General features: G+C 40.1%; 1 protein-coding gene, 1 non-coding gene and 1 pseudogene across 2 annotated transcripts; all 3 read right to left on the minus strand.

The window, feature by feature from the left end:
* Positions 1–12,975: 12,975 nt before the first annotated feature.
* On the minus strand, positions 12,976–102,527 carry PKP2 (plakophilin 2). The gene is made up of 13 exons (XM_036251891.1): positions 102,305–102,527; positions 84,628–84,740; positions 83,588–84,282; positions 79,467–79,602; positions 64,987–65,194; positions 55,535–55,712; positions 38,135–38,252; positions 37,193–37,357; positions 35,995–36,168; positions 25,052–25,205; positions 20,262–20,451; positions 13,287–13,374; positions 12,976–13,141 (listed from the first exon to the last, which is right to left on the minus strand). Exons 1-13 carry the CDS (start codon positions 102,525–102,527, stop codon positions 13,073–13,075), a joined length of 2,511 nt encoding a protein of 836 aa, XP_036107784.1. The 3' UTR covers positions 12,976–13,072.
* A 6,457-nt stretch (positions 102,528–108,984) lies between these two features.
* On the minus strand, positions 108,985–112,412 carry LOC118623691 (annotated as a pseudogene).
* A 24,610-nt stretch (positions 112,413–137,022) lies between these two features.
* Positions 137,023–137,128, minus strand: LOC118624803. The gene has a single exon (XR_004958472.1). It is a non-coding gene; the product is annotated as a U6 spliceosomal RNA (small nuclear RNA).
* Positions 137,129–144,179: the final 7,051 nt, after the last annotated feature.

The following is a 144,179-nucleotide window of genomic DNA, read 5'->3' on the forward strand; positions in this document are numbered from 1 at the left end:
CAGTCTATTTTCTGTATCCATGCATCTGTCTCCACTTTGTTAGTTTATTTTGTTCATTAGGTTCCACATATAAGATCAGCAACAGACAAGGAAATCTACTTTTGTTCAACATAGTATTAGGAGTCCCAGCCACAGCAATCAGATAAAAAAAAAAAAAAGAAGGTATCTAAATTGATAAAAAGTAAAACTGTCATTATTTGTAGATAACATAATACTATATAGAGAGAACCCTAAAGAGTCCACAAAGAAACTATTAGAACTAATAAATGAACACATTAAGGTAGCAGGATATATTCAGAAATTGGCTACATTCTTATAAACCAATAATGAACTACCAGAAAGAGAAATTAAGAAAACAATCCTATTTACAATAAAGTACCACCATGGCCTGTTTGGCTCAGCGGTTAGAGCATCGGCCCGCAGACCAGAGAGACCCAGGTTTGGTCCCCACTAAGGGCATGTACCTCAGTTGCAGTTTGTCCCCAGACCCGATTGGGGTCATGTGGGTGGCAGCCAGTAGATGTGTCTCTCTCACATTGATGTTTCTCTCTCTCTCTTCCTCCCTCTCTCCTTCCCGCTCTATCTGAGGATAAATACAAAAGTGTCCTAGGGTGAGGATAAAAACAAAAAAAGGAACAAAGTACCTAGAAATAAATATAAACAAGGAGGTAAAAGACCTGCATTCAGAAATCTACTAAGACATTGTTGAAAAAGATACAAATAAATGGAAGGATATACTGTGCTCAAGGATAGGAAGAACTGACCTTGTTAAAATGTCCATACTGTCCAGCCAGTGTGGCTCAGTGGCCAAGCATCGACCCATGCACCAAGAGGTCACTGGTTCAATTCCAGGTCAGAACACGTGCCCAGGTTGTGAGCCAAATCCTCAGTGGGGGGCATGCAGGAGGCGGCTAATCGATGTTCTCTCTCATCGGTGTTTCTATCTCTCTCTCCCTCTCCCTCTCTCTTCCTCTCTCTAAAATCAGTGAAGGAAAATAAAATGTCCATACTAACCAAAGCAATCTACAAATTCAATGTAATCCCTACCAAATACCAACAATATTTTTCACAGAACTAGAACAAACAATCCAAAAATGTATATGGAACCACAAAAGACCCTGAATAGCCAAAGCAATCTTGAGAAAGAAGGACAAAGTTGGAGGTATCATGCCACCTGATATCAAACTATATTTCAAGGCTATAGTGATCAAAACAGCACGATACTAAAATAAAAACAGACACATAGATCAATGGAATAGAACAGAGAGCCCAGAAACAAACCCACACCTATATAGTCAATTAATAGATGACAAAGGTGGCAATGGGATAAGACAGATTCTTCAATGAATGGTATTGGGAAACTGGACAGATACATGCAAATAAATAAAACTGGATTACTTTTGTACATTGTATACAAGAATAAACTTAAAGTAGATTCAAGACTTAAATTTAAGAACTGAACCCATAAATCTCCTAGAAGAAAACATAGGCAGTAAACTCCTTGATATTGCTTAGTAATATTTTTTTAATCTGTTTCCTCAGGCAAGGGAAACAAAAGAAAAATAAATAAATAAATGAGACTATATCAAACTAAAGTTTTGCACAGCAAAGGAAACAATCAACAAAATGGAAAGACAACCTAATGAATGGGAGAAGATATTCACCAGTAATACATCTGATAAGGGGTTAATATTCAAAATACATAAGAAACTCATAGTACAACTTAACAACAAAACAAAACAAAATGAAACGAAAAACAAACAATCCAATTTAAAAATGGGCAGAGGACCTGAACAGACATTTCTCCAAAATGAACATATAGATGGCCAGCAAACATGAAAATATGCTCAACATCACTAATCATTAGGGAAATGCAAATCAAAACCACAATGAGTTATCACATCACACCTGTCAGAAAGGCGACCATCAATAAATCAATAAACAAGTGTTGTTGAGGATGTGGAGAAAACGAAACCCTCATGCACTGTTGGTGGGATTGTGAGTTGGTGCAGTCACTATGGAAACAGTACGCAGGTTCCTCAAAAAGTTAAAACTAGAACTACCATATGACCCAGCAATCCCACGTCTGGGTATTTATCTGAAGAAATCCAAAATACTAATTTGAAAAGACATATACCCTATGTTCACTGCAGCATTGTTTACAGTAGCCAAGCTATGGAAGCAACCTAAGTGCCCATCAACAGATGAACGGATAAAGAAGATGTACATATATACATTGGAGTATTAGCAATAAAAAAGAATGAATTCTTGTTATTTGTGACAACATGGATGGACCTAGAGCAGTGGTTCTCAACCTTCCTAATGCCACAACCCTTTAATACAGTTCCTCATGTTGTGGTGATCCCCAACCATAAAATTATTTTTGTTGCTACTTCATTATTGAATTTTGGTACTGTTATGAATCATAATGTAAATATCTGATATGAAGGATGTATTTTCAATGTCACAAATTGAACAGAATTAAAGCATAGTGATTAATCACAAAAACAATATGTAATTATATATTGTGAAATATTTATTTCTAATTACAAATAAATGAAATTTTGTCTTGAAGCATGGTGTAGCATGGGTAACAGTCTTAATATAACAACAATAAACTACATTGCTACATTTTGCGACAGTATGCATAAAAAGCCAATGTCAGTGCGAAGGTTGAGATTGCTTCTTTCTCACCAGATCAGAAATTCTCGGGGCAGTCTTTGCAAGAGCACAACAAAGATCATCTTCCACAACAAGTCTACTTCTGTATTTAGACTTAATAACCAACAGGCTGGAAAACCCTGTTTCACAAAGATATGTTATTGGAAATGGAAGAAGAAGGCGCAACACAGTCTCAGACAGAACAGGATATGACTGCAAACACTTGATCCAGAATTTTCTAAATGGCACTGTAGAGAGAGAAGTCAGTTCTTGCTGCATCGCTGTTAGTAAGTTCAATAAACTCCTCTTGTGCTGTCTCAGGAACATCTTCAACTTTGACTGTGAATGGGCTTCTGGTGCAAATGGGGTGTCAGGTAGACTTGGAAAGTACGATGAAATTTCATCTGCAAGCACGTGCAAGTGTTCTTTCACAGAAATTATCATTGTAAACCTTTTCTCTGGTTCAATGTCATGTTCCTCAAAAAAAGCAGATAAATTCGACAACATGTAAATTTTATTTTCATCCAAATTTTTTTGCCAAAGCTGAAGTTTCATTTGGGATGATCGGATCTTTTCATACAAATCGAGGCGTGTTGCATTTGGTCCTTGCAGTGATAAATTTAACTTATTCAAGATGGCAAAGATGTCAGCCAAGTAAGCTATTTTCTGCAGTTCACTTTTATTGCTGAAAAGTGCTTTGAACTGTGGCCTTGCTTTCTGATTAAAAAATGTTCTGAGTTCATCACAAAGCTCAAAAACACATTTTAAAACTTTTCCTGTCAACAACCATCTCACTTCAGTATGAACTAGCAGAGCATTGTTTGGCGCATCCAACTTATTGCACAGTTGCGAAAACATTTGACTGTTTAAAGTGCTCGCCTTTACAAAATTGACAGAACTTATGATGTTTTTCATTACTTCTTGTAACTCTTGTGGCAGCGTCTTCATTGCTAATATTTGCCGATGAATCATACAGTGAGTTCCGACGACTTTTGGTGACTCATTCAGTACCAAATGTTGAAATCCAGATCAACATCTTAGTATAGCTGGAGCACCCTCTGTGCAAACACCACAAACCTTTTCCCAAAAGATCTTATGCTCTTTCATAAATGAACCAACTGTGTCAAATACATCATGCGCAGTAGTTGTCGTTTCAAGGGGTTTGCAAAAAAGAAACTCACCTTTAAAGTTGCCATCATTAACAAACCTCACATAAACCAGTAACTGTGAACAGTTTGCAATGTCTGTAGATTCATCAAGCTGGTTGCTAAATATTGGAAGTGGAGCAGATTTAATTTCCTGGATTACCTGATCAAGAATATCGGCAGACATGTCATCTATTCTTCTGCAGACAGTGTCATTAGATAAGGAAATTGCACTCAATTTCATAACAAATTCGTCTCCTATCATAACTTGAACAATGTCTTTGGCCGCTGGCAACAGTAAATCCTCAGCAATGGTGTGAGGTTTTATAGCTCTGGAGATTTTGAGTGCCACCAAATATGAAGCTTCAATAGCTGCTACATTTTATTTGTGGTACTTGCCACCAGTGTCAAGTCTGGCTTTCTTGAGTCCATCAACTCTGCTTCTAAAATAGCTGATATCCTTGACAGCAAAGCTCAGATGCTTGCTATCAAAATGGCATTTTAGTTTGTTTGGTTTTTCATAGATTTGGCTGATAGAACTTCACAACAAATAACACATTGCAGTTTCTCAATTCTGCTGTAATTATTGAGGTAAAACCATACTGTAAAAAATCCTCACTATATTTTCTTTTCTTAATGTTCTTCTCTACACAATCCATTGTCATGGGATGGTTTGCTAATGAAAATAATATATAATAATATCTTTAATAACACAAAAGATGATATGGCACAGTTTAGTCAATACAGTTCATTAAAGTTTCCTATGATTTACTATTCTCTGTGTTGTTTTTTTTACATACCTGTTACTATCACAAGGGTGCAGTAATCACATCAACCACAGCTGAATATAAAAAGACCGATCAGCATCCAGATTAAGTTCCCATGGTACATATATTTTTTTGCAGTAGCTGATGATTTTACAGTACATGATTTTACATTTACCCAGTAATTATAATTCATAAAGTGTCATTTTACCTCCAATACTGCTGCTTTCAACACAGTAGCCGCTTTTAACAGAGTAGCTGCTTTCTACACAGTAGCTGCTCTCTACACATGTGACTGGTCCAGATAAGTATTATGGCACCAACCCTGTCACATACACCTGTATTTGTATGGGATGTATGTGATGGGGTTCGCGTGATGATGTCATCACGCCGGGTACTCGTATGTGGGTGTATCTGTATGTGGGAGTATCTGCATGTGGGTAGACCCACCTGGAGACGGATAGAGGATCGATGTCTCGGTTCCTAAGACCATCGGAAATATATGTTTTCTGATGGTCTTAGGCAACACCTGTGAAGGGGTCATTCGACCCCAAAGGGGTTGTGACCCACAGGTTGAGAACCACTGACCTAGAGGGTATTACATTAAGTGAAATAAGTCAGAGAAAGACAAATACTATATGAATTCACTTACCAGTGAAATGTAAAGAGCAAAGTAAATAAACAAATAAAACAGAAACAAACTCATACAGAGGACAAACAGCTAATTGCCAGATGAGAAGGGGTTGGAGGACTGGGTGTAAAAGGTGAAGGGATTAAGAAGTATAAATTGGCAGTTACAAAATAGTCGTGGGGATGTAAAGTACAGCATAGGAAATATAGTGAATAATATTGTAGTAATTCAGGTATAGCGTCAGGTGGTTATTAGACTTTTCAAGGTGATCACTTCTTTTTTTTTTTATCCTTACCTGAGGACATTTTTCCATTTTTGTTCAGATAGAGTGGGAAGGAGAGAGAGGAAGAGAGAGAGAGAAACATTGACGTGAAAGGGACACATTGAGTGGCTGCCTCCTGCGCAACCCTAACCAGGGCAGGGGATGAATTGCAACTGAAGTATGTGCCCTTGGCCAGAATCGAACCCATGACTCATTGGTCCACGGGCTGATACTCTAACCACTGAGCCAAACTGGTCAGGGCAAGGTGATCACTTCTTAAGTTTTATGTACAATCCCTATGTTGTACACCTGAAACTAGTATAATATTGTATGTCGACTGTAATTAAAAAATTAAAAAAAATTTTCTTTAAAGAAACAGGGCACCTTTTTCTAACCCTTAGAAGTGTGAGGACCAATGATTCCTAAAAAAAAAAAAAAGTCAGAATCCAAACCCAAGTTCTCTGTACCCAGCTAAATTAGTAGCTCACTGGAGACAGTGATTTTCCCAAACACCTCAAGCTCAGGTCAACTTTCTTCCAAGACGATTTGGTCAATGAAGGTATAACTTGGGTTCCATAATTAGTAGTGAAATGTGAGGAATGGTAGATACCAAGAAAAGGAGAAGCTTCTGAAATGATTTTATTCGACCTTTGTTCAGCAGAACACGTTTTACAATCTCCATTATTCTTGAAATCCCGAGTACTGGCTTAACTGTAGTTCCTCTCCCATCGTTCTTTTTTCTTTTTTTATCCTCACCCGAGGACATTTTTCCATTTTTTGTTCAGATAGAGCGGGAGGGAGAGAGAGGAACAGAGAGAGAGAGAAACATCGATGTGAAGGGACACATCGAGTGGCTGCCACCCGCACGACCAAGTGGGCCGGGGACAAACTGCAACCGAGGTACGTGCCCTTAGTGGGAACCGAACCCGGGTCTCTCTGTACCGCAGGCCGATGCTCCAACCACTGAGCCAAACCGGCCAGGGCTCTCCCATCATTCTTTATCCACAAACTTTCATGGACTTTGTCCTAAAAGCAAGTCAACAACAGCCACTGCAGAAAACCTGCTTGTTTCATTTGCATTCTTTGAAAGAACCCTGTTATCTTACAGGCCAGAGAAAAATCAGTTTTCTAAAAAAGGTTGAATTCTATCTTCCAGTGTCCCTGCATGGGGTAGGTGATGCTGGTTGACTACTCTGCAGCCCTTTTTACTTGCTCAATAAAACCCTGATTTTGTTTAATTATTCACCATCAGGCTCAGGGGAGGGAGGCCCAGCCTTGAGAGAAATGTAATTGGTTTAAGAAAGGAACACTAGTTCCATTTTTCTCACCAGGAATTGATTTAGGAATGGACCTGTGATGTAGTTCCAGGCAATATGAAATGGGAGCTGTATGATGGAGGCTTCTGGGGAAGATTTCTTTATTTATTACAAAAACAAATGCAAGACAGAAATTTTACTTTCTGGCCTGTAGAAATGGCTCTGTGAAGACAGAATGTTTGGAGCTGCTGCAACTATTTTGTCAACATAAAAAAAAATCAACCAGGACACAAAAGGTGACAGGTTGAGAATGGCGGAGCAGGAAGATGGAAGGAATCTGGGTTCTTGATGACTTTAATGAGCTGCTGAAATAATCAAACCTGGTCTTCCAGTTAAAAAAAAAAGACCTTTACATCTCTTTTACAATAAAAACATTTATTGCTCAAGCCATTTTGAGTTGAACTTTTCTGATATTCAAATGCAAATTGGTGATAAACTAAAGCAGGAAAAATTGAACATGAGATGACATGCTACATAATATGTTCACACAATTCTTATGAAAAGCTACTTAGGTAATACCACAAAAATAGATTACTTCTATTTTCTTTAAAAATTAGGAACTGGAAAAATATCCAATTGGAGCAAGGGGTAAAAGAAATTCCTGAGAAAAAACTTTTTGTGATCAATTTTCTAAATATTATAATTTTCATGGACTCATTATAATTCTGACAACTCTTGGCTAAAAATGAAGACATTTTCCTAATGATTCTCTACCTCTCACACTAACCATTTCTTGTTTTATGAGAGAGACACATTCCAGGAGATCCTTACACATCAGAGCTCCTTAGCCCTCACCATACAGTTGATTATTTTTTATTCCCAGGTGAGGCAAAATAGACTGTAAAGTGTGCCACTGTTCATCATAATAAAGCCCGTTTCACTAAGATCCGTGAGCAATTTCTCAGAAAGGTGCCTCTCATGGGTCCTCAGCTCCGGCAATAAGGTCTCAATACGTGTACATTGAAAGATGTAATTAAAAATGGAAACCCCTTTTTTTCTAAAACAAACACCCAAAGGATTAATTGTTACTGGGTAGAACATCCTATTATAGTTGTAAGAAAATCTGCAACATTTTGGACTTGTTTTTTCATTTGACAGATGTATTGTGTGTTAGCGGCATACAGACAAAAATCTGGGTTCTTAGGAATTTAACTGCTTCTTGATGTGAGATTTATGAGGTCCGATCAGCTGAGTGAAGGGATGTCGGTTGTGCCTCAACCTGCTTCTCTGGGCTAATGACTGAGTTATCATCCTGTCTGCAGATTAGCAGCATCCAGGTGGGAATGAAAACAAGACGTTCAGGAACTGGTCCTCAATCTATTGAAATCACTGATTTTCCCGTTTTTCTAAGACTGTTCATGACCAACTCCAGGGTATATCAAGATGAACTGCACCAGACTGTGAACCAGATAAATAAGATTTTTTCCTCTTGTCTATGGTTCTGATCACTGTTGGGTCAAAGTGTTTACTACAGAAGCACAGCTTCTTCAAGAGTCATCTAAGAAAGAAAAACGGGAGGAGGTTTATTGATTCAAACAAAAGGTGTGTGACCCACAGCATACTACTCTATCCCTTCCTGGAGATTTTACAATGCACGTGGCATGTTAGGGACTCCGAGAAATCTTACAATCAAAATCTTTTCGATTTTTACTTAAGTATGGGATATTTCTTTTTACATAACACTTATAAATACCCCCAAAGGAGTTGTGTTATAAGGAATAGACTTTCAGAATCACTTGTCTGAGTCCTATTTGTTTCTTCATTTCTGCCTGGCCTTCTCAGGGATGGGGGGGGGGGGAGAGAGAGAAACGGGCAGGTGAGGGGAAGGTTGGGGCTCTTAACTGAACCAACTGAGAAGAGAAATTCTAAAGAGATGGATTAAAAAATAAAAGCATCCTCCTGCCCCCAAACCAGGAACTCCACAAAATTTAGTTAGCATTTATTGAGGACATAGTGTCAGATACTATTTTAAGTGCTTTATAATTATGAAAGCATTTAATTCTCAAAACAACCCAGTGAGGTAACTACCACTTTTATACACAGGTAACAGATAAGGAGGCTGAGGGTCGGAGGGAGCAGGTGGAGAAGTCACAATTTGAGCTCAGGCTGGCTGGTTCTAGAATCAGTCTCTTCAACACTGTCAGACTGCCCTCTGAACCCTCCAATGAGAGGCAAGCCAAAGAGATCCTGCATTTCCCCAGCACGGAGACCTAAGTGTCATTCTTGGTTCCCACAGAACCCCTATTCCCTGCCCACCTCCACCCGTTCTTATAGCCCCTCTGCACTTTCTAGTAATGTGACTTAATCTCTCTCTGTTTCAGGTTATTTTCATGTAGAAGATGTAAAAAAAGAAAAAAAATACATACACACTTCAGAGGATGCTATAAAGCATGCTCAATTTCTCTACAGTTGTTGGGCTAATCTCATGAGTCTCTACCTACTGACCCTGGTCTGTCCTCTACGCTGTCAGAGTGACACTCCCAGCACCATTCTCCAGGCTAAATATTGCCAGACACTTGAACTGCGTTTCCCAGACTATGGCTTTCAGAATGTGTTCCCTTCCGCTAATGCTTGAAACAGCTCTTAGGACATGTGGCATTTTGAGTGCGCTTTCTTGAATAAATCATAACAAGAGAATTTTTCTTTTTTTTAAAGTCCTTAAAAGGCTGACATTAATTTCATAAGAGATGAAACAGTCAGTACCTGTAAAACAAAATGTTAAACCTAAAACAGAATTTTATTTTGAAAAGTTCGTTTCCTTTTTTATCTATATTTATTCCTTCCCATAACAAACACTTTAATGCAACAGTTACTGAGTCTTAAGATGGGCCAATTGCCCTGGCCGATTTGGCTCAGCGGTTAGAACGTTGGTCCAGAGAGACTTGGGTTCGGTTCCCGCTAAGGGCATGTACCTCGGTTGTGGTTAGTCCCCAGCCCTGGTTGGTTGTGCGGGTGGCAGCCACTCGATGTGTCCCTTTCACATCAATGTTTCTCTCTCTCTCTCTCACTCTATCCCTCACTCTTCCTCCCACTCTATCTGAACAAAAAATGAAAAAGTGTCCTCGGGTGAGGATAAAAAAAAAAAAAAAAAAAAAAAGATGGGCCAATTACAGGATCAAGTTGGGCATTAGTTCAAACATTTTTCTTCTCAGTCCCTTTAATAAGAACTGAGTCTTTTCTGACGCAAGAAGATGCTTTAAGGAGGACTGGCCAGATGCCCTCTAGATTCCCTTTCTCTTCAGATCTGTGACTCGAGGCTTCTGCAGTTCTGCCCAAAGTTCACATAGACTGAAGTCCTCCTCATTCAAATGCAGGAAGTTCATTACGTGTGTTATTTCAAGGAAATTTCATTTGTAACTAAAATATATATAAATTATAAATATATATATTTCCCATTTCCCTTTTCTTCTAGGGAATTGCTTCTTCAGAAGGTAATTAGCTTGGTTTTAAAAGTGGTTTATTGCCCTAGCCAGTTTGGCTCAGCAGTTAGAGTGTCGGCCTGTGGACCAGAGAGACCCAGGTCCGGTTCCCGCTAAGGGCATGTCTCGGTTACGGTTTGTCCCCGGCCCTGGTTGGGGTCGTGCGGGTGGCAACCACTTGATGTGTCCCTTTCACATCGATGTTACTCTCTTTCTTCCTCTCTCTCCCTCCCACTCTATCTGAAGATAAATGCAGAAATGTCCTCGGGTGAGGATAAAAAAAAAAAAGTGGTTTATTGCCAGTGAATTGAGCACCGTTCTATGGACTGAAGTCCTGGTTTCATTCCTGATCAGGACACATGCCAGGGTTGTGGGCTCCATCCCCAGAAGGGGCGTGCAGGAGGCAGCCAATCAATGTTTTTCTCTCATGTAGATGTTTCTCTTTCCCTTCTTCTCTCACTAAAAAAAAAAAAAAAATCAATAAAAAAAAGTGGTTTATCTACTTATGTTGTTCATTTTCTCATTTGACATGTTAATCCCCTCTCTATCTGCTCAGATAATCCTTTAGTTATTCCCGTCAGGTATACACAAATGTTTCCAGTTACAGAAATCTGGGGCAGCAATATCCCATATTCCGGAAGACCACTAAGAATTCTTGACACGGCGGCAGCCCTTTGGAACTCAGCACAAATAGATGCAGAGGCACTGCTCAGCTTGTCAGGTCCTTTGATGACATGCGCACGGTCTGGGATACATGGGCCCTAAAAGAGCTTTGTGTGTGGACCTCTGATCAAAACGGATAATCAGTCAAACAAGGACCTCCCTCAGAGGTGTTCACAGATAGCAAAGCAGTGAGATCTTTGTTAACAGAGTGGCAAAGCAAAATTAGGGATCAAACGTAGTCTATCTTTCGTGGTCACAGACTCACTCCATTTACTAAAATCTAACAACAGCTAAGGCATTTGTACGTCTCTCCGTTTTTACATGTTGTAGTCACTAGCTAGTCCCATCTTTCTTACAGGAAGTGTTTCTTGGTAAAGGATTTAGGACTTAAATTATGAACGAAATATAAGCAATTACAAAGTATTAAACTCTTAGTAATTAAAGTTAATGTTTATAAGGTCAAACAAATCCTCACATGCCATGTCAATCATACCACATATACAAAAACACACACATCAGATACAGATTCCAATGCAGGCAACATTATTTTTGCCTCACTTTGCGTTCAACTTTATTGAAGGATCCACTACTGCCTTAAAAAATACAGAAACTTCTTGAACATACATCAGTTATCTAGAGGAATAAAGATACTCCACATGCTTATCGTCAAAACTCTGGAAAAAGAGAACTTCTCTCTTCAGTATTTTAAAAATTGGTATCTAAATAATCTCAGTTTAAACTAGGTTAGTAACTTCAGTCTTCTCCATTGAGCTGTTAAAATAGAAAAAAATTCAAGTTCTAAATATAATACTTACATACACATTTAAATAGAAAATGGGAATTTATTTCCTATTCCACTTTTCTGGCCAAAGGGAGATGAAGATTTTTCCTCCTTATTTTCTTATAACAAGTATTGTCAGATTTTTTTTTTTAAAGCAAAATATAACAGAACTTTAGTTGAGAAGACTAATTTTATATGAATGGTATAAACCACAGACCAGTTAAAATAACACAATATAGATTTGCTTTAATAGATGATGTCAACTTTTAAACATCAGTACTTCTCATATCACTTCTGGGTGGCCTAGACCCATTTTTTCTCAACATTACTTCTTTATTTTTCTTCTCTAGAGTTTCCTTTACTTAAAATAATGGCTTGAGGAAGATCACAGGAGACTTAGGGGCTCTGTGCTCTTTTTAAAATGTAGGCAAAGTTGGGCTGACTGATAATGTAACTCATTAAAATGAGCTGTGTTTTCCCAGCGGTTTGAGAGGCCTCGGTTCCTTTTGTAGTTAAATATAGAGAGAGCCCATTCTTCCACCAGCCATTGCAGTGGCTGAAAAAGTTCAGGAAACAGATTACATTGAGTGCTACTGTTCAGAAGAGACTTGCATTTAATGCTGCTGTTATAGGTAAAGTATTTCCTTGAGCAAACATCTCATTTACTCAGTGTTTAGAGAAGACACTGATTTTCATAGCCATAGCTACCTTTCTCGGTGGAAAAGATTTTAAATCTGCTATGATCATTACCTTTCAGTTCTTTTTCTTATAGGCATGCATGTTCTGTGATTTAAACTTCTTAAGTTCATTTAAAATCAGAGAAAGAATTCAAGAGGATAAAAACAAGCACGAAGTAATAAAAAACAAAACAGTTTTGCCATTACATTTTCTCCTGGATAACTTAGCAAATACTTCTCATCTCCTTTCTGTTTCAACACTGCAGAACAGTATACCCATGGCTCAGTGGTGAAGCAATGTGCATATGAGCGGCGAAACATAGAAACCGGAAAATAAAAATATAAATCAAACTCTTAAAATCCTAGTAATACTACAGTAGCTTCTTTCCTTATTTATTCTGTTAATGTCCATTCCACGTGAATGCACGTTTTTGTGCCAGGAGGCCATGCACTGTAGCCTAGGTCACAAAGATCACCATTTGTGGAGGGTACATAGAGTCTGTTGCCAATATCTTCAGGTGGCAAACTTGTGAAAATCTTCTGGAAGACTAATAAAGTCATATTCTGATTATTTGTTTTCTGGATTCAGGGAACCATGGAAATAGAAAAGGATAAAAATAGGGCATGCTTTTTTTTTTTTTTTTTTTTGAGGTTTCTTGGACTGAGAAGTAGAAAAATAGGTATTTTCCTTTGGGGATTTTTGGGGCTGAGAATGGTGAGGCTGGTATTTCTGAGATCACTTTTCCACTTTCCTCAGTCTTTAAGAGAGTGGTAGGCTTTGGCAGTCCGGCTGTTGACAAAATCTGTCTTCTTTAACTGAGCCTTTGGAATAAGCAAACAAGAATGTGAATGGTAGCAACATATCACAGACAAAACTGCAGTGCTTAGTGATCCCCCCCAGGGCCCGTCCAGCTGGCCATCGGGAGCTGGCTCTGTTAACCGGGACACTCCTTTTGAGCGCTCTTACCTTCTTGTAGGCATTGTGGAGCTCCGTGTGCGCCCACAGAGAATATAAGAGGACAGAAGCAGCTTTGCTTGCTTTGTTGGAGGCATAGCTGAAAGAAAAGAACATTGCGAGATCAGTGAGAATGTGTCTGAGGCTCCTGGAGGTGGCCGCTGGATGGTGTGTAAATCTTCTTTAACTGCTGTTCTCAGCCATCCATTACGTCTGGCCACTCAGTGACAAGAGAATCAAATGGGAAGCTTCAGATCCAGGCAAACACGAACACAGTGCTAACAGATAAATATTCTATAGAGCACATTTTTGATATTTATAAGGAATATATGTTATGAATCCTTGAATATACAGAATACAACTTATATTTGTATGTTTATAATGTGCGTATGTATATGTTTTACTATATATATAATTATATATAGATAATGCAAACTTAGTGACTCTAGGAAGGTAGGATTAATTTTTTTCAAGTTAATAAAATCAATTCTTGGAGCATTTGTGAAAATAGTGTCAAAATGTCTTTGTTCTTATGTAGAGCAAATGTAAAATGTGTTCCTGTTTTAAATCCAAGTTACCACTGAATTTGATATTGTATTTAATTTTTGATGTTCTGCTTTTGTCCTAAATTTAAATCTGTCCTAAATTTCCTGTTTCTGGCTAAGGTAAAAAGACTTTCTTTGGTCTCTTTCTCTTCTATCACCTGAACTACCACGTGGCTGAATTTTTCCTCTTACATAAAGAAACATATCTTTTATCTTTCCTATTATAGGAGTTGGTAAGTATGCAACCAAGAATAGCGAACACAAAGCTGTAGGGAGAGCGCCTACTGGGTTCATTCATCAGCTAAAAACCTTTCTCTCCCATGCCAACCTGGCAGAGAAGGTAAGTCAAATCAGCACCCTACAGATTTTTTTAGTTACCTCACGGACTTCTCAGAGTAGCCTGTTTATAACTGAGATACTAATTAATCCATGAAAGCTATGGTTCTGTAACACTTAAAATTAGAAAAAAGTTCAATAGCAAGTAAAGGGGAACAGAATACACCACACCCCAAAATACGCCTCTCTGGCATAAGGATTATTTTAGGCTGATTATTTTTAAGAAACAGGGGGCACAGGGAAAGCTCTGAAAACTGAGCATTTTTAAGAGACATTTACATTTATAAAGGAAGTCTATCTGTACCAGAAAGTGAAGGTTGACTAAATCTTCAGAAACTTTTATCATTGAAGGCAAAGACTTAAATCTGCATAACAATCCTTGCTTACTGTGCTTTTCATGGGAATCCCCCAAGATTGGCCTCCCCTCATCCCTAACACCTTCTTTTATCTTTAGCTGGAGATGTTATTTAAGGGGGAGGGTTGGGCCATTTCCAGGAGTTACTCGGTTTTCCTGGGTCACTCCCACATATATAGGAGGTCTACATGGTATCCAACTTCTGTTTGTTTTTCTCCTATTAACCTGTCTTTTTGATTGCAAGGATGTCTCAACCAAGAACCTAGAGTGTAGAGAGAAAATTACTTTTCCTCCCCCTCACAAGAGTGTTATATTTATAAAGTTTGTTTATAAGTTGGTTGTTGGCACTTGGGAACTCATTTATTCAAAAATAAAATGTTATAAATGACAATTAGTCCCCAGGGTAGCCTGTGTGAAAGGATTTCAATCTAGAGTGAAACCAGAAGATATGAAATAGAGAATGTCATGTATACCCCCTCAGAAGAACACAACTTATGAACTGGGAGACCAATTACTTGTAAATGTCTGGTTAAAGAAGACTGAGACTCTCCAGTAGCTTGCTACAGCATGGGTTACCAGAATTGCAATTTCTTTGATATTCCCAAATAAACTCAAATTCTGATAATTTGAGCTTGCCTCAGTTAACATGTTCATTTAGGTTGATACCTATAAATTATAAGTCTGTTATATAACATTCTAGCAAGGAAGTGATACTACTGTAATTAGCTAGTTGCTAATAACAGGAAAGGAACAAAGGGAAGACCAGGCATTATAGGTATGTTCCCTGCAAAACACTGGGGAAAGGGGATGAACAAAGGGAAGATAGACACATGCCCAGTAAAGTTGGGATGACACAGGGAAGGTACTTGCCTCTCAGTCACACCTGGGGACAGAGATGGTTGGCCGGAATGGGCATGGCCACTGCAAGCATGTGGAAATTTGAGATCTATAATCCCCTGAAGAAGTTCACTCTCTGGTTTCTCTTGGCACATGTGGCTCATGGCTCACACTTGGCTTCCTGGCATTCTCCCGTGTGGCCCGTGACCATGGGGACACCCACACACAATGGACTAATGGACCGCAGCTAGCCTAATGATGAATCGGACCTGGCTGCAACATGGAATGGAAACTGGACACTGGATCTGATTTTAGCCCTGCTGAAACCCCAGCTACACTTCTACAATGACTGGACTAAGGGAATGGGACTCTGGAAACCCAGGGATATAATTCCACAGAAATAAAGCTTTCTAACATATCTGATCCTCCTGTGGGGGTCCCTGGAAATTCCCCAAGGACCACACTCCCACTAGCAACAAGGGAAGACCAGGCACATTTTCTCCAGTAACAGACGGAGCATCAGGCACAGCCAGTAAAAAATCCTTGTCGATTTTTTTTCCCTATTTTTAAATGGGGCATGTGAGAACTGGCTCACAAATGGACACTTGGGGCAACAAAGAAATAACAGAGTAGCACACCCAAATGTTGTTAAGCTATAAGGAGTTTCCAAAAGTGATGGTGTCAGCGTAGGTAGTTAGCAAGCTATTCATAAAGAGAGGGAGCAAAGTGAAGGAGACACTGAACTTATTAACCTAGGGAGCTGAATTAAATATTAAGCTTAATAAACTGGGAAGCTGAATCAGAAATTGGGCCTGCTTCACTAGGAAGCTACAGCATCCCATTAAACTTGATTTACTAGGAAGCTATAGCATTCACAGACTCATTAAACACTCCAGGGGACCTCGGAGACTTAATCCTCCAAACTGGCAGAAAAATCTCCCTGGAGGTGCTGGAGCCAGTACTGGATCATCACAGGGAGGAGGGGAAATTCCTCTGCTGGGGACGTGCCAAAAGAAACCAGATCACGCAGCAGAACTCTTAACATGTGCACAGAAGTCAACATGGCGCAGGGGGTAAGGGGAGTGCTTCTACTTTGGGGCATGTGTAGTTAAAGCCAAAGTGGCAACATAAAGGGGCAGAGACTAACCTGGGAAAAGAATCAGATTGAATAGGGGGCACAAAACCCTGGTAGGTCCAGGAAAGGGATTGGCTAAGGGGAGGGCCCAACTCAAGCAGGGGAGAAATCAGGAAGTGGGTTAGATGGTTTGAATGACACCTTTCTCATTACCGAGAACCGAGAAAATACATGGAGGATTATCAGAAGTTTCAAGGAAGTTGCTGCTAGAGCCTGCCACCCTCTACATTCCCAAGGATGTGTAATTTCTCTTCACCCCAATAAAATTCTTGCCACTACCTTTAAACTTCTCCATGCGTGAGCACCTTGAAATTCCTTTCTTAAAACACCACAAAAGAACCCACTTTCGGCAGCAAGTGTATTCTAATGTGTTCATTATGACTGAATACTCAAATAATTAAAATCATATGGTCTTATGGAGATCTGCTTATAAGTTTGGATGACTACTCAAATAGTCATTTCTGTTTTGCAGCAATAATTCGTTGTTTCCACAAAACCAGAGCAACCGCTGTGTGCCAGGCTCTGGGGGAACAGGTGAATAGCCCCTGCTTTCAGGGAACGGACCTTCTAACTAGAGCTCCTCTTATTCATTTTTATAAATCTTTATTGTTGAACGTAAAATGTATTACAGATGTTCCACATTTTTCCCCCAATTGACCCCTCCTCCCCACTCCCGCCCCTTTCCTGCCTTTTCCCACACTATTGTCTGTGTCCATTGGTTATGCATATAAGTTCTTTGGTTTATTTCTTCCCACCCCTCAACCCCTTTCCCTTTGAGGTTTGTCAGTCTAGCAATGAATTTGTACTTCTTAATCCTCTCACCTTTTTCACCCATTCCCCCAACCCCCTCCCATCTGGCAACCAACAAAATGTTCTCTGTATCTATGACAAGGTTTCTGTTCTACCTGTTCATTTTGTTTGTAGATTCCATTGTCGATAGATATGTATTCATTGCCATTTTGTTTGTTCATATATTTTATCTTTTTCTTCAAAAAGACCCTTCATCATTTCATATAATAACGGTTTGGTGGTAATGAACTCCTTTAACTTTTTGTCTGGGAAAGTCTTTATATGGCCATCGATTCTAAATTAGAGCTTTGCAGGATAGAGTAATCTTGGTTGTAGGTTCTTGGTTTTCATCACTCTGAATATTTCTTGCCACTCCCTTCTGGCCTGCAAAGTTTCTTTTGAGAAATCAGCTGACAGCCTAATGGGAACTCCCTTGTAGGTAACTAGCTGCCTTTCTCTTGCTGCTTTTAAGATTCTCTCTTTGTCTTGAATCTTTTGCATTTTGATGATGATGTGTCTTGGTGTGGGTCTCTTGGGGTTCATCTTGTTTGGGACTCTCTGTGCTTCCTGGACTTGTATGTCTGTTTCCTTCACCAAGTTAGGAAAGTTTTCTGCCATTATTGTTTCAAACAGGTTTTTGATTTCTTGTTCTCTCTCTTCTCCTTCTGGCACCCCAAGATGCGAATGTTGGCACGCTTGAAGTTGTCCCAGAGGCTCCTTACACTATCCTCATTTTTTGGATTCTTTTTTCTTTTTGCTGTTCTGATTGGGTGTTTTTTGCTTCCTTATATTCCAAATCGATGGTTTGCTTCTTGGATTTCCATACTCTACTATTGAATCTGTGTAAATTATTCTTTCTTTCAGTTAATGCTCCTTCATTTCTGACTGTGCATCCATCATTTTTGACTGGTCCTTTTTTATGCTCTTGAGGCCCTAAGTTCATTGAGCATCCTTATAAGCAGTATTTTGAACTCAGCATCTGTTAGGTTGCTTATCTCCCTTTCATTTAGTCCTTTTTTTGGGTTTTGTTCTGTTCTTTCATTTGGGACCTGTTTCTTTGTCTCCTCATTTTGGCTGCCTCCCTGTGTTTGTTTCTGTGTATTACTTAACGAGAGGTATGGGGCTAGCTGAGACCAGATGCTGCTTGTTTGAAAGAATTTAGGAAAACCTGAAGCAGGATCCAAGACAGGCCAATCCTATGATTAAGCAAGTGGCAATGGCTTGGGTGGGCCTGAAAGTTGGGTGGGGTGGGGCGGGGCTACCAGTGTGAGTCAGGTTGCTGGAGTCCCAGATATGGCGACAGTCTGCCGCCCCAGGGAAGGGCTCACCAGAGGAACAAAGGCCTCTGACAGCACGTTTGTCCGAGAGAAAGCCCCCTCTCCAGCCCTCGCTCCAGTGCCAAACAGCTCAGTTCTTCCCTGTATGACTCTGGTGCCCCTCGAACTGCCTCCCCTCCAAGCTTAGAGGGAGAGAGTCCGATAAGCTCGTGTGCGGGCCCTTTAAGGAGCTGCCTGGGGCTCCAGCCGCTTCAGCTTCTGAGCCTCAGTTCCTGCAGGTTTTTCCAGCCAGAAGTTATGGGGATTCTCTTCCTGGCACTGGAACCCTGAGCGGGGCACCTGGTGTGGGACGGGGATCTCTCAGTCCTCAGGGAGGACCTTCTCAGCCAAGGTGTCCTCCTGAGTTTTATCCGCCACACCTGGGTGCGGGACAAGCCCGTCCCCTCCGCGGCTGCTGCTTTAATTCCGTAGTTGTAGGACTTCCATTCAGCTTGATTTCAGGCAGTTTTGAATGATCGTTGTTCTGTAGTTTAGTTGTAACTTTGATGTGGTTGTGGGAGGACGCGATACCGCGTTTGCCTACCCGCCATCTTGACCGGAAGTCTAGAGCTCCTTTTAATCACGTGACTCTGAATGGGGTCTTCCGAGTACAGGAGGTTTACGCAGGGTGGGGCTGTGGTAGAGGACACGATCATTCCAGGACACCACAGAACCCTATGCCCACCCTGTGTGGCCAAGCACATGTTTGCCCATTACAGGTGCAGTCCGTTTGCTTTGCAACTCATTAGAACTGGGCTAGAGTCATCCTTTCGTTTCTGGTTATTTACAAACGTAACTTGTGGTTAGCAAGTCAAATAACTCAGAATTGTATAAAGAGAAAAAGATAGTAATCTTCATGTCCCCTTTGGATCCCATCACTGTAAATTAATGGTAATAATTTGGTTACATGAGGTTTTTTATTCTCTTCCTCCCTTTTTATGTTTTTTATTATTATTTTTATTCCTCACCCAAGGATATGTTTTTGTTGATTTTTTAGAGAGAAAGGAAGGGGGAAGAGAGAGAGAGAGAGAGAGAGAGAGAGAGAGAGAGAGAGAGATTGAAGTGACAGAAATATCTATCGGCTGCCTCCTGAATGTGCCCCAACTAGTGATCGAACCTGCAACACAGGTATGTGTCCTGACTGAGAATCAAACCCACAACCTTTTGGTGTAAGGGATGATGCTCCAACCAACTCAGCTACTGGGCCAGGGCTCTTCCTCCCTTTTTAAATGGGGAAAATTGAGAGACAGAAACTGGGATGTGGGATAATGTATATACATTAGACCTTCTATTCTCAAATGGGAACGAGAGGTGGAAAGAGGTGTTACAGAGAAAACTGAAAATGCAAGAATTTATTATGTTGCCTCCCACTTCTTGTGTTATCACTACTTTTTCTTAGCCACCTGGGCTGACACTGGCCCCTCAGATTTCAGTGAGGAAAAGGTATTATTCCCTGTCCATAGGACTCCCACTCTGCCTACATTCTGTTCTTAAATTAGTTGTAGTTTTGAGAAACAAATTAATTTGTGTCAATAAAATGCTGGAAGCTACGGAGTTTGACTATCTCTGAATATTGTCCATGGTCCTCAATGACAATGTTTGCAACTAGATTTACATATGGGAGTGGTGGTGGGGAAGGGGAGACAGCCGATGGGTAGATAATAAAGAACTTACGTATCGCCTGCGCTGATAGTCATAATTTTCTGCAGGCCCCCAGTGTTTAGAAGATCCCGGGCATTCTGGGAACTATTCTGGGTTATGTTGTTCAACGTGTAACAGGCAGAGGCTGTGGTTTCAATGAGAAGATCAGTATTTGGAACTGTTTCAGGAATTATGGAAACCAAATCAGGTAGAGTTTCTTTGGCTACAAAATGAAAGAAAAAGAAAACTTGATTAAAAAGATTGTTCCTCAATCGCAAAATCCCAATATGTTTTGGGTAAAGAACATTTTAGAAAGAAAATACAACTGATTAATAAACATATGGAAAGATGTAGCCTAGTACTTGAGGTTTTTTTTTTTATCCTCACCCAAGGACATTTTTTGTTCAGATAGAGTGGGAGGGGGAGAGAGGAAGAGAGAGAGGGAAACATCCACGTGAAAGGGACACATTGAGCGGCTGCCACCAGCACAACCAACCAGGGCTGAGGACACACTGCAACCGAGGTATGCGCCCTTAGCGGGAACCGAACCCGGGTCTCTCTGGACTGCAGGCTGACGCTCTAACTGCTGAGCCAAAGCGGCCAGGGCTTGAGTTTTTTTTGTTTGTTGTTGTTGTTGTTAATCCTCACCTGAGGATATTTTTCCATTGATATTTTTAGATAGAATAAAAGGAAGGGAGGGAGAGAGAAAGAGATAGAAACATGGATGTGAGAGAGACACATCGACTGGTTGCCTCCCACACGACCCCAGCTGGAACTGGGGATGGAACCTGCAACTCAGGTATGTGTCCTTGACCAGGAACTGAACCCATGACCCTTCAGTCCGAGGTCCAATGCTCTAATCACTGAACCAAACTGGCCAGGGAAGGTGGGGGGAGAGAAACATCAATGTGAGAGAAACACTGATAGATTGCCTCCCATACAGGTATGGGCCCTGGCCGGGAACTGAACCCACATTTTGCTGCTCCTCACAGCTCTTTAATACTGTGCTTTGTTTATCATAGATGTACAACAAAGACTGCTGCTTAATTTGATTATTTTTTCATCTGAGTTTATGTGGCACCTTGAGCTGTACTTATCTCTCAATGATTCGGCATTGTACTTAGTTATGTGACTCTGAATTCCAAATGTGGCCATGGGTCCTTGAAGACGATTTCCAGCGCTGACCACCAGGCCTGTAACAGAGAGGTCCTCAATAAAAGGATCTGAACAATATGTTATCCTCTGGTAATAACTGGACCTGCCGGACAAGAAAGACATACCTTCTGCTCAAAGGCCGGAACACTTTCTTTTTTACTATGTTTAAGCTTAGATCTCGACCTCTGAAGCCACACTACTTTAGTTTCAGTCTTGTCTCTGCCACTTAATGTGGTCTGGGTAGGCTACTTAGCCTCTCTATGCATGATTTTTCCTAGTTTGTAAAATGGGGTAAAATAGTATCTACTTCACAGGGTTAAATGAGTTAATATGTGTTCCTGTATCATAGTGCCCTGTGCAGAGTAAGTTCTCAATAGAGATTAATTATTATCAAAAGTCTTCTTTGTAATAAGCTAAACCACAGAATTAAAAGCTTGAGAACATGAATTTTTCCTTCCAGAAAAATTAGGTTGAAAATATAAGAATAAGTCTGTGGCAATCACAATAGGATGTGCCCACTCAATCTCTTAGCAGGGCACAGCGATGGATGAGACCCGGCTGCCCACCTGTGAACGGTCACGGGAAAGAGAGCCCCGTGCTCCTCCCTCACCACCACCAGCGAGAACATCCACTTCTGTACACCAATTTTAAGGCGGAAATATAGGGTCATGTTGAAGAAGGAGTAGGAATGAGAGAAGACAGTCTTTAACATTTTGTATCATGTTTGTTTTTCTTAGAAAAGTAGTGTAACTATTTACATTGACAAAGCTTAACACTACAATATAAAAAGGGAGAGTGTCTCGGGGGATAAAACGTCAGTTTACAGTTATTTGTATGGAAAATAAGACAATAATTAATAAATTATAACACAAGAATAAACTCTTTTGCATACTTACAACTGTAAACTGACGTTTGCCCCACCCTGTACACACACACACACACACACACACACACACACACTGTGGGACAATTAAAATTCACTTTGGGACAATTAAAACTGGATCTTTGCCCAGACTGGTTTGGTTCAGCAGTTAGAGTGTCAGCCGCTGACTGAAGGGTTTCGGGTTTGATTCCAGTCAAGGGTACATACCTGGGTTGCAGGTTTGATCCATAGCCCCGGTCAGGATCGTGTGAGAGGCAACCAGTCGACGTGTCTCTCTCACATCAATGTTACTTTCTCCCTCTATCCCTTCCACTCTATTTAAAAAATCAATGGAAAAATATCCTTGGGTGACGATTACCAACAACAATAAAAATTGGATCTTTAATACTGAACTATAAAATTAAAGGCCTTATCATGATATAAGGCCTTTAATATAGGAAGGTTATAGCTCAACATCCTATTGCTGAGGGAGATTTTATTGAATGGCTAAGAAGTTAATGCCTTAAAAGCCAAGACATTAGTTGGATGTTTGAAAACATCTCTAACAATGAATGAATTCGAATTGAGATTCTAGAGATGTATCCAAACACCTCCTGTTGCTTGCACATACTGTACATTATGTTGCCTGATCCTGCAGAAAGCACTGTTAGGTATCGGTTACTAATCTCTCCCTGTTTGGAACAGTTCAATGACCAGCCTACGTGACCTGGTGGCAAAGGAGAATTGCAGGATGCAGATCTGTGGCCTCTGCAGGGGGTCTATTACTCCATCACCATCGAAGTTGTCTATCTTCAAATTTTTAAGAAAATATAAGTTTTAAGTTCATTTCTGTAAATCTAAGTAAAATGTGATGGCTGCAATCTGGGCCAGCACATGGCAAGTCTTACCTGGCCTAGATGTCTCTCATGAGAAACAAAATATGTATTTTCAAACTGATTTTCACTTCTTTCTGGCTATTAATACTCTGAACCAAGACAGGTCCTTTTACTCAAATTATATATTTGACATAAAGCCAATTTAAATTTAAAGACTGTATTTATCTTGCTGAAGCCTCTTTTCAGTGTCGTCCTTAAAATGAGGGACGTTGACTAGTGTGATCACCTTCCGTACACTGTGGAGCTACAGCTGTGTCTTCCCAACAGCCCTGAAGGCACCAGCATGGTGCAGTGGTTTCATCAGCAAGGTTTTAAAGATGGAGTCAACATTTTATTTGGGAAAATAAAATAAAGTCAAAGGACAATACACCTGATTGAAGTGGGGCACAAAAGTCCACAGAAGACAATGGGGAGAACACTTCCATAATTTTGAGAGTGCCGATGGCAAGGTTTCTTTCAGATCCCCTGGAAAATTTCCAGACTCTCTTTATATTTATAATGGGCATGAAACCATCTGTCCAGTGTTGTGCTGCCTGCTGTCTTTGGAAAGGACATGATTAAAACATAACCATAGACTACAATAGATCTCATGCTGTGTGTGTGCGCGCGCGCTCAACTTCAGGATAATCCACTTCATTGAAGAAAAAAAACCCACAAAAATTTATTTATAATTTTAGTGAAATGACTAATTTATGGAGCATTAGGAAGAATAATTAATTTTTAAAATATGTTTTTATTTACTTTTAGAGAAAAAGGAAGAGATGGAGATATCAATGTGAGAAAAACCTATCAGCTGCCTCCTGCACACCCCCTACTGGGGATCGAGCCCATAACTCAGGCATGTACCCTGATCAGGAATTGAACCAAGACCTCTCAGTCCATGGGACGATGCTCCATCCACTGAGCCACACTGGCCCGACAGAAGCATTATCTTTCTATTGTCTCATTCTATAGCTTTTGACTTGATTCATAGTTATCATATTTCTAGGTGTAACGCAAATAAATGAAAAATTATGTGATAGTGTAATATAGTTATCATCCTTGTCAATAACACAGACTCAAAAAAGGAACAAACATGCTTCATTGTATTTAATCTAAAACCATCTATGCTGCCCTGGCCGGTTTGGCTCAGCGGTTAGAGCGTCGGCCTGCGGTACAGAGAGACCCGGGTTCGGTTCCCGCTAAGAGCACGTACCTTGGTTGCAGTTTGTCCCTGGCCCTGGTTGGTCGTGCGGGTGTCAACCACTCGATGTGTCCCTTCACATCGATGTTTCTCTCTCTCTCTCTCTCTTCCTCTCTCTCTCTCCCGCTCTGTCTGAACACAAAATGCAAAAATGTCCTCGGGTGAGGATAAAAAAATAAATAAATAAAACCATCTATGCTGAATCTGCTTATTCAGTGATTTTATTTTTGGTCTTTTAAAAAAGTTATTATCTGTCCATCCATATGTTTCTACTCCAACACTGGCCAAGTTTCTAAGGTTAACAGCTACTGTGTAAGTGTTATTTTAATGTTTCAGAAGTGTGGTGCTTAAGCAGACCACACAGAGAACATTCTGAAAGACAGCTACACAAATTAAACAGACTTCACTGGATGGCACAGCTGAGGGTTGAAAAATATCAAATATATTACTTATCTTGTTAATTATTAAGTATGGTCAAAAGTTTTTCTTCTGTAGTAATTAAAACAGAAAAAAATGCTGGATATGAAGAAAAATCCTATTGGAGCTCCAGTGAGAAAGCCTACCCTTGACACCTGGGGGTGCACAAAAGTCAGGTCTAGTTATCACATCTTGCTCTTTATTCACATTTTCAGTCCATCACAGTAAAAAGAATGATATGGACAATGTTTTATTGCATCTGTAGTTACAATATGGTCATGTGACATCTTAGACACTCTTACTGACTCACCAATTTCATTACACAGGGAAAGATTCCGAGACAAATTCCTCAGCAGGGAGACTGCAGTCTTTTTTACACTTGGGTCACCAACATGCAGCATCTTCCGGGTGTGCTGAAGGCCGTTTTCCTTCTGGACCACTGTCTGCGCTACTGACATCGGCATCTGTATTGTAGGACACATTCTGTAAATACTATCGCATTTGACTTCATGCTAGTGATATGTTTCTGTAGATTACTAGAGACTGAGCAAGGCATTTTAAAAACTAGAGCCCTGACAAAATCAGCCTAAAGATACTGCCTTTAAATTCCTATTAGGGTTTCTTTCTTTTTTTATTTTATTTTAAAGGGAAATGTCTTATTTTTATTTTTTTTAATCTTTATTGTTGAATGTATTACAGATATTCCTCATTTTTCCCCCATTGACCCCTCCTCCCCACTCCCGCCACCCTCCAGCCTTTCCCCACACTATTGTCTGTGTCCATTGGTTATGCATATAAGTTCTTTGGTTTATTTCTTCCCACCCCCCAACCCCTTTCCCTTTGAGGTTTGTCAGTCTAGCAGTGAATTTGTACTTCTTTTTTTTTTTTCCTTACTCGAGGACATTTTCCCATTTTTTTGTTCAGGTAGAGTGGGAGGGAGAGAGAGGAACAGAGAGAGAGAGAGAGAAACATCGATGTGAAAGGAACACATCGAGTGGCTGCCACCCGCACGACCGGGGACAAACTGCAACCGAGGTACGCGCCCTTAGCGGGAACTGAACCCGGGTCTCTCAGGACCGCAGGTCAACGCTCTAACCGCTGAGCCAAACCGGCCAGGGCTGTACTTCTTAATCCCCTCACCTTTTTCACCCATTCCCCCAACCCCCTCCCATCTGGCAACCAACAAAATGTTCTCTGTATCTATGAGAATGTTTCTGTTCCACCTGTTCATTTTGTTTGTAGATTCCATTGTCGATAGATATGTATTCATTGTCATTTTGTTTGTTCATATATTTTATCTTTTTCTTCAAAAAGACCCTTCAACATTTCATATAATAACGGTTTGGTGGTGATGAACTCCTTTAACTTTTTCTTGTCTGGGAAAGTCTTTATATGGCCATCGATTCTAAATGACAGCCTTGCAGGATAGAGTAATCTTGGTTGTAGGTTCTTGGTTTTCATCACTCTGAATATTTCTTGCCACTCCCTTCTGGCCTGCAAAGTTTCTTTTGAGAAATCAGCTGACAGCCTAATGGGAACTCCCTTGTAGGTAACTAGCTGCCTTTCTCTTGCTGCTTTTAAGATTCTCTCTTTGTCTTGAACCTCTTGCATTTTGATGATGATGTGTCTTGGTGTGGGCCTCTTGGGGTTCATCTTGTTTGGGACTCTCTGTGCTTCCTGGACTTGTATGTCTGTTTCCTTCACCAAGTTAGGAAAGTTTTCTGCCTTTATTGTTTCAAGCAGGTTTTCGATTTCTTGTTCTCTCTCTTCTCCTTCTGGCACCCCCAAGATGCGAATGTTGGCACGCTTGAAGTTGTCCCAGAGGCTCCTTACATTATCCTCATTTTTTGGATTCTTTTTTCTTTTTGCTGTTCTGAATGGGTGTTTTTTGCTTCCTTATATTCCAAATCAGTGGTTTGCTTCTTGGATTTCCGTACTCTACTATTAAAAATGTGTAAATTATTCTTTATTTCAGTTAATGCCTCCTTCATTTCTGCCTGTGCATCCATCATTTCTGACTGGTCCTTTTTTATGCTCTTGAGGCCCTCACTAAGTTCATTGAGCATCCTTATAAGCAATATTTTGAACTCAGCATCTGTTAGGTTGCTTATCTCCATTTCGCTTAGTTCTTTTATTGGGGTTTTGTTCTGTTCTTTCATTTGGACCTGTTTCTTTGTCTCCTCATTTTGGCTGCCTCCCTGTGTTTGTTTCTGTGTATTACAGTGATACCTCGGTTCTCGAACGCCTTGGATTTCGACCAAATCGGTATTCGACCAGGAGATTCGAGAAACTTTTGTCTTGGAATCCGAACAAATATTTGGAACTCGAACTTCTGAGATGAGCCGAGTTGAGCCGAATGGCGTTCATTCGGCCCAGTGCGCCTTGCTTGCGTCATCAGTGTGAGTGCAGAGAGAGTCACGCTTTGTGGAGAGAGTCACGCTTTACACTGAATTTAACCCTTAGACATACTGTACACTTTTATTTCTTGTTGAGACTTATGTTTTTCTACATATTATATACAAATTAGGCCAGTAAATAGGTATTTTCTGGGGCTTGGAACGAATTAATCCAGTTTCCATTATTTCCTATTGGGTTTCATTGCTTCGGTTCTCGAACAATTTGGTTCTCGACCATCCTCCTGGAACAAATTATGTTCGAGAACCGAGGTATCACTGTACTAAATGAGTGGTATGGGGCTAGCTGAGACCAGATGCTGCTCGTTTGAAAGAATTTAGGAAAACCTGAAGCAGGATCCAAGACAGGCCAATTCTATGGTTAAGCAAGTGGCAACAGCTTGGGTGGGCCTGAAAGTTGGGTGGGGCAGGGCCTTAGGGAATCACCAGGGCGGGGCTACCAGTGTGAGCCAGGTTGCTGGAGTCCCAGATATGGCTTCTGTCTGCCGCCCCAGGGAAGGACTCACCAAAGGAACAAAGGCCTCTGACAACACGTTTGTCCCAGAGAAAGCCCCCTCTCCAGCCCTCGCTCCAGTGCCAAACAGCATAGTTCTTCCCTGTATGTCTCTGGTGCCCCTCGAGCTGCCTCCCCTCCGAGCTTAGAGGGAGAGAGTCCGATAAGTCCGTGCACGGGCCCTTTAAGGAGCTGCCTGGGGTTCCAGCTGCATCAGCTTCCCTGAGCCTCAGTTCCCGATGGTTTTTCCAGCCAGAAGTTATGGGGACTTCTCTTCCTGGCACTGGAACTCTGAGCAGGGTGTCTGGTGTGGGATGGGGACCCCTCAGTCCTCAGGGAGGACCCTCCCAGCCGAGGTGTCCTCCTGATTTTTATCCGCCACACGTGGGTGTGGGACCAGCCCGCCTGCCTCCGCCCCTCCTACCAGTCTCGATGCTGCTGCTGCTTTAATTCCATAGTTGTAGGACTTCCATTCAGCTTGATTTCAGGCGGTTCTGAATGATGGTTGTTCTGTAGTTTAGTTGTAACTTTGATGTGGTTGTGGGAGGACGCAATACCGCGTTTACCTACGAAGCCATCTTGACCTGAAGTCCCTATTAGGGTTTCAATTGAATTACTAGATAAAAACAGTTTATGCAGTATTTTTATATACGCTATTGGATTTGGCTAGCTACTATATTTTTTGCATCTGTTTATAAGTACGATGGGCCTGTCTTTTCCTTTCCTTTCTGTGGATCAGTCTGCCCTTTATTCACATTTCCAGTTCATCACTGTGAAAAGAACATGATAAAGACGATGTTTTGGAATCAAAGTTGTAGAATCAAAGTTACACCAAACGTACTGATTGTTGGCTCAGTCTGTTTTCTGTTTCTTTTTGCTCAAATTTTGGCATTTTACATATTTTAATAAACTTACTCATTTCTACAAAGCAGTTTATGCTAAAAGAGACATAGGGGCTGTTAAATAAAGAAATGTATTTCGAGTTAGAGGATCCGTAATTCTAGGCTGTGTATCAAAGGCTGTGTGTGCCTGCTGCTGGACCCGGCCCACCAGAGGTAAATCCCACCTGGAATTAGGCTGGTATCCCACTTTCGGAGCGTCTGAGTTCCAACTAGACTCTTCCTAGCATCAACAAACCTCCAACAATACTGAGGCCTTAGCTTGTGTCAGTAACTTTATACAGTTTTATTTGAAGCTAATTTAAGGCACCAAGCCAGAAATCTCTGTAATTCATGACCATTCTTCAGGGTGTATCTTCTCTGTTTATTTTATCTAAACACTGGTCGTTTCCCCCTCCTCCTAGATTGCTGTCCTTCTTACATTGTCCACTGTACCTTTCAGAACAGGGGCTCCTAATGTAGTGTCCAATGTAGGCTTCAGGGAGGGGACAGGAGGTCCTTAAAACTACTCTTGTGTTTATAATAAACATTCCCAGGGAAAGGGTCCATAACTTTCATTACATACTCAAAGTCTCCTCGACTCAAAAAAGTTCAATAACCACTATTTTAGAATGTTTGTTTTATTGTAAACAAGTTATAATTTGCCTTTCACTAATTTGCAGGACATTCCATTAGACTATTTGCTCTCCTCTGAGGAGAACCCCTCCCCTGCAGCCACCTGGAAGGAGGCTCTTCATTCTGCACAGCCCCCGTGTCTTGGGCACGGAGGCAGGTGTCATTTCCTCTCTCAAGGGAAGAGACGCAAAGCTCTGCTCTTCTGAGTCACTGCTATCCATCTCTGTCACCCCCATAGCATTCTTTGTCATCCCAAGACCTACTGGTCCTTTCCCAACATCCACTGGGGACTTGAGAGCCTGGTTCAGAGCCTTCTCTGCCTCCTGTTCTCCTTGCTCTCCTCCCCTCACTCCTATCATATTCTGCTTCAGCCTCAGCAAGAATTCCTGCCCCTTTATTTCAACCTTGACTCCCTACACCTCACATAATCAATTCTCTCCTGCCTTAAAGTTCTTTTTTATTTAGGGTACATGAACCATCACATCATATATTATCTTTCTAATACCCTTAACTCTTCTTTATCATTCTAGCCTTTTTTCCACCTACTCACTGAAACTGCAAAAATGATTTTATACTTGGTCACCAAATATGCTAAATAGTGCATTTACAGGTTGCTACTTCTGCAAATTTGTGGTCTCCAATCTCAACTAGGAACCAAATGTTGCTGGTCAACTTGCTGTTTCTTAGATACCAGTGGGGATTACTAAGCTTACACCAGAATGATACTTCTAAAATTTAATCTTATTATATTGCACCTCAGTTTAAGCCCTGGTCTGGCCGGTGTGGCTCAGTGGTTGAGCGTTGACCCATGCACAAAGAGGCTGCTGGTTCCATTCCTAGTCAGGGCACATGCCCAGATTGTGGGCCAAATCCCCAGTGGGGGGCATGCAGGAGGCGGCCAATTGATGTTCTCTTTCATTGATGTTTCTATCTCTTTCTCCCTCTCACTTCCCCTCTCTCTCTAAAATCAATAAAGGAAGAAAACAAATAACAAAACAAAACCCTGCCATGACTCCTGATTGCCTTCCGAATGATGCTGAAATGCCTTAGTGTGGTACATACAGTCCTTCATAGCCTGGTATCTTCTTTCCTCTTTCCTTACATCACTCCCTAATTCTTTAGGTTACAGTTGTACCAAATACCATATTCTCTCCTATTAGAACATACACTCCTTGAAAGGAGGAAATCTTATTCATCTCCTTTTTTCCTCAGTGCCTTGTATGGTGCCTAGAACATGACATGTCCTACATAAATGTTTACTGAAATCAACTGTATGAATAAATTTGCTATCAAGTTTTCCTGAAGATTTACCATCATCTCCGAAGGTGCTTAATAAGATGAGAATCAAGACAGATTAAAAAATCACAAATAATTATTTATTAAAATTTTTGTTTCCTTTTAAATAAAAATCTGTCCGGCTTGTGTGGCTCACTGGTTGAGCGTCAACCCATGCACCAAGAGGTCGCAGGTTTGATTCCTGGTCAGGGCATATGTCCAGGTTGTGGGCCCAGTCCCCAATGAGGGCATGAAGGAGGTGGCCAATCGATGTTCTCTCTCATTGATGTTTCTGTCTCTCTTTCTCCCTCTCCATTCCTCTCTCTCTAAAATCAATGAAGTAAAAAATAATAATCAAATTAAAATCTTGCTTTATACATATATCATACTATGCCATTTAATGATGTATTCTTATACATAATAAAGAGCTTTGATGTTAGTATATAATAAACATGCAAGTCTAGTTGAACTCTGGATCCTCAAATGACATTTGCTCAACTAGGGGAAAGCATAGCATAGTCATTAATTCTGACTCACTGAGGGAAAGAGAACCGTCTGAAGTGGGATGGTATTTAGAATTTGTTCAGTAAGAAAAATAAACAAGCAGATTTACCAAACAGATTTTATATTTCAGCTGTACAGAATATGTGGGAATGACTGTTAATTAGTTGGTCGACCGTTTGCAAATGGCACGTCTAGTTCCTATTGTCCTGATTACTGATGAGGTTGAACACTTTTCAAATGATTATTAGCCACTTCTGTGAAATTATCTTCTGTGAAGTTCCTGAGAAGTCTCTTGTCCATTTTTCTCCTGGGTTGTCTATCTTTTTGTTAACCTGATAAGCTTAATATTTTCTAGGTATCACCCTTTTCCTACTCTGTGGTTTGCCTTTTTACTATCTTAACAATGTCTTTTGATAGCGTAACAGCATAAGTTATTAATTTTAATGTAGTCAATTTATGATTAGTGCTTTTTGTGTCTACTTTTTTTTAAATCCTCACCTGAGGATATTTTTCCATTTATCATTAGACAGAGTGGGAGGGAGGTAAAGAGAGGAACATCAATGGGATAGAGCCACATCAACTAGTTGCCTCCTGCACACCCAGCAAGGGCCGGGAATGAACCACAACAAAGTAGTGCCCTTGACCAGAATCGAACCCGAGACTCATTGGTCCTCGGGCTGATGCTCCAACCACTGAGCCAAACCGGCCAGGGCCGTGTCCACTTTTATGAAATCTTTCCCTATTCCAGGTCATGAAGATATTTTTCCATGTTACCATTTAGAAGCTTTCTTGTTTTACCTTTCACATTTAAATGTTGTTGAAACTGATTTTCAGGAAGAATGTGACATGGTAGGGGATACTTTTTTTTTTCCTCCAACAGATATCAAATTAAGTGGTTTTAAAGTGTTTTAGAAACTTGGAAACTGTTTATTTCAATGACTTTTAACTTTCACAATGTGATGTTTTTTTTGTTTTTTGTTTTTTTTTATCCTCACCCGAGGACATTTTTCCATTTTTTGTTCAGGTAGAGTGGGAGGGAGAGAGAGGAACAGAGAGAGAGAGAGAGAAACATCGACGTGAAAGGAACACATCGAGTAGCTGCCACCCGCACAACCGACCAGGGCCGGGGACAAACTGCAACCGAGGTACGCGCCCTTAGCGGGAACCAAACCCGGGTCTCTCAGGACCGCAGGCCGACGCTCTAACTGCTGAGCCAAACCGGCCAGGGCCACAATGTGATGTTTAACCTATTTATTTATTTTATTGAGATATAACTGACACAACATTGCATTAGTTTTTGGTGTACAATGTAATAATTTGATACATATATATGTACTGTGGTACATATGTTGTGTGTATATATATATATATATGTATATAATGGTACACAAACACACACACACACACACCACACATATCACAATAAGTTTAGTTAACATCCATCACCACACATAGTTGCATGATTTTTTTCCTTCTTGTGAGGAGAACTTTTAGGATCTACTCTTTTAGAGTAGAACTTTCATACATGCAATACAGTATTATTAACTATAGTCAACCATACTATACATTAGATCCCCAGGACTTATAATTGAAAGCTTGTGCCTTAATTTTAAATTTTATATTGCACTTTAAATTTATACTGTACTTTAATTTATACTGTACTTATAAATTTATATAGTAGTTAGTTTGCTAACTGGGTAAATTTTATGGATTCACCTTCTTTCCTTATTTATGATTAGAATGACCATTATATCTGAGCTAATAAAGTTTATATTACTTTGGTTTTACTGACTAGAAATTATGTCACAATTTTATACGTAAATTATGTGGTCCATCTTTTAGGAAGCTATTCAGTTCAGTTTAGGTTCTTTTCCATTTAAGGCACATGGCCAGCAACTGCTCAGCACTACCTCGATTACGAACACAAGGTTTCTGGACTGGATATTTTCTGGAACTATGTGTAATGGCCTGCTTCTCATGTTCTTCTATTCAATGATTCCTTCCAGAAATTACAAAATCAAGTATTTTTTAATCATACCATCTAAGCATAATAAAATTAGGAAAATAATCAGAAAAGATATTCATGGAAGTCAACATTTTAATGAAAAGCATCTCATAACTTATAAGCAAAAAGGGTCCTTATCACATTGTCTAGTTGCTAATGATTCTCCTATAAATCTCCAGGCAAGTTCAATTCTAACATCCTTGGGTATGGCTTAATACCAGTTTAGTGTAGACCTCTTTTCAGGGCACTGGACTCATCTAAGGTTAGGTATGATTTTAAAGGCCTTGGCACAGTTAGGGCAGTCATGAAGATAGATCTCTGTTGCTTGGATTCCATGAGCGATCTTGGAATACAAGAGACTAAGATCAGGGCCTAAAGGATTCACTCAGAGTGAGCCACACTCAGAGCATAACAAACTGAAATACACAAACACACACAGTGCAATTTAATTTCTGACATCTTCTTGCAAGTTGACTGGTAGTTAATAAGAGGGCTTCTATCGTTTGAGGAAGTGATAGGAAGGGTTTTGGGAAACTTAGCATGGGAAGACAAGAAGATGATAAATTAATATCCCTCAGGTCTCTTTGGTAGTTTCCCATTTCTGTTTCAGCGCAAGTACATTTTGCAGAAAGTCACACAGATTGAAAGTTTGTTTGCATTCTTTACCACAGTGCTAAGATAAATGGTGTTGGTACTGCGCAGTTTCATTCAGAACAGAGCAAACTTCTGTGCAAACACATTAAAGAATGAATATAGTTTCTCAAATAAAGAATAAATAATATTCTTGTTATCTATAAGAATGCTTTTCCCTATGAGGATGGATACTTGGAGCCGGGCCATACAATGAACTAATTTGAGGGAATTAATTTTAATCATTTAATGATCAGGGCAAAGAATTTTAGTTCAAACAGTTAAATATTTAGAGACTCCCAAACTATGAGGAGCAAGGTGCAAAATACATGGGGAAGGGAATGAGCTTTTACTGTTTTATGTATTTTTCCTCTGCTCATATAAAGAAAGTGAGAAGCTCCTCTTTATTATGTGGTGGAAGTTCTTGGACACAAAAGCACAGATGTCCTTTCCAAGTCCACACTGCAGTGGACATCTGTTGTGTTTGCCTGTCCAGCATTCATTATTCCTTCTGGTAATAACACTCTGCTTTTCCATTAAGGTGCTACTTTACCATTTCAGTCCTTTTCAGTGGTACAAGTGGCAGTGACCCTCTCCTACTCAAACCCATGCCTCTCGAATGACATGTGGCGCATTACCCAGACCTGGCCAATCAGAACGCCACAGGCTTCCGGCCACAGGTACTGGTTCAGGGATGGGTGAGAGAGACTAATTCTCTGAGGTTTTTTTTTTTTAGCAAGAGAAAATAACCAAATTTAAAATTTAACACATACATATGTATGGGAACCCTGCATATATGAGAGATAGAAAGGGCTAATTCTCTGAGTTCTTACTAGAGCTACCGGACAAAAGTAATTCCTCTTCTTTTGGGCTGGATAAAATGTAAGCCTGAAATCATTATTGGCTCCTTTGCTACAACATGAGGAGAGCCGTTAAGAACGAAACCAACAGCCCTGGCCAGTGTGACACAGATGCTTGGGCACTGTCCCATGCACCACAAGGCGGCTGCTTCGATTCCCAGTCAGGGCACATGCCCGAGTTCTGGGCTTGATTCCTGGTGTGGGAACATACAGAAAGCGGCCAACTGATATTTCACTATCACATCAATGTTTCTCTCTCTCTAAAAATCAATTTAAAAAATCTTTTTTTTTTTTTTAAATCCTCACCCAAGGATATTTTTCCATTTATCTTCAGATGGAGTGGGAGGCAGGGAGGAGGAGTGGGGGTGGAGAGAGACCGAGAGAGAGACAGAGAACATCGATGTGAGAGAGACACATCAACTGGTTGCCTCCCGCACAACACTGACCAGGGCTGGGGACTGAACTGCAACCAAAGTACATGTCCTTGACCGGAATCAAACCTGCGACTCTGGTCTGTGGGCCAACGCTCTAACCACTGAGAACACCGATCAGGGCCATTTAAAAAAAATTTTTTTTTATCCTCACCCGAGGACATTTTTCCATTTTTTGTACAGATAGAGTGGGAGGGAGAGAGAGGAAGAGAGAGAGAGTGAGAAACATCGACGTGAAAGGGACACATCGAGTGGCTGCCACCCGCACGACCAACCAGGGCCGGGGACAAACTGCAACCAAAGTACGTGCCCTTAGCGGGAACCGAACCCGGGTCTCTCCGGACCGCAGGCCGACGCTCTAACCGCTGAGCCAAACCGGCCAGGGCTAAAAAACATTATTTATTTATTTTTAAAGCCAGTCAAATTTAGCAGGATTTTTGTTTGTTTGAAGTAAAAAAATCTTTAGCCCAGCCGGTGTGGCTCACTGGTTGAGCGTTGACCCATGCACCAAGAGGTTGCCAGTTGGATTCCCGGGCAGGGCACATGCCCAGGTTGTGGGCCAAATCCCCAGTGGGGGGCATGCAGGAGGTGGTCAGTCAATGTTCTCTCTCATCAATGTTTCTCTCTCTCTCTCTCTCTTTTTTTCTATCTCTCTTCCTCTACCTAAAATCAATAAAAAAATTTTTTTTAAAAATCTTAAAAAAAAAGAATAAAACCACAGAGGAAAACAGAGCCCAGAGATAGAGCCATAATTGTAATTGCGGGGGCACCTACACCCCACCATGACAGAAGGAAGACCCATCCTGGACTTTTCAGTTATATAAGGCAAAAAATTAATCTTTTTTTTTTCTACTTAAGCCAGTTTAGGTAGGATTCTGAGAATTGTAACTGAAAGAGCTCTGACTGGTATCGGCATCTATGAGTCTTTCACTTGCAGCGACCTGGCTTGGCAGAAGCTGAGACGGAAAGTTCTGGAACCCTGCCACTCTCTGGCAACTTCTGAGGACTATCTTAACTGAAGAGAGAACAGTTTTGTTCTTACCTCAGCTGTCTCATCTCTAAACCTAATGCAGGTGCATCTACAATGTCATTACATTAAAACGTAGGAAAACAGGCATGATACTCACCGGTCCACTTCCTGCAGTGAGATTCTGGAGAGCTCCCAGAGATGCTTCCTGGGTGTAGCTTCGGACGCTTTTGGCGATCAAGGACAAATACATCCGTATCACGATGGAGTGCCACAGCCACTCCACACCCTTGGGGTTGCTCTTTTCCTCGGGCATTGGCATGTCCTGGTATTGCTACCCACACACGGGATGAAATCGAGAATTAATGCCTTCAAGTGATTTCTACGATTCCACACCCAAACCAAGAGACTACAGATACTGTTTAGTCTAGAGAGACTAATAACTTATACAGTAAGAACCATAAAATAGAAATGAAAAAGCAAATATGAATGATTTCCAATCATTTAACTTTTAGCCCATGATGAGAATTTCTGCCTAGCAACATCCCATACCCCCAACTTTACATTTCACAGTGAGAAAGAACTCAGAGAACAAGGCACAGGCTGTCCTAGAATAGTTTTCAGGCTGCCGTTTAACTAAAAGCTAAATTAGGCACAAACACTCTGAAGATAAGAAAAACAGGCCTCGTCCCTCAGAGTCTAGTGAAGTGGTCCAGGATCACATCAGGACTCTAAATTTACCAGTGGTTCTCCAAGTTCACAAACACCACGATATTCCGAGAAGGAAAAGAGGTCACATTCTTTCAGTGTTTGTGAAATGCCAGTACATGGACAGTAGTCCTTCCTTTGGGTTTACCTTTAGGATGCCTGACGTTTGTTTTTAGAATGTCCAAATCTGAATATCAGGCTGTTTTTAGCATAAAAAAAAAATGCATATACCATTGGCCATGTTGCATTAAGCCTAAACTACAGAGCTTAAAGCAGCGTGGCTTTAATGGCTAACAGTGCAAATCTGAGGCCGGACTGCCGGGAACTGAATCTCATCCTTTCTATTAATTTGCTGAATTATTCTGGAAAAAAGTGATGGACTTTTCTGTACTTCTGTTTTCTACACATCTTATAGGGCTAATGTAAGGATGAGAAGAACTTAGAATAATGTTTGACTTAGGAGTTGGGCAAAAGTAGGTCTACAGTTGTTCATATGGAAAATAATACAATAATTAATAAATTATAATACAAGAAGAAACCCTGTTTCACGTACTCACAACTGCAAACCTACTTTTGCCAATCCCAATATACTAAATGCTCAGAAATATGCACACATAAACAATTTTTCTTCCAAAGCCCTCCCAATATACCTCTTTTACTTTCCTGCTTCGGTTGCCAAAACACCCAATGCTTTTGTTGTTGTCAGGCTGGACATTCTGGTTTTGACGATAGATACTCTGGGAATATTTCTCTGGGAGCTCTGCTTCCAGCTGATAGGAGAGGTTGTGAAGAATGCACACACAGTTCTCTGTGGCCTGAGAAAACACACACATACTGATCACGTACATATAGACGTCTCTTTGCAAGTGTGATGTCCCAGGACTTATTAGGCTTTAGCTCTTACAAGATTAACTGGATGCTTGGACTATAGGGAGCCTGGGGGAGTGGAATGAGCGTGGCTAGAAAGGCGAAGGCTAGATCATGGATGGTCATAAGCACAATGCTAAGGAGTTGAGGCTGAATTTCTTAAAACACTGGACAACGTTTATAATTTACTTTTTAAAGAGTGTGCTCAGAGTGATTCTGTATTTTAAATACATAACTTAGTAGCAATAACCAGTATGAAAGCTGCACAAACTAGGACTGCAGAGGTAGCCGTAGAGAGGAGTGATAAACCAAAGGGCATTTCACAGGCAGAATGGACGCGAGTTGTTGCTCAGTAGATGTGGGATATGAAGGGACGCAGTGTGAGATTTCTGTTTTTATTTGGTGGATGGTGGTAACTGTTAAGAGGAGGAAGTTTGGGGATGAGGGAAAAGAGGACTTTAAGTTCACTGCTGACCATGGAGCATCTAGGCTTCTTTCAAATATCTACACAGAGTTGTTGGAGAACAGCTGGAAATGTAGGTCTGGAAAATAGGCAAAAATGGGGCTTGACAGATTTAATGTTTCTAAAAATGTTTGGGAAACCTTAAGCTCAGTAAATGAATTAATGAATAAAGCTAAACCCAAACAGCTAATTCAAGAATACTCTGTAGAGCCTTGGTAAGACAAAATAATTAAATATGTAAGATCGTTAACGTTTGCATCACCTTGTCATCTGGCTGGTAATCTGCGATGGTTCCTCTGACGTAATGGACCAGTGAGTCGATCAGGCCGTCACACCTTCTCATCCCTTTCCTCCCATCAGGGCCAGCTGAACTCATGTTTCTATCAGGAAAAACCACCAAATAAAAATCATAAGGCTTAGACTATATACCAAATAGGCCTCTGTTTCAAAGCTTTACTTGATGCTTCTTCAAAGGATTTGGAAAACTGGCAAATTTGTCAAAGTGTGACAGACTTGCCCTATAGTTTTTATCAATTGTTCAATGGTCTTTAAATCTGGACACAACTTCTAGATATATTTACATGACATGTCATCATCAAGAAAAGTCTTGTCTACTTTATTCCAAGCACCAAGATAATACCATTTAATTTTCACCCCATTTTTTGAGAGAGTATACATAAGAGGCAAAGATTCTGTAATTAAAAGAAGAAATGCACAACAGACATTGTGTACTAGATAGCCAAGTCCAACTTGTTCTGTGGTTTAACTCTAAGGCACCAAATGTTACTTAAATTCACTGGGCCTCAGTTTCCTCATTTATAAAGATGGGTGCTAGACTCAAATATTATTTGGAGGTATTGTAGGTTTCAGTATACACTGTTACTGACAAATATTAAACTAGATGCTCTAAAATGTGATGATTCTAATTAAAATGGCAGAGAGAAGTCACGAAAAATGCAGGGTTTCGAAGTGTGTTAGACCTAGTCAAAATCATGACCTATAAATATCTTTGCACTTAGTCTATTTCTAATTTTGCTAAGCCATGACACCTTTCTATAAACAGTAACTAAATCTACAAGTGGAGGTTGTATCCTTATAGAGAATTGAAGCTTATCAAACACAGTAAATTAATGTATTTGGGGATCATGCTTCAGATTCAGATCATGTTTATATTCGGGAACTATTGTTACCATGTTCTTTTGGATTAAGTTTTTCTTGTTAGCATTAACCATTAAATATTTTTCCCCCAAAATGTTAACATCTTTGTCAACAAAAATGGTAAAAGAACAATGCCTTTTGCCAATTTCAATGGCTAAGAACTACTTCCATAAAATTTATCAGACTAGTTCCTTTCACTGGTAGGTAGAATATTCAAAGTATATTAAAGACTTGTTTATAATGTCTCAGTGTCATTCTGAATGTCAAAAGAACCATAATTCTAAGAACATTTTGGGACTTATTTTCTTCATTTTAAAAATAATATATTGCACTAAGTGATTTCAAAAAGACTTTCTGTTCCCAAATACTACCTTCAATCCATACCATCAAAGAACAAATGTGCCCAGCGTTAGAGCAAGAACTAAAGGGACCAAGGGACGAGCAAACAGCACATCCCACTGTTCCCACTGAGATCACATCTACAGGTTGAAACTGATGATACCTGTTTCTAACCCACAAAAATGCAATCTCATGATTCAACCTAATAGTTGAGGAGATAAGACTAATACACTTAAAACTAAGGATATACTAACAATTTGATAGTTGCTGAATTGATACAACCGATTTTGTATTTTAAAAAATACCTTCTGTGACTCTGGTTCTTTTGACAGTTCTAATTCAAGATTCACTTCCTTACTTAATTTTTACTGTACCTGAAAAACTGTGACCTTTTTTTTTTTTTAGTTCTCAGCCAAGGACATATTTAGAGGAAGGAAGGGAGGAAGAAGGGAGAGGGGAGAAAGGAGAGGGGAGAAACTGATCAAACCTGCAACAGGGTATGTGCCCTGACCGGGAATTGAATGGCAACCTTTTGGTGCATGGGATGCCACTCAACCAACCGAGCCACTCCAGCTGGGCAAAACTTTGACACTTAGTACATTAAAAAAGATGATGAATGGGTTCATAAACTGTTAATAAAACAATGTTTAGTAGTTTTTTCTCAAGAAATGATCATTTTAACCAAGATCCACTATTTACTCTCTGAGCTGGTCTCATTTTATACATGGAAAAACTGAGGTCCAAAGAGTTTAAGTTACTTTTCCAGATGACAGCAAGCCAGTAGTAAAGTCAGGATAGAAGAGCTGTCCTTATTCTGTGCTCTGGGTGGCTCCAAGTGGAGCAAAGCTCACCTAACATTCATTCAGTCTGCCATTTGTTTAGCAAATACCATACTCATACTTCCTCAATTCCAAGACAATGTTATCATGTGTTAAAGCTTCCCTTTGACCTTTTCAACCTCTGGCTTGGAAAAAACAGCAGTCTTTAGTCGGCAGTCATTTAGTCGTTTAGATTGCTTTGACAAATCAATCTGTCTTTCTCACTAGCTAAATCCACTGCATACCTTAGAGAAGAATGACTTAGCTTTAACTTCAGGGTGTTTATTTTGGGTGGGAATGGTAATTCAGTTTGGCAGCACTGACAGTACACACCCACTAACAGTTGTCTTGTAGTTTGGTATTATCCAGACTCCACTTGCTTGAATGGACTTATCAGGAATTCTGGCAGTTGAAACCTTTGCTGACAGTGCATGGGACCCGGCAGCTTCAGTATTGGCTCCTGCATATTAAAAATAGTTCCTACCTTACTCAACCATCCAGAAATATGAATGATAAGGGTGTATTACTTTATAGCACTACATCCATGAAGTCACTAGTCAGAAAGGAATTTGTTATTGTACTACCAAATAATTATTAGAAAAGAATATATCCTTCTTAAAGTATTTTTCTCAACACCCAATGCTTCCGTTTGGGGGAATCGGAGATCTAACATGGCTAATCTTAGGCAGAACTGATCCTTTTATAAGGCATCTTCTGAATCCTAAAAATATTTACCTATAACTGTTTCCTATGTATGGCCCAATAAAGGTTTAATACAGAAAAATATCACAAAGCTACAAAATACATCAAAACAACTATCTTGTTGAAAAGGAGAAGAGAATAAGCATATGGAGTAGGTACTCATAAAAATTGATTATTAGGGTTACCAATGAATATATTGGAAATGTTTAACTTAGTGCTTATTGTTTGAATTCGATTAAATGATGAGTTTATTTTCAGCTGGTGTGATCCAACAGAAGTCTGAGTAAATCTATGGGTACCTGTTAGAAAACTAAAACTGTATACTACTGTATATTAAAGTTTAAATTTAAAAACGAGGTCCTTAGACAGAGGGTTGGAGGGGGAAGTGGAAAAGAAGATAAAACAGCTCTTCACATAAAGGCAGGATTAGCCCTGGCCGGTTTGGCTCAGCGGTTAGAGCATCGGCCTGCGGTCTGGAGAGACCCGGGTTCGGTTCCCGCTAAGGGCACGTACTTCGGTTGCAGTTTGTCCCCGGCCCTGGTTGGTCGTGCGGGTGGCAGCCACTGGATGTGTCCCTTCACGTCGATGTTTCTCTCTCTCTCTGTTCCTCTCTCTCCCTCCCACTCTATCTGTACAAAAAATGGAAAAATATCCTCGGGTGAGGATAAAAAAAAATAATAATAAAAAAAAATATATAAAAAAAAAAAAAATAATAAAGGCAGGATTACTTTGAGCTCTTCCCCTCCACCGGGCCGGAAGAGAGGATGCCAGCTTGGACTATAACTTATGTTTAAAACTAGGAAGAACTTTTTTTGGTAATATGACTTGTAAAGGTGGGAAGAGTAGAATCTGACCTCTGTACATCATATATTTAGGAGGATTTAGGTGTTTAATCTGAAAGCAAGTTGGTAATTCATGACTCTCCCTGGGACCACCTGTCTCACACATTCCTGAGTGTCACAATGAAAAGGAGAAAAGAAAATCAAACACTCTGTACCTTACTAGAATTAAAAGGAAGAATGGTATGTCTTGTTAAGGTTAATGACAGTGTGACTAAACCTTAAATTCATATGGCGCACCAAAGAATGGACAATGTCAAATGATAAAAGTAGCTGAAATTCAGTGCTAGACACTATCGTAGGTACTTTACAAGTATCATTCATTATCTGTAACTTTCACACAATTCCTGAAATTAAGGTTCACTAAAATCTCATTCAGAATCCTGACCTGTGACTCTTATTTACAATCAGAATGGCTTGCTTCTAACGGGATGGTTGCTGGCCCTTCCACAGAAGGGCTATGTGCATGTGGCCACAGCAGGTCCACCGTCAGACAGCTAGTTTGCCAGCCAAGTCCAAGCTCAGAGAGGGTCAGCTGGCCTGGGAAAATGACGTGCTAATATAAAATGTTTCAAGTAAAAGGGTATAATTATTTTCAGGACATGAAAATGGCAGACAATAATAGGGTTGGAGTGAATCTTTCCAAGACACTTTGCCAACAAAATAAGGAATTTTAGGACACAGAGATTTTTCTTAATTTCTTAACAGAGATTTTTCTAACACAAAATTTATATGCACATCGTATGATAAGACCTGCTGCCTATGGGAGCAGTCTTAAAGTTCTAACCAGCACACCGAGACAGCGATCACCTCAATGGTTCTTTAAAAATTGTGGGTACATCTTCCTGCTCATCAACAAATATAGGCTTCCTAATATCATGCGTTATAAATTGTGCAGTTAAGGCCCCCAGTAGTACCAGTCAATTAAGTACTTGCTCAGAGTCCATTCTAAGACCCAAAAGGCACTTGATAAGACACTGGCTGATAAGGAGGCATCCTTCTTCCTCTTGTTATTTGAGATTTAGGTCTGGGCTTTTGTTGAACGCTCAGCGGATACATATCAAACAGTTGGGCCTTGTCTGTGATTAACCCAGAGAAGGCAGCAGAGGCAGCCTGTGGTTGCCTGGAACAAAAGGGGAGCCTCATTTGAACTGGCAGAGCAACAGAAGTCTCTGCCCAAAGAAGGGCTTGTCTGTTATTCTGAAGTCAACATCAGATCCTGAAGGTATCCGTAAACATCAGCCAAAGTCAACTGTTATATCTGCAAACAAAAGCAACATTGGGAGACAGAACAAAGCTCTACAACCTACATGTTTTGTTCCTTCCAGGACAAGGAACGTTCACCGAACAAAGATTTGTCGGCATCTATTACACATCAAGAAACCAGAACGTGGAGAAGAAAGTCTATCCTTGAAATCCTTTAGTTCTGCTTCCCTACAGTTTTGGGTCTTCCGAAGGTATTCTGAATAGTCAGTGCAGCCAGTAATCATCTGGTTGGTAGGCAACAAGCATTTCCTCTTGATTTAGCAGGCTGTTCAAGGTAGAGTGCCAAATTCCACTTAAAATAAATTATAAACAACAAATGAATTTCTAAAATATGACTAGAAGGCTCTGGAACTTGAGTAGACATTCTTGACACTTAAAAGAGAGGTCTAGGGTACCAGACTAGAATTTGCTCAGGACCTAGGAATAGAATGTTGCTTCAATAGTCTGTCCCTCCAAGACAGGGACAGACCACAAGATAGCAAGAATGTCATCAGTGGCTTTATCTAAATATATCAACCCACTAATTTTTAAAAATAATGATGAATTGAAAACAGCTTTAATAGTAGTTCTGACTATGATGATAGTTTTAGGTGTTTTTTTTTTTTTTTAAGACTTTCAGTGTCATAAGATATAGTTAATGAAACACTACCTTAAATTGTAAAATTGTAAGCTATATGCAGATTTTTTTTTTAACATGAAGAAGGCTTTTAAAAACCTCTGACAAAGACATTCTTGGGAATTTCTCTTTCTGTTCAAGACTCAATTCATAAACTTACTGATGAAAAAGACAAGCAAAGACAGTCTTCTAGATGTCATAAAAATTACTTTTCCATTTCCTTTGCTGATTCTTTATCTTTTCTCTATTTGTGTATTTTCTTTAATAATTATCCCAGATCTGGGCCCATACTAGGCAGTCAATGTTTATGGAATGACGGGGGGCAATAAAAAGTTTCTTTGGCAAACAGAAATGCCACATATATTCTGTGAAGTGCAACTTTTTAATCTGGGCCCACCTGCTAAGGACATGAATAAGATAGTGGAAAGGTTAGTCTGAAGAGTAGGGACCTTTGCAAGGGGGGTTGAGGGGAGTTGTAGTTGTGCTGCTTGACAATTCCAATGAGACACATACTCTTAGAAACACTGGTTCAGGGAGACCAGAGAGGGCTTACCAGGTAATCATGTGTTTTTGTTTTGTTTATTGGACTTGTTCGCTTCACTAATTTAATTATTGTTGAGAGATTTCAAAAACCATTGGGATTTAGCTTATACAACAAGCATTTTTAAAAAATCAAGATCTTATTTACAAATTTAAATATCATTTACACTTTTTAACTTTGCTTAAAGAGAAATTTACAAAATAATTTAATTCATGTTTGCTTATATATCTACAATACCCAACTTGTAAAATGAGATTATTATTGATAGTGTAACATTACTAGAAATGTTGCCAATTCCATTATTTATGTTCACACATCAAATGTAAAGAGTTTAAATAATTAACCATATAACTGAGGTTGATGATGATAATTCACTTGTCTTTACATTTCTGGGAAAGTCACTCTCCAGGTTGAATTATATAGATACTTTTAGCAGGTTTACACTGTATCAGCTAACATTCTTGTAGTTTTATATTATGTTATTTTCCAGAAGTAAATAACCACAATAACCACAATTAAATTACCTTAAAAAGTAAATTCTGGATTTTAAATCTATATCTTACAGAAAGAGAAAATTATTTGACATCTGGTAAATTCGATCGTCATTTAATTATCTTCCTACTTATCTAAATAATAATCTGGGATTATGCAAGGGTTTAACCAAATAAATCCGTTTCTGTCTTGAATATTCAGAATAAGTGGTGAATGAGCAAAGGTAAATTGAAAATGAATAATTAAGGAAATGCTGACTCAGTAAAGTCCTAAAGTTTGATATCCAGATAAGCATTAAAAAAAGTAGAACTGAGTATAACAATGATATTTGTGTGTGTGTGTAGACAACAAATATAATTTGAATACATTAAAATTTTACATGGAGACATTCTTTTTTCCAGGGAGTGGCTGGTATTGATATTTAAAAAAAACTTGCCTTTAGCCCAGCTGGTGTGGCTCAGTGGATTGAGCATTGTCCCAGGGACTGAGAGGTCCCAGTTTGATTCACAGTCAGGGCACATGCCCGGGTTGTGGGCTCGATCCCCAGTAGGGGGCATGCAGGAGGCAGTCGATTGATGTTTCTCTCTCACATAGATGTTTCTATCTCTCCCTTCCTCTCTCTAAAAAAACAATAAAATCGTATTTACAACAAACAAAAACGTGCCTTTAACCCCATGGCTAATTAGGAACAAGATTGATAGTTATAGCTTTTCTTTCTAAGGACAGTTTGCTTCCTCTGACCACTCCTCACCCCAGCTAGATTTATAGCGATAGGCAACAACGGAGATTTCTTTGAAGACAGTTAAACATTTTTGTATATATAATTATACATTCATGAAAACACATTAATTACTCTACGACACCTGTGGGGGAAAGTGAAGGTTAAGTCAGTTGTAGGAGAAATGCATTGCAATTGCTTTTCCTCTTTAACTGGCATATGTAGGCATAAAATATAATTAAGAAAATGGAATATGTTTTATAATGCACTATAGTAATGCTTTGTTTATTTTGTCCTATCATCCTAGACAAAATGGAGTGGTTTTTACAACGCAGAAACAGTTGTTAGTCCGATTGTGGTGATAAGGTTAAAGCAGCAATTTTATAACCTGTTCTCAACATGACTATATTGAAAAATGATAGAGATGACTAGTACTGATACAATGATGAGCTAAAATAAAGATTGAGAGGAACTTTCAAACACCTACTCGCTCTCTAACAGCTCCTTAAATGTGACTCTCCAGTCAACATTTTTTCCCAAACTCCCAGGTAACTTCAGTTAGGCAACTCAATGCCTCCACCACAGTCTTTTCATACCTCTTTCATGTGTCTTACCAAAGGTAATGTGATTATCTCTCCAGCTGCCTCTCTCTCCCACTAGCCCTCGAGTTTCTCCAGGGCAAAGATAGGTTCCATTCCCCTCTGAAATTTCAGAAATTTAAAAAGTGCTTTGGCAATAACAGGCACTCAAGGGATAGCGACGGGGTTGGGTAAGAGGAAGAGGAAAAACAGACCAAGTGGTGAAATCCCAAGGCTGGACTAGTTGCTTTTCTCAAATTTCTGTAATTGTGGAAGAATCACTGGCACTTAATTTCTTCAACTGAAGAATGAGACTACTATTACAGGCAGCCTAGATGGATTTGTTTGGCCTCAAGTGTTTTTTCAGAACGTTGAATCACATTGCTCTTTGAGTCAAGCATTTTCCCCCCATTCTCTAGTTTGAAAGCCCCAACTCCTTCTCACGGTCTTATATCTGTCCACTTGAGTGCCTACCTGATCCCTGGAGGCACAGTAACTTCTGATCTCTAAATTGTTTCTACCTCTTCTTTAAGAGCACAAAGATTTAGGGGAGAGGAGGGAAGAAAGGTAAGAAGGAAGGAAAGAGAGGGGAAGAAAGAAGCCATGGGGATGATATGGAGGAATGGAGAAATAACAAATGTTTGGTAGAAATTTTGAACATACCCCTAAATAACCATTGATTTTATTTACGTCATATCCAAAGGTTTTCAAGTGTGACAGTCAGTGAGATAGAACGCACAGATTTGCATGTCACACCAATTCCCATAAGAAATAGAAAGTCAGGGGCTTATCACAGTGTGCGTAGGAGAGGTGCACAAGTGCACAGGACAGCTCATGCCTCTTGGTAATTCACCATTCTATGATTGTCGCTTGAGTCCTTTGGAATTTGAAATATCTGAAAGAGTATACTACCGATTGCAATAAATTATCACTTTATTTTAATTGTTACACTTCTTGTCCTAAGTAATAAAACTAAATTTTTAAAAAATAGTCACCTGAGCCCTGGCCAGTTTGGCTCAGCGGTCAGAGCGTCCGCCTGCAGTACAGAGAGACCTGGGTTCGGTTCCCGCTAAGGGCACATACCTCGGTTGCAGTTTGTCCCTGGCCCTGGTTGGTCGTGTGGGTGGCAGCCACTCGATGTGTCCCTTTCACATCGATGTTTCTCTCTCTCTCTCTTCCTCTCTCTCCCTCCCACTCTATCTGAACAAAAAATGGAAAAATGTCCTCGGGTGAGGATAAAAAGAAAAATAGTCACCTGAGGATATTTTTCCATTTATCTTCAGATAAAGTAGGGGGAAGGAGAGAGGGAGGGGGAAAAAGAGAGAGAGAGAGAGAGAGACACTGACGTGAGAGGGACACATCAACTGGTCTGGAGGCCAATACTCCAAATGATGAGCCAAACCAGGCAGGGCAATAAAACTAATTTTCAAAAAATGAGGCATTTGATCCCTGGCCAGTTTGGCTCAGCGGTTAGAGCGTCGGCCTGCGGTCCGGAGAGACCCGGGTTCGGTTCCCGCTAAGGGCACGTACTTCAGTTGCAGTTTGTCCCCGGCCCTGGTTGGTCGTGCGGGTGGCAGCCACTCGATGTGTCCCTTCACGTCGATGTTTCTCTCTCTCTCTGCCTTCCTCTCTCTCCCTCCCACTCTATCTGTACCAAAAAAAATGGAAAAATATCCTCGGGTGAGGATAAAAAAAAAAAAAAAAAAGAGGCATTTGGGGTTTTCTCTACTAAAAACAAAGAGGAAAACGCTGAAGCTTTATAACACCTTCCAAGAAAACAAAGAAATTGTTCCATTTTTTTAAAAAGAAATGTATATGGAGAAATGTACCTCTGCCCTAATTAGCCACGGTTTGTTGTTAAAGTAATCAACTCACGGACATTCAGTGCCCGTGGCTTTCTGGGGCCGGGAGCAGGGAGAGCTCTGATGTGTAGCGTTTGCCGATTCCCGTGGTCTAAACACTCCACCAGGCTGAGTTCACGCTACTGACATGATGTCACACAGAGTTCTGAGGAGATGTTGACACTTGCTCTTGCTGGCTCTAGCACAAATCAGAGTGTCTTTTTCCTCTCCTAACTTGGATTTTACTGCTCATTATGCTAGTATAAGATTAAGAAGAAAATTAAAATTTGCATGAACACATTGCTTTCCCTATTGCAAAATCTGTATCCTCTTTCAGTAACTTCAGCCATGAAATGTATGTAATTCCAAAAAGACCTAAACATGCCATGGTAAAGGCTGCTGTAGGCAGATGCTAATCCTGTAAGTAAGTAACACGATACTTGACAAATATGGTATAGCTGGCAGTGGTAGTCTTTTAGAAGGATAAACTGTGCATGTTCTCCTGTGTGAACACAATCTCACTGTAGCAGCTCCAAGTGGGCAGAACCAGAGTCACTGCCACAAGTTAAGTAACAAAGCAAACATTTTACCTGCAGAGCATATTCACTCTGCACCTTTGCTATATGTAGACCAACGGAACTGATGTATGCAGACGTTTTTCTCTAAAGTAGATTGATGGAACACTAACCTACGTCAGTCACAATGCTGAAAAATACTGCTCATGTTGCTAATTCATGGTTGGTTCTACACCCACTAGGGGAGAGAATACCTCAAGTGAACTTGTAGCTATTACGATATATGCTAACAGCCCTGGCTCAGCAGTAGAGTGTCAGCCTGTCTGGAGTCCTGGGTTTGATTCTGGCCAAGGAACGTACCTCGGCTGTAGTTGGTCCCTGGCCCTGGCTTGGTTCCTGTGGGTGGCAACCAATCGATGTGTCTCTCTCACATTGATGTTACTCTCTCTTTCTCTCCCTCCCACTCTGTCTGAAGATAATATAAAAATATGCTCGGGTGAGGATTATAAATAAATAAGTAAGTAAGTAAGTAAGTAAGTAAATAACTGGACTTGGTGTGGCTCAGTGGACTGAGCGTTGTCCCATGGACTGAGAGGTCCTGGTTTATTCCTGGTTGGTGTACATGCCCAGGTTTTTTCTTTTTTAAAGATATTTACTAACATTTATGACCTTTTAATGCAGCTAAGATTCTTTCTTCTTTAGAACCATTCAACAACTGTCTCAAAATCTTTTTTTTTTCTTTCCATTTTTTACTCAGATAGAGCGGGAAGGAGAGAGAGGAAGAGAGAGAAACATCGATGTGAAAGGAACACATCGAGTGGCCACCACCCACACGACCCAACCAGGGCCAGGGACAAACTGCAGCCAAGGTACATGCCCTTGGCGGGAACCGAACCCGGGTCTCTGTGTACCGCAGGCTGACGTTCTAACCGCTGAGCCAAACCGGCCAGGGCTGTCTCAAAATCTTTTTAGAGCAAGCTGGCATCATCAACAACTACTTAGCAGACACCTCTACTGTCAGAAACTGAGAATATTTGATTGTAGATTCCCTATAGGTCTTCCTCCCATTCTGATTCCTATCTCCTAGTGGCTTTCACATGCACTGTGACAACCTCTACTCTGTAGTTGCCTCCAATGCCATCTTCTATTTCATATGCTTCATCTTTGTTTATAAGAAATGCAGTGCAGAGGCCCACTTGCATAGGATTTCTGAAACAAAAACACTGACATGCAGATACAATGTCCATAATGAGACCTGAACATGACTGTAACTGGCCTACCTGACCCTGTGAGGTTGCCAGACTGTGAAGGGTAGAGGTTTTATCCACATCAGCACAGCCTGCAGACATGTCACTAACATTACTGTATCCAGTATATTAATTAAGAGCTCCAGCTCTGGAGACAGGCTTCCTAGATTAAATTCCAGCTTTGTCTCTGACTAGCTGTATGATGATGATGGAGAACTCACTTAATCTCTCTGAGCCCCAATTTCCTCATATATCAAATGGGGAAAACATACTGTACAAGGACTGCTATGAAAATAAACTGAGGAAATCCTCATAAAGCATTTAGAACAATTTCTAATGCATAATCACAATAGATATTAGCTATTATAATAAAAAAGATATGCAGATGAAATAAGAACAGGTATTTTAATAAGCATATGCTATGTGCTCAATTTCCCAGATTTCTTTTGCTGTATTCTCCTTCTGAAAGTAGTTCAAATCAATAGTTTGGATTGACTATACACACACTTTTTAAAAATGGTGTCACTCTGACCGGTGCATATTTAGCTATTACATTTTCTGGAAAATCGTATGACCACCAGGTATCACCCAAACCACACAAGTCTTTTATTCCTCACTCACAGGGAAGACTACAGGAAGGACTTTTTTCTTTTTATTGAATTTATTGGGGTGACACTAGAAGAGATTTTTAAGCAACATATTTCTCTTTAGATTTTTACCTTCTCAATATACCTTTTCTATTTGTATAATTATTATTCTTTACCTAGAATTTATCATATTTCTAATCTCCCTACACTAGTTAATATCGCTTACAGAAGAACAAATGACCTTCAGGGCCCCCAGCCTTAGCCTATGTTTCCAACTTCTGTTTGATTACTTCCATCACAAATTTGAAACTTGCCAGACTCACTTATTCACCTAATTCATCATGTATCTTCATTTGCTCACTCATTCATTCAGTCTTTTCATTCATATACTTTTTACTTGCTTACTGTATGGCAGAAACGATGCTAGGTGTTGCAGATTAAAGATATTTTAAATGCATAGGTTTGTCTGCATTTGTCAAGAATGAGCCCAACATGCAAAAGAAGAGCAGAGATGAGATTTTAAAAAAAGAGTGAGTCCCATAGGTGCTGAATTTCTTTCTGTCCCAGTCCTTGAAGCCATGGTTCCTGGTGTAATTCCTTCCTTTCCACAAATGACTGTCAACATCTCAGCCACCTGAGCTAATGAACCCCAGTTTGGGATTAGTGAGTTTGAGTTGAGCATCTGCCATTTTCAACTGAAAAAAGTCCTGACTGATACACCTGCCATATTAAGAATTCTGCTGTACATGTAAGGCAATGGGAGCTACAGAGAAATTTTAAAATGCAAAATGTCTTAATGGCTCAAGAGTGCATTCAAAAAGCAGTTCCAGTGGACTGTACAGAAGATGGATTCAAGGGAAACCATTTAGGTTATGTCTTCTGCTGTTCAAGAATTTCACTTTCATCCTTAGAGAATTTCTGACTGTTGAAATAGTCCACCAAGTCCCAGCTCACCTGGCGCCTCTTCTTTCGTGCCTTTCTGATCTCCCTCAGCTGGCATGAACGGGTCCTTTGTTCTGCCTTCCCCCAGCACTGCCCGTATACCTCTGACACCCACAGTGCACCTGAATCACCCAGAGGGCTTGTTAAAAGTAGACTGCTGGCTCTGGCCAGTTTGGCTCAGTGGTTAGAGTGTCGGCCTGAGGACCAATGAGTCTCGGGTTTGATTCTGGTCAAGGGCAAGTACCTTGGTTGCGGCTCGTCCCTGGCCCTGGTCAGGGTCAAGTGGAGGCAACCAGTCGATGTTCTCATGTCAATGTTTCTGTCTCTCCCTCTCTCCCCTCCCTCCCACTCTATCTGAAGATAAATGGAAAAATATCCCTGGGTGAAGATTAAAAAAAGAGAGAGAAAAAAAAGTGGACTGCTAGGCCCTGCCCTGAGAGCTTCTGATCTGGTAGCTCTGAGGTGGGACCCAAGAATTCCAACCAGTTCCCGGTGATGCAGATGCTACTGCTCTGGGGGCCCTACTTTGAGAACCACCGCTCTAACACATTTCATTGTGGCAGTATTCTAGCATTTGCTCATCATCAGCATCCCCTGCTAGATTAAAAGTTCATGAAGGACTTTTTAATTTATCTTTGTAAACTTCTCAGAAGCTAACATAATGTGTTACACTAAAGTGGTATCTGAGCCCTGGATGGTTTGGCTCTGTGGTTAGAACATCAGCCCACACAAGTCGAAGGGTCATGGGTTCCTTTCCAGTCACGGGCATGTACCTGGGTTGCGGGTTCAATCCCTGGCCCTGGTCAGGGTCATTTGGGAGGCAGCCAACCCACGTGTTTCTCTCACATCCATATCTTTCTCTCTCTCTCTCCCTCCCTCCCTTCCATTCTATCTAAAAAAAAAAAAAAAAAAAAAATCAATGGCAAAATGTCCTCAGGTAAAGATTAACAACAACAACAAGAAAGTAATATCTGATGGGCTTTACTGTGTGACTAACTATGGAGATAAAAGAAACATCTTACCATAATAAATTTCCTCAGTAATACTCTGATTCCCTCAAAAAAATAGGAAGAACTGTATAGCTAGAGAAAAGATCAAAAGGCAAAATACATCTTGACTTCTTTGGAGTCTAATTCTGATGACATCCTCTGTGTGATTTCTGTTCATACTTGGACATAAGGACAATGGTTATTTTCAAATATGAGAAACTTGAGCCTAGAAAAGACTAGCACTTTTTTCTTCCTCCTGCATCTGCTTCTATTTCTTCTTGATTTAGTTGTCATTTGGTAGCCCAAAAGAAAATAACATTTCAAGCATTTTTCACCCCAATATTTAGAAATGCTAATAAAACTAACTTCTTTGTAGCTGTTCTTATGGCAAGATATTCTGCCCCTTTAGGCAGTGTTGCCTTATAGCTATTTAAAAACACCTAGGAATGCCCTGGCCTTTGGCTCAGCAGCTAGAGCACTGGCCTGCGAACGAAGGGTCTTAGGTTCAATTCTTGGTCAAGGGCATGTACCTAGGTTTCAGGCTTGGTCCTCGGTGGGGGACATGCAGAAGGCAGCTGACTGATGTTTTGCTGTCACAATCCTATTTCTCTCTCTCTCTCTCTCCCTCTTCCTTTCTCTCTAGAATGAATGGATGAGGAATATATCCTCAGGTGAGAAATAAAAAAATATTCCAATGGCGTTTTTTTTCACAGAAATAAAGACAAAACTCTATAATTTGTTTGGAACCACAAAAGATCTCACATAGCCAAAGGAGTCTTCAGAAAGAATAATAAAGCTGGAGGTATCATGCATCCTGATTTCAAACTATATAATAAAGCTATATTAATTAAAACAGTATGGTATTTTTTTTAAAAAAAAAAAACCAGTATGGGTATAGGCGTAAAAACAGACAAATTGATCAATGGAACAGAACAGAGAGCCCAGAAATAAACCCAACCTGATATGCTCAATTAATTTACAACAAGGAGTCAAAAATATTCAATGGGGAAAGTATGGGTGCTGGGAAAACTGGACAGCCACATGCAAAATAATAATACTGGACCAATATTTTGCATATTACACAAAAATTAATGTAAAGTGAATTACAGACTTGAAACCATAAAATTCCTAGTAAAAAACATAGGCAGTAAAGCTCTCTGACATTGGTCTTGGTGATTATTTTTTGGATTTGATACCAAAAGAAAAGGCAACAAAATAAAAAAATATACAAGGGAGACTACATTAAACTAAAAAGCTTCCGCACAGCAAAGGAAACCATCAACAATGAAAAGGCAACCTAATAAATAGGAGAAGAATTTGAAATCATCTCAAAAGGGGTTAATATAAAATATATACATATAAATAATTCATACAACTCAATAGCAAGAAACAAATAATCCAATTAAAATGGGCAGAAGCCGGGCGGTGTGGCTCAGTGGATTGAACATCAACCCATGGACTGAGAGGTCCCAGTTTGATTTCCAGTCAGGGCACATGCCCAGGTTGCGGGCTCAATCCCCAGTAGAGAGCGTGTAGGAGGCAGCTGATTGATAGTATCTCTCTCAAATTGATGTTTTGATTCATCTCTCCCTTCCTCTCTCTTTAAAATATCAATAAAAATATCTTAAAAAATCAATAAAAAATAATAAATGGGAGAAGATCTGAATAGACATATTCCAAAGATGACATATAGATGGCCAATATGTACTTGAAAAGATGCTCAACATCACTAATCAGGGAAATGCACATAAAAACCACAATGAGATATCACCTCACACCTGTTAGAAAAGCTATCATCAAAATGTGAACCGATAAGTGCTGAGAGGATGTGGAGAAAAGGGAACCCCTGTGCACTGCTAGTAGAAATGCTAATATGGTGCAGCCACTATACAATATGGAGGTTCCTCAGAAAATTAAAATTAGAACTATCATATGACCCAGCAATCCCACTTCTGAGTATTTATCTGAAGAAAACAAAAACATTTAATCAAAAAGATATATGAACCCCATGTTCATTGCAGCATTATTCACAATAGCCAAGATATAGAAAAAATCTAAGTGTCCATTGATGAATGAATGGACAAAGAAAATGTGGTACACACACGTACACACATTGGAATATTGTTCATCTGTAAAAAAAGAAGAAAATCCTGCCTACTGTGATAACATGGATGGACCTTAAGGGTATATATTAAGTGAAATAACTCAAAGAGAGGGAGGTAAATATTGCATGATCTAACTTATATGCGGAATCTACAAAAACAAAACCAAAACCAAAATAATAGATACAGAGAACAGAACAGTCATTGCCAGAAGTGGGAGAGGAGTCGAGGGTTGGGGGTTTTTGGCAATATTGTTGACGACAGCCAAAAGGTGCAAATACAGGCCCTGGCTGGGTAGCTCAGTTGGTTAAAATGTTGCAATATGCCAGGGTTGTGGGTTTGATCCCCAATCAGGGCACATATAAGAATCAACAAATGAATGAATAAATAAGTGGAACAACAAATCAATGTTGTTGTTGTTTTTTTTCTCTTTCTTTCCCTTTCTTTCTCTCTCTAAAATCAATAATAAAAAAAAAGTCCTGGGGATGTAATGTATAGTCTTGTGACTATAATTATAACTGTATTGCATATTTGAAAGTTGCTAAGAAAGTAAATCTTAAAAGTTCTCATCACAAGAAAAAATATTCTGTAACTATATATGGTGATGGATGCTAACTAGATTTATTGTAGTGATCATTTCACAATATATACAATAATGAATCATTATGTTATATACTGAAACTAATATAATGTATGTCAATTATACCTCAACAACAAAAAAATAAAAACAATAAGCACACCAGGTTCAAGTTATTTTTTTAACTATGTCATTAAAGTAGATTTTTGTGAATTAAAAATAGCATGAAGCCACCCTGATCGATTTGGCTCAGTGCTAGAGCATCGGCCCGCGGACCAATGAGTCCTGGGTTCGATTCCAGCCGAGGGCACATATCTTGGTTTTGGTTCATCCCCGGCCTTGGTCAGAGTCATTTGGGAGGCAACCAGTCAATGTGTCCCTCTCGCGTCGATGTTTCTCTCTCTCTCTCCCCTTCTCTCCCTCTCTCTCTACCTGAAGATAAAGAGAAAAATATCCTCGGGTTAGGATTAAAAAAAACAATGCATGACGCCTGTCTTAAACCCTGTGAGACAGGGAGGGCTTGTTTGCGTGGACTTCTAGGTGTCCAGATCAGATATTTGGTTTCTCTATTGGAATTGACGTCCTCTCTCTGGGAACAATACTCTGTTGATACTTGAACCTTTCTCACTGTCTCTACATTGTGGTTCTAGTAGTTAGAGGGATCTTTATCATTCTTATAGCATCTTGAAGTAATGGGGTAGAGTTTTAGACAGACATGGATGCAGTATTTAAGGTACACAGAGAAAAAATTGGGGTGGGTGGGGGAGGGGGGCAGGGATTGCAGAGTGGCATTACCTTAGGCATCCTGTGACATTGTAGAATATATCAAAATCGAGCAAACCGTTCGCTTTGGGGTAGTCTCCTTCTGGCCATCCCGAAAAGGGGATGATGATATTCTCAGTCAGGATAAGCAAGGCTTCTGTTATCATGAGATTCTTGAGTTTGTCATTAGAGGACAAGTTCCACAGCAAACCTAGAATCAAAATAGTGCAGGGTTGGGTCAAAAGGACTGCTGAAAAAGTCATTTAAGGCCATCACCCCTGGGGCTATGGCTAGTTATTTAAAAAAAAAAAAAAGAAATGGGGTTGGGGAGACAGCCCCTCTTCCAGTTGAAAAAAGTTGTTTAGAGTTAATTAGATGGCAACGAAAGCTGATCCATAAGAACAATTAAAAATAGATAGATAGCCCTGGCCGGTTTGGCTCAGTGGTTAGAGCGTTGGCCTGTGGTCCTGAGAGACCCGGGTTCGGTTCCCGCTAAGGGCGCGTACCTCGGTTGCAGTTTGTCCACGGCCCTGGTGGGTCGTGCGGGTGGCAGCCACTCGATGTGTCCCTTCACGTCGATGTTTCTCTCTCTCTCCCTCTGTTCTTCTCTCTCCCTCCCACTCTACCTGAACAAAAAATGAAAAAATGTGTCCTCGGGTGAGGATAAAAAAAAAAAAAAAAAAAAAATAGATAGCCCTGGCTGGTTTGGCTCAGTGGTAGAACGTCAGCCCTCGGACCAATGAGTAGCGGGTTCAATTCTTGTCAAATGCACGTACCTCGGTTGCAGTTCTTCCCTGGCCCTGGTCAGGGTCGTGCGGGAGGCAACCAGTCAGTTTCTCTCTCTCTCTTCTTTTCTCCCTCTCCCTCCCACTCTATTTGCAGATAAATAGAAAAATATCCTCAGGTGAGGATTAAAAAAAAAAAGACATAGATAGATGAAAGAAAGATAGATAGATAAAGAGGAAGACTTGAAATTATCCTATTAGTTGTAACTAAGACTTCAACGTTTTTAAAGGGTCCTATTTTTTCTCTCTTAGATGCATGGAGAGAATACCTCCCTTTGCCTCCTGCTCCCCACTACCTGCAACTGCCACCTCACATTTGCCTCCCAGTAATCGCAGCAAGGGCCTGCAGAAAGTCTCCAACTGTGCTTATGCCTGTCAACAGCAGACTGATCAACATTACCAATTATTATTTACTGACTGTTACCCAATGATATATATATATATTTTTATCCTCACCCAAGGACATTTTTCCATTTTTTGTTCAGATAGAGTGGGAGGGAGAGAGAGAGAGAGAAACATCGACGTGAAAGGGACACATCGAGTGGCTGCCACCCGCAAAACCCAACCAAGGCCGGGGACAAACTGCAACCAAGGTACATGCCCTTAGAGGGAACCAAACCCAGGACTCTGGACCGCAGGCCAACGCTCTAACCGCTGAGCCAAACCGGCCAGGGCCCCAATGATAGATTTTATGTCCTCCTAGAATTTGTGCTGGCTACCTCATGTATTTCTTATATTACAATTTGGCAGTGAAGGAGAGATAAGAGTATTTTATCTATCTCCCAACGTGCATGGCCTCAGCATTGGTATAAGACTGGTACCACATTTGCTCATTTAACTTTCGTTTTCCTTTTGAAATCCTCCCCCCACCCCCTACACACATCCCCAACATCCTCATTAAAGAGAAAGGTCATACAAGCCAACTCAGGAAAAAATTAAGATAATAGGATACTGTACTTGCCAGGCATTTGCAAGACAAGACAGACTGAAGCTGGGTACTGAGAAGGAATACAAAATAAAATTAACATTTAGGATTTTTTTTTTATATATACATTTTTCACTCAAACACTTCTGGATTCAGTGGAAGTGGTTCTGTTACTAACCTGGTTATTAAATAACAGGAAAAAAGTACAGGGAGACCAGTTAACACAGGCATGCATTTATACAGCTTTGCCAGAAAGCTGCAGCTTAGACGCATGCCCAGTCAAGTCTGGGTGACGTGGGGAAACGCTCACCTGTCAGTTACGCCTGGGAACAAGGCAGTGGCCAAAATAGGCATGGCCACTGCAAGGGCACGAAATCCGAGATTCATAATCTTCTGGACAAAGAAAGTTCGCTCTTTGGCTCCTGGCCCTCTCACGCTCCTGGCTCTCCTGTTGCAGGGGGTGTGCTCCCCTGCATTCACCCATGTGGTTCATGGCCATGTAGCACCCACACAATGGACTAATGGACTGAATCTAGCCCAATGTCTGATACTACATCAGACTCAGCTTCACCATGGAATGGAAACTCTGGACACTGGCCCTGCTATTAGCTCTACTAACCCCTCAGGTAGCCCTCTCCAGGACTGGTTTAAGGGAACTGAGACGTTGTAAAGTTTATAATATAAAGTTTATTTATAATATAAACCAAGGAATTCAAAATTCATTCCTCCTGCACAAGTCTTAGAAGATTCATTTTCTCAAGGTATCATAAGAGCCCACTCCCACTAGCAAGGAAGAAATACATTTCTCCAGCAACAGAAGGACTACCCCCCTACTGCCTGCTATCCCAGTGACTCTCAGCAGGTGTAAAGGTGCCTGGCCATCTTTCATACCTCTGTAAGTTTCTCTAGCTCACTAGCATCCAGGAAAGGAGGAGAGTGGGAACAGAAAGAGAAGGGGTCTTCATTTTCTTCCCCATTCACTCTCCTACTGCCCAGACATAACTTCTACTGGGTAAGTTGACTGCTTTCAACGAAAGAAAGAGAAAGCACAGGTATATGGGACGACAGTCCACTCCATGAAGAAAGCAAACATGGTGATCCTGGTTGAATTATGTGGTGATATCATCTCCTCTGATTTTAATGACTGAAATAATAGTCTGTACAGGGAAGGCTTGGTAATTATTCAACCATCCTTGTATCTGGCTCATCAATTAGAACAGGCTAGGTCTAACACAGTCTTTTGTGTTCAAACAATTTACTTTGGCTGTGTACAAGTAACTAATTTCTAAAACAATAACCAAATTTCCACTGCAGCCTACACTTAGCTTCCATTAGATACAGACACTGGGTTTTATGTCTTGTAAGGACTAGAATTCTGGCTAATGAGGAGGCCTCTTCCTGATCAAACTAGCATTTGGGTTAGTCATCATCAGTGTCCCTTAGCCATAGGTTTTGCAACACAATGACTTCATTCCTCCCACTTCATTTTAAGAGGCCCTGAAAGGGGCAGAGGCAGAAAAAAACCCGGAGTGTATTTGAAAACAATTATAGGCAGGTCTGAGGTTGAATTTTGGTTACTAAGATACAAAAGAAAGTTGAAATGAGGAAAGAGGAAAAAAAAAAAAAGCTTACAGGTCTAAATAAGCAAATAAATCAAGAGTCTTTACCTGTGGCGGTAGAAGGAGACCTGACTTAGGGTGGGGAACACGCAATTGAATATACAGATGAATATACACCTGAAACCTATTTAATTTTATGAACGAGTGTCACCCCGGTACATTAAAAAAAGGTCTCTGTCCGCTAGAGGCTTAAAAGTGTGAAGCATAATATTTCCTCTTTTATTAAAGGACCACAAAGGAAAAGTAGACCTTAGAGTAAAAACCAGAGAAGATCAACTGGAACAAAGGGAGTGGAATTTTCGTTCGACAGTCAATGTCCTTTATACCTGGACATGCAATGATTATTTCTACATTCTTTTTATGGTTGGAGGTGTTTTAGTATACATAGTTTTTGAATTTTTAATGTAGGATATTGTATAGAAATGTCATGACTGCCAAATTTTTGTATGGCATGAAGTTAGGAAGGAGCTTAAATGGTCACCAGAGATGGAAGGTTATACACACTTACACACACACCCTCACACAGACAGACACAAAATCCATAAATGACCAATTATAAATCGGGAAAATATGTGTGATAATATGAGACAAAGAGTTATTAATCCTCTTAATATACTGAATTCTTATGAATTATTAAAATTCAATGACTAGTAAGAAAATTAACCCAGAGCTCTAAGATATTAGAGTCCAGTATATATAGGAATGCATATATATATTAGAGTCTAATATATATATAATGCAGTGACTAAAGAAATGCAAATTTAACAGCTAAATATCCTTTTCTGTGGCTACGGAGATGCGACTAGCACCACTGCGGGGACTTTCTTGGGAAGGAGACTGGCTCACGAAAGCATGAACGGGGGAGAGAGCACTGCAAACAGAAAGCTGTTTGTCAGATCCAGCTCTATCACTGGCGCTGACCAAAACGAGCCCATCTTTGACCAAAACATTAACAAGAAAGTTTTACTTTGAACCCAGAGCTTTAGACTAGACTAGCAGTTTCCGAATGAGCCCAGTGGCAAATCAGAACCACATATTCCTGGGCTATACCCCAAACTGACTGAGCCAGAATCTCAGGGCGAATTCTAGGAATTCGTATTTTAAAAATGATTCCCATTTCTGGTATTGTGAAACCAGTGGACCAGAGGACCCTGAATAAATGTCCCTTTCAATAACTGGATTCTAGATTCCCGGTATAATATGTAGAGTTAGGTTTTCATTTGTCTCACCTTTAACTTCTGGTCAATTTATTCATAGTGCCTAACTTTCCATTATTATAGTACTTTGTTTTAGCTGGTCTGCCTGTAATTTTCTATTACCAAGCTCTCATTCTAGCCAAAAAGAGAGAAAACTGGATTCTAGTAAGAGATATATTTTGAATAGTTAGCAATAATGATAACTGCATTATCCAGAAATTTATTGCCAACTGTGATATTTGGGGAAAAAAAGATAACTAGTCAGGGATTTTATAGATAATAAAACCTGTATTTTATTAACGTTGCCCTCTAGGACTAGAAGTATAGTTATTTACACTACACTTGACAGTGAGGTAGCAAAACTTGGAAATTTTATGATTAATGAATCCTTATCTCCAGTGTAAGAGAAGGGGGAGCAGGCGGAGAAGGAGAAGTGGGGTTTTAACCATGGTTTTCAAAGTGACCACAGAGCATGAGGATTGTTTTTTTTTTTAAACAATCTCCTTTGCATGGATATACTTCTCCTTTCACCTAAATTTTACCTGGAATATCGTATTACCACAAATGCCATCGATTCCAAGTTATAAATAAATCCATGGTATCTTATTACACAGTGTAAATGCAGAAAAAATAATATACCATTATTTAAAGGTGTACAAAGAATATATATATATATTTTTATCCTCACCCGAGGACATTTTTCCATTTTTTTGTACAGATAGAGTGGGAGGGAGAGAGAGGAAGAGATAGAGAGAGAGAAACATCGATGTGAAAGGGACACATCGCGTGGCTGCCACCGCACGACCAACCAGGGCCGGGGACAAACTGCAACCGAAGTACGTGCCCCTAGCGGGAACCGAACCCGGGTCTCTCCGGACCACAGGCCGACTCTCTAACCACTGAGCCAAACCGGCCAGGGCACAAAGAATATTTTATGGCAAAAGGTTTTTGATATTTTATGAAAATACAGCAATCCAATTAAATATTTTCATAAAATACGCAGAGGTTAAAATAAATTTGCAAGAAATTTCACCGACAGTCATTCCGACTCTTCCTTATACAAAATTCAGAACAGGGACAAGAATCCTCTGCTTCGCTCTCATCACCTGTCTGTTGTAACCCAAAACAGAGCCCTATACACTACAGCCAGTGCTCATTACTCAGTGACCTTGAAGATGAAACTCTGAGACTAGTATGTACTGTTCTCATTTCAATCAAAGCGCTTACACTACCACACTCACTGCTAAAGAAGGGGGAACAATCTCATGGGGGGAAACTCTTTGATCCTGAAGTCTTCTTTTTTGTTGTTAATCCTCACTCGAGTAGAAGGGCGGGGGGGGGGGGGGGGGGGGGGGAGGGGGGGGAGAGCGCGCAAGAGAGAGAGAACTATCAATATGAGAGAGACAGATCAATTGGTTGCCTCCCACATGACCCTGACCAGGGCCAGAAATTGAACCTGCAACCCAGGTACATGCCCTTGACTGCGAATTGAACCTGTAACCCTTCAGCCTGAGGGCTGATGCTCTAATTGCTGAGCCAAATGGGTCAGGGCAATCCTGAAGTCTTTTCTTTTTTTTTTTTTTTATCCTCACCCGAGGACATTTTTCCATTTTTTGTACAGACAGAGTGGGAGGGAGAGAGAGGAAGGGAGAGAGAGAGAGAAACATCGACGTGAAGGGACACATCGAGTGGCTGCCACCTGCACGACCAACCAGGGCCGGGGACAAACTGCAACCGAAGTACGTGCCCTTAGCGGGAACCGAACCCGGGTCTCTCTGGACCGCAGGCCGACGCTTTAACCGCTGAGCCAAACTGGCCAGGGCCTGAAGTCTTCTCATTGGAAGATGGAAGAGCTTCCCTCCTAGGCTGGTACAGAAAATGCCAGGAAGATCAATGAGTGGACATTCTCCACAGTGAACAAAGCCCCGATGCTAAATTTCATATATATATATATATATAAATCAATCAATCAAGGTCTTATCTGCAAACACATCTGTTTCCCTTATTTATGTAAATTTACATATTCTCAGGCCACAAGTCTCTCTCTCTCTTTTTTTTTTTTTTTTTTTAATCCTCACCCGAGGACACTTTACCATTTTTTGTACAGATAGAGTGGGAGGGAGAGGGAGAGAGAGAGAGAAACATCGACGTGAAGGGACACATCGAGTGGCTGCCACCCGCACGACCAACCAGGGCCGGGGACAAACTGCAACCGAGGTACATGCCCTTAGCGGGAACCGAACCCGGGTCTCTCAGGACCGCAGGCTGATGCTCTAACCGCTGAGCCAAACCGGCCAGGGCTCTCTCTCTTTTTTTTTATCTTTGGTCAGACATCCACAGTTGTTGAGAAACTTACATGATCACCACCACTGTGATTGTAGTAAACAGGCAGGAATGAAATAAGTGGCAACCTAATATGACAGGATGCAAAGGTAGTTCTGAGAAGCCCCTTCCTTTAAAACTAAGGTAGAGGGACTGAAAGTAAATAGAGGGGTGGCATTTGAAAATACTTCGGATGCTCTGATCAGCTTGGCTCAGCCGTTACAGCATCGGCCCATGGACCAGAGAGTTCCAGGTTCAGTTCCCACTAAGGGCATGTACCTTGGTTGCAGTTTGTCCTTGGCCCTGGTTGGGGTCGTGTGGGTGGCGACCAATCGATGTGTCTCTCTCACAACGATGTTTCTCTCTCCTTCCCCCTCTCTCCCTTCCGCTCTATCTGAAGATAAATGCAAAAAAGGAAAGAAAATACTTCAGAGAATTGACATTTGAAACAGCTATTGAATCTCTGGGTGTGGAAGAGGATGCCCGTCCAAGATAATAGTGGGACAGATATTGAGATAGAAAGGAAGCATGAAACAGACCGGCACATCCTTTAGCATTTCAGAGCTTGGGATGGAAAGCACTTACTTAACTTTTCCATTAATACAGCTAAAGGAAGTTGTTTGAAGGATTTGTATAAAATATTCAAGTATTAACTCAATTCAATGAATAAATCTGGGCTTTGTTCTTCACTAATGTTGTAACCTTGGGCAATTTAATTAATCTCCCTGAACCTCACATTGATCATACGTAAATTGTCAGTAACGCCTTATGGAGCTGCCAGGAGGAACAGAGATGAAAAATGAAAAGCCAAAGCTTAGTGACTAGCACATAATAGGGTCTCAATAAAAAGATGTTTATGAAATAGACAAGAAGAGATCAACATATATGGTTACTCACTTTGTGTTTCTAAACAAAGATATAAACATGTCTATATAAATCAACAATTTATTTCTGAGGCCAGGAAAGCACTTATTTAACTTTTCTATTAATAGAGCTAAAGGAAGTTATTTAAAAGGATTTGTATCAAACATTCAAGTATCAACTCGATTAACATGTAATGAACACCTTCTGGTAGGAATGCTTGGCTTGTACTAGAAATCCTAGGACTTGCACAAGCAACCTCCTTTTATCAGCTCTGTAGATGATCTAAAGAAGAATGGTTTCCATGGCATCAGCACCACAGAATGTTCTCAGACTATAGTTTCCTATTGCCTATATACAAAAGAAGAGGAAGCCTGGCTCAATGGATCACACTTCCTTGATACATACCCACACATCCTCCCAAGCTTTCTAGCAACCACATTACCCTAACCTCAAATCACTCACCCGAGCTTCCTCTAAATGACCAGCAGCTTCTTTCTTCTTCTTTGCTTTGCCAGTAGTGATGCTCACTTTGCTGGGAATAACCTTCATTCTCCTTTAAAACAGTAGTCCAAACCCTCTCCCTCTTTTAAGATCCACAATGAACCATACCTCCTTCATAAAGTTTTTTTTTTATTATTATAAAACAAGATCATCTGATCCTCTCTTGTGTTTCATTACTATATTTTAGTGAAGAAAATGTTAGGTTCTAAATGTGAGTGTTTTTTGTTTGGTTTTTAAGTGCCAACCATTACATAATCGTTCATGTTTTAGTATCTGGAAAATAATATTTAGACTGTGATTTTTCACTGCCTGGCACTTGTAGGCTTCCCTGTAAATGTTGGCTGAATAAATGAATGAGTGAGGTCACTCAATATCTGTAGGTATTTTAATATGACTCACAAACATGAAAGGAACTATTCCATGGGACATGATAGCATGCTGGCAGAAAGATAGCATGGTATAAACCTTCATATAGTGTTATAAAATTAAAATATATCAAGGTAGAAAAAAGTGTGATATTTTAAGATACAAATGAGTAAAGAGGATATAACATTTTTTTTTTTTCCCTCACCCGAGGACATTTTTCCATTTTTTGTTCAGATAGAGTGGGAGGGAGAGAGAGAGAGAGAGCGAGAGAGAGAAACATCGACGTGAAAGGGCCACTTCGACTGGTTGCCACCCGCATGACCAACCAGGGCCGGGGACAAACTGCAACTGAGATATGTGAAAGGGACACATCGAGTGATCGCCACCCACACGACCCAACCATGGCTGGGGACAAACTATAACCGAAGTATGCGCCCTTAGCGGGAACCGAACCCGGGTCTCTCTGGACTGCAGGCTGATGCTCTAACCGCTGAGCCAAACCAGCCAGGGAAGGATATAACATTTTTATAGAAACAAATAAAGCTGTTGTATAATAAAGTGAGGATGGCATAAGTGCAATATATTCAATCATAAACCATATTTATGAAGTCCCTTCTTTTTAAATAAGAACTCTGTCAACTGTTACCACACAAAAAAATGTATATATTAAAAGGATTAACTTCTTTAGGTCTTAATTTCCCCATCTGTAAAATTAAGATTTAATACCCAGTAATACCTAAAAATACCTCAACACCTAAGGCTTTTGCTATAATTAAATTTTATAATGTATGTGTATCACCTGGGACACTGAAGATGCTTTGTTCCAGGAAATTTAAGAAAAAGAGATGACATAACCCATCCGGCTGGGGTGCACCGTGTACGCCCTTTAACACTCAGTAAGTACTACCTGTTATTTGTTTTTTAGTCTCCAAGTCTCTGGTTTGCTTCAGCACCTGCAGCAGCCGAGGTACCCCGTTGAGTTCAACTACCTCTAACTTGTTGTCGTTATCTTCAAATACCAAGTTTCTCAAGGCCCCACACACAGCTCTCTGAACATCTTCATTCTGAACTTTTAGGAGGTTCATAAGCTTGGGGATGCCTTGAAGCTGATAGACCTGGGGAAGAAATGGATGCACATGTCAATACTGCACAGGTTTATTAATTTTGATGTGCATTAAAGACATTCAGTGAAATATGAATGAGCAGATGAAGTTGATTATAACTCCCATCAATCCACAACTATGTGTGGCACAACCTGAGACTCACAGTGTACAGTATACTCCTGCTATAAAGTATCTCTTGTTGAGGAGCTTACAATGAATTAGGGCAGTTAAAACAAAAACCTATGAAAAAAACAAAGGGAAAAGTTAAGTGATCAAGGGTGAATAAGTGGTAGCTAAGTGGAAAGAGTTAAATGATAAAAGCCTTGAGCGTAATCAAGATGAAGAGAGCTGGGAATTTGAGGAGTGAGGAAAGTTTCATGGAAGAACACCACATTACATGAGTGTTTCTTCTAGGACAGAACTTTACAGTCAATATAAACTGGACAGAAACCACCTTCATCAATGGTAACAATAACAATTCATTTGCCACCAGTAGCAATGTAAACCCTAAATGTGAGCTATTTCTAGGATCAATTGTTTTGAGTATTTTAAAGGATTTATATAAATTATTCAAGCATTTTAAGTAAATAACATAACTTACACTTTTCAATGTGCTATTTTAAAAATATTTCTTCTATAAAAATATACAAGAGACAGCATGCTGTCTATTAGAAAAGGGGCCAGAACTAGGAAGAAGAAGAACAATAGATGGTTTAGATTCCATGACCTATGGCTGCTTGAGAAGAGGCCAAATAACAGCAGTCTGGGCAAGGTGATTTCGTGTTGTAGGCTCTGCAAATACTATCTAAACAAATCAGGGAGTGGACACAGGGTTGCTGCATAGCAGTGTTAAGTTGCAGACTACGGGTTTTCTTTTTCATAGGCTTCCATTAGTATGTGCTTCCAATTTTTTTTACAGTTGGTTAAGAATTTCTGGTAAAGATCTCAGTGATTTCCACCATCTTAATACAGATACTTTTAGGAGATAGGCTGAGAAGGGGTATGAGTTTCCCTTTCAGATGAAGTTCATCACCTGTGGATGATGCCCTAATTACACAGCGGTTCACGCTCGGGGGAGCTGCACACCTGACCGAAGGGCACATTGTCACGTTTTCTTTGTATCATCACACTCTAGCCTCCCTGCCATAGAAAGATAAATATTATTTAAGACCCGGTCGTCCAATTTTACATCTTCCTTTGTTAGGATTGGGGAGAAGACTAACAAAGTCAGGAATCAAAGTGAAGATAGTAAAATAATCTAAGTAATAACCACAATAATAATAAAAGAAAAATAACAACTCCTCCTCCCATTTCCATCATTAGGAAGTATTAGCAGTGTTAAGAGTTTTATATATATTATCCAATCAATAGCTCACTAGAACCTTAAGAGGAAAGTACTCTTTTGTCCCTTAAGGCTTCACTGGAGGTAATGAAGAGTAATACTTCCACTTACTGGCTCCCTTCAGGGGAGACATTTGCTGAACAGGAGACAATTGGAAGATGGACCACAGCAATTTTGATGGGCGATGTCTAGAGCCATTCTAATATATCTGTACGACACTGCTAATGATAAAAGATTTCATTTCATTGCTATCAATGAAACCTGGTCCAACAGATCATCTATTTGATCACTTCATCTATTTCCACTATTACATTTCCTTAAAAGCAGAAAGGCACAATTTATTTAAAAACAGCCTGCAACTCAGGTTTCCCTAATTCCATCAAATTCTATTTCCTAGTTGGGGTTTTGAGGTGGTTCACTCCATGAACATCATAAATGCTAGCTAGACTACATCTTCACAGTAGCAGCGTAAACATCAGCTGCAAAAAGAAAATCCTATTTGTCCTGAAGGTACTTTGGCAGCTTCAGAAATATTTTATTACTTAATTTATAATTTACAAGCTGTCTTCTTCAAAATATGATGTGAAGTGGCTTTCTGACCATCCTGCATTTCCAGCTGAGACGACAGCATTAGTGCGACTTAGCCCATGGACGCCTCCTCGGCCCTGACGGGACAGCAGACTGTGTGACAGCCTTCAGACCCATTCTCTCAGCCTGCCACCTCTGTCCCTGTGGCTTTCAGCACTTGCAGACACACCACGCTCAGATAAATGCTGAAATCCAACGACAGCTCTACTTTACTGTAGAATTTGATTCCCTGGTGTCTGGCACCTACCCCACATTTAAAAATAGAATTCAGTTACTTTTATCCTTTTTATCAAGCCAATGGCTATAAATCATATCAAATGCATGAAGCTGATGATATTCTCCTCATTGCACAGAACTGGAAGGACACTGGCAATGAATCCTATACACATCAGGACTAATGTCACATGGGCTGTTCTTGCTCCTTTCAATTCAGGGTAGAGGCTGGAACCAGTCTGTTTCCCAGTTATACTAAATCCTCAGGGGATTTATTCTCCCTTTGGGGACAGGAAAAAAGAAACAGACTAACATGAATGTCTCAGAACTTCAAAGGAGCTTTCATTTGAGATGGTTTCTAAATATATGAACAGGCAAAAATCACGTATTAGAATTTTAAGTTTCTCTTTTGACTCTATTCTGATTCTCTTCTCTACCAATTCTAAAATAATTAAACAATTAGGACTTCTGGTGGCAACCCCCCCAAGGGAATGGACGCCTCTGTCGGGGTGAGGGCTCCCTCACGCCGGTGCCTTTGCTCCCCCTTCTTTCCTGTGGGTAATGCTCCGCCGCTCTGCCTCTCTTCTGCTCAAATGTCACCTCTTCTGTGAAATGTTACTCCCTTTCTCGCTTTTCTGTCCCCTTAGAGTTAATCACGGCCTAAAAGTTGGTACCATAACCTTTCAGGAAGGCCACTGGCAAATGTTGTCAAAAAGTAAAAATATTCTACTCTAGAAAAGCTTAGTTAGGAAACAATATGAAATGCAGACACAGACTAACACACTATGGTAGTAACTACATCGTTTATAATAGTGAAAAATAAGAAAAAATCATAAATGCCCAACGATGGGGGAAGACTGCTTAATGATTAATTCACATTTGCGCATGTGGAGGTATCCATGGGAGAGGCAGAACGATGTTTGAACTGACAGATGTTGTATTAGTCACACGTTCTCTCATCCATCAAAGGAGGGCTGTGTAAGACTAGCAACCGTGTGCTAGGCATGCAGTAGTTACTCGACACGCGGTAGCTACTACTATCATCAGTACGCCACCATTAAAATGCCTACAAACTAGTAATGTTATGAGAAAATGCTTATGATAGAATGTTATTGAAAAAAGCTGAATAAAATATCTGCATTTCTACTTATAAACACAGACATAAAGAAAGAAATGAGCCTCGCCAGTGTGGTTGAGCGTCGACTCATGCACCAAGAGGTCTCTGGTTCGATTCCCAGTCAGGGCACATGCCCAGGTTGTGGGCCCCATCCCCAGTGGGGGGCATGCAGGAGGCGGCCAGTCGATGTTCTCTCTCATCAATGTTTCTATCTCTCTCCCTCTTCCTTCCTCTCTCTCTAAAATCAATAAAGAAAAAAAAGATGGGAATGAGATTAGGGGGTTTGGGAGAAATGGTGGTTGTATAAATGATAAATGAGGCTTGCTTCTTTGTATATATTTTAAACAGCAAACATATAGTTGAGCACATTTATTTTTTATTTATTTATTTATTTTTAATCCTCATCCAAGGACATTTTTCCATTTTGTGTACAGACAGAGTGGGAGGGAGAGAGAGGAAGAGAGAGAGAGGGAAACATCGATGTGAAAGGGACACATCGAGTGGCTACCACCCACACGACCAACCAGGGCCGGGGACAAACTGCAACCAAGGTACATGCCCTTAGCGGGAACCGAACCCGGGTCTCTCCGGACCGCAGGCGGACGCTCTAACCGCTGAGCCAAACTGGCCAGGGCTAGTTGAGCACATTTAAAAAATTGAAAACAAAAAATCCCCACAAACAAAGTCACATATTTAATTTGATTACAGTTAGGTACATACAGGGTAGGGCAAAAGTAGGTTTCCAGTTGTGAGTACATGAAACACATAGTTTATTTTTGTATTATTATTTATTAATTTTTGTATTACTTTCCATATGAACAACTAGAAACCTACTTTTGCCCCACCCTGTATACACATTAAAAAATCAGAGAACAAAACCAAAATGGTAACAATAGTGGCACCATGGGTATGTTTTTTCTTTCTTAAGTTCTCAAATTTCTTATAATAAACTTGTATTAGTTTTATAATAAAATTTTACAAAACAGTTCTGGCAGTCACTGTTCCGTGATGAGATCTGAAGCAGGCATAAAAATAAAACCAGTTTAAGAAGGGGCCTGCAGATTAAATTAAGAATTTGTTCTTTATCCTGCAGACAAACAGGGCAGCTACTGGACGGTCTCCTGGGTGCTGTGAAGAGAATGGATTAGGAATGGATAAGAACGGAGGAAGGGAGACTAATTAGGAGGCAGCTGGATTAACAGGGATGATTGTGACAGGGATGAGCTGTACCCACTCCCTGGGTGAGCTACCACTAGCTCACAGAGGAAATATTCTTCTCTGAGTTATTCCGGGAAGGCATTGCACCATTATCTGACTGCATTCTCACAACTCTTCGTAGTAGGCCGACTAGTTCTCCTTTACAGGCAGCAAAGCTGAGGCTTAGGGAAGCAAAATATCTTGCTTGAGGCCATCCAGGTAATTAGGGCGCTAGGATTCAAATCATCCCTGAGTGACTCCTGAGTACCAATGCTCAAACCACCAAGAGTCCTACTTCAACCCAGCAGGAAGAACAAGTTTAGGAGGGTTGAATAATAGAGAAGAAAAGCAAAAGATAACGTGTTCATATTTCTTGATAAAGTTGATGCTGAGTTTAGTGGGAAGTCTAGGAAATAGATGTGTTTGGAACCCAGGGGAGAGAGACGGGCTGGAGATGCTCTGAGTCATCAGCACGGGATCACACATTAATGGAAGCCACGGAAGTTAATGAGGCAGGTCAAAAGATGGTGTTGAGAAAGAAAAGTCCCAGGAAGACATGTAAGGCATATTTAAGGGACAAGGGTATTTTTCACAAGGGAAACCTGAAGGAGCCAGAAAGATGGAAAAATAACCAAGAAACTCTGGGGCAAAAAAAGAAAGTTTCAAAAAGAAGGGAGTGATTGACGGTGTGAAATGCTGAGAGTCATAATCATAAATTAAGAACTAAAAAATTGCCACTGGTTTTAAAAGTTATGACTTAGAATTTTGATCTTTATGCCCAAATCATAATTGTCTTTAATACATAATTTTTAAAACGATAGCATCATGCTTAATATTAGCAAGATTTTGTTAATGTTCTGGGGTTCTAACATTACAATTCTTAGATTCTCTACAAAGCATATGTTTTTAGTTTTCCTGTTTCATTATTCTCAAAATTAGTCTTTGTTCTAGACTCATCACAGAATAAGAGTTAGGAAGGTAAGCACTGCTGTAATTCTATATTTAAGCAAAACAATATTTATAATCAAATCAGTAATTTAAAAGATAGAGAAAATTGCCCTGGCCTGTGTGGCTCAGCTGATTGGGGTGGTCCAGTGAACTAAAAGACTGCTGATTCAATTCCTGGTCAGGGCACATGCCAGGTGCAGCTCCATCCCCAGTAGGGGGTGTGCAGGAGGCAGCTGATGGATGTTTGGCTCTCGCATTGATGTTTCTCTCTTTCTCCCTCTCCCTTTCCTCTCTCTAAAAGTCAATAAAATAAAATATAATAAAAATAAAAAAGAGACAGGGACAATCTACCCCAACTTTGGTAATAAATGATAATCCAAGTAATTTCATTTTATAATATTCTAAATTACAAAAAGTAGACATAGCCCGGCCGGTGTGGCTCAGTGGTTGAGCATCGATTTATGCACCAAAGGGTCGCCGGTTCGATTTCTGTTCAGGGTACATGCCCAGGTTGTGGGCCTGATCCCCAGTGGGGGGCATGCAGGAGACGGCCAATCGATGTTCTCTCTCATCGATATTTCTATCTCTTGTTCCCTCTCCCTTCCTCTCTCTCTAAAATCAATAATAAAAAAAAATAAAAAAAAATTTTAAAAAAAGTACACATAATAATGCCCAGTTTTTAAAGATTGGGGATAAAAAAGTTTTAAACATTTATTTCAATTAGCCATATAAAGGACTAATTTTTAGCTCTATTTTTCTGCAAATGACCACCACCAACTTTCCAACTATATAAGAAGCCACCTGGGGAGCAGATCTTCCAGCCCCACTCAAGTCTCTAGATGACAGCAGCCCTGGCCTAACCCTGACTGCAGTCCCATAGTGAACTGGAGCTGAAGTGCTTCTGTCCGACTCCAATGACCTGATCTGCAGGATTAGCCACATTTTCTTTTCCTTCTGTGAAATCTACTGATTCCCTGAATAATAGCAAAGCTGGAAGTTACTCTATGTTGGGCTTTGCACTCCTATTTCTACTAGTTGAGTTACATGTTTAATAAAAATAACTTAGGTTTGTTTCCCAATGTATTTACGTCAACTATAATTGTTATCGCAATAATGCAAACTATTTACCTATTCTGAAAAGGAAGGAAATATAGGTATGAAAAGAGCACGTTCTCTCTGAGAACTAATCTGAATGCTTTGAAAAGAGTAGATAAAGTGAAGAACTTTAAAAAGCTCTGTAATTACTTGTAGACAAAATTAATGCAAAAGACTAGAGAAAAGGTAAAAATCTAGAAGGATTTGCACTAATATGAATTAGTGCTATTAAGTTCTTATTTTACTTTAAAGAAACTAAAAATGGTAGATAATACATAAAGGGCATAATTTATGTAATTATGTAAGAAAGATGTCACATTCTAAAGAGATGCCTTTTTCTTTCTGCTTCTCAGATTAACAAAAGCAAACAACAAAAAGAATATCCTAAGATAGTAATAGTTCACAATGTCGGTAGGAGTATAAATTTGTACAATTTGAGGAAGGAGTGATTAGGCAGTTATTTATCAAAATTTAAAATGATTCAATAGTAAAAAGGACTGAATTTACCTACTGCATGAAACAATTTTAAAAACCAGACAAAGCATACAATGGTTTCATAACTGGACATGGGGTAATGATGGAAAGTGATCCCCAGGCGATGGGAACAAGCACGGGGAGTCTTACTGCTGCCACAGACCATTGCCACAGAGCGTTCCCAGGCTGTGGTGCGGCGGGGAGACGACACGTGGATTTCAACAAGCAAAGTTAGGAGACGGAGTGCAGAGCCTAAGCGGTCAGTGTTTGCGAGGAAGAGTCCCACAGAAGAGCTGCACAAAAAGACAACCCCTGAGATCTGCAGAGGGTCCCACTCCAGTATTCAATAGAGCATTAATAAATGCATGTGTGTGAGGAAGCTGCCCGAAGCCAGGGAAATAACCACCTAGAAGGACTTAGGGGAGCAGCTCCTTTTACTCACACAGGCGCATGAGCCCTACTTCTCACTGAGCCAGCCAGAAAACCTCCTAATTCATGGTGCATTAGGTAGAGTCCTCAGAAGTGTCTTGCCTGAAGAAGTGAGGACTGATTAGTTCTAGAAACAAATACTGCTCTGGTCCCATCAAACAAATCTCCAAAGCAGGGTTTGAAAGGATCAAACTGTTTTCAAGTAACTTAACTGCATCCTAGAACAAAGCTCAAGATTATTTACAGGAAAAAAAAAAAAAAAAAAAAATCCAGTATCCAGCAAAATAAAATTCAATGAAAAATTTCCAGGCATGCAAAGGAGAAAAATATGACCCATAATGAGGAGAAAAATCAATCAAATGAATCCACCAAGAGTGAACACAGATGTTAGGATTAACAGACAAGGTCATTTAAACAGCGATTTAAACAGTTTCCATACGTTCAGAGATCTTGGGGATAGAAGAAACATGTTAGGTAGAGACATAGAAGATACAAAAAAGACTCAAATTTAACTTCTAAAGATAAAAACTACAATTTATGAAATACAAAAATACACTGAATAAGATTAATGGCATACTAAAAATTGCAGAAGATCAGTGAATTTAAAGCATAGCAACTAAAATTATCCAAAAGGAAACATAGAAACAAAAAACTAAAAAAGAAAAATTAGTATGGATGAGCTGTGGGACAACTTCAAGAAGCCTAATATGTAGGTAATTAGCATTCCCAAAGAAGGGGCAAAAATATTTGAAGAAATAATGGTTGAAACATTTCTAACCAAAATTCCAAATGTGATGAACAGTAGATACCCACATATTTAAGCTCACGAACTACCAAGCACAAGAAACCTAAAGAAAACTACACCAAAGCATGTTGTGACCAAACTGCTCAGCACCAGAGATAAACAGAAAATCTTAAAAGCAATTTGGGTGGGTGGGTAAGCTGGGGGTGGGCAGAGACACACTATGTACAGAGGCAGAATAAGAACAATAGGAGATTTCTTATCTGAAAAAAATTGTAATCAAAGTCTTTCAGAAAACTGAAGAGGAGGAGAACACTTCTCAATTTATTCTGTTAGGCTAGTATCACTCTCGTCCAAAACTGGACAAAGACATTACAAAAGAAAATCACAAGTTATTATCCTTTACAAATATAGCTGTATAATTTCTTTAAAAATTTTCTTTCTTTATTGATTTTAGAAAGAAAGGGCGAGAGAGAGAGAGAAACATCGATAACAGAGAACATTGACTGGTGGCCTCCTGCATGCCCCACACTGCGGATTAGGCCCACAAACTGGACATGCGCTCTGACCGGGAATCGAACTAGCAACCTCTTGGTGCCTGTGTCGACACTCAATCACTGAGCCATACCGGCTGGGCCTAGCTGTATAATTTCTGAATAAAAAATTTTTTGGAAACAACCTAAGTGTATGGATTAAACAAAAATGTTTTAGAACAATGGACATGGACAACAAAGCTGGGGACAGGGCAGGGAGGGGTGGGGAGGGGGGAATCAGTGGGGGAAAAAGGAAAAACATCTGTAACAAAAATAAATTAATTAATTAAATAAAAAAAATTCATTAAAGTGGATTTAAAAAAATGTTTTAGCCCTAGATGGTTTTCTCAGTGGTTAGAGCAACAGCCTAAGGACTGAAGGGCTGTGGGTTCAATTCCCAGGCAAGGGCACGTACTTGAGTTACAGGTTTGATCCCTGGCACTGGTCAAGGTCATGCGGAAGGCAACCAATTGATATGTCTTTCACACATTGATATTTCTCTCTTTCTCTCTCTCCTTCCCTCCCTCCCTCCCTCCCTCCCTCCCTCCCTCCCTCCCTCCCTTTCACGCTATCTAAAAATCAATGGAAAAATATCCTCGGGTGAGGATTAACAAAAAAAAAAAAAAGGAAATGTTTTATATATATGTAATATTTTGTTATATATATAACACTTAACATATAGATGAATGGATAAAGAAAACATTACATCTATAACACTTTATGTTATATATGTAACATTTAATATATATAACATATACATTCATATATATGTTAACATATATATGCATATTACTAAGCCATAAAAAGGAAGGAAATCCTGCCATTTGTGACAACATGAATGGATCTTGAGTGCATTATGCCAAGTGAAATGGCTCACATAAGGACAAATACCATATGATCTGATCTCACTTATATGTGGAATCTAATAAACAAATAAAATGTGCATATATGCACAACCAATCAACATGGACACTGGATGCAGAGAACAGATTGGTAGTAGCCAAAGATGGGTATTTGAGGGGGGGAGGGGGGCTGAAATGGGTGAAGGTGGTGAAAAAGTACAAACTTTCAAGGATAAAAAAGTCATGAGTATAGCTTGGTTGACTATAGTTAATAATACTGTATTTTATATTTGAAAGTTGCTAAGAGAGTAAATCTTAAAAGTGCTCATCACAAAAAAAAACTATGTAACTCTGTGTGGTGATGGATGGTAGTAAAATTTATTGTGGTGACCATTTTGCAATATATATACATATATCATATCATTATGTTGTATACCTGAAACTAAAAAGTTATATGTCAATTATGTCTCAATTTTTAAAAAACAAAAGAAAAAAAAATGAAGTTAAAAATACTAAAACATAAAACTTCTTCCTTTTTAAAAAAAAAAAAAAATCCCACAAATTTCCCTAGATTAAATCTCTCCAAATAATAAACACATCCACAGGGAGCACAACACTTAATAGTGAAAGAAAGACTGAATGCTTCAAGGGACAACGTGCCACTCTCACTTCATTTCAACAACGTGCTGGTGGTGCTAGCCAGTACCAGAAGACAAAAGAAAAAGAAATATAAGACATTCAGATTGGAAAAGAAGAAACAAAACGGTATTTGTTTGCAGAAGGCATGATCATCCATGTAGAAAATCTGATGAATCTAAAATTTGATACTGGAGCTAATAGGAGAATTTAGCTGATAGGATACAAGATCAACTGTATTAACTGTATTTCTATATGCTAGCTTTGAATAATCAAAAAGTGAAATAAAAAAAACCAAAACAAACCCTGACCATTTGTAAAACTATTTAGATATATGATACTTTAAGGGATAAATCTGATGAAAGATATTGAAGACCTCTAGAGTAAAAAACAATAAAACAATGCTGAGAGAAATTAGAGATCTAAATAAATTGTGAAATATAGCCTGTTGAGTCAGAAGACTCAATATTGTTCAGATGTGAATTCTCCACATACTGATCTACAGATTCAATATAATCTCAAAAAAAACCCAGAGGTTTTTTAAATGTAGAAATTGACAAGCTGAATCTAAAATTCAAATGGGACTGCTAAAGATCTAGAAAAGGCAAAATCACTTGAAAAAGAAGAACAAAGAGGACTAACATTACCTAATTTCAAGACTTAACACAAAACTATAGTAATCAAGACAGTGTGGCAATTGCATAAATACAAACAAATCAATGGAATAGAATACACAGTCCATTAAGAGTCACACATGAGATCAATTCCTTGCATTTATCTTCAGATAGAGTGGGAGGTAGAGAGGGAGAAACATCGATGTGAGAAACACAGTGAGTGGTTGCCACCCACAAAACCCCAACTGGGCCAGGGGCAAACTGCAATCGAGGTACGTGCCCTTAGCGGGAACCGAACAGGAACTCTCTGGTCCTGGGGCTGATGCTCTAACCGCTGAGCCAAACTGCCCAGGGTGAGATCAATTTCTTTTTTTTTTTTTTTAATCCTCACCCGAGGACATTTTTCCATTTTTTGTACAGATAGAGTGGGAGGGAGAGAGAGGAAGAGAGAGAGAGGGAAACATCGATGTGAAAGGGACACATCGAGTGGCTGCCACCCGCACGACCAACCAGGGCCGGGGACAAACTGTAACCGAGGTACGTGCCCTTAGCGGGAACCGAACCCGGGTCTCTCCAGACCGCAGGTGGACGCTCCAACCGCTGAGCCAAACCGGCCAGGGCTCAATTTCTTTTTAACAAAGGCACAAAAACAATTCAGTACCAAAAGGAAAGTCTTTCAACAAATGGTTCCTGAAAAACTGTACATACATGTTTTTTTAAAAGCCATTTCAGCCCTGGCTGGTTTGGCTCAGCGGTTAGAGCGTCGGCCTGCGGTCCCAAGAGACCCGGGTTCGGTTCCCGCTAAGGGCACGTACCTCGGTTGCAGTTTGTCCCCGGCCCTGGTTGGTCGTGCGGGTGGCAGCCACTCGATGTGTCCCTTTCACATCGATGTTTCTCTCTCTCTTCCTCTCTCCCTCCCACTCTACCTGAACAAAAAATAGAAAAATGTCCTCAGGTGAGGATAAAAAAAATAAATAAATAAATTATATTTAAAAGCCATTTCAGCCCTGGCCGGTTTGGCTCAGCGGTTAGAGCGTCGGACTGCGGTCCTGAGAGACCCGGGTTCGGTTCCCGCTAAGGGCACGTACCTCGGTTGCAGTTTGTCCCCGGCCCTGGTTGGGTTGTGTGGGTGGCAGCCACTCGATGTGTCCCTTTCACATCGATGTTTCTCTCTCTGTCTCTGTTCCTCTCTCTCCCTCCCACTCTACCTGAACAAAAAATGTAAAAATGTCCTCGGGTGAGGATTAAAAACAAAACAACAAAAAAAAAAACCATTTCAATCCACATCTTGTTATATGTATAAAAATTAATCCCAAGTGGACCACAGACCAAGTATAAAATCTAACACTTATAAAACTTATAGAAGAAAATATAGGAGATTATCTTTGTGACCCTGGAGTACAGAAAGATTTCTTGGATATATCGTGAAAAGCATGCTCCACAATGGAAAATATATTGATAAAATAGACTCCATCAAAATTAAAAACTATTAAGAGAGTGAAAAGACAAAGCACATCTACAAGAAAACATTTCCAAATCATATATCTGGAAAAAGACATATCCAGGATATACAAAGAACTATCTAAATTCAGTAAGAAAACAAAAAACCTTAATGAGAAATGGGCAAAAGATCTGAACACACATTTCACCAAAGAAGATATACAGATGGCAAATAAGCATGTGAAAAGATGCTCAACATCATCAGTCACTAGGAAGTCCTAATTAAGATGACAATGAAATCCCACTGCAAACCTATTAGCTAAAGTTAAGAATCATATCAAGTGTAAGGAAGTGGAGGAATTGGAATTTGCATACATTGCTCTTAGGAATGTAAAATGGCACAGCTACTTTGTAAAACCGTTTGGTAATTTCTTAAAAAGTTAAACATATACCTAATACCATATCATCCAAGCAATTCACTCCTAGATATTTACCCAAGAGAAATGAAAACATTTAAACAAATATGTTCATAGCAGTTTTATTTGTAATAGTCAAAACTCAAATGTACATCTACAGGTAAATGGACAAACATATTATTGTGTATCCATCAATGAAATACCACACAGTAACACACACACACACACACAATTCTACTCCTTCATACAAAGAACATGAATGAATCTCAAAAGATTTACGCTGAGTAAAAGAATCCAGACAAAATTACATACATAATAAATATCTGATTTTATTCATATAAAATTCTAGAAAATCAATATAACCTACAGCAACAGAAAGCAGATCACTGGTTATCTAGGGTCTGGAAGTGGGTTGGGGAGGGGTGGGATGTATGGATTATAAAGGGCACAAGGAAACTTTGGATGTAATGGATATGCTCATTATTTGTGATGATTTTTCACAGTGCCAAAACATATGTCAAAACTTTGTCATATTGTACCTTTATAAAGTTATTTTAAAAATGAATAAACAAAACTGGTACATTTATACAACAGAAATGTATGCAGCAGTTTTAAAAAATAAAGTAGGGCTAAGATATATTAACGATTTCAAGATATTAATGAAAACAAAGCACAGAGTACTGTAAATAATCTGCTACCATTTGTGATTTTGTTTCAAATAAAAACAGATATTCAACCAACAGACATTCTTAAAAAGTTAAACATACACCTCATACCTTCCAATAACTGTTTCTACATGCATCTAGTATCTCTGGAAAGACACCCGGAAATTGAGAGAGAGAGAGAGAGAGAGAGAGAAGAGAGAGAGAAAGAGAAAGGGAAGGAGGAAGGGTCCCTGGAGGAGACAATGGGAGAGTAGGAGAAAGAGGGAAGGGGGGGGGGAGGTAAGCTGGGGTTTGGAGTAGGAAGGATCTCACTTTTCACTGCATACCTTTTTGAACTATGATCCCCCCCCCCCCCCCGCAGACACAAATTATCACTTTTTAAAACAAACATAAAATGAGCTATGTTAGGAATCTGTCCAACAGGAACACTGTGGAAGTACCAAAAGATACATGTTGTCCACTGAACCATTGTTATGATATGTAAATGAAGGCAACCAATCAATGTGTATCTCTTGCACTGATGTGTGTCTCTTCCCTTTTCCCTTCCTTCCACTCTATCTGAGAATTAATGGAAAAATATCCTCAGATGAGGATTAACAACAACAAATATATATATTGAATAGTGTAAAATACAAACTCTCTCCTCCCTGCCACCCCACACCCTCTGTCAGAAAAACCTGAAAGTATATAGACTACTGACATGACCTCTGGGATGTTTCTAAAGGGGGAGGTCAAGGAGACAGACAGAGAAGGGGGAGGTTTGTGTAGTGACTTCCTTTCTAAGTTTCTTAATTGCAGGAAGTTTTTTTGGTAATGAGTGTATATTTTCTTTTAAATTAAAAACTCTCGATAAAGATTATTTTATTTTATTCTTTCAAATTGACAATGAAGATATTAAAAGAATGTAAGCAGATTATTGGTTTCGGTTTGCAGGGTTGCCATAATAGACAGGAGAGTGTGCTCACTTTGCAATGCACTTGAGATGCTACTCACCCTTTTCCGTGCTTCAGATTTCTGGAAGCACTCATGCTGTATGAAGGTGGCTGCCACGCAAATCCTCGCAGGTGGCGTGTGGTCTGCATCAAGCATGCTCACTGCTCGCTCCAGAGTCATCTCCATGTCTGCGTTCCTGGACAAACAGTGACAGATTCAGCAAAATTCCAAACCTGCTCCCTCCTGCTGACCAACCTGATCCTCCAGAGATGATTCGGCTAGTATTGGGAAGCACCTAGGACATGTGAGTCTTGGCTCTTCTTCAGCCAAGAGAAAAATCAGTCCCGGAGATCAGAAGGTATGGGAAGCTAGTAGCAGAAATACTCCTGCTCTGGTCAGACTAGCCTCAGAAGATGGCAATGAACTGAGCAGAATCATAACATATACCAGAGAAAGAAACTGATCTCTGTTTAAGATAAATATGTGTAGTGTGATAGTTACATCTTAAAAAGTGACTTTAAAGGCACAATAAGACTTTAGGTGAAATTTAAAAGAAATCTGGTCACAGAAACCAAAAATTATTGCTACCCGGGTAATGTCACACCTGTAGAGGGAACACATCTTTTCTAAAAAAATCATTAGATTTTTTTCAGAGCTGCTCAGAATCTGTGATTTCAGTTAAAAATGAGCTTTTAAAAAAGCATTAAAAAAGTGTTCCTATTTGACCTGGTCAGTTGGGCTCAGAGGTTAGAGCATCAGCTCACGAATCAAAGAGTCACAGGTTCAACTTCTGGTCCCTGTTGGGGTCATGTGAGAGGCAACCAATCGATGTGTTTCTCTCACATGAATGTTTCTCTCTCTCTTTCTCCCCTCCTTCCCTTCCATTCTATCTAAAAATTAGTAGAGAAATATCCTCAGGTGAATATTAACTAAAAACAAACAAATAAAAGTATTCTTATTTAATGAATATAAAAGTATATGAACAGTAAAAGCCAGAAAAACTGAGTTTGTTTTGTTAAAATAAGTCATGCTGGTGTGACAAAGTCTATCAGGAAAGGTAATGATTAAATGTAATTATAAACATGCATTTTTCTTAAAGAAAATGTTATACACATTCTGTTTTCATTTGCTTTGCTATTGTAATGACACTGAGATTGTAGCATGTTTTTGTTTTTTACTAATAAGCATTTATAGTGGTGATGAAATCTGAGGCAGTTTGACACAGAGAGGATAATTTATAGAGTACTATTAAAAATACTACTTGTAAAAACAATAAATAAACGTAACTCCCAAATGCCTCATAGAACTGCATTGTTATTCCCCTTTTATATCCTGTCTGGAGGGTGACTAGATTAGGCAGTCAATTATCAATTCAATTTCTTAAGCACTGACTCAGAGAAAATACTCAGGACTAACATCTTAGAATTGTGGTTAAAGACATGCCTTGACCTGGGACCTGCTTTGGCTTCAAAGAAGGTTATGTATGATTCATTCCAGGTTATAAACTCTTTGGGAGGGTGTTTTCCAGTAACTGCTAGCAAGCACAATGATTACATTCTCTGTTTTATCAGGCTAACCCACAGTATATGCGCCTGTGTTCAGATGTGATTATGTGTTGTGTTGGGAACGGTGTTTGTGTATGGGTGGACATGGCAGAGGTGAGGGGATAAATGAGCCTCATGACTAAAAACTAATACCCATTGCTTCTGAAACACATGTTCAAACACAGAAGTATTACCTCATGAGTGTTAAAAATGAGGCAGGAAACAGTTCTGGCACCCATACTGAGAGAATCACATAATGATTTCCTATTTTAAAATGTTGTGCCTCAGGAATCAATTTAATTGGTAAAAAAAAAATGCAGCCCCAGTGGTGTGGCTCAGTGGCTGAGCGTCCACCCATGCACTGAGAAGTCGCTGGTTGGATTCCCGGTCAGGACACATGCCCAGGTTGCCGGCTCAATCCCCAGTGTGGGGCATGCAGGAGGCAGCCGGTCGATGTTTCTCTCTCATCGATGTTTCTGTCTCTCTCCCCTTCTCCATGTAAAAAAAACAGTAAGAAGAAGCAGTGTAAAATATCCTTGGTCAGAATATGAGCTCTTTAGTAATAAAAAACAAATGGCACTTTTTTATGTGTGCAATCCCTCAGGCACCAGCAGTCCTGCCAGCTATCAGCACAGCCCTGCCACACGCTGCTTCCCCCAGATACTGAATAGGGTGACACGTCCTGTACCTCACAAACTTGATCGGTGACCCCCTACAGATGCAATCTCTCTCCTTAGCACTCGGCTCTTTCGTTCTCAGAATTCCTGTATACTCGAGTATGTGCCACACGACCGAGCACTGGGTGGTGTATCTTCCGTTTTCACTGATCCTCTCTAGACCTTCACATATCCCACTCAGTTTTTCCCTTATGGTGCTTACTGTACTGCTTGGTACCCTGGAGGAACCCAACATTCATTTGCTGAAACACTAGTCCCCCATAGGTATAGAAATCATATTTTCAGAGAAACGAGTCAAGAAGTTTTACTTGCTGACTTTTTGAACCTTTTCCATCAGTCTGATTTAGAACAGGTGTTGACTTATCTCCCTTTTCCTCCCATGTCTTGGTTTTCAGCTGCATTAGTAACTATCTGACCAGCCATTCTTCTTTTAGAAAAAAAGATCCATTGTTTGAAAATATTTTTATTGATTTTTTTTTTTTTTTAGAGCAAGAGAAAGGGAAAGAAAGAGAAATATGGATGTGCGAGACATTGATTGGCCGCCTCCTGCATGCCCCCTACTGGGGATCGAGCCTGAAACCCCGAGCATGGGCCCTGACTGGGAATCAAACTGGGACCCCTCAGTCTATGGGAGTATGCTCAATCCACTAAGCCGCATCAGCCTTGCAAGATCCATTGTCTAATGCCTTATGTCATTATGCAGGTTTATAACAACCTCCATTAAGCAACATTAGAAGTCAAACAAAAATCACATAAAATGTTTTACCATAATGATAAATCATTATTTCAGGATTTAGTGACTTAATCATCCATCCATTTCTCAACCTTTCTCTTTGTAACTTTCTCCTCAGTTTATAAAATTTGTGTCCCAGCATTAAACTTAAGTAAGGCTTTATTTAGTCCCAAAGACTAGATTAGTCGAGCCATAAAGTAAGACAGGCAAAAGAATGACCTTGAAAATTTAATTTTTAAAATTATTTGGCATTGCCCTGGCCAGTTTGGCTCAGCGGTTAGAGCGTCGGCCTGCGGTCCGGAGAGACCTGGGTTCGGTTCCCGCTAAGGGCACGTACTTCGGTTGCAGTTTGTCCCCGGCCCTGGTTGGTCGTGCGGGTGGCAGCCACTCGATGTGTCCCTTCATGTCGATGTTTCTCTCTCTCTCTCCCTTCCTCTCTCTCCCTCCCACTCTATCTGTACAAAAAATGGAAAAATATCCTCGGGTGAGGATAAAAAATAAATAAATAAATAAAATTATTTGGCATTGCCAAAAAATACCCCCCAAATGACTGACACTAGAATAAAAAAGTAGCCCTGGCCAGGTAGCTCTGTTGGTTAGAGCATCATCCTGATACACCAAGGTTTGATCCCTGGTCAGGGCACATACAAGAATCAATCAATGAATGCATCAATAAGTGGAACAACAAATCAATGTTTCTCTCTCTCTCAACTTTCCTCTCTCTAAAATCAATAAATGAAAAAAAAATTTTTTTTTAAATTATCAGATAGAAAAGGAAGGAAACGTCTAAAAATTAGCTGACTTTGCTTAGCTCTGTCTTTCCATGGTGGTAGTTATCAAAATAGCATTTGAGGTTCACTCAGCAATAGAAATAAGGCCTTTTTGTCCTTTTCCTTCATTTCAAGAAAATGCATGCCATTATCCATTTCTTAGTCTACTTTGGAGTTAGCCCTCATTCAGCGGAGAGGTAGCCATCTCTTCCGCCAGCATCTAATTTGGAACAACAGATGGACTGATTGTCACATTTTCCTCAAAGCTGCATATGAGCAGGTAGCCTGGCCTTTGTCCCCGAGGTAAATAGGCTAATCTGCCAGTTAGACAGCGGCATGAAAAGTCGTTATTGTAATCACTTATCTCTGGAAACCTCTGCAGCCTCCGTGCCAGCTCATGCAGTGGGAACAGAACGTGCGGGCCCCGCCTGCACGGCAGACTGAGAAGGGGACTCACCTGAGCTGGGAGTCGGAGAACGTGGTTCTCTCTGCGAACATGCTCGCACTTCCTCCTGCGGCCACCTGGCCGGCGGTCAGGTGCGTCCTCCTCCCGCCCGCATCCACAGCGACGCTGGGCCCGGCTTCCCTCACTGTGCGGGTGCTGTGGAAGGAGCCCTGATGCCAGGAGGACCGGGCGGCCCTGTTCTGCGGGACGGGCTGCAGGGGCACCAGCAGCCTGCCCGGCCCCTGCGCAGCCCCCGAAGTCAGGTAGTTCTCCTTCTCCAGGAGATTGCTCATGCTGTGACTGGTCCCGGGCCTGGGGTACGTGAGCACCACTGGGTTGGGAGGGGCGCCATCAAAAACAGAGTCGTTAACAGACCCGTACTGGAAGTGTCTGCGGTAAGTGTCGTGGTAGCGCTGCCTGCTCGCGCCCCCCGAGGTGAAGCCAACAATTTCCGACCGCGCGTATCTCGGGGGCAGAAGGAGCGTGGACCTGCGGCTGTCCTGGTGCCGCAGCGTGTGCCGGGCCTGGCTCCTCTGGCTGTACTGGTGATCGCTGTGCGAGTAATGGAGCCTCTCGGGGCTGCTGTCTGGAGAGATCTCCAGTCTCCGCAGAGGCTGCCTCAAGGATCTTTCGTCCACGGACTTCTGTGAACTGTACTGCGCAGCTCTTCTCCCCCAGCGACCTTCGTACGTGCTGGTCACGCCGGACTGCAGGACAGAGGAATCACGTTTAAAGGAGGCATAAGTCAGTGTTCATCTCTGCTGAAGACTATCTACTCCGGGACTATTACACAAGGTGTCCTTTTCTCTGAATCACATGGAGCAGTTGGGCCCTTTCTGGGTAAAAACCTGTTTCTTAACAAGACTTGGTGAGGATTGGATGCTGCTTAGAGCCCCCAGTTTTCTATGTTGTCCACACAAAATCAATTTTCTCATAATTCATTTGGGAAATAGTGATGTTTTGGAAAGGCAACATTAAAAAATAATCTACAGGAGCTGAAAAATGTGTTCCTGGTAGTCTGATATCTAGTGCTACATTCTTTGGTATCGTACCTTTAGCAAGTCATAGGTTTTAGGAACAGGGAAATAGCCGCCAGCAAAGTCATTTTCAACCAAGTGCAGGTTGTAGACATACTCAGGAACGCTGCTAGTTCGGTGAAGATTTCCTGCAATCAAACATGTAGAAATGGGCCAGTCAGTAGGTAAACATCGTATACCAACAGCATATTTTAAATTTAAGTATTAAGGCCAATATCAAGTATTAGATTTATATTAGTGTTTTTAAATGTTGGTTTAACCTCACCCTTGGATGTGGCAGATGATCAAAGGTTATCACAACAATCTCTACAAGTTTTTCAAAATAAAAGTTGAATTAAAAATACATAATTAACTTTTTTTTAAGGGAAGAGAAAATTTTCACAAAAATCCAAAAACGTTTGTTATAATGCTAAGAAATTTGGGAATCACTTATTGGTTTAGGTGGGTCTGTACTACAAATGTTGAGCTTCTTAAGGCAAAGAACTCTATTTCCAGGGCAGGGCCCCAGAAGCTACATGGGAAGGTTGTAGGTACAGGCAATAACTATAAGAGTGACTCAACACTAATAGATAAGATAGCTTGTATAAACAACAAGGTGGCTCAGTGTGGTTAAAGAAAACAAGGATGGGCTTGGAAAAAGACCAAGCCTGGAGTGGAGGTATTTGGCCCTGTGAGAGTAAGGAGGCAAGAGAGAAAATTAACCTCTGACCCAACAAATGAGTGTGGAAAAAAATTTTTTTCTTTATTGATTTTAGGAAGGGAGAGAGAGACAGAAACATCAATGAGCGAGCACATCAATTGGCTGCCTCCTGCATGACCCCCACTGGGGATTGGGCCCACAACCTGGGCATGTGCCCTGACCAGGAACTGACCTGGCGACCTCTTGGTGCATGGGTCCATGCTCAACCACTGAGCCACACTGTCCAGGCATGAGTGCATTTTTTCAATCAGCCTGGTTGGCTCATTGTTAGTTTGGTGGTCCAACACCCAGCTCACTCTCCTGCAAACACTGAGTAGGACACACTGCTCCCTGCCCAGCTCGGGGGTGGGGGTGGGGCTAATTGATGCGAGTGTCCTAAAACACCCCTCTGAGGAATGGATGGTAGAAGACAGTCTTGTGACCCTCTTCTATCCCTTGATTCTTCTCTCAGCTTTTTTCAATCCTCACCTGAGGATATTTTTTTTATTTCTCTTTAGATAGAGTGGGAGAGAAAGAGAGGGAGAGAGAGAGAAAGAGAAACATGGATGGGAGAGTGACACATTGACTGGTTGCCTCCTGCACAACCCAGACCTGGGCCAGGGACAAACTGCAACCAAGGTATGAGCCTTTGACTGGAATCAAACCTGAGACTCATTAGTCCGTAGGCCGATGCTCTAACTGCTGAGCCAAACCGGCCAGGGCTTCTTCCCAGCTTTTTATTTGTGCTTCTTTTATAATCTGCCTTCCAAAAGAAAAAAGCTAGTCAAAATAATCAAAGAGCTCTAAAACCTAGGAAATTTTTAGTTCCCTAATTTTAGCCAAAAATTTTCTGTCTTGTAGCACTCTTTTAGAAATCAGAGGAAAAAAGACTCAATTAATACTTCTAGGCTTCGGAGACTTGTGAAAGGTACTGAGAATAAAATGACACAGGCAGTCTCTCTCTAATACAATTGGAACACACCAACATACTTTTCCAATAATTGTTATAAAGTCAAAGTTTCAAAGACTAACAATAGATTCACAAGTTATTTTGAGGGAGCGGGGAATGGGGATTGTTGTCAGAGCACTAAAAAGAATGAATCCATCCCAAAGTGTGTGTGTGCATGTGTCTTGTTTCCTGGAGCTAAGCAATCTGGTTGTAAACAAATTTTAGGCCCCAAGGGGTCCTAGGGGAGGCAGCTGCATGTCTGTAAATGTCACCCTAAAGACCAGAGAAACTGAGGTAAGCCAGACCTCTCCTGTTTCTAGGGGGCTGATTTCTCCACAAGAGATGGTAAAAGGTCAGGTGGCTCCTTAACTTTTAACCTCAATGACAGAAAATGCCTGAAACCAGGACAATGACCTGGGAAAGGAATCTTCCCTAAGACCCCAGAGCAAAGGTTGTGTGTGAGTGGCCTTAGGACTCAACCCTCAATGCCTACCTCAGGCTCCTGCCCAGGCTGCCCCAGCCCCCAGCCCCCACTCCCACCCACCCCAGGCTATCAGGGAGGCAAGGCTATAAGGGTCCTGCTGGTGTGGCAGAGGGGGCTAGCTGGCAGATCCAGGGAATATCTAGCTCTGATTCTGAAGGATCTGGGGACAGGGAGCCCTTGGACACTGGGGTGTGGGGAGGGGGAGAGTGGGAGGGGGGGAGTGCTTAAACTGTGCCTCCCTCCAATAAAGCAGAAGATTTTTTGTCCTGGCTGGTTTGGCTCAGCGGTTAGAGCATCAGCCTGCAGTTCAGAGAGACCCGGGTTCTGTTCCCGCTAAGGGCACATACCTGGGTTGCAGTTTGTCCCTGGCCCTGGTTGGTCGTGCGGGTGGCAGCCACTCGATGTGTCCCTTTCACGTTGGTGTTTCTCTCTCTCTCTCTTTTCCTCTCTCTCCCTCCCACTGTATCTGAACAAAAAATGGAAAAATGTCCTCGGGTGAGGATAAAAAGAAAAAAACAAACAACAGAAGCTTTTCCTACAGACGGTATGGCAAGGCAGAAAATTATTGGTCAGCTGATATGTAAGAAACCAAATTTATTACCTTTAAACAAAACAGTATAGGGTTATGTCCAAAATTCCAGACTGCATGAAAACTAAATAAATAAAAGCCAAGGACAATCTAGAATGGAAAATACTAATGGCACAGATGGATGGCTGCTAGAATCATTAACCCCTGTTACTTTGTAATAAAATGGAAGATGATGAAAGGGTGTGATTTTAGGAATCCAACAAAATTTCCCGCAGTGGGCCCCTCTAGCCCATCATCACCTGCAGTGTTCCAGGAACAGGTTGATATTCAAAAGCAGTTGGTGGGGGTGGGGGTGGGGTGAGATGGGGAGTGCTACTTGTATCTTCAAGCTGAGATTCCTGCAAGGATTTTAAAAATGTGTAAGAATCTTTGGACAGGACCCAGGGAAACAGTGTATCTTATCAAAATAGCTAATCATTGAGTTTTTTAATCAGGCCTGTTGAAGTAAGATGTTTTACTCACATTATTTTTGGGGTACTAAGGCTTATAAAAGCAACTTTTATGAACTCCTTACATTTCAATATTACTTTTCTTTCAGGAGCTCAAATTATTTTATGTTTCTTTTCAATATTCTGTGATATAGGGGCAGCTATTATCATTTCCCTTTATAAATAAGGGAAACAAATTACCTGCTTTAAATTGCAAAGAGATTCAATATCAGGTTTGAACTCTGGGTTCCTCTTTTCCACAGGTCTCTGCTGTTGAAGTGCACCGAAGTGCACGCGGGGCTTTTCTGACTGTCATGCACTGAAGCCTCGAAGGTGTTATCATCATAGTTTATATATGAGGACCAAAAACAATCATTCTCTTTCCTCTAGAACAGCGGTTCTCAACCTGTGGGTCGCAACCCCTTTGGGGGTCGAACGACCCTTTCACAGGGATCGCCTAAGACATAACAGTAGCAAAATTACAGTAATGAAGTAGCAACGAAAATAATTTTATGGTTGGGGGTCACCACAACATGAGGAACTGTATTAAAGGGTCGCGGCATTAGGAAGGTTGAGAACCACTGCTCTAGAACCTTTGCCTGGGCAACTCAAAATACTCTGTAAATAGTAATTCTTCATTTGCTGACATAAATCCTTATAAGGAAGCTTCTCCTTTAGTTTTCAGATGAATGAACTGAGACCAATTTACTGGTTCCCAAAATAACTACAACACGGTTGGTAAATGGGAATTAAAATAAGATTGGATCTTTAAACCACAGACTCTCTTCCTTTGCCAGAGAGGTTGTGACTCCTGATATTCAACCTGCAGGCTGGCACAAGAGATGGTTTCTCTGATTTAAAGGCCCATCTCAAAAGACAAATAATGCAGATTAATTTGCCTAGGTAGTCATGAGTTTGAGATCAGTATAGTGGATTAAAGCTGAATTAGCAGTTGTGTTTTAAGATTTTAAAGAAACTGTGAACGAAATGGAATTTTTTATTAAAAGATAAATATTAATCAGGATGAAAACTAATCACTTTAAGGCAAGTCATTATTTGCTCTTCAGTCAGAGAATAAAATATTATATATCATAATAATGATTAGTGAACATACAAAATAATTCAGCCATATTATTCTTCTCCAAAAATAGACACAAGAGCAAAAAAAAAAAAAAAAAAAGAACACACACACAAAAAGAACATAATATACAAACAGGCACACCTTGCTTTAAAGAAATCCAACCCGAAAATCCACATTTTCTAACATTGAAAATGAGGGTGTGGTTATAATTCAAAGGACTTGTTTAATTCACAAAAGGAGGTGACAAAAGGAGGTGGTTATCTTCCCTAAACCAAAGAAATCTCTGAACTCGGTCTGGAGCTTTAATCTAACGCTTTTCTAAGTGTCTGGTCAAATCACTGAGATGCCGCAGTTTCCCTCAATTTCAGCTACTAACAGAGTTGCTGAGAAAGAGGTCTACTTGAGAAAGCATACATTCAAATACTTTTAAAATTGTAAGGCAACACCCCTGGCCAGTTTGGCTCAGTGGTTGGAGCGTCAGCCCTTGGACCGAAGAGTCACGGGTTCGATTCCGGTCAAGGGCACGTACCTGGGTTGTGGTTTGGTCCCTGGTTGGGGTCATGCAGGAAGCAACCAGTCAATGTGTCTCTCTCACTTCTCTCTCTCTCTCTCTCTCCCCCCTCCCACTCTATCTGAAGATAAATTGAAAAATATCCTAGGGTGAGGATTTAAAAAAAAAATTATAAGGCAACAGCCTGGCTGTGTGGCTCAGAGGATTGAGCGTCAGTCCTATGGACTGAGGGGCTCTGGTTCAAGGCACATGCCCAGGTTTGGGGCTTGATCCCCAGTAGGGGGAGTGCAGGAGGCTTCTGTCTCTCCCTTCCTCCCTCTCTAAAAAAATCAGTAGAAACATACTTTAAAAAACTGTAAGGCAACATGCAAAAATGAGATATGGTTTTGAAAACAGAATTTAAATCAAAAAATTTGTTTTTCACAATTTTTCTTCAATTAATCTGTTCTAGAAGGGGGAATAAAGCATGCAAGCTTTACATTGTGTTGTACTTCAGAGCTTTTATTCTGGTAAATTTACCAGTGGTATCAGTGGTATTAAGTTGATTTTTTTTCTGGTAATTTATTTTTCTTTTTTAAATTAAATCTATTGAGGTAACACTGGTTAATAGGATCATATAGATTTCAAGTATACATTTCTATGATACATGATTTGTATATTGCATTGTATGCCCACCACCCAAAGTCAAATATGTTTTGTGGGGTTTTTTGGTCTTTTTCCTTTATTGATTTTATTTTATTTTTTTTTATCTTCACCCAAGGACATTTTTTCATTTTTTGTTCAGATAGAGTTTGTTCAGGGAGAGAGGAAGAGAAAGAGAGAGAGAAACATTGACGTGAAATGGACACTTCGATTGGCTGACTCTCGCACAACCCAAGCACATGCGCTTAGCGGAACCGACCCTGGGTCTCTCTGGACTGCAGGCTGACGCTCTAACCGCTGAGCCAAACTGGCCAAGGCACCTTTATTGATTTTCTAGAGAGAGGAAGTAAGAGGGAGAGAGTGACAGAAACATCAATTGGCTGCCTCTGGCACCGCCCCCCACTGGGGATCAAGCCCTAAACCCAGGGCTTTTGTCCTGACAGGGAATTGAACCGGGCGACCTCTTAATGCACGGGTTGATGCTCAACCACTGAGCCATACTGGCCAGACTCAAATTGGTTATTTACTTATTTTTCTATTTATTTATCCTCATCTGAGGACACTTTTCCACTTTTTTGTTCAGATAGAGTGGGAGGGAGAGAGAGAGAGAGAAACATTGACGTGAAAGGGACTGCAAACTGCAAACGAGGTACGTGCCCTTAGCGGGAACCGAATCTGGGTCTCTCTGGACTGCAGGCCGACACTCTAACAGCTGAGCAAAACTGGCCAGGGCTCAAATAGGTTATTTTTGATTGACCCAGTCACTGAGGATCAGAATAACATCATTGTGATTTTTTTGTCCATTCATTTCACTTGCACTGTGCATTATGTAATTTTGGTGTTTCCAAAAGGAGGTGATGAGTTATAGGGAATATATCAAATTAAATATCTCAAAATAACTCAGGCAATATCATCCAAACCTTTTCTTCTAAGAACACCATAGATATTTCATGGAACTCACTTTAAGAGAAATAAAGGAAGCAGTTACAAAACAACTTTGAACTCCACCTTCCTCAAATAAGAAGCAATTCAGGTCAAAGCAATTGTAGGGGTGGGGTGGGAGAGGGGTGGGGCTGGAGTAGAGGATGAGGGGGGTTGGTTTTGATGGAAGGATTCCAAATTGCTCAGAAGATGGCAGAGGTGTAGTGGACCTTACAGGAGAATGTAATTTTCCCTCTTTCCTGGTCTGAATGTTAATCTGAATGATATACTGTCCCGAAGCAGTTGTTAGGAAGATGTCTTAATTTCTGGTCATCTATGCAAGTATTGTCAAAAATAATGGATTATTTCAGGGTTAAAAAAAAATAAGCTGATTTCCATAATCAGTTTTTTCTTTGTGAGTTTTGTGAGCAGCTTTATTACCTAATTGGTTAAATCTAATACACTTACAAAATCACACTGATAAGCCTCTATTTTGATACCATTACCTATATCTGGGCACATTTAAAAAATCAACTACAGCTTCCCCTATGGTAAGTAGATGATAGAGAATTGCTAAACGAACAAGCAAACAAAACCTTATATAGCTTGCTTCTATTGGAGAAGAGAATAGTATTCACAGCCATCTTTTCTTTCAAGCTTCTAGCACGCTCTGAGCATGGTGAAAAACCTGATTTGGGTGGTTCACACTGAGCTCTAAAAGGAAGATGTGCAGAGATGAAGATACAAGAAATTCTCATGGAAACAGGTATTGACTCTTTTACCACATCTACTGAGAGGATAAAGGCCATTCTCAGCAATCCGACTTTCGACATCACTCAGAAGGGACACACAGTTATTGTGAAGGGCCCCAGGGGCACCCTGCAGAGGGACTACAATTACATCGAGGTAGAAATCAGTTTTCTTGGAAAGAAAGAGAAGCTCCAGGTTGACAAATGATGGGAAATAGAAAGGGACTGGCTACCATCTGTACTATCTTCTGCCCTGTACAGAACATCCAAGGGTGTTACACCAGGCTTCTGTTACAAGATGAGGTTTGTATACGCTCAATTCCCCATCAATGTTGTTATTCAGGAGAATGGTTCTCTTGTTGAAAACCACAATTTATTGGGTAAAAAGTACATCCACAGGGTTCAGATGAGGTCAGGTGGTGTTTGTTCAGTATCTCAAACCCAGAAAAATGAGTTACTTCTTTAAGGAACCAACATATAAACTCGTATAAAATTCGACTGCTTTGATTCAACAAGGCATAACATTTAAAAAAAAGAATATCAGAAATTTTTGGATGGGATCTTTGTTTCCAAAAAAGGAATGGTTCAGCCGGCTGATGAATCAGATTTAAGTTGTCCAGCTATAGAAATAACAAGAAGTCAGGTGATTCCTCAGACTTGTCAGTGACATTTTAAAGATGCAATAAAAGCCATGTATTGCTGGGTGGGGGTGGGAGTGGAGACATATGCATAGAAATCAGTAGACATTCACTACTGGTGTTGATTTAAATACTACACTTAATTGTGATCACAAGCAGTTGCCTTACAGTGTGGATTCACAATGGCCTTTTTGGTGGAAAGAGAACTTGGAAGTCTAAAAGCTATCACCTCTGGTATTTGGTCTTTCTACAGCAACATCTGGGTCTGGGTAACAAGAGCTCTTTCTCTGCATACCTTAAAAAGATTTCACTACTTCCACCAGAGTAAAATTGGGGCATGCTATATTACAGGTGAGACATGGCATCTTGAAGCTTATTAGAAGAAATCTGTATAGCACTTCATATCTTGATGGCTCCTTAAAGTCATTTACCAGCAAAAGCAGTAACTTACAAGGGAGCATGAAAGCCCTGGCTGGTGTGGCTCAGCAGTTAGAGCATCAGCCTGTGAACCGAAGGGTCGCAGGTTCTATTCCCTGGTCGAGGGCACATACCTGGGTTGCAGGTTTGATCCCCGCCCCTGTTGGGGTCATGCAGGGAGCAACCAATCAATATACCTCTCTCACATCGATGTTTTCTCTCTCCTCTTCTACTCTATCTAAAATCAATGGAAAAATATCCTTGGGTGAGGATTAACAAAAAATTTAAAAAGAGAACATAAAATATGTTAGGACCCATCAAAAGTCATACATCAGGACTCACCGAGTCGGTGACACACTTTTGTTTGTCAGTGTGGGCATATAACACAGGATTCTTTTCCCTGGACTTACATTAAAAAACAAACTTTTATCTTTTTCTATCCTTACTTTCTAAGAAAAATGACCTGATATTTATGGAAACCACACTTTCACACTTTGCTTATAACTCAAATAAGTACTTGCTCAGGCTGGAAAATGAGTAGAATTGGTTTCGAAAACTATGGTGAAAGCAGGAAGAATATATACACCCCTATATTCACAGCAGCACTATTTACAATAGCTAAGATCTGGAAACAGCCCAAGTGCCCATCAGCAGATGAATGGATAAAAAAGTTGTGGTACACTTACACAATAGAATACTATGCAGCTGTGAGAAAGAAAGATCTCTTACCCTTTGAGAAGACATGGAGGGACCTGGAGATTATTATGCTAAGCGAAATAAGCCAGTCAGAGAAAGATGAATACCACATGATCTCACTTATTTATGGATTATAATAAACAAAATAAGCTGACGATCAAAATAAATCCAGAGACATGGAAGCAGGGAACAGACTGACAAACCTCAGTGGGAAGGGGTTGGGAGATGGAGTAGGAAGAGATAAACCAAAGAACTTAAATGCATATATGCACAAGCAATGGACACAGACATTAAGTTGCGGAAAGCAGGAGGGGGGGGGGTGGGAGCAGGAAGGAGGGGGTCAATGGGGAAAAAAAGGGGGAATATCTGTAATACTTTCAACAATAAAGATTTTTAAAAACTATGGTGAAAAAATGTTTTAAAGCACACCAAAGTCGAGTAATGTTTTGCACTGTTGAAAAATGAACAAAATGTGTGCAGTACTGATTATTATGTAATTACTATTATGATTAACACAGCTCGCATAATCAACCCTAAGAAACAATTCCGTGTACTGGGGACATAGCTGGATAGTACTTGCTATGAAATTTTACAAAGTTGAATATGCCAGGAGTGGGCGTTGGTGGTATAGGGTAAGCATAGCTACCTTCCAACAAAGTTGAATATGCCAGGACAGAGTGTACTCTTGGCAAAATGGGCCATATGCTCTATGTCCACAGTGGGACTCGTCAATGGATATACCAACCAGCTACCAGAAGTCCTTATTTTTCAGGAGCCCTCTAAACAGTTCAGGTTATCCTTTGATACATCAGTTTATGACATTTTGGGGACAATCTTCCAATCACTGCCCTAGATAACCACAAAAAATACATATTAAAAAAACCCCTTCATTGTGCTGGTGTCTATAAAATGTATTTTGTTTGAGCAGCCAGAATATGTGATCATAGAATTTGCGATTATAAACTGGTAACTTAGCACACTGGTGAAGTACTAAATTGCTACATCTTGGAAGTTTCTAGATCTCTTAATTCCTGTAATTTGTCTCCGTACTTTGGCATTCCTACCAATTCACTTGCTGAGATATCCCATAATAATTACTTTAGAACTGCAATGACAAATGTCACATTATAGTCTCACAATGATGCAACAAAATTAAAAAAGATAAATTTTTTGGAACTCACAAATTTAAATTTTTTTTTTGTTTGCTTTAAAATCTCACTACAGGTTTTTTGTTGTTGTTTTTTTTAATCCTCACCCGAATGATGCAACAAAAGTAAAAAAGATAAATTTTTTGGAACTCACAAATTTAAATTTTTTTTTGTTTGCTTTAAAATCTCACTACAGGTTTTTTTTTTGTTTTTTTTTTTATCCTCACCCGAGGATATTTTTCCATTTTTTGTACAGATAGAGTGGGAGGGAGAGAGAGGAAGGGAGAGAGAGAGAGAAACATCAACGTGAAGGGACACATCGAGTGGCTGCCACCCGCACGACCAACCAGGGCCGGGGACAAACTGCAACCGAGGTACATGCCCTTAGCGGGAACCAAACCCGGGTCTCTCCGGACCGCAGGCCGAAGCTCTAACCGCTGAGCCAAACCGGCCAGGGCTCACTACAGGTTTTTGTAACAAGTATTGAGTCATGATATTTCCACAGCCTGTCAATTGCCAGGGCTAACCTCTTTGCTCCCAACTGATTCATAACTGCTATACCTTCTCTTTTAAACCCACCAAGTCTGCCAAACATGGTTTCAGAAAATCCTTGCATTTTCCTTGCTAAAACCTCTATGATTCACAATAATCAAATCTTTTTTTTTAAACCCTCACCTGAGGACATGTTTCCATTTATCTTCAAATAGAGTGGGAGGGAGAGAGAACCATCCATTAGTTGCCTTCCACAGAATCCAGACCAGGGCTGCAGACCTAACCACAACAGAGGTCGATGCCCTTGACCAGAATCGAACCCATGACTCTTTGGTCCATGGGCCCACACTCAAACTGCTGAGCCGAACCAGCCAGGGCCAATGAACAAATCTTTGACTTATATTTAAGATCTCCCCCTACAATGTGACACAGAGGAGGGTAAGGGAAGGCTGCCTATCTAGGACACAACTGAACTGAGTTTTGAGGGGCTTGCAAGAGTTAACCAGGCCAAGAGAAGGGAGGGAGGAATGCAGGAGGGGGAGGAGTAAGAACACCACATAAGATAAATGCACATGTTTGTTTGGTGGGCCATAGGAGTCGTGGTGATAGGATGACGTTTGAGAAGTTGCAGGCATTAGACCATGAAGACCTTGGAATGCCATGCTGAATGAGGATTTTACTCCTGTAGATAACAGCAAGGGAACAAATCGAGGGTAAATAAATCAGAAGATGATTCGATGAGATTTTAGGAAATGTACTCTAGTAGCCACGGGGAGAAAGGATTGGAGTGAGGCCAAAATAAAACAGGAAGAGATTTTCTTATCTTTCAAGTAAATTTTTACCTCCTTGACTCCGGTCCTTCATTTCCACTTCTAGTACAGTCTTGATTCAGCACTTGGCAAGTTAATTGCTGATCAGTCATATTTCCTCATACATTCAAAATATCCTAGTTACACAAATTCAGTTTGTACTCAACCCTTCGGTGGGACATCTATCCTGTGGATCGCCACAGTGGAGCCCAAGCGTGAGGACGGCAGTTGCTTGCGTGTTTTTGTCTTGGAGTGGAGGGAAGGTACTCAAATATTTTCTGTTTCTATGTCATTCTGAGAATACAGAGGAAGAAAAATTTCTTTTCCCCAATGTAGACAGACTTTCTTCCTGAGTGATGAGAAAATCTGACTGCTCATTTTGGCAAGATTCCTTCTACATTTGGATAAGATATATTTACTGTCATTCTCTTCTCTCTATGGCTTGTGTCTTTATCTGTAATATTTTGATAGCCTATAAGAAGTTCCTGTTACCTGCCAAGAAAAGTTCCCGTTTTTCTCCTTCAAAGAAAAATGGTAATTAAGATACAATAATTCTGATGTGATCCTTCTCAACCCCTTTGTATGGATGTATTACTGAGATTTAAGATTTAGTGGGGCCCTGGCCAGTTGGGCTCAGCAGTTAGAAAGTCAGCCCTCGCACCAAAGAGTCTCAGGTTCCTTCTGGTCAAGGGCATGTGCCTCGGTTGCAGTTCAATCCCTGGCCCTGCAATTGATGTGTCTCTTTCACATAGATGTTTCTCTCTCTCCCTCCCCCCCACCACCACTGTATCTGAAAATCAATGGAAAAATATCCTCGAGTGAGGATTGGAAAAAAAGATTTAGTGCCCTGGCCAGTTTGGCTCAGGGGTAGAGCGTCAGCCGTGGATCAATGAGTCACGGGTTGATTTTGGTCAAGGGCAGGTACCTCAGTTGCGGTTGGTCCCAGGCCCTGGTCGGGTCATGTGGGAGGCAACCAGTAGATGTGTTCCTCCCATATCAATGTTTTTCTCTCTCTCCCCCTTTCTCTCCCTCCCACTCTACCTGAAGATAAACAGAAAAATATCCTTGAGTGAGGATTAAAGAAAAAGAAGAAAGGAAGAAAAAAAAGATTTAGGTGGAATAATTTCTAAGCTTCTAATGAGCAACGTTTTCTTCTGAAAATAAAAAATGGCTGAACTTTGGTTATAATGCTTTGGTCGATTAATATTGTTAAGCCTAAAGCTGATTATTCCAAGAATATAAATATGTAAATTCTTTTAATGGTAATAGTGACTGTGTTCTCTTTTTTGTAAATATGCATTTTTCTCTAAGGCTACATATTGGGTTCCCTAGCTCATCTTTAAGCACTTAAGAATATAACTGTTTTTATGTCCAATATCCAATCACCATTAACTGCATTACACAAAGATACACAATAGATTTCTTAATATTTCTATTGGAAGAGGACCTGAAATTCTGTTACTATTCTTACCCTAATAAGGCAGGGGAGTAAGATGGCTCATTCTTAATACAAAAATTAAGTATTTTCCTAATTTTGTCTATTCCCACTCGCAACTCTGCCTTTTACTGTTTACTTCCCAGGAGAAGCATGTCACTTCCGTCTTTACACATTTGTGAACATGCACAAAATGCTGGAAAACACTGATCTCAGAATTACATAATTTAAGATTCCTGAATGTCATCTGAGATAGAACCAAATGATCATATTATAGATCATATTAATCAAGTCTGATTTTTAAATACCAGAGGTCTTAGCAACATATCTGTTGTTATATTTCCATACTACCATTGATAGGTTGCCAATAATACTCATGTTCTCTCAGGAAATAATTTTTATCGATCAGACCTGAAATTCAATTTGAGCATAAAATCAATGTTAACTATTTGAAGATAAAATACTATAAATACATATAGCCTTAATTTAATACATAGGCTGATATTTTTGTTGATGATATCCAAAACAACACTGCAGAGAATGAGCCAATGTGAACAACAAATACCTAGAATATCTAATTCAAGTGAGCTACCCTGTGTTCCCATGATTGGAACCACTGGCACAGGGCATAGATAACATTAATGCAGTCTTTTTAGAAGCCAAAGTGAACAGTCTTCTTTTGAAGGTAATTTTCTGTATCTTATCTGTGACACATAGAGCAAGGAACTTTTATAATCACACACTGTTCCACTGATTCTGAACTTCTCTACCAGGCCATGCCTGACTCAAGATCTTAAACACAATAGATATGTTTTCACCATTTCTAGGGGTGGAGAGCTCATTTTTCCCATTTCCTTTGACTAATTATAAATCGGAAGAATTTCTTTTTTAAAAAAAGATACTTTTTTTTGGTATTCTCTACAAGCGATTTGCTAGACACTGGACAAAAGTTTGCCAGGTTGCCCACGGACTATATTAGGCAGTCACGGAGGTACATTGAATCAGCTGGCACTACTGACACTTTCCATTCAGAGCAGCGTGGCCCTAGCACCCCAACACTGAACTTTTTTTTTCCCCTCCCCTCTTCTGATCTCTCCTCCTTTCTGACCAACTAGTCACCTCGCTTCCAGAATTGCTTCATTCCTGGAATTCCTTTTTGGCAATCAAAGAATTTGTACAGGATTTGAACAACATCTAAGTCCCCCTCCCTGCCTCTTCCCCCAGTAACACCTACTAATTGCCTTTTTTGCTACCTTAGCCAGTTTTCAGTCCTTTCTCCAGAATTCCCTATGATCACAGATATTCAAAAGATATTGGCTAAGAAAACCATCTAACTAAATGGCATGCCTCAATTGTTTATGGTAGATTGCAAATTTTATTAAGATACTGTTCACTTTGTTTTATAAGTATTCCATACAACAATTTAAGCCACAACTTTCTTCCTACAGGCGCCCGGGGGGAACTGTGTAATATGTAGAGTGGTAGTATTTTCAAAGTAAGAATAATAACTAGGCTATGGACACTAAAAATTTTTCCCTTCGCTAATACTTGCGATTCTTAAATGTCTTCTCTGTGACTTTTATAAAAGAATTTTTTAAATTCCCTACGATACAGACTCATTTCACAATGTTGTTATACACCTCTGCCCCTCCCCCTGAATTACAACTAATTTAAAAATCATTCAGCACAGTTTAAAATAACAAAAGTTAGAATGATTTACAGTGAAAACCACCTACCTATATTAAGGTGGTAGGGAGAAACTGATAGGGTTAAAGATCCTTGCAGGGTATTTATCAACAAATCAGCCTCACATATCTCATCTGTTTTCAGCAGATTATCTACTGCCTCAATCTTACAGGTATGTCAACAATTCAGAATTCTCCAGGGCCAGTGGAGCTAACCACAGTTAACACCAGGGTCGTTTCTTCCCAGAATGTCTTGTGTTGATACAGGAATCTTTCCAGACCAGCACTGTTTCAACAATTGCTTGTCTGTTTCAACTTTAGAGACAAGATAGCAAATACGGAAATAATAAACGAAACACACACAACCATCAAGAGCCCCCAGACTTTTTCAAAGAACTTTAATTAAACAACATATTTGAACCATCTCTGGGAATTGTTCCATGGCATGTTAGTGTTAAATGTCTTTCAAGCTGATCTTTTTGAGTCTCAGAAAGCTGAGGCCTCAAAGTAAGTAGGTGTTTTTTGCTGGCTTCTCTCTCTGGCTGACTTGCACTTCTGTGTAGGCTGCTGAGTGTATTGCAGCTTGCTGGGAAGCTCCTGTTGCAATCAAAATATTTCCAACATTTTGTTCCATAGTTTGAAGGGTTACTCAGCCAGTTGCCCTCAGCACTGGGGCAGAAGTATCATGACAGGGCTCTTTGCTCCACCATATCAATTCTTGGAACTATGAAACATTCCTGCTATTCCCGCCTAAAATGATTTTCCCTCCAGCCACCTCTCTATGTCCAATCCTATTGAATTTGGGGGATCTAAAATCCCATTTCCTCCAAGAATCTTTTCAACATTCTCTTCAGTGAAAAGTCTAATCCATCCTTCTAAACTCCATAATGTATTAGCTGTTCTTTTACAGGGTAGCTTACCATATTTTATTTGTAAGACATTTTTTAGAGGGAGGTTTCCTTCTTCAGACTTTACACTCCTCCCAAAAAGCAAGCAGAGTCTGTTTCATTCAGCACCTTCAGTGCCCTGCATGAAGAACAGACTCATTTGATAGTTCTTGAATTCACGAAATAACATGTAATACAGAGGACAGATCATGTGTGGGTTTGGGACTAAGCGTCCAATAAATGTTGACAGACCAACACATTCTGCATATGTGAAATAACTCCTCCTGTCTATCTCATATAATTGTTTTAAGGATATAATAAAATGCAAACACATTCTCGAACAGGGTTAGGCACATACTAGATGCTCAGCAATGCTCCCTTTCCTTCTGTTCTTTCCCCACCACTTACTGGATAGTTGCTGTCTGTCTGCTTTCTGGCTAGCCGTTCTCAGAGGCTATGAAAGCCAATCTAATGTGCATGGCTGCGTCCTCCAAGCAGAAGCAGCTAGTTTGGTTTCAGTGTAGCACTGGACCTGCACAAACTAAAGGGTACAGTGACTTCATTGGTAAAAAATTGACCTCAGTTGTCCTGGTGTCATTAGTCAGCCTTCTAAATGTAAATTTAGTTTTTTTTCCCGTGCATTGTGGCAATTCTGTTATCTAGACTCCCACTCTCCCAGAACCACCTCCATTTTATTTAAGGAAAAATAGGAGGGGGCTTGGTGTCTGATAAAAATCCTACTTTGTATTAATAACTAAAAAGCTTAACAATATAACTGATGGGTGGTTTAAAAATTCAGGCTGGGAGCCCTCCAGTTTGGCTCAGTAGTTAGTGTCGGCCTGAGGACCAAAGAGCTGTGACTTTGATTCGGTCAAGGGCATGTACCTCAGTTGCACTTCAACCCCTGGCCCTGGTTGGGGTCTTGTGGGAAACAATCAACTGATGTGTCTCTCTTACATCAATGTTTCTCTCTCCCTCTCTCTCCCTCCCCCACTCCCACTCTATCTGAAAATCAATGGAAAAATATCCTCAGGTGAGGATTGAAAAAAAAATTCAGGCTTGGAAGTTTAAATATCAGTTCTGCTACTTACTACCTGTGGGAACTTGAGTGTTACCTAACTGCTTAGTGTCCTCATCTGCCCAATGGGGATTAAAGGACTTATCTAACCAGGTTTTGTTTCTGTGTGTGTGTGTGGGGGGGGAGCATAAATAACATTGAATGTAAACCACATAGTCCAATTCTTGGCACATAGTAGGTACTCAGTTACATTAACTATAATCATTAAACATCCCTGTTTACTTATCAAGTATGTAAATATTGATTGCCTGATCCTTTAGGATTCTTTTACACAAATTGAAAACCATACCGCCTCCCAGGGTCTGCTGTTTTAAATTTCTAGTACGGTCTGCAAGGGGTTTTCCTTTTCCTAATGTGTTCCCCATTAGCCACTGGCCTATAATTTCCTGAGAAGCAATTCAACATTGCAGGAAACAAACTGATATCTCAATTTAATTACTTGTTCAATTTCTTTCCTGTTCTCTTTTCTATAAGCTTATAATACTTTTATAATAAAAAATAATTATCAAATAAAAGAGGGGCTGTGCAGCTCTGATCATCTGACTTTTAACAGGGGAGAAAATATTTCATGTCTTCTAAGTTTTTACAACTAGTTTGCCATCTTCTTCACCTTCCATCTCTCCAGACTATCGATTACGGACACCGCTGAAAGGCAGAGGGAGTGGGGTGGGGGTGTGGCGGCCGGCGGGGCAAAGTCCCCTTTCTCCTCCCCCTCGTCCCCCGCGGGGTGGAGACTCTTACTGGCTCAAAGCCTCCTTCCCAATTTTTTACTTCCTAGATCAACCACTCGCGCAGTGCACGGAGTGGACCATCGCCCCGAAGTACCTGGGCGAGGCACCGCAATCCCAATTTACAGTTTGTAGGGGCGCCAGTACTTCCAGGTTTTCTTTTTCAAAATATTTACTGAGGTCACAGACTCTTGTAAAAATGTAATAAAAGCTAAGCGCGCCTTCCCCTAGAGAAAGGATCACATCGAATATCTGCATAAAATTTCAGTGTTTACAGACTCCTGGAGCCTCCAGATTAAGACCCCTGGGCGGAGGAGGGCGGCGAGGAAAGCAGGTTAAGGAAGGAGTAAAAATCTTGGACTGAATTCTTTCACTTAGATATATATGTGCATTTAATATACGTAGATACACGTGTGACAAAGCTGAGTAGGAGCTTATTTTGGAAAAAAAGTGCTTTCTCCAAGTGAGCGGGTCAGAGTCGGGAGGCGCGGCGGCTCTAACAAGGGGACCGCGGGCAACAGGTGGGCAGAATACCAGGTCCCGAACCTCAGGAAGCAGAGAGTCGCACCGCTGAGGGAAGGGGAGGGGAGGGGAGGGGGACGGGGAGGGTCGTGGAGGTGCAGGGAGGCGGCGGGGCTCCACTCACCGTTGCCCACGAAGCTGCGGCCCTTCCGGGCCAGGGTCTGCTGCACCTGTTCCTGGATCCGCAGGCTCTTGGCCGCCTGGCCGCTGCGGCCGCTGCTTCCCGCCAGCTTCAGCTTGGCCTCGGACGGCAGAGCCAGGCTGGAGCTGTCCAGCTGCCCCAGGATCTGCTGGCCCAGGACCGTCCGGATGTAGCCGCATTCGGCGGGGGAACCGGGAGCTGCCATGGGACCGAAGGAGTGGACCGAACCGCTCGCCGGCCGCGAACTGCAACAAGCTGCAGCGAAGCCCGGGTCACTGGTGGGAGCCCCGCCCCGCCGCCCCGGACCCGCCTCCGGACCCGCCCCAGTGCCGGTGAGAGGCCGGAGCCGAGGGGAGCAGGGCCACGGGAGCCCTGGAGCCCGGCCTCCCAGGAGGAGGGGGCGCGGCTCCCGCTAGGCAGGCGCACTGGGCCCGGCAGCGGGGGCGGAGCCCGCTGTGAGCGCGGACACCTGGCGAGTTGGACCTGCCCCCGGGAGGTGGAGGAGGTGGGGGAGGGCGCGGTCCGCCGGGGTCGCGCGCACTCTAGAGTCACCTCGGGTACTGCCAGCCAGGGCCGCGCCCAACTTTCGTTGCAGTGCTCGGCCTCCGCCCAGCCCTCAAAGGATGATTTCCGCTGGGCTGCGGAGGGGCCGCCCTCCGGGCAGGTGCGCCCGAGAAAGGCACGTCTCTTGCTGGGCTCAGGTTTGCCTCTGGGATCCTCTAGTGAGTACTACACCTGGTTAGCCAGGCTGTGTCAGACTGTTGGAAACATTTAGTGGGTTTCCTGGACCTGAGGGTGAACAAGGGCAATTTGGTCAGGCAGAAAAGGCAGTAAGAAAAAAGTGCCAAGAAGATGACGTGTGAAATAAAAGATTTTTTTTATAATACGGTAGTTTTTTTTCCTAGTACAACTGGGGACTATGTACTTTTTGCACAGATGCAGTCTCAGAAACATATGTTCTTCGTTGGAGATCTGTTTCCTCTTACAAATACAAATTGTACCCGGTACACTATGCTCACCACTCCTCTCCTATGAACACACCCACACAGAGAAACTCCAGCAAGAGGCACTAGGGAAGGGCACACTTTTAATAGGTGATACTTTTTAATAGCCCTACTAATGTTGATTAAGTCCTCATTATGGCAGGCTCTGTAGGGGGCCCATTGAAGGGGCCTCTGACTTTCAATCTCATCTTCCACAACTTATATTTATCGTGCTATTAATTATGTTTCACAGGCAGTTGACTACAGGGAACTTGAGAGCTGAGCTCAACAGAAAGGGTCCTTGACCTTAAAGTTTACAACCTAAGCCACTCGTCCTGATTTTCCTCTTTGGACTTGAGAGGGAGAAAGAAAAACATCTATCCCTGGTATTAAGTAAGATAATTTTCTTTGATTGCTTGGGTTTGTATGTTCACTTTCTTTCAAGTCACTCGATTACTGTAAAACTCCACTTATTCAGGTCTGGAGTGGCTGGAGAACACAGCTTCCCCCTCCCCATGCCCTTTAATCTTTGCCTATACTCTTAATGTGCAGGTTCAAAAGCTTCCAGGGATAAGGGGAATATGAGGGTCTCCAACCCTAAACAAGGAAATGGTGATGGTTCTGCCACTCTTTCTCAGCCAGACACATGGCTAAATCCTTGTGGCTTAAGTGAAGTCATGTGGATGGTAGGTCTTGGAAGCAATTCCTCCCATCCCAGCAGGACCAGTCTTGAGGTAGATTATACCTTGTGAAGAGCTCAATATGTAGCCCTGGCTGATTTTGCTCAGTGGTTAGAGTTGGCCCACAGACAGAAGAGTCTCAGGTTCCATTCTGGTCAAGGGCAAGTACCTCCATTTTGGTCCACAGGGCCCTGGTGGGGTCGCGTGGGAGACAACCAGTCAATGTGTCTCTCACATCAATGTTTCTCTCTCTCTCTCTCTTCCTCCCACTCTATCTGAAGATAAGTGAAAAAGTATCCTCGAGGGAGGATTAAAAAAAAAAAGCTCAATATGTAGCCAGTTGATAATATCCAACCCTCATGCCAAGATTCAGTGGGAAAGAAGGACAAGTGATGTAGAGAATTCCTCCAACAAACTGTTCCTATCCTTTTCTTCTTCTCTCCCTCTCCTTATTCATGCCTTCTTTGACAGATCTGAGAGTGCTGCTTTGAAAGATGATTTCAATACCTTCCCCCACAGGGCCAGCTAGGGTATCCTTTGTTGTTGTTTTTGTGTGAGTGTGTAAGCCTGGCCCGCTCCTGGAGAGCCACAGCTTAACAAGGTCTGCTCTGCCTCCATCTAGGTCCCTCAGGAGGCAGTGGAGAACCATTTTTGTTTTCATTTATTTATTTATTTGATTGAGCCAAACCTCATTTACTTTTTCTTACAAATTGATTTTTTGTCTTTTTTAAGGGTGATGTTGTAACTGACTATCCTGTTAAATAGACACCAATATTAAACATGGAGAAATCTTGATTTTCAGTATTTGGGTGATTTGACAAGAGGAAGATGGTCAAAAGCACAGCTTGTGAGTGAGGCAGATATGGATTAAATCTCAGCTTGCCCTTTATAAGCAGTGGGGCTTTAAGCAAGTTTCTTTACATTTTTAAGCCTCAATTCTCTTACCTGTAAAATGGGAGCAATAAACATATCTACCATGAAGTGCTACTGTAAGGATTAAATGGTAAGTGGTTATAAGAAATCCTCAATAAATAAATAATTGTTCAATGATCTTTAACAAACATCCCCTTGAGATTCAATTTTGGATTTTCTCACCTCCTTTGGGTCTCTGCTCATGTCAACTTATCATTTGAATGACAGACACTCACACACACACACACACACACACACACACACTCCATAGCACTTTTTAAAAAAATTAATTTATTTTTGTTACAGATGTTTCTCCTTTTTTCCCCTTGACACCATCCTCTCAGATCCCCCCTCCCACCCCCAGTATTGTTGTCTTTGTCCATGGTTATGAATACATACATGCATATAAGTTCTGTGGTTTATCTCCCCCCCAGCCCCCTCTTCTGAGGTTTGTCAGTCTGTATCCTACTTCTATGTCTCTGGGTCTATACTTTGCTTATTTAATTGTTGTTTTCTTACTGCAGCATAAGCTCCATGAAAGAAAGGATTTTGTTTTGTTCACTGCTGTTCTCCAGGTCGTAGAATAGTGCACATAGTAGACAATTGGTATATGTTGAATGAATGAATGAACAATGAATAAAAGCACTTAGTGTATTACATAGTACTTAATGAGTGCTCAACAACTGTTAGTAGTAACTAGGTTTTTTATATTATTTTGGTAACTTATTTTTAAAAATTGTTTTTCATTTATTGCTTTGAGACAGAGAGAGAAACATCAACTTGTTGTTCCATTTATTTATTCATTCATTGGTTGATTCTTGTATATGCCCTGACAGGGGATAGAACCCCAAACCTTGGCATATGGGACAATGCTCTAACCAACTGAGCTACCCAGTCAGGACTGGTAGCTTATTTTTTTAAAAAGTCAGATAGATATCCTTATGTACTCTAGGTATTCAGTTAATTAGCTATGTAATATTCCCTATAAATAGAAAACAAACTACACTGAGATAATTTTTAAATAGTTTCAGACTTCAATAACTCAGGAAAACAATCCTTTTGAAAATAAGATAACCATATAAATTCATTAAAAGGCTCCCTTTGGAGATAAGAATCCTGTTGTAATAGCAACTGCTAATTACAGGGTGAAGGAGTATGCAGACTGGCATTGTGCCCCAAAACGTAGTCTAGATGTGCTTCTAGTCCAACAAGAGGCAGGCCCTGCCATGTTTCCTGGGAAAAGTGCCTAACCAACTTCCTGAATTGTGAGCAAGCCCTGAGATGAGCGCTAAAGGTAGCTTCTAGCCAACAAATTGAGGCATGGAAATAAAATGCTGTGAATTCTTTTGTGGTGTTTGGCTGCTCTACAGTCTGCTACCTTTGAATATTTAGTCCCAGCTTTGAAATCTCTTTTATTTCTTTTGTTTTTTATTTACCAACAGAATATGATAAAATAAATAAATAAAAAGTTAGAACCACAGGAATGTAGAATTGGAATGTAAATAACAGATAACCGAATCGTGAGGCTACAGTTCCTTCTGCTAGGAACTTAAAATAATGATTCAGAAATTCGTGACTTTTACACCTGCATTTCAATTTGATTTACACACTACAGCTTTAAAGCACTAATCTTTTATTGTTTTCAGATCTACAGTTCGGGCTTCTTCAGAATAAAGTTATTTCCTTTAACCATATATAAATTCCAATATGCAAAAAATTTAGGAAGTTACTAAAAGGCTAAATATAGTATAAATTTTAGAGCAGAAATAATATCTTAATGGAGAACTTTAAATAACATGAATGGCATAAATACTTTTTGATTCATATTTAAAATATAAACTATAATACATTTTAATAAGTGTCTTCTCTCAGGAAATATTTTCCTGTTACTATTTGTAGGCTATTATTATCTATTGCTTTTAGAAAGTATTTCCTAAATTAGTGTAAGAGACCTGACAGATAGAAAGTTTAAAATAAACCTCAGGTTTTATTTCCTTTTTTAGCACAAGGATGTGTTGCCAAGGCAATGGGTAGCAGTTTTATCATTAGTCACATATAATCAAAGTGGATCAGGACTGGAAAAGGCAGCTCTAAACTTGACGGCACTGAACACCACTCTCCAATGAGGACTTTCATTGGCAGTGAGGGTTAAGGTGTTTCTCTTTAATGCAAATGCTCATTTTTGGCTGCTATTTTAGATATATTTTGAGTGTGCAGGTCTGAAAAGTCTTCTTTTTTTAAATCTTTACCCCGAGGATATTTTTCCATCGATTTTCAGATACAGTGAGGGGTGGAGGGAGAGAGAGAGAAACATTGATGCAGGAGAGTCAATTGGCTGCCTCCTGCACAACCCCCACCAGGGCTGGGATCAAACCACAATCGAGGTACATGCCCTTGACCGGAATCAAACCTTCCACCCTTTGGTCCTCCGGCCGAGGCTCTAACCGCCGAGCCTCTAACGGCCGAGCAAAACTGGCCAGGACTGAAAATTATTCTTTTTAAAAGTCCCCAAATGTTTGGGAGGTGGAAACCAGGTGCACAACCACTAGAGCTGGCAATGAGCAAGTTATTCATAGTGATTGAAGCTTTCAAGACATTTCCTTTAATCGTGACTCATGGCATGTGTGAGCTCAGCAGATCAGTTAAAATGATTGCCTTCTGGGCGGATGATTACAGTTGCTACGTCAATGGTTGTCAAATCTCTCACCTGCAGGCCAGAGAGGCTGAAGGGAGGAGACAAGTTGGTCGATTTCTACCACATATTTTTGACATTAAGGACCATGATCCTCACTTCTTTGTCTCCGCTATGAATCTAGCAATGAGATAACTAGCAGGGCTTAATAAATAATGAGTGTAGCCTCTCACCTATAGGCATATTGATTAATTAGTTTGCTTCTGTGTGGGCCCTGGTGCGGCTGAATAACAGGACCCTGAAGAAGGTGGCCTGGCCCGAACAAAGCATCAAAGTGACTTGAGTGCCTAGGGGAGCACAATGTTTAGTGATTTTTAACCTTATGAAAGCAGCAGAGAAGTTCAGTAGATTGATTTTATATGTATAACCTTGTAGAGGAGCTAGCAGTTCAGTGTCATATATTGTTTAAATCATTAAAATTATTGCACTATATATTTTTTATGTGTTTGGAAGTTATTTGAATATGAAATATTTATGGTTATATATGAGGGTATTCTTTCATAAATAATCTGCATTTTAAAATTTGTCTCCTTTTTTTCATACATGCTACTATTACCTTGAAATTCCCAAAACAGAAGTATTACATTCTATATAGAAATATAATACTAAAGTCTGACTTGGATTTTAAAAGCCACCCCCCACCTTGTTTCCTTCTCAAACATCATTATAGAATGGTAGCATGATATAAATGTGTGCTTGAAAGCTAGAGCTGGTTTTTTTTTTATTTTTATAGAGTATATTTTAATATTTTTCTTCATTTATTTTAGAGAGAGAGGAAGGGAGAGGGAGAGAGAGGTAGAAACATCGATGTGAGAGAACATCAATTAGCCACCTCCTACATGCCCCCTACTGGAGATTTTGCCCATAACCTGGGCATGTGCCCTGACTGGGAATCAAACCAGTGACCTCTTGGTGTGTGGGTCGATGCTCAACCACTGAGCCACACCGGCCAGGCCAGAGCTGGGTTAGATTTGTTTCTTTACTATGTGACCTTGGGCAAGTTACTTAAATGTGTGGAGCTTTAAGTTCTTTATTTGTAATGTGGTGTCATTAATACTATTGGCCTTAAAGGATTAGAAAGATTCATTTAAATACTTAATATAAAGCCCTTAGGTCGCTAGTCCATACTTAGTATATCAGTTATCTATAATGCAAAAACCCATCCGAACATTTAAGAGCTTAAAACAGGAATGATTTCCTTCTCATGATTTTGAGGTTGACTCCACAATACTTCTATGGGTCTGGCCTGGGTTCTTCATGTGGCTGAGGTCAGCTGGTGGCTTGGCTGGGACTGGATGGTCTGAGACAGCCATTCTCATGAGTCCGGAGCCTCAACAATTATGGCTGGAACAGCTGGGATGGTTGAGCCTCTCTTTCCCTGTGGCCTCTCATCCTTCAGTAGGCTAGTTCGGGCTTCTTCACAGGTTGGTCTTCAGCAGCATTCTAAGACAGCAAGAGCAGAAGCAATATGCCATTTTAGGCCTAGGCTCTGGCACTTGTTTAATGTAATTTTGATGATATACTCTATTGGCTAAACCAAGTCACAAGACTAGCCTAGATTCAAGGGGTGTAGAAAGAGATACCACTTCTTAAAGGAGAGACCACAGTTTCATAATAAGAAATATGTATGTAAGGATGGGAGGAGATATTGTGGCTATCTTTGCAAATCATCTAACATCCTTACTGCCTAATAAATGGTAGTTGCTATTATTATTATCATAATCATCATCATCATTATTTAAAATTGGTATATCTGTCAGAGGCTGGCAGGATTGTTGTTGTTATCTTTTGATGACTAGAGGAACAAAGCCAAAGAAAAGCAATCTTAATTTACCCAAGATTAGCCTGGCTGGTGTGGCTCAGTGGATTGAGTGACGTCCCATGGACTGAGAGGTCCTGGTTCTAGGTTCCTTTCCTGATCGGGGCACATGTCCCAGGTTGCAGGCTCCATCCCCAGTAGGGGGCACTCACAAGGCAGATGATAGATGTTTCTTTCTCACATCTATGTTTCTCTCTCTCTCTCTCTTCTTCTTTCTCTAAAAAAATCAATAAATTAAAAGAAAATTTACTCAAGATCAGTGGATACAAATAGCTTATTGCCTGTTATATCAGTGGAGTATAAACTCTATTCAGAGGAAACTTGGATTCCATCTTTAGAAATCAAGTGCAGTTAATCCGGATGTGTTTCACTGGATGTGAAGGATTCACTGTCAGCCCTCCACTGGTTTAAAAGTGAATGGAGTTCCAGTTTGTTCACTATCTCAGCGAGGTCACTGATGCTTGAACAATCATTTTTGGATTTTATTCAGATTATACTCATTAATAATTTTAAAAATGAATAAAGATGCAAAATTGAACCTCAGAAGTGATCAATGGTATAATTTAATTTTGTGGCATTTCTACTTATAATGATAAGGGAAAAATACATAATATCTTTAAAAAAATTTTTTTTTCTTTATTGATGTTAGAGAGAGAAGAAGGGAGAGAGAGATAGAAACATGGATGAGAAAGAAAATTGATTGGCCACCTCCTGCATGCCCCCTACTGGGGATCGGGCCCACAACCTGGGCATGTGCTCTGACAGGGAAATGAACTGGCAACCTCTTGGTGCATGGGTGGATGCTCAACCACTGAGCCACACCAGCCGGGCACATGATATCTTTATAATAGTAAGAATGAAAGTATACTATTCACTTGGAATATAGTTGCTATAGTCCAAAAGAATAGCAATTGCCTAGAGTGATATGAATAAGAAGGACCAATTGTCAGTCCAACCCCCTTATTTTACATTGTTAGGCTGCTATACAAAATACCATAAACTGGCTGTCTTAATAATAATAAACATTTATTTCTTAAGTTCTGGAGGCTGGGAAGTCCAAGATCAAGACACTAGCAGATTCAGTGTCTGGTGAAGACCCACTTCTTGGATCACCGAAGGTGTCTTTTTGCTGTGCCCTTACATGGCAGATGGGGAAAGTATCTTTCTGGGGTCTCTTTTATAAAGCACTATTCCCATTGATGAGGCTCTACCCCCTCCCCCACACCCATCAACCTCACCCCTGACCCAAGCACTTCCTAAAGGCCCCACCTCCTAATACCATCACAGTGGGCATTAGGTTACGACATATGGATTTTGGGCATGAAAACATACAGATCATAGCAATTATGTTTTGTTCTCTTTTATTAGATTTGCAGCATAAGCCCCAATTTAAAAATTGTCCAGATGAGGTTGGGTGTGTGTGTGGGGTGGAGGTAGTAAATTATTTTTTTACTTCTATATGAAATACACTTGTGAATTATTCTTTCCTTTTCATAGAAGATGTTTTCCTGCACAGGGATTGACATTTTTCTGTCATTCAGATTTGTTTATATCTCCTCCTCAGAAAGAGTTTCCCTGGTCAACTAGTCTTATTATTATTATTTTTTAAGGTTTCCAATGAGTTGTTTATTCACTATTTTTGATGACTATAAATAACTGTGTCCATTATGGAAAAGAAAGTGTACATTTTCATGACTTGGGGATGGATTTTCTGAAGTCGTCTTCAATAAGGCAAAAACTTAGGGGGAAAAAAAATCACCTGAATGTTGGAATTCAGTTCTTTATATAAAATCTCTCGTAAAAACAAAACAGAATAAAAACAAACCGAAAAAAAAGGTCAGGGTAAAAATTTTTTAAAATGAAAAGAAAGGACAGAACAGAAAACAAGGGCAGAGGACTAATTTCCTCCCCTTTACTGAAAGAGCTTCTAGCTTTTCAACCATTTCTCGGCATTATCGTTTTGCCCAGTCCTCCTTTTTCTCTCTCTTCGCTCTCTTGCCTGCATTTTTCAAACTGTTTGAATTTTGTGAGTTTTCAGCATCAAGGAAGTGGATGGCCAGCAGCTTCGGCTCGGGGCGCTGTCAGCACAGTCGGCGTTGGGTGTTCGTGGGTGTTCGTGGGTGTCCAGACCCAGGCTTGGCCACTGCCTGAGTTTGGCTTCAGCCCCATCATTGGCGTGATCTCGTGGTTGGCGCATATCTTCAGGTCTTGTCCCCCCTGAAGAGGAGGCGGACGGTCCCCTTAGGCTTTAGGAACTTGACGTCTCCGTGCCTCGTTCCTTCCCTTCTGGGAGATTGTTCTCCGAAGCAAATTCAAACCGCTTTGCCCGCATTTTGAAAAGCTCTTCATCTTCTTCCAGCATTTTAATTTCTTGCTCAGGAAGAAAAACTGTAGGTTCAAACCGAGGGTCGTGGTTGGCTGGTCGGCATGCTCGTGGAGGTGTCGCGGTCCTCAAGGGCGTCCTTGGCGGCGGGCTCAGCCTCCTGCAGCAGCTCCCTCGCTCCGAGGCTGGCGCAGCGCCTCCTGCCGGCCTGCTGATCACCTGGTCTGTGTAGCTACCCTGGCATCTCCACAAGCACTTGCCAGGGCCTGATAGTTCTCTTATTTGCAGGAGTGTGTATGTTCGCATGCATTGTTCCCCTGCTAGAATGTAAGACCCATGCAAGCAGAAACTTTTTCTTGTTCACCAATTCATCTGTCATTCTTAGAATCCATACAAAGAGTAAGCTCACAGGACTTTTACAATAAATGCATAATAGAAATACGCTTACATTTTGATTCTTCTCTCTCCTTTTTTAATAGAGTTTCAATGTGGGGATAAATCTTTTAGTGTTTTTTATATGGTTTATAATAAAAGATAGGATTCTGCGGTTTATTTACTTACTTTATTTCTTTATTTTTATTTTTAAACTTAATGCTCTGAGTAACAGTGTGTTACTGAGGGTAAGGTTAAGCAATTACCTGTTTTCACAATTTGTTGTAGCTCCAGTAGCCTGAAACCCATTGCTTACTACTGATTTCTGGCAAATCTCCTAGAGCCACGCCCTAAATCCTGTAAAGGGCAAAGACCTTTCGAGAAGCCCTGGATTGTTGTGGTTTCAGGGATAGTCTAGACAGGACACACAATTCTACATTCCTGAGTCCACTTGTATTATCTTCACAACCCACGTTTTTTGAAATTCTTCAATCACTATTGAATTGAACTAAACCAGTTCAAATTAGAGCCTGTCCAGGTCTGCTCTTTTTAAGCTTAAAAATCTTATATTTCAGGTAGCAGGGCACCTTTTGAAGAAATATTCTAGCCATAGAACCAAAGTCAAATGGGAATCCTAGTGATTTCTTGGTAATAAAGAACAAAAGTAAGAAAGAAGTCCCTCTGAAGTTGTGACTGTGGCAACAGCTTCTAAAAAAAAAAAAAGTTCAGAATGATTTGCTGAGTATTTTGATTGATCCTGCTCATATTTCAGTGTTCTAGATAGAGTTCAGCAGAAACCTCAAACTTTGGGGTCATGAATAACAAGGCAAGGGATAACTCAATAAATCAAATTTCCGAGATGTTTTCAGGAAAGTATTTAAGTGAGAAAATGACCCTGGCAACAGTCAGTTGCATAAGGGATCAAAGCAGTACTAGATATCCTGGCATTCTAAGATGTACCCCATCATCCTCACCCTAGTAAGCTGACTCTATTTCACAGACTGGAACTCTACAGCACAAACATTCTGAAGCAGCCTGGCTAAAATTCTCATCAGCCTCTAAATTACTGGTGCTCATTTCCACTTACTTTGAGTGGCTGCCTAGTTTATTTCTACCCATCTCTTAAGGTCCAGTTCATGCTTTCTCTCCAGAGCAAGGCTGACTTCATCTGTCCTCAGGGTTTTCTCCTTGCCCCACCCTACACTTCTTAGAATCATTTAGTTTTGTTTTGCTCCTGAGAATTAAATGAGATGACATTTTTTAGGAGCTTAGCTTAGTGTCCTGAATAAAGATGCTCATTTTATGATTGCTTGCTTATAAGATACTTAAAATAAAAAACAAGGGGATAAAAATGAATAATAATGCATGATATATAAAGAAATATAGCATAAAGACTATATGGAAGTAGATGAACCTATAATATTTTTTCCTACTCTGCTGCTTAATAGTTATTTAATCTTGGTGAGGTTGTTAGACTTCCCTAAACCTTAGGTCTGCCTTAATGATGGGGCTAATAAATACTACCACATTTAATAGGATTAATAGCACAAGTAAAATATCAGATATGAACATTTTTCATAAATCATGAAGTGCTACGTGACCATTAAAGTTATCTAGCCTATTTTAGAATTTTTAGCTATGTGTCATCAAGGAAACAGATTGTTTTAAAGCCAGCAATATGCAAGACAGCAGCTAGGAGGTTGATATCTAAAAGGATAAGGTACATTCTTGTCCTGGAGGCTTTTCCACTGTAGACTGTAGATAGGGAGATAAAACAAAAATACGTAAAAGTTAAATAACAGTAGCATGTCAAAAATTATTCAAAGCCACGATAAAGGAAGTGCTACTGGGTGATGTGCCGAATAAATTGGAAAGATGAACAGTATTCCTGAAGTCGCAGGAGATTGCTTTCTTGCAGGGAAGATGTTTGTAGTGACTGTGGTTGGGTATAATTGAGCTGAATCTTTGGAGTGGGTGGGACTTGATTATGTGGAACGTGGGTAGAAGGTATAAGAAGGTGGGCAGCAGAAGTGTGGAGGTAGAAGAAAACCTGATAATTGGAAGGCTGATAAGAACCTAGTCTGACTAGAGTAATTCCGGCTCCTTTCCCAGACCCAGATGAACATTAGAATCAAAGAAAAAAACTCCAAAAATTATGCAGAATCCTGGGCTCCATTGCAGACCAGTTAAATCAGAATCTCAGAGGTAGTATCTGGAATCTGTAGCTTGAAAACACTTTCAGTGTGATTCTGACAAACAGCCAGGTTTGGGAACTGCAGGTAAAAAGGATTAATGGGCCATAATGCAAGACGTTTAGTTGAAGTCCTAACTCCAAGGCTTTGAATGTTAAGAATAGGTTTTGTACTGTATACAAAAGTACTTCTCAAACTTTAGTAAGTATGGATACCTTTTATTTATTTAATATATATATTCTTATTGATTTTAGAGAGAGAGGAAGGGAGAAGGAGAGAGATAGGAACATCGATGAGAGAGAACATCGATTGGCCACCTCCTGCATGCCCCCCACTGGGGATCAGGCCCACAACCTGGGCATGTGCCCTGACCAGGAATTGAACTGGAGACCTTTTGGTGCATGGGTTGACGCTCAACCACTGAGCCACACCAGCCGGGCAGTATGGATACCCTTTAAAGGGAAAAATGTCTCTGGAAACCCTATGAAAAACCTGAAATTAGTTAGCAGAGAGTCATGGAGGAGTGACCGTGCTTTTGAGGTATGACTCTAAGATACTCATCTACTTACTTAGAGTCTCTGGAATGGCCTGGAAGAGAAAAGTAAGTGGAGATGAGCAGATAAACGAAGATCCCACAGAGGTGGTGCAGGGGTTATGGGGGTCATAAGAGGAATTTGGGACTCTAGAGTGTGTATTTTTTTCAGCCCCAGGAAGGAATAGTAGCAGAAGCATTGGTTATATGGGAGGGATTTTTTGCACTATTCAAAAGACCCCAAAGAAGTTTGGTTGTTTAGGGGGTTAAGACTGCTTCTTTTCTTTTCTCTGCCTCCTTTTGCTCTTAAGTAATTCTTGGGACACTTTTTCCAGTGATTTGCTTAGGAATCCCAAATTTCTAGTCCTGCCCTTAAAAAAGTATTCCTATATAACTTTTCTCTGGTCAGCTCCCAAGTTTAAAGCAGTGGCTTTGAAAGCATAGTGTACAGACCCTTCAGTTTCCCTGAGATCCTTTGATAGAGTTCTGCATAGGAATACTATTTTCGTAATAGTAATGCTACTGAAACTTGACCTGCCTTTTCGACTCTGTTGACCATTGCACAGATGGTGGAGCACAGTGGTGGGTACAACTGCTGGCCAGACAGTGGTCCTGCACGGCACTCGGTCACGGCCACTGTAGTCTTCACTGCCATGCACTTGGTAAAAAAGAAATCTGCTTTCACTTAGTAGTATCCTCGAGGGACCAGTAAAAATTATTAATGTTACTAAATCTTTATCTTTGAGGGCGTGCCTTTTAAAAATGCTGAATAACAAATTTGGAAAGACATAAAGAACTTCTGCTGCATAAAGAGGGTTGTTTTGAGGAAAAGCATTTGTTCAACCGAGTTGTAAGTGAAATGAGTCTCTTTTTTCATGAGATATATTTTACTTGTAAGGACTGACAAAATATTATTCAAGCTTGAGTAATGGGCAGGTTTGTTTGCTTGTTTTGAAAATAAATGAAGTAAGCCTGTCTATTCAAGGACACCAACTCTAAGTATTTGTTGCAAATGATGAGGTTCAAGTTCTAAGTAAAAAAGATTTTGAAAAACGTGTATCTGCCCCTTTGAAAGCTTCTCATTTTTTTTTTTTTCTGATGAGATTGATGGGGATATTACCAATTAAGATCTTTTTTGTTGTTGTAAAATAAGATGTTTATCAACATTTGGAGGAGATATATAACTCAGAGAACCAACATTTCTAATGTTACAATCATGTGTGGATGAAAGAGCTATTCAAAGTGCTGCATAGATATATAGACTTTAATGTAACCAAGTAAGAACATTTTATTCATATAGTTTCAGATCCCACATCACAGCTGACCTTTAAGATTCCACCATTTGTTAAGTTTTCATGTAGTATCCAAGAAAATGCCCATAATTCTTAGAAAAGGCTATTGAGCCACTCTATCCCCCCCTTTTTTTATCCTCACCTGAGGATATTTTTGCATTTATCTTCAGATAGAGTGAGAGGAAGAGAGAGAGAGAAACATCAAGTGGCTGCCACCCACACGACCCCAACCAGGGCCAGGGACAAACTGCAACTGAGGTACGTGCCCTTACTGGGAACCAAACCCGGGACTCTCTGGTCCACAGGCTGATGCTCTAACCATGGAGCCAAACCGGCCAGGGCTACTCTACCCCTTTTTAACTACCTCTCTGTGTAAGGCTGGGGTTTCTTCTTATACTTCAGGAAAACAACTTGCCACAATAGATTGAATTTGAGCAGCAGTGAGAATCTATCTATTTTATGTTAGCTGCAAATATACAAAGATTCTACTCTTGTCACTAACTTTTTATTTTGGAAGATATAATTATCTTTTCAAGAAATGTGCTATTTATGTTAATAGGTAATGGCTCCATTGTCTTATTTGTTTTTCTTTATTGATTTTAGAGAGAGAAAGAGAGAGGGAAAGAGAGACAGGAATATCGAGGAGAGAGAACATTGATCGGCCGCCTCCTGCATGCCCCCCACTGGGGATCAGGCCCACAACCTGGGCATGTGCCCTGACCAGGAACTGGCAACCACTTAGTGCATGGATTGATGCTCAACCATTGAGCCACACCAGCCGGGCAAGCTCCATGGTCTTAAAAATTCTCAGTTTTAATTTCTAATACAATGAATATTGATGACATGACCCACACAATTATTGTTCTCTGGGTTCTCTAAAAGTGTAGTCATAGAGACCAAAATGTTTGAGAACTGCTGGTTTAATTGAAATCGCTCTACCTATTCCTATATATATATATATTTTTTAATCTCATGGGAGGCTGATGACAAAAATGATCACAGCTATTCCTCAAAAAGTTAAACATAAAATTAGCATATGATCCAGCAATTTCACTCCTAGGTATATATCAAAAAGAATTAAAAATTGGTACTCAAAACAAATTCATGTACACATACGTTCAGAGCAATATTATTCAAATAAGACAAAAGGTAAAAATAAGCCAAATGTTTATCAACAGATGAACAGATAAACAAATCATGATATACACAAATGATGGAATATTATTTATCCATAAAGAAGAATGAAGTACTGATATATACCACAACATGGATGGACCCTGTAAACATTATGCTAAGTGAAATAAACCAGACACCAAGGGTCATATATTATATGATTACATTTATATGAAATAATCAGAATAGGTAAATTCATAGATTGGTGGTTGCCAATGGCTGAGGGGAAGGAGAAGGAGGAATAACTGCTTAGTGGGCACAGGGTTTCCTCTTGAATCGATGGAAACATTTTTAAAGTAGGTAGAGGTGGTGGTTGTACAATACTGTGAATGTAATTTATGCAACTGAATCGTCCACTTATAAGTGGTTAATTTTGTGTCATGTGAATTTCAACTTAATTTAAAAATATCAGAGGTAGATGATCACTAGATACAGTACTTAGCACTCCACATGGATTCAGAATTTCTTTTCCAATTTTACTCAAACAAAATGAACGGTATTTATTTTCTTTCTGTTGGCAGGATTGCAAGTATCTGGTGCTCACATAATCATTATTTTGGCTATTATCAGACTTAGCTATGCAGCTTTTGCTTTGATAATCTTCCCAGTTGTTGTGTCAGGAAGAAGGCAGAATTAGGCAGTATGCTAAAATTAAATCAGTATTTCTTACATAAATGATTGGTTGGGTGAGTCTGTTTTTGGTCATAAATCTCCTTTGAAGTCTAAAAGCAAGCAAGAAACTTGAGATTGTTGACATTTTCTACAGAAGAACTGAAATGCACTGGTGTTTTTGAAAAAACAAAACAAGACAAGAAAACATTATAATCTTCAATTTATCAGCCAAAGGTGGAGCCCCTCATTAGGTTCTTTTTCCACAGTTTATTCTTCTGTCCCTTACTTGGCAAAATTTTGGGAAATGTTCTAAGTGTGTTCAACTATAATAGAGCAGTTGGCCCACAGCTTGGGGGTTCGCCGTGAGCCTCTTCTCCCTGTTAACCAGAAACAACACGACCCATCAAGAAGACTGCATGTTGTGTCTTTATACAGGGCTTTTTTTTTTTTTTATCCTCACCCAAGGACATTTTTCCATTTTTTGTTCAGGTAGAGTGGGGGGATGGGGGGGAGAGAGGAACAGAGAGAGAGAGGGACACATCGAGTGGCTGCCACCCGCACAACCGACCAGGGCCGGGGACAAACTGCAACCGAGGTACGCGCCCTTAGCGGGAACCGAACCCGGGTCTCTCAGGACCGCAGGCCGACGCTCTAACCGCTGAGCCAAACCGGCCAGGGCTATACAGGGCTTTTTATATCTAACTTGTAGTCTAAGTTTCCTTCAAGTCTGCACACTGGACACTTAACAGATTGGTCAGTAGTGAGGTGATCATATTTCTGATAAGATGAAGCAGCACCTGAAACCGGAGAAGGTATTTGTGTTAGGATTTCTGACTTTAAGATTAGAGTGTGGGGGTGGAAGAAGCAATATTTTGGCTTCAATTTCATTTGTAAGGGTACATTAAGGGTATAATTCACGTAGGATCTTGTGAGAGAACATATACACGTATGTGAAATAGGATCAGGCTTGTAACTGGCCAGTAAAGAGAATTATCTTTATATATAACTATATATTTTACCTATAACATGGTATAAATTTAATAAGGGAGTTTGTTTTTATTATTGGGAAAATGCTCAAACTAAAATTGTGCTTGTCATCAAAGCAAAGAGCAAGCAACAAAGGCAGGTAGAAGTATCTCAGCTTCCCTTCAGTTGAAAATAGATTATAAGTAAAGTAAAATATATAGTTACTGCGGTTAGGGAAATATATACTGTGCAATGTTTAAAGAAGAGAAAAATAAAGAAGCTATTATGAAAAAAAGGAGATGAAAGAAAGAAGGGTTGAGTGAGGGATAAAGTACATCCAAAAAGTTCATTTTGGATATGAAGATGTGAAAATGTAGAATTATTCAGTTATATAGGGTATCGGGTCAGCTTACTTTCTCTAACATTATAAGTTAGGAGATGCGTAGGACAAAGTGAAACTGAGATTTCCAAACCTTACTGATACTCAGAATCACTCTGAGAAACTTATAAAAACATAAATGTTTATGCCCCACCCCAGAGATTCTGCTTCTGTAGTTCTTGAGTAGACTCCAGTGATCTGTGATTTTAAAAAGATCTTCAGATACATTTTGATACGTAGCTACATTTGAGAATTGCAGGCGTGGAAATGAAATGTTTGCCACTGTTCAGTAGTATCTGCTCAGTCCCTTCTTGTAATTCCCTTCTCTTTGCAGAGCAAGTAAACAACAACAACAAACAAACATGGTGGAATAATCCAATTTAAAACAAAAACAATCATTACCTTTTATTTTTTAATTTAATTTATTTATTTTTTCATTTTTTGTTCAGATAGAGTGGGAGGGAGAAAGAGAGAGAGAGAGAGAGAGAGAGAGAGAGAGAGATCAACGTGAAAGGGACAGATCGAGTGGCTGCCACCTGCATGACCCAACCAGGGCCTGGAGCAAACTGCAACCAAGGTACATGCCCTTAGCGAGAACCGAACCCGGGTCTCTCTGGACCGCAGGCCGACGCTCTAACCGCTGAGCCAAACCGGCCAGGGCACAATCATTACCTTTTAAAAAATGTAAATTAGAAAATATTAAAACTGTATTTGTCTTATTTTCCTTTTCTGGTGACTTAGGAAGGAGCCAGCTTCCCTACTGTAAGCTCCTGCAGTGACATCCAGTGGTGGTTATAGGGTATTTTCCTTTTTATTTGGGACTTTGCTATCTAAATAAATGATCTTAAATAGGGTATTGTTCTCCCTTCCCCCATCAGCTCGAGGATGTAGTTTTTAATTCCTATACACCTCACTCTCAAGAAATGCTAAAAGAATAAAAAAGCAACAAAAATGTGACCCTGACATGGGATCCTTTGAGTGCTATCCAATATAAACACCTTTGCTTAGTGTTTCAGTGAAGAGAAAGCCTAAACTAAACTCTATGTGCAGAAACTATAATAATGTTGATAAAACTATCAGTGATTTTAAAACAATAGGACTCATAAATGAGAGAGCACTATGAACTTGACTAAAGTGAGAACACTTCAGGCTGATGCCAACAAAATTCAATGAGCTTATGACGAAGGTAACCATCCTTAGTGAGCTAAAACTAAGGTATCCAAAGAATAACAATGTTAAAAAAAAATACCCTGAATTTTATAGGAGAAAAATTAAGAGGTGGCTCTAAGAATTTTTACCTTATAATAGCATTCATTGAAGATTTCCTTTAAACAGTGCTCTCACAGGATGTTTATACTACAACTAAGTTTATGAAAATTTGATATACACAGTTTAAAGAAATACAATTGCCAAACACAGTAAGACACACCTAAATTTAAATAAAAGAAAGAAGAGGAAGTTGGGCAATTAATAGGCATGTAGACGGTTAGTTACACTGGACTATGGTGATTCAAAACCCTGGCAGAGCCCTGGCCGGTTTGGCTCAGTGGTTAGAGCGTCGGCCTGCGGTCCTGAGAGACCCGGGTTCGGTTCCCGCTAAGGGTACGTACCTCGGTTGCAGTTTGTCCCCGGCCCTGGTCGGTTGTGTGGGTGGCAGCCACTCGATGTGTCCCTTTCACATCGATGTTTCTCTCTCTCCCTCTGTTCCTCTCTCTCCCTCCCACTCTACCTGAACAAAAAATGGAAAAATGTCCTTGGGTGAGGATAAAACAAACAAACAAACAAAAAAACCCTGGCAGAAGAACCCTCAATTATTTAAAAAATAAAAACAGAGGGTGTGGGAATACTCTTGATCCCAAGCACCATCATTTTGTATGTGGAACCAAAGATTTGGTTAAAGACCATGCAAATGTAACTAGATTTCGAATGAAGTCACCAATTCACTGGGGCGCTTGCGTTTCTCAAATGCTATTTTTCTAATTTTTTAAATATGTCTATCTTATGCTTCTAAAATTTGAAAATAAAAGAAAATATGTCTTATTTTAAAATTCTAGATTTAGTCATCTTCTATGTAGAGGTTTGAATGGGTCCTCAGCTTACCTCCTTAATGCTTACTCATTTTACATCAGAAGTAGAAGGCTGATACATTTAGAAATTTGGCAGGAGGAACATTTATATAAAAACCAAAATTAGTAGTCAGCTGATATGGTAGGTCATGGACTGGCTGCCATAGACAATTTAATGTCCAGAAGCAATAAACAGGGAGAGAACATTTATGAGTTATCATCATCTATTTTTAAGCTAAATGCCCTAAAATCTATAAATGACTAAGTGATGAGACACCCCTCTGCATGCCACATTCATATGTGAATAATAGGGAGGGATTAATGAGTATTTTTCTTTAGCTTCTGAGTAATAAATCGAGATGAGGAAGAATGCATTGTTTTGCCTTAAAGTAAAAGTGTCTCTGGACTGAAATACTGGAAACTTTATAAATCCCTATGAAATTATCTAAAGGCCTCAAATAAGAGGATCGAATTTTCACTTTTATTTTACCCAACCAGACATTAAAATAGATGGAAAACAACTGTGTCTATTTGGACACAGACATAGCATAAGCACTTATATTGTAGCCAATAATAATTGCCCTTTTGCCAACTCATTCTATACCCTCCCTTCCCCATGAGTATGTAACACTGAGTAAGCAGGAGATATGCCGAGAGAGTGGACTGGGGTCAGGACATGAATGACTCATATTTTCTTCAGCGAAAAATGGATGTTGTCAAGAAAACAAAAGAGATGATCATGTCTGTGTGTTGGGAAGACATAAGTGGTAGTGATGTGTAAGACATTGGTGGAGGATAAGACCGAAAGTAGGAAGACTAGAAGATACTGTGGCTGGAGAAATAAAAAGGAGGGTAGAATTAATGGGGTTGGCTTGTGTGAACCTCTCTCGCTCTCTCTCTCTCATTTAAAAAGAGTGAATGCTTTAACAAAAAAAAGAGGAAGTTGAATACATGCTGGTCATTGTTGAGAAAAGGAAATAGTTAAAGATGACAGGAAAGTCTCAAGTTCTAATAGCTGGGTTTTAAGACTGAATTCATTCTGTTCTTATTAACAACGGCTATTGCCAGCTGATGAGATCCTTTGTGTGACTTAAAAAAGGTTATCTTTTAGCCCTGGCCGGTTTGGCTCAGAGGTTAGAGTGTCAGCCTGCGGTCCACAGAGACCCGGGTTCGATTCCCGCTAAGGGCATGTACCTCGGCTGCAGTTTGTCCCCGGCCCTGGTTGGGTCGTGTGGGTGGCAGCCACTCGATGTGTCCCTTTCACATTGATGTTTCTCTCTCTCCTTCCTGCTCTATCTGAGTAAAAAATGGAAAAATGTCCTCGGGTGAGGATAAAAAAAAAAAGAAAAGGTTATCTTTTAAAAAAATTGTCATAATATAACGATTATTATTTTTTGGACAAGTTAGTTTATTGTGACCAGTGTAAAAGTTTTATAATAAATACATAGCTATGATGTGTTTGATGAAAATAGTCCCTTTTGTATAGGGTAGTGCCCATCCCACACAGCCATATGCAGTGGCCTTTAGTGTTACCAGCTCCGAAGGGAATCACAACCTTTCATTTAAATCAAGGGAAAGAAGAAGGTGTAGTCAAAAGTGCGAAATGCTGCAGAGGCCAAGGAAAATGAGAAAAGACTAATGAAAACTATGAGTAACAATTGAAACAGACATAGGTAATTTTTTTTGAGGATGAAATTTCATAAAATTATAAACCTTTTGGGCTGAAAAATCCTACAGATATATTTTTTAACCCCTCTCCCCCTTCCTTCCATTTTTAAATGTGGAAAAACTGAGACCCAAAAATTTGAGAGATTTGCCCAGTGTCTAGGAACACTATCTAATACTCTACATTTCTCTTGGTCTCAGGCTTGTGTCTTTTATTCTTCTTTCTTTATTATTGTTTTTCATAAAGAATGTTCTGAGCTAATATGCTTTTCCCCATCACTTCAATTTAGGGAATGTGAAAGCCTAACGGGCTAAATTCTGATAAGCAAAACTGGCCTGGGGGAATGAAGGAAAACATGACTGACAGCATGGGGTGTGCCAAGGTCATCTACATTTTAAAAAAAATCTTCACCCGAGGTCTTTTTTTTTTTTTTTAAATTTATCTTCAGATAGGGTGGGAGAGAAAGAGGGAGGAGGAGAGAGAAAAACATTGCTGCAAGAGAGACACATCGAGTGGCTGCCACCCACATGACCCCAACTGGGGCCGGGGGCAAACTGCAACCGAGGTATGTGCCCTTAGTGGGAACTGAACCTGGGACTCTCTGGTCCACGGGCCGATGCTCTAACCACTGAACCAAACCGGCCAGGGCTCATCTACATTGTTTTAGAGAAAAACTCAGAATTTCTTCCAATATCTCTTCTTATCCAGATGAAGGTTCTCTGTACATCTCATCACTAGAATAAGGTTTCATATTTTGGGGTAGATGAGCAGGAGGAGAAGAGATGGGTTTTAGACTAGGTAACTTCCAACAGCATTTTCTCTCTTTGCCCAGAATGATGAGGGTAAAAGCTCAATGGCCCAGGGTTGAGCAGTCACTAAGAGGCGAGAACTGGAGGCAGGGTAGGATGACTATTTATGAAATAAATTTGGCAGAGAATGATAAGAGGTTGCTAGGAGAGGAAGGTAATGGCATTAAGGGGGGGAAAGTAGGAAGAGGTAAACATACAGTCTTTGCTAGATATTTCCAATTCTGATTTAGTCCCATCCCTGGGTGCTCTATTCACTTCTTTCTTTCTTTTTTGAAAATATATTTTCTTTATTGATTTTAGAGAGAGAGGAAAGGAGAGGGAGAGAGAGAGAGAGAGAGACATATCGATGAGAGAGAACATTGATTGGCTGCCTCCTACATGCCCCTCACAGGGGATCAGGCCCACAACCTGGGCATGTGCCCTGACCAGGAATTGAACCTGTGACCTCTTGGTGCATAGGTCCATGTTCAACTACTGAGCCACACTGGCCGGCCCATTTACTTATTTCTTTGTTGTTATTTCCTTCTGTTAGACTCCCTTTGAAAATTCACTTTCCCTAGGAAGTCTTTCCTAAAAATAACCCTCACATCTTATACTACTGTATCTTATTCATGACTTTTTAGAGTTACATGTAATTACTATAGACCTTTGCATGTTAAGGGCTTCAGTTCAGTTTTTAAAAATTCAGCAATTTTTTTTTTTGTCACTTGAGGGCATTTTTGCATTTATCTTCAGATAGAACAGGAGGGAGAGTGCGAGGAAGAAAGAGAGAGAGAAACATTGATGTGAGAGAGACACATCGACTGGCTGCCACCCACATGACCCCAACTGGGACCGGGGACAAACTGCAACTGAGGTACATGCCCTTAGCGGGAACCGAACCTGAGACTCTCTGGTCCACAGGCTGATGCTCTAACCCCTGAGCCAAACTGGCCAGGGCCAAAATTCAGCAATTTAAAGAGCACGTTTCCTGTATCCAACCTTAATACCTACTACACACACACACACACACACACACACACACGCACGCACTAAAATATTATTCTTAGTTTTTGCCATCCACTTCAAATCATCTTTAAGCCTTTTATTCATTCAAAATATTTCTCAGCATCTGTATGATGAAGTAATGGATACAAAGTGAGGCAGATGCTGCTGGTTTCCGCTCCTGAAAAATTGGGTGGCTTTGTGGCCCATGCAGCGTTTATCTACACAACAGTCATTGCCTCTCTTCCTATGCTAACTGAACCTTCCTTCTACTGAGACATTAGACAGCAGCAACGGGCCCTCCACCTGTGCGAGAGGTGGTTAAGCCAGTCACATTAATCTCATTCCTCTTTGCCAGGGGAAAGGTAGGCCTGGTTCTAGTTTTGGCAATGGCATATAAGGAGAGTCTCCTATGTGACAAACATTGATAACAGAGAGAACACTTGGTGGGGTGATACTGTCTGACCCCTCTCCCTTTCTTCTAAGTGCGTACACCACTGCGAGGAAGTGCTGATTGGAACGGCACTAGCTGACTTGTGACCTTGCTAGGAAAGCCAAGAGAATCTCAGAGACTCTAACCTGGAGCACTGACAACTTTGAGACAATAGATTGGTTGGGATGCCTTACCTCTAGACGTTTTGTTAACCCTTAATTATATCTTTGTGGTGTAAGCGTCCATTGATCAGGGTTTCTTTTTCTTTTTCATTTTGATTACTTGTATCTGAAAGCATCTTAATAGAATCTCTGATCACAAGCCAGTCTGTGAAGGCAGGGTAGCTAGGTGGGGGATAGGCAAGTTCCAAAGTTGAGTTAATTCAGGGAGGTTTTTAAAATTTTTATTAAAGAATGTTTGAAATAGTGCAGCTGGAGAAATAATAATTATTGGAGGATAAGAGTAAAGAGACATGGAGAATGTCCCCAAAGTCTGACCAATGTTTGGCATGCTAGATCACAATAAATAATGATTAAATGTTGGATAAAGTACAAGGCTGATGGTCAAATTTAGCATATGTGATAAGGGTGAGGGAAGTCAGAGGCCAGGAGAATAATGAGTGGGATAAAAATATATTTTAAGAGATAGGTCAGGAATGGGAGAAGATAAGGAGCTGGTATAAAATATATATAAATAAATTGTATGACTCAATAATAACAACAACAAAACACCTCCCAATAAAAATTGGCAGAGGACCTGAACAGACACATTTCCCAAGATATACAGATGGCCAACAGACATAGAAAAGATGCTCAACTTAAGTAGCTGTAATGGATATACAAATCAAAACTACAACCAGATACCACCTCATACTTGTTAGAAAGGCTATTATCGACAAGACAAGAAGTGAGTGCTGGAGAGGATGTGGAGAAAAAGGAATAGTTGCACACTGCTGGTGGGAATGTAAATTGGTGCAGCCACCATGGAAAACTATAGAGGTTCCTAAAACAATTAAGAATAGAGCTACCATATAACCCAGTAATTTTCCTTCTGGACAGTTACCTAAAATTTTTGAAAACACTTATTTGTAAAGATATATGTACTCCTCCTTTACCAGGTAGCTCAGTTGTTTAGCATGTCCTCCCAATATGCCAAAGTTGTGGGTTCAATCCCTGATCAGGGCAGATATAAGAATCAACCAATGAATGCATAAATAAGTGGAACAATAAAACTCGATGTTTCTCTCTCTTTCTCTCCCTCCCTCCCTCCATCCCCCTCTCTCTCTAAAAAAAGAAAAAGAGATGTACCCCTATGTTCACTGCAGCATTATTCATAATAGACAAGATATGGAAGTGACCGAAGTGTCCTTTGATGGAAGATTGAATAAAGAAGACATTGCACATATATAGAATGAAATACTTCTCAGTCATAAAAAAGATGAAATACTGCTGTTTGTGACAATATGGATGGATCTTAAGAGTATTATGCTAAGTGAAATAAGTCAGATGGTAAAGGATAAGGACCATATGATTTTACTCTTATGTAAGACATAGAACAAAAAGCAACAAACAAAAAACTCACAGACATGGACAACAGTATGGTGATTACCAGAGGGGAAGGGGGCTGGAGAAAAGATGAAGAGGGTAAAGGGGGTCAAATATATGGTGACAGAAGGAGACTAGACTTTGGGTGGTGAGCACAGAATGGAATATACAGATGTTGTATTATAAAGTTGTACACCTAAAACTTATATAATATTAACCAATGTTACACCAATAAATTTAAATAAAAAATGGGAAAAAAAGGAAATAGGTCAGGATAAATAGCTGAGGATTAAGGTTTATGTAGACTGTGGTTTGAAGTTTGGGGAAGGGATAGGATATTAAAATAACCATCAATACAGTGTTAGACACTCAAAGAATCCCCAATCTTTTAGGGGAGATTAAACATGCATATAAGTATAATATACTGTAGAAGATCAACAAGTACAGATAAAGGACTGTAGAAACTCGAAGGTGGAAAAGGTTATTTGGGTGAGTCAATAAAGCAAGAGGTGGTGACATTTGAGCTGGATTTTGAAAGACAAGATTGGGCATGCAGACGTAGAAGGAGGGTCAGGCAAAGTAACAAAAAGGAGCAAAGACATGGAGTCAGGTTTGGTGAAGGTGGGTGATGGGTGATGGGGAGCTATTTCTCTTTCACTTTTTGTTTGTACACTAAAAATAATTAAACTCAGTTCTGAATAAATAGTCAACATATAGTTATTAGGTGTGTACTGAGTGTGAGGCATGGTTCTGTTGCATATATTGAAATACATACATAGAAACAAGAGAAATTTCTTGCTGTCATAACGTTCATCTTTCAAGGGGTGAAAAAAATAGTAATCCAGTAACTATATAAATAAAAAAATGTGTTAAGAAAAAAATATAGCAGGGAAAGGAATAAGGAGTTCCAGGGTTGCTTTTTTTATTTCAAGCAGTATGTGGTGCTTTGGTGTAATTTTCTTCATGCTTCTTGTTCTTGGGATTTATTGAGCTTCTTAGATGTGTGGGCTTATTGGGTTCACCAAATTTGGAAGAACCTTAGCCATTACTTACATACTTTTTCTGCCCATCCCCCTCTTTTGGAAACTTTAATTATATGTATATTAGGTCCCTTGAAGTTGTCCTGCAGCTCATTGATGTGCTGTTCCATTTTTTTCAGTCTTTTTTATTCTCAGTGATTCATTTTAGATAGTTTATATTGTTATGCCTCAAGTTCACCAATGTTTTTTGGCAGGTTCTAATCTTCTCTTAATCCTAACCAATATATTTTTTACTTAAGACATTGTATTTCATTTCTTAAAGATTATTTTTTATATCTTTTATTTACCTATTTAATGCACTCAATTTTATCTCTATATCCTTGGACATAGGAATACAATAATATATAGAATATTTATGTTTTAATGTCCTTGTCAGCTATTCTAATTTTTACTGGGTGCTAGATATCCTGAATTTTACCTGTTAAGTGTTGGGTATTTTGTATTTCCTATTAATGTTCCTGAGAATTATTCTGGGATATAGCTATTTGCAATAGTTAAATACAAGTTTTGGTGTGTAATTTTGAAAAGAGAAATATGATTCTATCCTTGCTCACCTCTCCTTACGCCCATTAACAAAATTGATTTTCGAGGGTATAGCAGAGCTTTGCTTATGAATAAACTAATTATTGGAATATTTATGATGTTGCATTTTATTGTTTTCTTTGTGTTTTGGACAATATCTACAGTTGCGGAATGAAGTGTCCCGGAAACTTTCTATGAGCCCTGGCTATTTATAGTGGCAAAGCTCAAGGGATCTTTAACTCACAGCCTTTTAGTCCCCAGCAGGTAGTTTCTAGTTATTTATACAAGATAGAGATGTTAAAAATACTTTCTTACCTGCTAATATAACTGAGGTACTGAAATCACCTGATACTATATAATTGTCCCCCTTCATGTTAATTGAGGCTCCAATTTAATGTGATCTTGTGACCACGATTATCACAGGAAATGTTAGATACAAAACCCCAACATAAGGGTCTTAGTTTCTTTCTCTGTGCAGGCCACTGGTTCAGATGAAGTTTTCTTGAACTTTTTCTCCCATTAGAGTCCATACTCTAGGGTTCTGTTTATCACACACATACACAGGAAATTAAAAAAAATAACAATTATAGGCTAGATTGTTGCATCTCACTGATAAATTTCCCAATAAAATGCTGAAACAAATGGGCCATTGACCCCATTTTGACAATTTAGTGAGTGAAGGTCCTGCCAGAGCAAACCTGCCTGTGAGCTCTGTCTCTGTAACTGCCCTTTGCAGGTCAGGTGTTGAAAATGGTTCACACCAAGGTTAATACATGAAAATAATTCTTGAATAAAAAAATTAAGTGGGCAGGAGATTAATATGCACCTTGATTTTTATTCTGGCCCTTGGTGTCTTGAAAATCAATGTGGAAATTAAGCAAGAAGAAATTATTCCCCAGCAGGCACTTTGTGAAAAGGTTGTGCCGTATCAAATGGCGCAGGTAATAGATACTGCATAAATTTAAGATGCAGTTGAGGGTTGGATCTCACTGGGAAATGGAAATGCCTGGATGATAAATGATAAGTGACTGCATTATGCATTTTAAATACTTCATTTTTACCAACTGCAGTATGCCTGGTGTTCATGTCTCCTCAACTGCTCTCGGCCGCCACTATTTTCTGATGATGATTTTGCATGGAAGATAAGTGTGTTTTCCAGTAAGCATCCATTCTGATGAATAGAAGCATGGGTGGGCAGTACATCCAAATGGAAAAAAGTAATATAAATACATTAAGTAGCAAAACCATCTCTATCCCTGCCAATAACCAGAAATTCTAGTCAGAGTTGTAGTTACCTTGCCTGTACTACTACTTACTCTAGAACTTTGATAAAGTGCTATAGTCTCATAGTTTCCACTGCTAAAATTAATGTTTGAATGTGTATGTTATGGAAAAATAAATATACTCTTGCATGTAAGTCTGTTATGGGCTGAACTATATCCCCCAAATTCATATGTTGAAGTCCAAACCCCAGTTACCCCAGAATGTGACTATATTTGAGGATAGGGTACTTAAAGAGGTAAAATGAGGTCACTAGGTGAGCCCTAGTCCAATATGACTGGTTTCCCCACGAGAAGAGGAGATTAGGACATAGACCTGCACAGAGGGAAGGTTACGTGAGGACATGGGGATAGTCGGCTACCTGCACACCAATGAGAGAGGTGACAGAAGGAACAATCCTGCCAACACTTTGACCTTGAACTTCTAGTTTCCAGAACTTTGTGGAAATAAATTTATATTGTTTAAGACAGACAGTTTGTGGTACTTATTTATTGTAGCTCACCAAACAAATACAAGGTCTCAAATGGATGCTTTGAGAGAAAATGGAAGAGTCTAGGAAAAATGATGTTTATTATCTCTGAAGAGGTATACCTTTTCCTTTAGAGGTGAGGGGTTGAGCATGAGGGAGAGTATAGTTGAGAGCTGATTCTCGAATTTTAGTCAACAATGTCATGATCTGTCATTCCCCTTATTCTGAAGATGCTTGGTTGTAAATAAGGAAGATCAACATATCATTATAAGCATAAAGAAAAGAATGACAAAGCAATAGTATATGATAATTCCATTAACATGTAAATCCAGATTCCTGCTGGTGCCTATGTTTAGACACTGGAAAAGTATCCCCAATTAAGCACGAAGGGGTAATATTAAGGAAGAATGTCTTATCTATTGAATGAAATCAAACATGTACTTCTGAAGTTAAAATTGTTTTGAAAAGAAAATTCTTGGATTTTACTTACCTTTAACTTGTCTTTAGGAAATTTAAAGCACTAACTTTTAAAATGGCTCATTAAAAGGAGAAATTCCTGGTAAGACATGGCTGACACTTCCTGTGTTAGAGATGTTATAAAAGTTTGTTTAATATTTTCTGACTAATATATACATATATTTAAATATTTTTCTTTATTGATTTTAAAGAGAGAGGAGAGAGAGATTGAAACATCGATGAGAGAGAACATTGATTGGCTGCCTCCTGCATGCCTCCCCCCACTACTGGGGGTGGGCCTACAACCTGAGAATGTGTCCTGAACGGGAATCGAACCAGCAACCTCTTGGTGCATGGGTTGATGCTTAACCAGTGAGCCACACTGGCCAGGCCGTGGCTAATATTTTTAATATGCATTTCAACATTGAAAAAAAAATCCGGTGTTAAATTAAGCTTACATTGCTATCTTCTTTTAATTGAATAATTATTATAGGATAGGTATCATTATAGGCACGATTATACAGAAGAGAGTAAGCCAGACAAGGCCTCTGACTTACAGCTTATATTCTAGTGGTGGTGTTGATAGTGAGGAATATAATAATCAATCAGTACATAAAGGTGATCTGTCATGATTTCTATGCACAGAATCCCTGTGTAAGAATCACCAGAAGAGAATGGCAGTTTTTAGACATAGGCACCAGCAGAGTGCTGAACTTGTGATGGCTTCCAATGTGATCTTCGGCAAATTATTTCCCTCTAACTTAAAATCTCTTTCTGGGAACAATACATTTTTCATTCATTTTAGTCTTAAGATGGGCAATCACTGGGGCCCTTAATTCTTTAATTTGTAGCTTGGCTGTGGAGACTAGGTAGGGTCTATATTAAATGATTGTCGACAGACTACAGGGTACTTAATTTTTCTGTTAGATTTTATTTTACCTTTAATAAACACATCTGGAGAGTCTCTCAAAATAATGTTATATCCAGTGGAAAGTGTTGGACAGCTTAAGTGTTGAGTAATTAAAATCCCGGTGCATATATATTTTTAGAACAAAAATTATAGAATCCATTGCAGTTGTCTCTTTGCATTTTCACGAGGCACACATTCATCAGTGCCTCAGGAAATAATAGCAGACGTAATTATGACAAGAACTGGACTCCAATGAGTAACCTGCCACGTACCAGGCACTGTTTCTAAGTCCTTCTGTGTGTGGGTTGTTGGATCTTCACAGCTACTGCAGGAGACAGGCATCATTCTGAGCCCTGTTTCACAGACAGGGGAAGTGAGGCCCAGAGAGGTGAAGTAACATTTTCATATGTCAGAAAATTTCCATAATGACTTCTCATGCTACTTCCTCAAGCTGGTTTAGGGGTTTATTTCAGGTGACCGACCATCCTGCTTTGCCTGGGACAGTTCTGGTTTTAGCACTAAAAACCTTTCGTCTCTGGTAAACCAAGACAGTTGGCCACTTGAATGTTTCCACTAAGTATTTAAATCCTGTGTCAATTCGATCATTGTCAGAGAAGGATGCTTCATTTAACTTGTTTTTACGAACGTTGCTCTTTTATCTTTCAGGGAAGAAGTCTCTAATCCAAGCTCTACTTCCCCTCGAAGTATTGGTTTAAAATACTTGGAAGTTTTATTTTCTTTCTTCAATCTGATAGTTATTTCACTGTTACATCTAACTTAACTCCATCTATTACCCAGTTTTTTTTACAGTGACTGTTTATAACTAATGCTAACTTTGGCATTAAATGCTTAAGCAGGAACATCTCAAAGACACTACCCTGGGGCATGGGGGTGTGGAGATGAGCCAGGAAGGAGTCAGTGCTGAAAAGTGTGACACAGGAAAGGGCCAGAGTGTCAGAGTGACAGTGAGGACCTGACATACATGTTGTTTTTACACAAGTCTGCTGACGACTACAACCATCATTTCTGCTGCCGGAAGGAAACCTGACTCGAAATGTTCCTGAGCTTCTAAACTGGAAATTCCAGACATGGCAGGACTGTATTGAAGCTACAAGTTTAAACCTGAAATGTGGACTACAGTGATTTTTAGACAATGTATCAGTAATGGAGCCCTTGGTTCAGTGCCGGGCTCTATTAAGTTCTATTTTGTGTTCCTTCCTTGTGGTTTTTTAAGTACCTGTAAGTCTCCTGCAGTGCCCAGGGGTAGCTTGGCACACAACTTCAGATTTAAAAAACTTGTAGTGAGTCCCTGTGTCCTCACCATTCTCCAGTAGGACATCTTTCTTTCTTTTTCTTTCCTTCCTTCCTTCCTTCCTTCCTTCCTTCCTTCCTTCCTTCCTTCCTTCCTTCCTTCCTTCCTTCCTTCCTTCCTTCCTTCCTTTTATTTTTTTGTTCAGATAGAGTGGGAGGGAGAGAGAGGGAGAGAGAGAGAGACATCGATGTGAGAGAGGCACATTGACTGGTTGCCTCCCACATGACCCCCACCAGGGCCAGTGATGAACTGCAACCAAGGTACATGCCCTTGACCCGAAATGAACCCATGACTCATTGGTCCATGGGCCGACGCTCTAACTGCTGAGCCAAACCGGCCAGGGCTATAGGACATATTTCTAGGGTCCTAATAAACGTAGTATTTTTAGCCCGGTTTACTTTATCCAGCTGCTGTAATTGCTGAGCTTCAAGCCATTGACTAGATCACAAAGTTGCATATGAAGAGTGCCAAAGTAGTGCGTGATCAACCAGTTTTTCATAACCATTCCAATAGAGTTAGACCAACAGTTTTTATTTGCTCTATGATAGAAATGCATTATGTGGAACATAACACTTTGAAGTCTTCTAAGACCAAAAAAAAAAAAAGAGACTAATTTTCAAATAAAGGTTGTGAAATTTGCATACTACTATATTTACCCTCAATAAACGTGTAGGTGTAATTGTAAGTATTGCTACCGATTCAGTAACTTTTGGTGAAAAGTCTATAGCTACATTAAATATACACATCAATTGTAAGTCAAATTCTTGATTCTGAAAACATTACAAGGAGAATAAAAGTACAATGTAGCACTGAGAATATATTGAAAATTCTTTTTCTTGGAGAGCCACAATCAAATGAGCATATTAAATGCCTTGGGAAGCCTCACATTAATAAAAGCTTGTAATTTTAGTTTTACTCTGGGTTATCCAAAATCACTCATATATTGTAACCCCAATGATCAGACTACAAGGAATGCTGGCTTATCATGTGGTTGTTGTTTAAAAGTAGACCCCCCCTCCCCCAATATTTCATTCAGAGGTGTTCAAAATAACATTTTTAGGAATATCTTGAATTTTTTCTGATCAGACTTCCCACTAGGTGGTAGTGTTACAACAGCAAATCCTTCACACTAATGGCCTAGCGGCTTCAATTCCATTCCACGGACCTCGACTGAGTGCCTGCTGTTTTGTGAGGTACCTGCTAATGCTATATGGCCCAGTGGCTTTGCTGAGACAGAGATCCGCTTTCTTTACTCTCAGGCCAGTGATCTTTCCATTTACACAGCATATGCCCTTACCAAAGCAAATGCCTCATTTCTTAACCAAGAGTCTTTGAAAAGCTATCTACTTACAAATCTGTAAAATTTTCTAAGGAGTTATGCAAGAAGGCCAATCTCTTGATGAGAAGGCAAAACTGACGGCAGAAAAGATCCGTGAAAACTTATGAGAGTTTTCATCAGTTCCTAGATCCCAGAAGGGTGAGAGGTAGATACAGTCGGTTCTAGAAACAGTTCAGCACAGGAAAAACGTGCGGAGTAGAACTTCAGCAGGCCCAGCACATGTGACCCACACATACACTCCAGGCCAGAGAGCATATTGATCGGAGATCCGACGCTGAAGCTGCTTGAAAGGCTGCTCTGTTACAACAAGAAGTGACCTTAAGGATTAGCTTGTTTAAGACCTTTATTTTATAAATGAGGCTGCTGAGGTTAGGGGAAAATAAGGCATTTTTCACATGAGCAGAGGAAAATCTAAGAAGATCTGTTTTGAGGACATTATTTTGGCTTTCATCATTTTCAGGATCTCTGATGTATATCTTTCTCCCAATTTTAGGATTGGTGACTTCTGAGTCTCCCTGCCTGTCCAATACTTGTTGCTACCATGACTCCTTATTCTGAGCAGAAATCTGTGATTCACAAGACTCTAGTTCTTCTATCATAGAATGGAATCCTCGCAGCATCCCGCAGCCTGGCATGGTGCCTACCATGTAGTAATCTCCTATGTATGCATGCATCTATTCTGACCCATCCCCTCATCAGCATCCATTAGATAGGAGAGGAATAATTTGATAACATCTTCAGAGCCCTCCTTCATTTTTGGTAACATCTATTTTTTTGTTTGTTTTGTTAATCCTCACCCTAGGGTATTTTTTCCATTGATTTTTTGGAGAAAACAAAAGGGAGGGAGGGGGAGAGAGGGAAGGAGAAAGAGAAGGGGAGAAGGGAGGGGGAGAGAGACAGAGAGAGAAAGAGAGAGAGACAGAGAGAGAGAAATATCAATGTGAGAGACACATTGATTGGTTGCTTCCTTTATGTACTCTCAGAATCAAGCCTATAATCTAGGTATGTGCTCTTTTTTAAAAAAAATTATTTATTTTTGTTACAGATGTTTCTCCTTTTCCCCCCATTGATTCCACCCTCTCCCTCCCTCCCTGCCCTGTCCCCAGCTTTGTTGTCCATATCCATTGTTCATGCACACATGCATGTAAGTTCTGTGGTTTATCTCTCCCCCAACCCTCTTCTGGGGATTGTCAGTCTATATACCACTTTCACGTCTCTGGAACTACCCCATTCCTCTGACTGTTATGTTCATTATATTCCACAAATAAGTGAGATCATATGATACTTGTCTTTCTCTGTTTGGCTTGTTTCACTTAGGATGATACTTTCCAGGTTCCTCCATGTAGTCTCAAAGGATAAGAGATCTTTCTTTCTTACAGCTGCATAGTACTCCATTGTGTATATGTATCACAGCTTTTTTATCCATTCGTCTACTGATGGATACTTGGGCTGTTTCCAGATCTTAGCTATTGTAAATAGTGCTGCTATGAACATAGGGATACATATATTCTTCCTGATTGGTGTTTCAGGTTTCTTAGGGTATATTCTTAGAAGTGGGATCACTGGGTCAAATGGAAGTTCAATTTTTAATTTTTTGAGGTAACACCATATTGTTTTCCATAGCGGCTGCACCAGTCTGCATTCCCACCAGCAGTGTATTAGAGTCCCCTTTTCTCCACACCCTCGCCAACACTTGTTGTTTGATGATTTGTTGATGGCGGCCATTCTGACAGGTGTGAGGTGATACCTCATTGTTGTTTTAATTTGCATCTCTCTGATGATTAGTGATGTTGAGCATTTCTTCATATGTCTCTTGGCCATTAGTATGTTCTATTTGGAGAGGTGTCTATTCAGTTCCTCTGCCCATTTTTTAATTGGGTTCTTTGTCTTCCTTTTGTTGAGTTGTATGAGCACTCTATATATATTGGAAATTAACCCCTTATCTGATACATCATTGGCAATGATGTTCTCCCATACAGTGGGTTGCCTTTCCATTTTGATGATTGTATCTTTTGCTGTGCAGAAGCTTTTGAGTTTGATGTAGTCCCATGTGTTCATTTTCTCCTTTGTTTCTGCTGCCTTAGGTGATGTATCAGTGAAAATTCTGCTGTGTATGATGTCTGAAATTTTGATGCCTGCATTTTCTTCTAGGATTTTTATGGATTCATGAGTCATATTTAAGTCTTTTATCCATTTTGAGTTTATTCTTGTGTATGGTGTAAGTTGATGGTCTAGTTTCATTTTTTTTGCATGTAGCTGTCCAATTTTCCCAACACCATTTTTTAAAGAAGCTGTCTTTCCTCCACTGTATGCTCTTGCCTCCTTTGTCAAATATTAGTTGAGCATATTGCCTTGGGTCCATTTCTGGGTTCTCTATTCTGTTCCACTGGTCTATATGCCTGTTCTTGTGCCAGTACCAGACTGATTTGATTACAGTGGATTTGAAGTATAACCTGAAATCTGGTAATGTGATCCCTTCAACTTTGTTCTTCTTTTTCAAGATTGCTGTGGCTATGCGAGGTCTTTTTTGGTTTCATATGAACTTCTGAAGTATTTGTTCTATTTCTGTGAAGTATGTTGTTGGTGTTTGATGGTGATTGCATTGATCTATAGATCGCTTTGGGTAGTATGGACATTTTAATGATGCTAATTCTTCCAATTCATGAACAAGGTATGTGCTTCCACTTTTTTATATCTTCCTCTATTTATTTTTTCAATGATCTGTAGTTTTCTGGGAATAGGTCCTTTATTTCTTTGGTTAAGTTTATTCCTAGGTATTTTAATTTTTTTGCTGCAATGGTAAACGGGACTTTTTTTTAGTTTCTCTGTTAGTTCATCATTGGTGTATAAGAATGCCGTCAATTTCTTGACATTAATTATGTATCCTGCTACTTTGCCAAATTTATTTATTAAGTCTAGTAAATTTTTGATGGAGTCTTTGAAAAGATATGGAACGCTTCATGAATTTGCGTGTCATTCTTGCGTAGGGGACATGTTAATCTTCTCTATATCGTTTCAATTTAGTATATGTGATGCTGAAGTGAGCACCAGGTATGTGCTCTTGACTGGGAATCAAACCTGCGACCCTTTGGTCCATGGGTCCAATGCTCTAACCACTGGGAAACACCACTGAGTCACACATGCCAGGGCAGTAACATCTCTTTTTTTAAAAAAATATGTTTTTATTAAAATTTTTTAGAGGGAGAGGGAGGCAGAGAGAGATAGAGACATAGATCACCTGCCTCCTGCACTCCCCTGCACTGGGGATTGTGCCCAAAATCTGGGCATCTGCCCAGACCGGGAATCAAACCAGGACCTCTCAGTCCATGGGTTGATACTCAGTCCACTGAGCCACACCAGCTGAGCTATAACATCTATTTTTAACAATAACTTTTTGGAAACAACATTGCTACTCTTCTTACCTTTCTCATATGGTTTCTGTATTATAATTTTATATTATAAACTCCCTACCCTGATATTTACAGACATTTTCCTATATTTTCACCTAGTACTACTTATTCATACTGACATTTAAATTGTTAATCATTCTAGAATTTATTTTTTGCCTAAGGTTAGATAATTTTCTGATAGCACTTATTGATTTATCTATCCTTTCCCCACTGGTTTGAGGTATCATATTTGTCATCATTTTATATGTAATTGTATATATAACAAAATAATATAATTCATTATTATTTATAATAGTAAAATATGTAATTTTTATATGCTGTAAATGATAAAAATGTAAAGTATATATTTGATATATAATAAAGAAAATATATATCATCTGTTTCTATAATTTTATTATATTTTATCGATTTGTCTATCTGACTTTTTATTGTAGAAAGGATAGAATATATTACTTTTTTTTTTTCATCCTCACCCGAGGACATTTTTCCATTTTTTGTTCAGGTAGAGTGGGAGGGAGAGAGAGGAACAGAGAGAGAGAGAGAGAAACATCGATGCGAAAGGAACACATCGAGTGGCTGCCACCCGCACAACCACCAGGGCCAGGGACAAACTGCAACCGAGATACGTGCCCTTAGCGGGAACCGAACCCGGGTCTCTCAGGACCACAGGCTGATGCTCTAACCGCTGAGCCAAACCGGCCAGGGCTTACTTTTTTTTTCTTTGGAACAAATGTATAACATATTTAATATATATTGTCAATATTGAATATGGAGATGATTAGCTAAGTGAACAATAAACTCAGTCCTGATAATATATGAATTGACATACATATAAGGAGAGAGTTTTTATTGCTATGAGAGCTTGAGGATTACGGGAGATGACCAAGGAGCATAGGTGATGAAGTCCCTGAGCTTAGCAGAGGTGTGTACATTTCCTCGTCTACTCTTACAATCATCTCTGGTAGGTCTTGCTTGGGTTTGAGAAACATAGTCATTGAGAATGAGTGCGTAGGACGCATTGTCTTCTTTCCTAGAGACACAGTCATTAAATATTTAAGGACAGTCGAAAGCAAGATCAGAATAATCCTGAGGTGTAAGAGCACAATGTTCTCATTCTCAAGTTTCTGGAAGAGGGGAAAAAAAAGAAAGATGAATAACAGTAAATTGTGTGAGTTTATCATGAGAATGAAATGAAATTCCAAAATGTTATCTAGCCCAAATTAGATGACTAATGATATTATCTTCCCTAGAAGACATTCTATGAAATCCTTGTGAGCAACAGAGACTTTAGTAAGAACATAAAAAAGAAAAAAATTTTCAAATATGACACTGATCAGTCTTTTTTACATTAAAAAAATTTTTTTTTTCTTTACTGAGTTTTTAGAGAGGAAGAGAGAGGTAAAGAGAGATAGAAACATCAATGAGAGAGAACATCCTTTGGCTGCCTCCTGCATGCCCCCTAATGGGGATGGAACCCACAACCTGGGCATGTGCCCTGACCTGGAATTGAACCGGCGACCTCTTGGTGCATGGGTCAACACTCAACCACTGAGCTAAACCGACCGGGCCAGTCTTTTACATTTGATAAAATAACTGGATGGATCAAAAGTGAGTATTAGATTTAAATTTTTTGAAATATGGAATGTTATTTTTTCTCTAGCAAGGAATATTTGCTGAATGCTACACACTTCACAGGAAAGTATGTGCTTTGACAATATGGGTAGAAGAACTTTCTGTTGTTGGTTTTGGAGGAGGGAGGGGCTCATATACATTCGTCAATTAGTTCTGTAGGTTAGGTCAAATGAAAAGTTTTTTAATTTGGAGGTAAACTGTTGGGCTTTAGCAGTTAATGAGAAAATTATTAATAGGTTAAGCTAGGACATACTTGATCTGTGTTACTGAGGAGGAACTGTTAAAGGTCCGATCTCTCTAGGTCTGAAGCCTATAGGTTAGGGACTTTTTTATTCAGCCAGACGGTTTTAGTATCAAGTCAAGAGTTTTGTATATCTTTGGTTTTGCAATTCAAAGGCCATGCCTCAGTCAGTTAAGAGGTCAAGATTGAGGAGTTGTTTGTCAAGGACATTTCTAGGCACTGAGGTGGAATCACAGGCCTGGGACACGAAACCATCCCTTTCAATTATTTTTTTTTGGAAACCCAAGAATAGAACACTCAGGCAGTAAGAAAGTAAAACCCTTGTGTGGTAGAATGATTGCAATAATGATTTGGTTCTGTCATTGCTCTTTGCCATGTAACTTTGTAGTGCCTTCCCACTCTGACTCTGGGCTGGGCCTTGTTACTTGCTTTGTCCAAAGGGATGTTGTAGGGTAAACAAATACCTTAGTTTGCCTGGAGTTGAGGGGGTTTTCTGTGGGATGTGGGATACACCAGGCAAACCAGGACTATTGGTCACTCTAAGACTTGGCAAATGGAGCAGGCAGAAGCTGGAAAGGAGCATTCACTTGCCTGCATTGCCTCATCTTGAGGAGGATGCCCAGGTTAGCTTGCTGGAAGAGGACACTTGAAGAGCTGTATCCTCCCGGTCCTTCCTGCTGAGTCCTACATTAGCTGATTCTTAGTGGACCACACACCCATGTATGAACTCAGCCAGATCAGCTGATATCCATAGACTCATGAGCTAAGTAAATGTCTGTTATATGCCACTGAGATTTTGTGAGTGTATGCTATGCAGCATTATTGTGCCATAGATATATGAGACATTTACCTTTATTCAACATATACATTATTTCTTAAAATAGTTTTTATTTATATTTTTAGAGAGAGAGAGAGAGAGGGAGAGAGAGATAGAAACATTGATGTGAGAAACATCCATTAGCTGCCTCCTGCACGCCCCCTACTGGGAATTGAACCCATAACCCGGGCGTGTGCACTGAACGGAATTGAACTGGGACTTCTCAGTCCATGGGATGATGATCAATCCACTGAACCACACCAGCCAGGCTCAACATATACTTTATTTAGATTTATCAACAAATTAGGAAATAAAGAACAGAACAGCCCTTCATTTGTAAAATTTGAACATTATAAATGTTGGTATTGGAAATAGTTTTATAATTTAGATATCATTATCGTCAAATGCTCAGAGGATTGATTAGATGATTTTTCAGGATATGGCTGGAAGGTCAGGGACGGAACTTGTGTCACTCAGTGCTTTGGTCATCATTGCCCAGGAAAGGCTGTGCCCTTTGCTTCATGGCTGTTGGTGGTTCTAGGTGAATTTCTCCATAATGTTCTAGATGAGCAATCCTGGTCCTTCAGCTTCTCTACCTGCTCAGTGGCTTCCCTGCATTATTTGAAGTTATGTTTCAATTTTCTGAAAATTTGTTTGTTTCAGCTGTTACTAGTGCATCTGTTTGGATAAGTCCATCACCATTTATTTTCTGTGTACACGCAGATCATGAAAACAGAAATTTGTAGTTGGAAAGAGCTACAAAAATAACCATCCTCCCAGTTTTTCATGAGGAAACTGAGATTTGCAAAAGTTAAACTCCTTTGTGTCCAGTGCATTCAGCAAATAAATTGCAGAAGTAGGACTGGAACTTGCGAACACTAACTGTTAGTTTAAAAGTGTTTTAATCACCTCTGAGACATTTCCTCAGGGACAGCTGAGCGCTGCCCCTCCCCCATCTTTTTACTACCAGGGACTCTGGCTTTGTCTTCCCAGCCCTCAGTAGAAGGTTTGGTGTTGCCAGGCTGAGTGAGGTAAGACCTATTCGCATATATAAGGGTAACAACAAAACAAAAAAGAAAAATAATTACGTGTTTTATTTTCCCTGATATTTAAAAGAATAATCCCGGCCCATACCATTACTTCTTTCCTTTCAGAGCATTTCTTCAGAAAACTTGGAATGTATACAAACCCCTTTAAAACCCAAATAAGCCTCCTGCCTGCGTTATAACCCAGGAATGTTTTTCTCAAGGACCTGGGAGCCAAGTCTTTGAAATATAATCCTTAAGGAAAAGGGCAGCCCTATCTCTCCGCTTGTGTGGACGGGTGGGAGGCTAGCTTCCATGGGCCTCACTCCAAAACGACATCCTGCCCTAAAGACATGAGAAGTTTGTTTCTCCTCTGAATAAAGCCAGTGATCTCGCAGAGAGGGCCATTCCAATTACCAAGTGGACCTAGGATGGACTGTGTGTGACAAATGGTGCTCTCAAGTCCTCTTACTTGAGGACTAGTTACGGGTTAGCCTTAGGACATGCATGTCGTCTTGGATCTGCCTGGCTATTTAAAGGGTAAGATCTCTTTCTGTCTGCAGTTCCTTAGTGGATTGACTGTGATAATGGTTACATTCTGGTTTTATGCCTATTTGATACTAAAACTGTTTTCTTTCTCTTCTATGTTTGTGGAGAGGTTATCTGAGTTGGCAGGAGATTTTGAAAAAAATTTTTTTTTCTTTATTGATTATAGAGAGAGAGGAAGGGAGAGGGAGAGGAAGATAGAAACATTGATGAGAGAGAACATCCATTGACTGCCTCCTGCATGCCCCCTACTGAGAATCGATTCCACGCCTTGGCATGTGCCCTGACTGGGAATTGAACCTACGAGCTCCTGGTGCATGGGTTGATGCTCAACCACTGAGCCACACAGGCTGGGCGAGGTTTTGCTTTTAATTATATTTTCCCAACACATAATAAACAGTAGTGAGAGACAGGGAGAAAAATATTGTCTGGACTGGGAGAAGAGGAGTTTTTAGATGGTCTCGAAGAGAGAAATAGGCTCAAAAGGCACTGAAGTAAGAGTAAGGATGGGAGAAGAAAGAGAGAATTTTCAACAAATTAGGTACTATATCCATTTTCCTTCACAGTGTTCAAGAACTAGAAATAAAGGACCTGGGTTAAAAATTGAAATTACTATTGGCTACTTGGACCATAATTATTTATTACATTGGGTTAAAAATTGAAATTACTTTGTCTATCTTGTTCTTTTGGCCACAATATCACTCTGGGCCTAAAGAAAACAGGCAACAGCTTTAAAACAGTACAAAGAAGTGAAGGCTTATGTTTTTTTAAAATCCTCACCTGAGGATATTTTTCAATTTATTTTCAGACAGGAGGGTGGGGGAGAGAGAGAAACATAGATGTGAGAGAGACACATCAGTTGGTTGCCTCCTACACCACCCCCAACAGGGCCGGGGACTGCAACCAAGGTACATGCTCTTGACCAGAATCAAACCTGCAACCCTTTGGCCTTCGGGCCAACACTCTAACCGCTGAGCCAAACCAGCCAGGGCAAGACTCATGGTTTTTAAATCTTATCTTCCTTCAGCTGCATTCAGGCAACACACATGCCTCAGTCTGTCTAGTATATCCCAACTAGATTTATCTTTCAAAAAACAGTTGAACAAACATATCAATAGAAAAGTGGGTAAAAGATAAATAAGCAATTTAAAAATTCATATTGAGAGTACATGATCAAAATTATTGAAATGTAATTTAGATAAGCATAATATACCAATTTTTACTTGACAAAGATATAAAATGATAATTTTCAACTCAGATAAAGGTATGGGAAAAGGGAAATTCTCAGAATTAAAATTGCTGTAACTTTTTTAAAGTAATGTATACATTAAAAATTTATATATATTTTTGATCCATAATTTTTTCTGGAATTGTATTCAATAGAAATAATCTGACAATGTTCTTACATCATTGCTTTCAACATCAGAAACTTGAAAACACTATAATAGCCAAGCAATAGATATGATACATTATGGTATATCCATATAAAGAAATACTAATTTGATTTTTTAAAATGCTCATTGACCTGGAAAAAGAGTCTTAAAATCATGTCAAACCCAAAAAGCAGATTACATAATACTATACATATTATAATTCTATTTTATTTAAAAGCATTTTGAAAGACATATTAAAATGTCACACTAATTATTTCTACATCTATGTATTTTCTGTGTTACTTTTTTCTTTTGGTAAAAGCTTTATTGGGGTGTAGAAGATATTTGCAAATAATACCTCTGATAAGGGGCTAATATTCAAAATATACAAAGAACTTATACAACGCAACAAAAATAAACCAAACAAACTGATTAAAAAATGGGCAGAAGTCCAACTGGTGTGGCTCAGTGCATTGAGCATTGGCCCATGGACTAAGAGGTCCTGGTTTGATTCCTGGTCAGGGCACATGCCTGGGTTGTGGGCTCGATTCCCAGTAGGGGTTGTGTAGGAGATAGCTGATTGATGTTTCTCTCTCACATAGATGTTTCTATCTTTCTCTCCCCCTCTCTCTAAAAAAAAGGGCAGAAAAGCTGAATAGATAATTTCCCCAGGAATATATACAGAAAGCCAATAGATATATGAAAAGATGCTTAACATCACTAGTTATAAGGGAAATCCAAATCAAAACCACAATGAGATACCACCTCATACCTATTAGAATGGCTATTATCAATAAGACAAGAAATAACAAGTGTTAAAGAGGATGTGGAGAAAAAGGAAACTTTGCACACTATTGATGGGAATGTAAATTGGTGTAGAAACTATAAAAAGCAGTATGGATGTTCCTCAAAAAATTAAAAATAGACCTACCATATGACCCAGTAATTCCTCTTCTGGGTTTCTACCTGAAAAATTGAAAACACTTATTCATAAAGGTATGTGTATCCCTATGTTCATTGCAGCATTATTTACAACACCCAAGACATAGAAACAA

The sequence above is a fragment of the Molossus molossus genome, unplaced genomic scaffold (assembly GCF_014108415.1).
Source record: "Molossus molossus isolate mMolMol1 unplaced genomic scaffold, mMolMol1.p scaffold_m16_p_10, whole genome shotgun sequence".
Lineage (NCBI taxonomy): Eukaryota > Metazoa > Chordata > Mammalia > Chiroptera > Molossidae > Molossus > Molossus molossus.

Bases quoted from the DNA above. Each gene is read 5' to 3' on its own strand.
- PKP2 (XM_036251891.1), bottom strand. From the start codon at position 102,527: ATGGCAGCTCCCGGTTCCCCCGCCGAATGCGGCTACATCCGGACGGTC. The intron at 13,375-20,261 runs GTAAGTTCTTTA...CTTTTCTTTCAG, and splicing joins ACTATCAGCGCAGGCGATAC to CTATGCCTCCAACAAAGCAA. The intron at 13,142-13,286 runs GTAAGAGCGCTC...CTTATTCCAAAG, and splicing joins TCCACAATGCCTACAAGAAG to GCTCAGTTAAAGAAGACAGA.